The sequence below is a fragment of the Bubalus bubalis genome, chromosome 4 (assembly GCF_019923935.1).
Source record: "Bubalus bubalis isolate 160015118507 breed Murrah chromosome 4, NDDB_SH_1, whole genome shotgun sequence".
Classification (NCBI taxonomy): domain Eukaryota; kingdom Metazoa; phylum Chordata; class Mammalia; order Artiodactyla; family Bovidae; genus Bubalus; species Bubalus bubalis.
In genome coordinates this window covers 119,835,188-119,979,366 of record NC_059160.1, presented here as the reverse complement: position 1 = coordinate 119,979,366, position 144,179 = coordinate 119,835,188, and the positions used below count along the sequence as shown (strand labels likewise).

Genomic DNA, 144,179 nt, shown 5'->3' with positions numbered 1-144,179 from the left:
TATGCCAAAGACTTTGACTGTGTGGATCACGGTAAACTGTGGAAAATTCTGAAAGAGATGGGAATACTGGACCACCTGACCTGCCTCTTGAAAAATCTGTATGCAGGTCAGGAAGTGACAGTTAGAACTGCACATGGAGCAGACTAGTTCCAAATAGGAAAAAGTGTACATCAAGGCTGTATATTGTCACCTTGCTTATTTAACTTCTATGCAGAGTACATCATGAGACACGCTGGGCTGGAGGAAGTGCAAGCTGGAATCAAGATTTCCAGGAGAAATATCAATAACCTCAGATATGCAGATGACACCACCCTTATGGCAGAAAGTGAAGAAGAACTAAAGAGACTCCTGATGAAAATGAAAGAGGAGAGTGAAAAAGAGGAGAGTGAAAACTAAGATCATGGCATCTGGTCCCATCACTTCATGGCAAATAGATGGGGAAACAGTGGAAAAAGTGGCTGACTTTATTTTTCTCGGCTCCAAAATCACTGCAGATGGTGATTGCAGCCATGAAATTAAAAGATGCTTACTCCTTGGAAGGAAAGTTATGACCAACCTAGACAGCATATTCAAAAGTAGAGACATTACTTTGTCAACAAAGGTCCTTCTAGTCAAGGCTATAGTTTTTCCAGTGGTCACGTATGGATGTGAGAGTTGGACTATAAGGAAAGCTGAGTGCCGAAGAATTGATGCTTTTGAACTGTGGTGCTGGAGAAGACTCTTGAGAGTCCCTTGGACTGCAAGGAGATCCAACCAGTCCATCCTAAAGGAGATCAGTCCTGGGTGTTCATTGGCAGGACTCATTTAGAAGCTGAAACTCCAATACTCTGGCCACTTGATTCAGAGAGCTGACTCATTTGAAAAGACCCTGATGCTGGGAAAGATTGAGGGCAGAAGGAGAAGGGAACGTCAGAGGATAAGATGGTTGAATGGCATCACCAACTCAATGGACATGGGTTTGGGTGGACTCCGGGTGTTGGTGATGGACAGGGAGGCCTGGCATAATGCGGCTCATGGGGTCAGAAGGAGTCGGACACGACTGAGCAACTGAACTGAACTGATCCTGTGTGTAATGGGATCACCTATGATGTACAGAGAAGGCTGATATGCTGCAGTCCATGGGGTCACAGAGTCAGACATTCCTGAGTGACTGAACTGAACTGATGATGGTATCATTAATATTTGATTTCCACGCAATTGAAATCAGACAAGGACATTATCCTGGCCTCTCTGTCTTTGTGGCTGAACTCACTGTTTACCTCTTCCCTCTCATCTCTTTGTATAAAATATCTAATACATTAAACACAATGCACCTTCCATATAGTTCACACAACAATTTGCCAGTTCTGTGAAACTGTACCCCTTTTATTTGTAAATCAGTTTGTGAAAAGTAGTCTAGGTGATTTTTGAATGATATTCAAATAGGCCTTTATCTTATATTTCAAGAAAATTTTGTCAGTTTTGATTGACAAATGAGAGAGGAATTTAGGTTTGCCTCTGTCAATTTTTCTGAAACAGCACAATTTACTCTCCTCTGGTGTAACTGCATCCAGAATAACTAGATTGCTCTCCTCTAATATATTATAATTATAACCTATAACATTACTCTTATAGGATTAAGAAAAAGCTCCAGAGGCATCCATACCATGACTCCTTTTTCTCATGATTTTCCTAGAGAGAGGTCAGTCTAAGTAATACAGAGCTGCTTTGAAAGTACTAATGTCCTAGATTTCTGATTTTCTTGTGATATTCTTGCCCCATATCTTTGGCTAAGAGATTAATCAACATATTAAGTTGTGGTCATTTTTTTTTTTTTTTTTGGCCTCTGATCATGCATCTTAAAAGGTTCAATATTTAGAAAGATCACTCTACTAGTTTCCTATTGTTACTGTTAAAAATTTGCCTCATACTTAATGGCCTATAAAAATTCATAATTATTATCTTGCTATCAAGAAGTCCAAAATGAGTCTTATGGGGCTTGAGACAGGGAATGCACACAGCTCTTTCTGGAGATTCCAGGAACCATTCATCCTTCTCGTTTTCCTGCTTCTGGTGGCTGCTGGCATTCCTTGACTTTCAGCAGCCTCACTCCAGTCTCTGGTGCATTGTCACATTGTCATCTTCTCTGTAACAAATCTCCCCCACCTGCCTCTTGTAAAGACCCTTATATTTAGTACTCCGATGATCTTCCTATCTCAAAGTCCTTATCACAGCTATAAAGTCCCCTGTAATAGGTCACAGTCACAGATTCCAGAGTTTAGAGCCTGAGTGACTTTGGGAACTATTATTCAGTCTCTCACAGTAATTCTCTAATTTTGTCCTGAGAAGACTTTTTAAGTATGTATGTATTTGTGTGTGTGCATATGAATATATTTGTGTATTTATATGCTTACCCTGTCATGCGTGTATTTATCTATCTTCTTCTCCCACCAAGATACACAAAGTATTGAACAATGATACTCGTTATGAGGAAATAACCACCCCGGCCTCTCAGGCCTTTGCTGCTGTTATAGTCCTCTACTGTATCTGCACTTATTCGAAAATTTTGTCTCCTGTTTGTATCATCTTCTCCATTTAATAAAGAGATGAAATTTGCTACTTTCTTCTCTTTCCCACCTTTATTGAGGCATACTATTTTCTAGCTTTATTAACTTATAACACTATATAATTTTAATGTGTACAATGGGATGATTTGATATACACATGTATTGGGAAACATTACAATAAAGTTAGTTAGCATATCTGTCATATCACGTATTTACTAATTAGTGTGTGTGGTGAGAGCATTAAGATCAACTCTTTAGAAACTTTCAAGTATACACTAGAGTATTTTTTAACTACAGTCACCATGCTGTACATTGGATCTTCAGAGCTTATTGTCTTCTTTTTTTTTCTGAAAAATTTTATTTATTTTTAATTTATTTATTTTAATTGGAGGCCAGTTACTTTACAATATTGTGGTGGTCTTTGCCATACATTGACATGAATCAGCCATGGATGCACATGCGTTCCACATCCTGAACCTCACTCCCACTTCCCTCCATCCCTCAGGGTCATTCCAGTGCACCATCCCTGAGCACCCTGTCTCATGCATCAGACCTGGACTGGAGAACTTATTGTCTTATAACTGGAAATTGCTCCCTTAGACCAGTATCTCCCTGCTTCCCTCACTCCCTAACCCTTGCTGCTAAGTCACTTCACTCGTGTCTGACTCTGTGAGACCCCATAGATGGCAGCCCACGAGGCTACCCTGTTCCTGGGATTCTCCAGGCAAGAACACTGGAGTGGGTTGCCATTTTTTCTCCAACCCTTGCAAATCACCATTAAATTCTGCTTCTATGAGGTCATTTTTTTCTGATTCCATATATAAGTGAGATGACATGGCATTTGTCTTCCTTTGTCTTACTTTATTTAGCATATTGCCCTCAAGATTCATCCATGTTGTTGAAAATGGCAGGATTTCCTTCTTTTCTATACCTGAATCATATTATATATTATTATACATACTCATAAAATTCTTAATCCTTTCATTTGTCAATGGACACTTATGATACTTGTATGGTTTCCATGTCTTGACTATTGTGAATAATGCTGCAATGAATGTAGGGATGCAGATATCTCTTCAAGATAAATTGATTACATTTCCTTTGGACATGTGCTCAAAAGTGAGATTACCAAATCATACGGTAGTTGTATGTTCATTATTATGAACCATTTTCTATACAGTCACCAACAGTGCACCAAGATTCTATTTTCTCTTCACTAGTAGCAAATTCTTGCTAGGATTTTCTCTCCTCTCTTATTTTTTTTTTTTTTTTGTCTTTCTGTTTAGTTTTTGGATAATAGCCATTCTTAAAAAGGTGTTGCTGCTGCTGAGTCGCTTCAGTCGTGTCCAACTCTATGTGACTCCTTAGATGGTAGTCCACCAGGCTCCTCAGTCCCTGGGATTCTCCAGGCAAGAACACTGGAGTGGGTTGCCACTTCCTTCTCCAAAAAGTGTTAGGTGATATTTCATTTGGGGTTTAATTTTCATTTCCCTAATTATCAGTGATGTTGAACATGTCTTTGTGTATCTTTTGGCTATGTGTATATTTTCTTTGGAAATAAGCTGCTTCTCTTCTGGAAAAAAAATATCATTATAATTATGTTGTAATTTAAGGCGACTCTGCCTTTTGGCTAAGACTTTAATTTTTTTCTGTGAGTTAAACATTTCAGAGTACTAAATAGTAAGGTCAGTTAAAGAGCAGTTTCATCTTTTAATTTTCTAGAGCCTGTTTTTTTCTTTACCAATATATCATTGGATAAGAACCATTTACCATTCACAGCATTTCTAAATCTTCTACATGTGGAATGTCTAAATGGTTTTGGATTTACACCAGAGATTTATGTCACACTGGTTATAAACAAGAAAACTAAATATGAAGACACGTTGCTTTATCTACTCCAAACTCCCTGAACAACAAAAAGTAATTGCTAGATGGCAGAGGAGTAGGACGGGGAGAACACTTTCTCCCCCAAAAATTCATCAAAAGAGCATTTAAACGCCGAGTAAATTCCACAAAACAACTTCTGAATGCCAGCAGAGGACATCAGGCACCCAGAAAAGCAACCCAACTCTTCGAAAGGAGGTAGGAAAAAATATAAAAGACAAAAAAAGAGACAAAAGAGGGAGGGACGGAGTTCTGTCCCGGGAAGGGAGTCTTAAAAAGAGAGAAGTTTCCAAACACCAGGAAACCTTCTCACTGCCAAATCTGTGCTGAGCTTTGGAAGCACAGAGGGCAACATAACAGGGAGGAAAAAAAAAATAAACAATTAAAAATTGCAGATTGCGAGCCCTACAGTAACTCCCCCAGCAGAGAAGCAGCGCAGACACCTGCACACCGCATTAGCATGCGGGGCTGGGCAGGGAAGCGCGGCGCAGGCTGCGTCGCTTAGAGTAAGAATCTGGCCCGAATGTCCTGAGCGCTATCTGAGCAAAATAATTTGGGCTAGCAAACCAGACTGTGGGATATCTACCAAGCTAAAAGCCAGCCCTAACCTAAGACACCGCCAGGCCCACGCACGGAACAAAGGACTGAACAGAAATAGCTGGCTGCTGACCTTCCCCCTCCGGTGACAGGCAGTCAGAGCCAGAAGGGGGCAATCGCAGCCCCAGAGAGACACTATCTATAAAACTGTAAGCAGGGTTCTTTGCTAACTAAAACTTCTTGGGGGTCTGGACGGTCAACATCTGCCTGAGAAGGTGCGCCGGTTTTACACCCAGATAGCCGAGTGGCAGGGAGGTGATAAGTCGCAGCATTGGTGCTTGCCAAACACCTCATCACCTGAGCTGCTTAGACCTGGGAAGAGCACAAAAAGCAGGCCCAACCGAGTCTGCGCCTCTGAGGACTACCTGAGTGCCTGAACCTGGGACCTGGGAGTTCAGCCCAGGGCCAGCCTCTGATTGTTCCGGGCGGAACAACCTAGAGTCCGAGCAGTGTGGGCAGGGAGGCTACACGAGCCGTGAGCAGGGGCAGACCCAGTGTGGCTGAGGCACTGTGAGCGCATGCCAGCGTTATTTGTTTGCAGCATCCCTCCCTCCCTCCCCACAGCGTGACTGAACAAGTGAGCCTAAAAAAAAAAAAAAAGTGTCCTCCACCGTCCGGTTTGTGTCAGGGCGGAAACCAGACACTGAAGAGACCAGCAAACAGAAGAAGCTATAAGAGAGGGAAACGCCTTGGAAGCTACAGGCCATAGATTAAAACCCTGTGGTTACTACGGATTACATAGGAAGGGGCCTATAGATCTTGAGAAATATAAGTCAGACCAAGGAACTAGCCAAAAATGAACTGAACCCACAATACTCACAACAAAACCAGAGAAAGACCTAGATATATTTTTACTATTTTTACGATCAATCTTTCTTTTTTTTTAAATTTTTTTTAAAAAAATTTTAAGTCCTCTATTGTCCTTTAATTTTCACTTTTATAACCTATTACTTTGCAAAAAAAAAAAAAAAAAAACTATTTTTTTTCTTCTTCAGCAAACTTCATATATATATTTTATAATTTTTTGACTGTGTTTTTTTTTTTCTTTTTCTTCTTTTCTTTAACATTGTATTTTTGAAATTCCAAACTCTACTCTAGATTTTTAATTTTATCCTTTTGGTATATGTTATCAATTTTGTACCTATAGATTTTTTTTATAATTTCCTTGACGTTTTTTTTTTCCTCTGTTTCTTTCTCTTCTTTTATATAACATCATATATCTGTAATTCCAAACTCAAGATTTTTAATTTATGCTTTTTGGTATTTGATATCAATTTTGTACCTGTATTTTCTTTATAACTTTTGCGACATTGTTTTTGTTGGTTTGTTTGTTTTCTCTCTTTATTTTTCTTCTTCTTTTTTTTTTTAACATTGTATTTTTGAAATTCCAAACTCTACTTTTTTTTTTTTTTTGGTATTAGTTATCAATTTTGTACCTGTAGTTTCTTTATAATTTTCGCAACCTTGTTTGTTTTTCTTTGTTCGTTTTTTCTCTCTTTCTTTTCCTTCTTCTTTTCATTAACATCATATTTTTGAAATTCCAAACTCTACTCTAGATTTTTAATTTTTGCTTTTATGTATTTGCTACCAATTTTGTACCTTTAAGAACCCAATCTTCAGGACCCATTTTCACTAGGGAGCGAGATTACTGGCTTGACTGCTCTCTCTCCCTTTGGACTCTCCGTTTACTCCACCAGGTCGCCTGTATCTCCTCCCTAACCCCTCTCTACTCTACCCAATTCTGTGAATTTCTGTGTGTTCCAAACGGTGGAGAACACTTAGGGAACTGATTACTGGCTGGATCTGTCTCCCTCCTTTTCATTTCCCCCTTTTATCCTTCTGGCCACCTCTGTCTCCTGCCTCCTTCTTCTCTTCTCTGTATAACTCCATGAACATCTCTGAGCGGTCCAGCTGTGGAGTGCACATAAGCAAGTGACTACTGGCTAGCCCACTCTCTCCACTATTGATTCCACCTAATCTCATTTGGGTCACCTCTAACTCCCTCCTCTCTCTTCTCTTCTCCATGTAACGCTGTGAACCTCTCTGAGTGACCCTTATAGTAGAGAAACTTTTCATATTTAATGTAGATGTTTTATCAATGATGCTGTATAGAAGGAGAAGTTTTGAAACTACTGTAAAAATAAGACCAATAACTGGAAGTAGGAGGCTTAAGTCCAAACCCTGACTCCAGGGAACTCCTGACTCCAAGGAACATTAATTGACAGGAGGTCATCAAACGCCTTCATACCAACACTGAAACCAAGCACCACACAAGGGCCAACAAGTTCCAAGGCAAGACATACCAAGCAAATTCTCCAGCAACAAAGGAACACAGCCCTGAGCTTCAAGATACAGGCTGCCCAAAGTCACCCCAAAACCATAGACATCTCATAACTCATTACAGGACATTTCATTACACTCCAGAGAGAAGAAATACAGCTCCATCTACCAGAACATCGATACAAGCTTCCCTAACCAGGAAACCATGACAAGCCACCTGTACAAAAACCCACACACAGCAAGGAAATGCCACAATAAACAGAACTCCACAAACTGCCAGAATACAGAAAGGACACCCCAAACTCAGCAATTTAAACAAGATGAAGAGACAGAGGAATACCCAGCAGATAAAGGAACAGGATAAATGCCCACCAAACCAAACAAAAGAGGAAGAGACAGGGAATCTACCTGATAAAGAATTCCGAATAATGATAGTGAAATTGATCCAAAATCTTGAAATTAAAATGGAATCACAGATAAATAGCCTGGAGGCAAGGACTGAGAAGATGCAAGAAAGGTTTAACAAGGACTTAGAAGAAATAAAAAAGAGTCAATATATAATGAATAATGCAATAAGTGAAATTAAAAACACTCTGGAGGCAACAAATAGTAGAATAACAGAGGCAGAAGATTGGATTAGTGAATTAGAAGATAGAATGGTAGAAATAAATGAATCAGAGAGGATAAAAGAAAAATGAATGAAAAGAAATGAGGACAATCTCAGAGACCTCCAGGACAATATTAAACGCTACAACATTCGAATCATAGGGGTCCCAGAAGAAGAAGACAAAAAGAAAGACCATGAGACAATACTTGAGGAGATAATAGTTGAAAACTTCCCTAAAATGGGGAAGGAAATAATCACCCAAGTCCAAGAAACCCAGAGAGTCCCAAACAGGATAAACCCAAGGCGAAACACTCCAAGACACATATTAATCAAATTAACAGAGATCAAAAACAAAGAACAAATATTAAAAGCAGCAAGGGAAAAACAACAAATAACACACAAAGGAATACCCATAAGGATAACAGCTGATCTTTCAATAGAAACTCTTCAAGCCAGGAGGGAATGGCAAGACATACTTAAAATGATGAAAGAAAACAACCTACAGCCCAGATTATTGTACCCAGCAAGGATCTCATTCAAGTATGAAGGAGAAATCTAAAGCTTTTCGGAGAACCAAAAGCTGAGAGAATTATGTACCACCAAACCAGCTCTCCAACAAATACTAAAGGATATTCTCTAGACAGGAAACACAAAAACGGTGTATAAAATCGAACCCAAAACAATAAAGTAAATGGCAACGGGATCATACTTATCAGTAATTACCTTAAACGTAAATGGGATGAATGCTCCAGCCAAAAGACAAAGACTGGCTCAATGGATACAAAAACAAGACCCCTACATATGTTGTCTACAAGAGACCCACCTCAAAACAGGGGACACATACAGACTGAAAGTGAAGGGCTGGAAAAAGATTTTCCATGCAAATAGGGACCAAAAGAAAGCAGGCGTAGCAGTACTCATATCAGATAAAATAGACTTTAAAACAAAGGCTGTGAAAAGAGACAAAGGAGGTCACTACATAATGATCAAAGGATCAATCCAAGAAGAAGATATAACAATTATAAATATATATGCACCCAACATGGAATCTCCGCTGTATGTAAGACAAATGCTAACAAGTATGAAAGGAGAAATTAACAATAACACAATAATATTGGGAGACTTTAATACCCCACTCACACCTATGGATAGATCAACTAAACAGAAAATTAACAAGGAAACACAAACTTTAAATGATTCAATAGACCAGTTAGACCTAATTGATATCTATAGGACATTTCATCCCAAAACAATGAATTTCACCTTTTTCTCAAGTGCACATGGAACCTTCTCCAGGATAGATCACATCCTGGGCCATAAAGCTAGCCTTGGTAAATTCAAAAAAATAGAAATCATTCCAAGCATCTTTTCTGACCACAGTGCAGTAAGATTAGATCTCAGTTACAGGAGAAAGACTATTAAAAATTCCAACATATGGAGGCTGAACAACACACTGCTGAATAACCAACAAATCACAGAAGAAATCAAAAAAGAAATCAAAATTTGCATAGAAACGAATGAAAATGAAAACACAACAACCCAAAACCTGTGGGACACGGTAAAAGCAGTCCTAAGGGGAAAGTTCATAGCAATACAGGCACACCTCAAGAAACAAGAAAAAAGTCAAATAAATAACCTAACTCTACACCTAAAGCAACTAGAAAAGGAAGAAATGCAGAACCCCAGGGTTAGTAGAAGGAAAGAAATCTTAAAACTTAGAGCAGAAATAAATGCAAAAGAAACAAAATAAATCATAGCAAAAATCAACAAAACCAAAAGCTGGTTTTTTGAAAGGATAAATAAAATTGACAAACCATTAGCCAGACTCATCAAGAAACAAAGGGAGAAAAATCAAATCAATAAAATTAGAAATGAAAATGGAGAGATCACAACAGACAACACAGAAATACAAAGGATCATAAGAGAGTACTATCAATAATTATATGCCAATAAAATGGACAACGTGGAAGAAATGGACAAATTCTTAGAAAAGTACAACTTTCCAAAACTCGACCAGGAAGAAATAGAAAATCTTAAAAGACCCATCACAAGCACGGAAATTGAAACTGTAATAAAAGATCTTCCAGCAAACAAAAGCCCAGGTCCAGATGGCTTCACAGCTGAATTCTACCAAAAATTTAGAGAAGAGCTAACACCTATCCTGCTCAAACTCTTCCAGAAAATTGCAGGGGATGGCAAACTTCCAAACTCATTCTATGAGGCCACCATTACCCTAATACCAAAACCTGACAAAGATCCCACAAAAAAAGAAATCTACAGGCCAATATCACTGATGAACATAGATGCAAAAATCCTTAACAAAATTCTAGCAATCAGAATCCAACAACACATTAAAAAGATCATACACCATGACCAAGTGGGCTTTATCCCAGGGATGCAAGGATTCTTCAATATCCGCAAATCAATCAATGTAATACACCACATTAACAAATTGAAAAATAAAAACCATATGATTATCTCAATAGATGCAGAGAAAGCCTTTGACAAAATTCAACACCAATTTATGATCAAAACTCTCCAGAAAGCAGGAATAGAAGGAACATACCTCAACATAATAAAAGCTATATATGACAAACCCACAGCAAACATTATCCTCAATGGTGAAAAATTGAAAGCATTTCCTCTAAAGTCAGGAACAAGACAAGGGTGCCCACTTTCACCATTACTATTCAACATAGTTTTGGCCACAGCAATCAGAGCAGAAAAAGAAATAAAAGGAATCCAAATTGGAAAAGAAGAAGTAAAACTCTCACTATTTGCAGATGACATGATCCTCTACATAGAAAACCCTAAAGACTCCACCAGAAAATTACTAGAACTAATCAATGACTATAGTAAAGTTGCAGGATATAAAATCAACACACAGAAATCCCTTGCATTCCTATACACTAAAAATGAGAAAACAGAAAGAGAAATTAAGGAAACAATTCCATTCAACATTGCAATGGAAAGAATAAAATACTTAGGAATATATCTACCTAAAGAAACTAAAGATCTATGTATAGAAAACTATAAAACACTGGTGAAAGAAATCAAAGAGGACACTAACAGATGGAGAAATATACCATGTTCGTGGATTGGAAGAATCAATATAGTGAAAATGAGTATACTACCCAAAGCTATTTATAGATTCAATGCAATCCCTATCAAGCTACCAACAGTATTCTTCACAGAGCTAGAACAAATAATTTCATAATTTGTATGGAAATACAAAAAACCTCGAATAGCCAAAGCGATCTTGAGAAAGAAGAATGGAACTGGAGGAATCAACCTACCTGACTTCAGGCTCTACTACAAAGCCACAGTTATCAAGACAGTATGGTACTGGCACAAAGACAGAAATATAGATCAATGGAACAAAATAGAAAGCCCAGAGATAAATCCACGCACCTATGGACACCTTATCTTTGACAAAGGAGGCAAGAATATACAATGGATTAAAGACAGTCTCTTTAACAAATGGTGCTGGGAAATCTGGTCAACCACTTGTAAAAGAATGAAACTAGAACACTTTCTAACACCATACACAAAAATGAACTCAAAATGGATTAAAGATCTCAACGTAAGACCGGAAACTATAAAACTCCTAGAGGAGAACATAGGCAAAACTCTCTCTGACATACATCACAGCAGGATCCTCTATGACCCACCTCCCAGAATATTGGAAATAAAAGCAAAAATAAACAAATGGGACCTAATTAACCTTAAAAGCTTCTGCACATCAAAGGAAACTATTAGCGAGGTGAAAAGACAGCCTTCAGAATGGGAGAAGATAATAGCAAATGAAGCAACTGACAAACAACTAATCTCGTTAATATACAAGCAACTCCTACAGCTCAACTCCAGAAAAATAAATGACCCAATCAAAAAATGGGCCAAAGAACTAAATAGACGTTTCTCCAAAGAAGACATACAGATGGCTAACAAACACATGAAAAGATGCTCAACATCACTCATTATCAGAGAAATGCAAATCAAAACCACTATGAGGTACCATTTCACACCAGTCAGAATGGCTGTGATCCAAAAGTCTACAAGCAATAAATGCTGGAGAGGGTGTGGAGAAAAGGGAACCCTCTTCCACTGTTGGTGGGAATGCAAACTCGTACAGCCACTATGGAGAATAGTGTGGAGATTCCTTAAAAAACTGGAAATAGAACTGCCTTATGATCCCGCAATCCCTCTGCTGGGCATACACACTGAGGAAACCAGAAGGGAAAGAGACACGTGTACCCCAATGTTCATCGCAGCACTGTTTATAATAGCCAGGACATGGAAGCAACCTAGATGTCCATCAGCAGATGAATGGCTAAGAAAGCAGTGGTACATATACACAATGGAGTATTACTCAGCTATTAAAAAGAATACATTTGAATCAGTTCTAATGAGGTGGATGAAACTGGAGCCTATTATACAGAGTGAAGTAAGCCAGAAAGAAAAACACCAATACAGTATACTAACGCATATATATGGAATTTAGAAAGATGGTAACAATAACCTTGTGTACGAGACAGCAAAAGAGGCACTGATGTATAAAACAGTCTTATGGACTCTGTGGGAGAGGGAGAGGGTGGGAAGATTTGGGAGAATGGCATTGAAACATGTAAAATATCATGTATGAGACGAGTAGCCAGTCCAGGTTCGATGCACGATATTTGATGCTTAGGGCTTGTGCTCTTGGACGACCCAGAAGGATGGTATGGAGAGGGAGGAGGGAGGACGGTTCAGGATGGGGAACACATGTATACCTGTGGCGGATTGATTTTTATATTTGGCAAAACTAATACAATTATGTAAAGTTTAAAAATAAAATAAAATTTTAAAAAAATTAAGCAAGGAAAAAAAAAACAAAAAGTAATTGCTTCCTAAGAAAAGATATTTTGGTGCTTTTAATGATCTCCCTTGGGGAAGAAATAAAGAACACTGAGACTTTCAATTGTGACTTTTCTTTCCCACTGAAGCACTGAGAGCTCGATCTAAAAAAAAAAAAAAAAAAATTTGCTTATTTATTTTTTTTAGAACACTACATCACAGATCAAAGATCCTTTCATAACCTCCTGGCAGTTAAGTTCTATTCAGTTCAGTCCCTCGGTCGTGTCTGACTCTTTGCAACCCCATGAACTACAGCACGCCAGGCCTCCTTGTCCATCACCAACTCCTGGAGTTTACCTAAACTCATGTCTATTGAGTCGGTGATGCCATCCAACCATCTCATTCTCTGCTGTCCCCTTCTCCTCCTGCCCTCAATTCCTCCCAGCATCAGGGTTTTTTCCAATGAGTCACCTCTTCGCATGAGTTGGCCAAAGTACTGGAGTTTCAGCCTCAACATCAGTCCTTCCAATGCACACCCAGGACCTCTCTCCTTTAGGATGGCAGTTTATTGGTGAGTAACTTCATCTATAATTTGGTTATTTTCATGCCCATGATGTTGTTTATCTTGTAGTACCTATGTGAATATTTATAATCAAGATATATAGTATTTACTGTACTTTTGAATATAAATGAGATTGAATGATATTTATGCTAACTGATATACTTTTCTAATGCAATAGTTTTAACTTGTACAGTATTTAATTGTGTGACTATACCATTTTTTCAATGTCCATTAAGGCTATTTCTATATTTTTTATTGCCATCTATATGCAGCTGAATGTTTTTTAACATCTTTTTGTGCATGTACATTTGAGTTTCTCCAGAGCAGTGATTTGCCATGATTTTTCATGTGATGACATACAGAGAAAAAAAAAATACCCGTTGGATACACAAGGAAAAACTGAAGATGATTTGTTCCACATATTTTCTCAGTTTTATTACTTCTTTACTGTATTTTCCTAATTATTTTGTCATAGATATTGTAATATTGATATTTAGAAGATACTGATTGTAGATATTGATCTTCAGCTTCTTAAATATATTTAATTTTTTTTCTATCATCCTGAGGCGTCTTTATAATGTTTCCATGTGCTTCAGTAGAACATACTTTAATTCTAACATGGTACATTTATTTTGATTTTTAATATTTACCTACTCTGAATTCATAATTTGTTCACTACCTTAAGAGAGACCAACTTTTATAAGAATTTTTAATTGAAATATTAGCATAACAAGTAAGTATAATAGCTTAAAGAGAGATTTTCACAGACTTTCTAAAGGGTTTTTACATATTTCAGATACATTTTCTTGTGAATCATACAATTTTTCTGGAACCCGAATATTTTTGAGGTGCTATACTTCAGGACTACAAATATCACTATTTCAAGCTTTCCCATAAGCACAATTATCACTTAGTAGGTGTCCCAAAGCAGTTTAGCTAGAAATATGTGGAATGATCCAGTATCATTGTGGCTTTTAATCCAAGTTATAAACACATTCTCCAATTGTGGTGGACCAGAATCAACCTAATCAAGGATATTACTTATCAATTATATCTAGCACCCTACAAGTTTGAATTTCGGGGTCCAAGTAATTCAAATGAACTAATATATCTAAACTATTAACTACATTACTGAATAACACTTCAGATTTTCTGAAATCTGTATTAGCTTAGAAATGGCAAGATCCCTAAACTGAACATGGCCAATTTTAATAAACTACATTCAAGGCCTAATTATGAGACACTTTTGATAATGGAAGTGTCATTTCTGTGTTTCTGAAAACTGCAAGAGTCAAATGTTTATAGAATATTCAACTACAACTAAATACTTAAAATTAGACAAAGAAATATATTCCAGGGTACAGTATTCAGCAATAGAAGCATTTATATAAGTATGGCTATTTTTTATCTTTGAGTGTATTATTTATGTTATTTTACCTTTTTAAATTTCATGTGACAACTATATTCATTAAAGAGACATCACCGAGGTGAAGTGTTAATCACTTAGTTCTATCCATCTCTTTGTGACCCCATGGACCATAGCCAGGCTACTCTGTCCATGGAATTCTCCAGACAATCGTACTGGAGTGGGTTGCCATTTCCTTCTCCAGGGGATCTTCCCAATCTGGGTCTTCTGCATTGCAGGAGGATTCTTTACTATCTGAGCCACCAGGGAAGCTCCCTTACCTAGGTGAGCACAGTGCTAATTATTATTATTATAAATAATTATTATTACTAATTATTATTTAGTCAGAAATTTTCATTTCTTTTCATCTTTTATTCATCTTACAAGTATTCATTGAAGGCCAAACATGTTTCTAGGTAATTTTTTATGCATTAAAGATATAAGATACAATAATAATACCAGAAATTTCTGCTCTCTTGGAGTGTATACAGAGAGAAGGTAATAAGAGAAATAAATTGTAGCATGTATTAAACATATCCTCAATTTCTAGGAAAAATATAAATCAAGTTAAGGGAATAAGGAGTGATTATCTCATTATGTTAGGTTTTCAGAAAATAACTTTCTTGGAAGGTGATAGTTGAATACGCACATACATGATTTCATTAAAATATATTTATTAATGCTGGATTGAGCACTAAAATATTTTGGAGCCTATTAACTTCTTTACAAGGGGTTTCATGTTTTTGTATTTCAAATATTATGTCAGTCAGTTCAGCATGAGGACTAGCATGGTATAAAAGAGACTCTACTTGAACAATTATTTATGAGAATTTGGAACTGAACATACTATAGAGGGGCTTCCCAGGTGGCGCTAGTGATAAGGTACCTGCAGGAGACATAAGCCACTCGGGTTCAATCCCTGCGTCCAGAAGATCCCCTGGAGGAGGGCATGGTGACCCACTCCAATATTCTTGCATCAAGAATCCCATGGGCAGAGGAGCCTGGCGGCTACAGTCCAGGGTCTCAAAGAGTCAGACACGAGTGAAGTGACTTAGCACACAGCATGCACATACTATAGAGAGAAAGGATGATGATGTGTGGAGGGCACAGGTAGACAGGACTCTGTGATGCCCACAGGTAGAAAGTATCTTTAAAATAGTGACAGAGGGAAAGCTAGGAAATGATGACTATGAACTTTCTTAGTTCATTGAATTGGCTAAAGTAAAACAAGATCTAAAAGGGCAGCAGACTTTTCATATCAAATATGTTAACTATGATGGACTCACAGTAGGGAGTACAACTGAAAGGATGAGTGTAAGAAATAGTCTACACTCTGCTGTAGCATCAGCCAGAAGGATGGAACACAGCTTCTGGGGCACAACAGCTGTGTAAAGTGCAGGTTTACAAACATCCAGGAAGCAGTTATGTACCAACAATACTAAAAATGAGTTGTTGGTTTTTTTTTTTAAGAATTGTGTGTGGTTTAAGAGGAAAGAGAGAGAAACAGAATTCACACACCCTCCTTACTTGTGTGTCTCTGTGTATCTTTTTCTGTCTCTTACAAGGACACTCATTGGATTTTGAGTTCACTTTGAGCTCATCTTAACTCTTACCTTAATTACATCTGCAAAGATCTTATTTTCAAATAAGGTGACATTCTGAGTTCTGGGTGACATGGATATTTGTGGGACACTATTCACCCACAGCGCTTCCATGGTGGCTCTGAAGGTAAAGAATCTCCCTGAAATGCAGGAAACCCAGGTTCAAACCCTGGGTCAGGAAGATCCCCTGGAGAAGGCAATGGCTACCCACTCCATTATTCTTTCCTGGAGAGTTCCATGAAGAGAGGAACCTGTCAGGCTATACTCTGTGGGGTGGCAAAGAGTCAGACATGACTGAACAACTCACAGTTTCACTTCTCATACACCCACAACACACATCATTTTACACATGATATACAGCTATTTTATTTGACATTGAATTGAACAGAAACTAAAAGATCAAATAGCCAAGTTATGACTCTAAATTTATGATCTAGTGAGTTGACTGCATAATTTGAGTCATCATCTCTACAAGAAGATTTAATCAACACTGTAATAGATCAAATTTCTTTTGGACATACAAATCTTCAACCAAATTGTATTAAGTGATAAATTAATTTCCTGACACTCTCTTTCACATCTTTGTTCCTGAGGCTATAGATCAGACGGTTCAGCATGGGACTCACCACTGTATAAAATATATAACCTACTTTGACCATAAGCCATGAGTTTTTGGAGCTGGGCACACGATAAAAGAACAGAACAGTCCCATGGAGCATGGTGATGGTGGTCAGATGGGAGGCACAAGTAGAGAAGGCTTTTTGGCGAATCCCAGCAGAGGGCATTTTTATGATAGTGACAAAAATAGAAATATAAGTAGTGAGGATAATTGCCAGGCTGCTCAGCTCATTGAATATGGCAATGGCAAAACAGCACTTGGCTGATGAAGGGGTCAGAGCAGGAGATGGAGACAATGACAGAGTGCTCACAGAGGAAATTACTTATGATGTTAGACCCACAGAAGGATAATGTCTGGAGAGAACAGGTGAGTGCCAGGGAGGAAACTACACCCCACGTGCAGGAACCAGCCACTAATAATGCACAGAGCTCTGGGGACATGACCACTGTGTAGAGTAGAGGCTTAAAAATGGCCACAAATTGGTCATAGGCCATCACTGCAAACATGAATGCCTCTGCCACTGCAAACGTACAAGCTGAGAAGAATTGCATGATGCATCCTGTGAAAGAGATGGCTCTATCTTCCACACCAAATTCTCCAAGAGTTTGGGTGTAACTGTGGTGGAATAGCAAAAATCAACAATCGTCAAGTGACTGAGAAAAAATTACATGGGGGTGTGGATTTTGGGACTGATCCTGATGATGGTGATCATGCCCACATTGCCCAACATGGTGACTGCATAGACAATGAGGAAAACCAGGAACAAGGGAACCTGGAGGTCGGGATATTCTGAGAAGTCCAAGAGGGTGAACATGGCTCCAGCACTCTTATTTCCTTCAGCAAACCACATAACTGTTGTTGGAGAAAATGAAAATGATGACAGTACATGGATATCACATTTATTGTGTGTCAGACATTGTCTAAAATATGGTACATTAGTTTTGACCACTAAATAAGACTTGTGAATTTCAAAACAACCAGTCTCATATTTTACAAAATGAAATGGTAGCATATAAGAGTTAAGAAACTTGTTTGAATTAACACAGCCTGCTGGTGATGAGTTAGATTTGAGTGACAATGAGTGACAGGAATTGAATTTAATTTAAAGTCAGAGAGAAATATTTTCTGTAGTGTCATAGAAAAACATGTTTTTCACAGTTCCATCATTCTGAATGTCTGTGCTGTTTAATGAGAGTAACATAAGAATAAATGAAAACACAGCACTCAAATTTATTTTAAAAAGCAGGAGGAGTAATATTTTTAGAGGCAGTAGTACTTCCATCATTATGTTCAAACTGAAGATCATCATCAAACTGAAGATTAGAGGTCATGAGTCACCACAAGAATTTTCACATTTTGGAAAACATAAATGGACATTGAAGCAAATAAAGCTCTATCTTCAAGTTTTCCAATGATTTCAGTTTGATGCTGAAATTATTGGCTTTGTGTTCAATGCTGTGACCTGGTAAAGTAATTACGCCATATTATAATTTGTAGTGCCCTCACTGTTGTTTTCTTTCCTGTTTGACTGTTTATTGTTTGTCTCGCATACTGCCACTGATGCTCTCAATATAGTCTTTTAAATTCTTTGATCAATATCTCTATTAGGAATATTATAGCATTAAATGCTTATAGAATATCTGAATTACAGAGAAATTTAAAATATATTTTGCTCAACTATTCCACATTCTATAATGTTTCTCAAGAAAATCAGAGAATACAGTAATAAATACAAGTGGTTACATTATCACCCTCAAAACTTCTGGTGACAGGAATATTGAGTTTGATTAAAACTACAGGTGATAATCTTGCTTTGAGTCATACAATTATTTGTATACATTATTTTGAGAAAGCAAAAGCATCTTTTACTGGTAAGCAGTTTATAACAACAGAAGCATATTTATTTAGCAAAGATTTTAAAATAAGCTAACCAATAACGGGCACACATCTGAAATATTCAGATTAATAAAGACTATTAGTTCGACTCTCATAAACACAGATGCAATTTTAGTTTTATCTGACCATGTGAAGGGAGAAATAGTTCATTATTTCTTGAACAGCTTAATGGTACTTTTGACACTCAAAAACTGTATTTCCTATATGCAGAAAAGGGAATGGGTGGGAAGTGGAAAAGAGTTAGTGACAGACAGACTGGAACAATGAAAGAAGGAGTTGGAAACATAGATTTAAATGCAGTTCCAAGGTTTGGCATTTACTGTATGACCTTTGGTGAATCACTCAGATTTTATGAGCCTCAACTTCTTTATCAATAATAGTGACATGATAATATATATTTTATAGGTGTATAAGTATTAAGTTAGGAAATGACATTAATATAATTAGCACAAAGTCTGACAGTTCTGGAGTTCAAAATATATAGCTTTTCCAATCCTCATCCTTTTTAATTCTTAGCACTCTGAATAATTGGTATTATTTTTAAACACATATTATTTTAAAGAATCTAAGAAACAGGTCAAGGTCCAAAGTTGGCAGCAACAAAAATGAAGGAACAATTTGTGATGTTGAAGAATAGCTCAACTCTCTCTCTCTCTTTTTTTTTTTTTCCCCTGAATTTCCTCTTGGCCCTGTTCATGTTAATTCATCAATCACTATCCTTCAATAAATTGTCTCCATTTCCCCTTTGTTTTCTCATTATTATCTGATTCTTAATAATCATCCAATTTTATTTATTTATTTTTATTTTATTTTTTCTTTGTGAAACTATTTTGGTCTATTTTTTTTCCTTTATTTTATTTTATTTTTTAACTTTATAATATTGTATTAGTTTTGCCATGTATCAAAAAGAATCTGCCACAGGTATACATGAGTTCCCCATCCTGAACCCTCCTCCCTCCTCCCTCCCCATACCATCCTTCTGGGTCGTCCCAGTGCACCAGCCCCAAGCATCCAGTATAGTGCATTGAACCTGGACTGGTGACTCATTTCATATATGATATTATACATGTTTCAATGCCATTCTCCCAAATCATCCCATCCTCTCCCTCTCCCTCTCCCACAGAGTCCAAAAGACTGTTCTATACATCAATGTCTCTTTTGCCATCTCGTATACAGGGTTATTGTTACCATCTTTCTAAATTCCATATATATGCGTTAGTATACTGTATTGGTGTTTTTCTTTCTGGCTTACTTCACTCTGTATAATAGGCTCCAGTTTCATCCACCTCATTGGAACTGATTCAAATGTATTCTTTTTAATGGCTGAGTAATACTCCATTGTGTATATGTACCACTGCTTTCTTAGCCATTCATCTGCTGATGGACATCTAGGTTGCTTCCATGTCCTGGCTATTATAAACAGTGCTGCGATGAACATTGGGGTACACGTGTCTCTTTCAATTCTGGTTTCCTCAGTGTTTATGCCTAGCAGTGGGATTGCTGGGTCATAAGGCAGTACTATTTCCAGTTTTTTAAGGAATCTCCACACTATTCTCCATAGTGGCTGTACTAGTTTGCATTCCCACCAACAGTGGAAGAGGGTTCCCTTTTCTCCACACCCTCTCCAGCATTTATTGCTTGTAGACTTTTGGATCACAGCCATTCTGACTGGTGTGAAATGGTACCTCATAGTGGTTTTGATTTGCATTTCTCTGATAATGAGTGATGTTGAGCATCCTTTCATGTGTTTGTTAGTCACCTGTATCACCGTCACTTTTTTGCTATCTCCTGGATCCAAGTGAAAAAAGAATTGTTAAAAGGCAGAGGGGAAAGAATAGCTTTAGTGCAAAGAGAAGATTGTTTCCTTTCTGAGGCGCGAAGGTGTCACATCCTCTACATCTGGCTGTTTAATGGAAAATCCAGGTAGTAAAGACCAAAGAGGACAGATTTTGTGTCTTTGTCTTTTTATTTCACTGTCTCTGCCTGTCAGATGGGGAAGACTGAATATGAATAATTGCATCTTATTAAGAAAGCCATTTTTGAAATTGTGGGGAATATTGTCTTTTCCTCAAACAGAAAGGAGCAGATTTTACAAAAATTTCAGTGACTTGTAAGTGACAAAATTAAAATAAACCCAAAAATATTTTTATCACTTAAATTCAGGGTGAGCACTGAGTCAAATAATAAAATTGAAAACAAAGGCCTTTATAATCACTACATAGCAATTATTCTTAGTGTCAAACTTCCATTAAAGGTTGAAGAAGAAAAGAAACACAAAAGTAGTGAAGTGGAAATATCAGAGAACATATGTGATGCTGCTGATGAGAATGGATTGTTTCAGTGAAGAAAGAGTGGAGGAAACAGCAACCAGGAGTTTCCTGCTATGCAGAATGAGAGTTCTGATAGGTAATCCTATATCAATATTTAACAGCACATCCCTTGTTATGTTCCTATAAAATAATTTCTAACTTGAGCTAATGTTTGTGATGTAAGATTTTATATTTTACTAGAGATATGGTTATTTTTAATATTCTTGTCCTTTAGCCTTATTCCTAGAGTTCCTTTGTTAACATACCACCGTGTTACATATTAGAGTATTCTGGATTTGACTGCATATTTGCCTTAATCAGTGTGTTGTATATTTAAATTTGTTTTGTCACTAATGAACATCCTTTCATTTCAGTTTGAGGATGTCTTTCAGCATTTCTCATGAGGTGGGACTAGTGGTGATGAACTCCATCAGGTTTGCTTTGTCTGGGACAGTTTTTATTTCTCTTTCATTTCTGAAAGACAACTTTTCTGGAAAGAGTACTCCTGGCTGACAGGTTTTTCTCTCCCAGCACTTTGAGGTTGTCCATGGAGGGAGGCCAAATTGCTGTTGGTGGCGGGAGAACCGATGAGGCATTGGTCTTTCAGCTGTGGTGCTGCTGTCGCCGCATCATGCGGGTGGTTTAAAAGTGAGCTCTCCTCCCCTGGCCAAATATCTCCTTGGTTTCTTCTTTCATGGTATATGTGCCTCATGTCATTTAAAATACCACCTAAATTAAGTGTGGCTTTTTCCTGTGAATTCTCTTTTTCATTTTTTGGGGCTGTTCTGGGTATTTGCCGCCACAGTGCTTGGGCTTCTCAGTGTGGTGTCTTCTCTTGATGCTGAGCGTGGGCTCTAGGGTGCTGGCTCCAGTAGCTGTGTAGCATGGTTTAGTTGTGCCATGGCATGCGGGATCTTCCCTGACCAGGAATGGAACACCTTCCCCCTTTATTGGTAGGTGGAGTCCTAAGCACTGGACCACCAGGGAAGTCCCTAAATTCACCATTATTATATTTAGAAGCAAAACAAAAAATATAGTGTAAATCTACTTATGACTCCCATGTCTAAGAATCAAGGTGGTTAGCCAGTGGACTCCAGGTTTGCAGTGTAGCCCTTGAGGTTCTTCTCAGTGTCTTTCCAGATGCATCTCTCTATTCTCTTCCATGTATTTTGTGCTCTTCCTTCCAGGTTCCTCAGAAACAACCCAGATGCCCTGTGCCTGATGTTTGTGCTCACATTCGAATCTCCAAGTAGAATGATTTTCTCCCTTTTCTGTTTCTCATGACCTCCTTTCTTCACTTCTTTTGCAAATCCTTCCTTATTTCATTTATCACTTTCATATGTCAACTTTTATATATCATATTGTATAATAATCATATCTGGGTTTGAAGGAAGAATTTGTTTTCTTGCGTATGGTTGGTACTCTATAACTGTTTTGTGAATTAATCAATGCTTTAAGATGGGTAAGAGTTGGAATTTTATAAGAATTGGTTTTTTTAAATTGTTTATCAGTTGAATTATTAGAAAACATTGGCTCTTTTGTGGACTTTTTAAAGTAGCGATCCTGGTGTGCACAGGAAGGAAGTAAAGAAAAAGAACGATGACAAATGGACACCAGAAGAAGGTGTGGTTGCACCAATATTTGAAAAGACCGATTCACTGACTGGTGCTCTGCTGCACGTGAATGATGACAGCATTTTAAGGGAAGTGGATCATGGTGATGACAGGTACATTCTCCAGATTCTTTGTTTGTAGGGGAAGAAATATTAGCACTGAATACTTCTTCTGGAAATAGAGCAGCATTATACAATGCTCAGGCCAAGACAAGAGACTGCTCAACTCTAGAGGACGAACACTGCTGAAAGGTTAAGGTAAGGACCAATGCCTTTCGCTGGAGGTCATTTCAGTAAATAGTCCCCTTGGAAGCTGGACTGTAATGAATACACATTCAGTAGGGAATGTGTAAACATTCAGTAGGGAATGTTATTAGGGCAGGCAATGAAGAACTGGATGGTAACTAAGAGGAATGTGGAGTTCACAGGTATTACTTGTTTTATGTTAAGAAGGGAGCTTTCAGAGTATGTATGCTATTGGAGGGAGAAGACAATGGCAACCCACTCCAGTACTCTTGCCTGGAAAATCCCATGGACGGAGGAGCCTCATAGGCTACAGTCCATGGGGTCGCTAGGCATCAGACATGCTTGAGCAACTTCACTTTCACTGTTCACTTTCATGCATTGGAGAAGGAAATGGCAACCCACTCCAGTGTTCTTGCCTGGAGAATCCCAGGGACGGGGGAGCCTGGTGGGCTGCCGTCTATGCAGTCACACAGAGTCGGACACAACTAAAGTGACTTAGCAGTAGCAGCAGCATGCTATTGGAAATGAGCCAGCAGAGGGCGTGTTTATTTAGTTTAGTCTTGTTTGCATTTCCAATACTAGAAAGCTTATTGATTGTATGACATTATCTTTAAACTATTACAGTAAAATAAATGATGTTAAAGCTGGTTTTAGAAAAGGCAGAGGAACCAGGGATCAAATTGCCAACATCAGCTGGATCATGGAAAAAGCAAGAGAGTTCCAGAAAAACATCTATTTCTGCTTTATTGACTATGCCAAAACCTTTGACTGTGTGGATCACAATAAACTGTGGAAAATTCTGAAAGAGATGGGAATACCAGACTACCTGAACTTCCTCTTGAGAAATCTGTATGCAGGTCAGGAAGCAACAGTTAGAACTGGACATGGAACAACAGACTGGTTCCAAATAGGAAAACGAATATGTCAAGGCTGTATATTGTCACCCTGCTTATTTAACTTCTATGCAGAGTACATCATGAGAAATGCTGGCCTGGAAGAAACACAAGCTGGAATCAAGATTGCCAGGAGAAATATCAATAACCTCAGATATGCAGATAACACCACCTTTATGGCAGAAAGTGAAGAGGAACTAAAAAGCTTCTTGATGAAAGTGAAAGTGGAGAGTGAAAAAGTTGGCTTAAAATTCAACATTCAGAAAATGAAGATCATGGCATCCAGTCCCATCACTTCATGGGAAATAGATGGGGAAACAGTGAAAACAAGTGTCAGACTTTATTTTGGGGGGCTCCAAAATCGCTGCAGATGGTGACTGCAGCCATGAAATGAAAAGACACTTACTCCTTGGAAGGAAAGTTATGACCAACCTAGATAGCATATTCAAAAGCAGAGACATTACTTTGCCAACAAAGGTCCATCTAGTAAAGACTATGATTTTTCCTGCAGTCATGTATGGATGTGAGAGTTGGACTGTGAAGAAGGCTGAGGGCTGAAGAATTGATGCTTTTGACCTGTGGTGTTGGAGAAGACTCTTGAGAGTCCCTTGGACTGCAAGGAGATCCAACCAGTCCATTCTGAAGGAGATCAGCCCTGGGATTTCTTTGGAAGGAATGATGCTAAAGCTGAAACTCCAGTACTTTGGCCACCTCATGCGAAGAGTTGACTCATTGGAAAAGATTCTGATGCTGGGAGAGATTGGGGGCAGGAGGAGAAGGGGGCGACAGAGGATGAGATGGCTGGATGGCATCACTGACTCGATGGACGTGAGTTTGAGTGAACTCCGGGAGTTGATGATGGACAGGGAGGCCTGGCGTGCTGCGATTCATGGGGTCACAAAGAGTCAGACACGACTGAGCGACTGAACTGAACTGAACTGTACATAATACTTCTGTTCATGTATAGTTTTATGGTAAGGGCTTGTTCATTGGTTCTGAAGTGTAATATTTCTATGTAATGGAATATGCAGATGATTGCTTAAGTTAATTATATCATGTATAGACTTTCAAAAATTACATAATTGTGAATTTACAAACACTTAGGCTATACTGAATAGGATATGGTCATTTCTTGATGATTCTAGTTGATAGTAAATTGGTGAGTAGCTATGATTTTGTAAGGTGCTCTGAAACATCACATCATATTAACTTCATAGTTGTTTATAGATTCCAGGGAAAAGGGGAAGATTTTGTTTATATTCAATAGAAAAACATTAGCAGTCTTTCACAAATTATTCCTTTTACATGATTAAGATCTAAATGTCAAAACCCGTGCTTCCTTTACTAAGCGTGTCATTAACACATATTGTGTGCTCAATACATGTATGTCAGATGCACGAAGAAACAGCAGAATGGGTGAATGAATGCCTATTGATGAATTTCTTTACAGAAAACAAAACGTTGTTGACAGTAGATTTGCAGGCTTGCCTACTTCTGAAGTCTTTTTAATTTTTTAGAAATATGTTTGAAGATTCAGAAATCATTATTTATAGCTATAGGTAGGCCTGAAATAATAGTATAGATACATTTGCTATCATATTACTTAAAAAAACTTTTCAGTATTACTTTCTCAGCATATTTTGGAAGAGCAGTGTTGAAGCCAGACTTCCCGGGTCTGTTGGTGACATGCTGAGTGGGCTTGGGCAAGTTTCTCAGCCTTTGTGTGCTCCATTTCTTCCTATATCTGTCTCCCAGAATGACTGTGAGGATTAAAATGCCTTTACGACATGTCAAGTGTTTCTAATGATGCATGGCCGATGCATAGAACGTCCTCAAAAAGCTAATATCTTGGTTATTCAAATGGATTTCTTTCTTAGAAGGACTGAAGGAATACCTCCCAGAAAGGTCATATTGCCATAAAAGTTATTTCCTATGGAAAAGGACAGGTGCAAAAAACACTGGTATACTGTTTCCTATCACACAACGCAAGTAACTTTATGTTTTTCCTTTTCCTTGGATCTAACTTTAATACTTTGTTAATATTACTGATATATTTTCTGTGTCCTTTAATGCTGCTCTTATTTATTTCTGCATCCTTTATAGACAATTACTTGCCAATGCAAAGGGCTTATATACAAAAGAAAAGTTTAGGTATTGTTTGTATTTTTGAATATTTAATATTAGCCTGAAAAGAATCATTTGTTATTTTAGGTCTGCAAGGAAAACACCATATGAAAAGAAGACGGTATAGTAAAAAAAAAAAAAAAAAAAAAAAAAAAAAAGAACTTTCAAAAATATCCTTGTGGAAAATACTTTGTCAAAGGAATAGTGGTAAAATAGAAAATCTTCCTTTGTTGTAGAGAAGTTTACTTTGAACACATCATTTAGAAACACTGTTGATAAAGTTATCCTTTTGTTAAAAATCTCTTCTGATTTTGTTTTGATACAGAGATTTATTACCTCTGTACACTTGGTGTATTTATACATATTTTAAGGGCATTGTGAAACAGTACTGTTTACGTGTAGGTCAAAGAACAAATTAATTACATGAACTAACTGATGACTTAACTCAGTCGTCCGAGACTGTTTCTGAGGATGGTGACATGCTTTACTCTATGAATTCCACATTGCAAGTAGAATCTCTCAACATGGGGTGTAAAGGTAGGACTGCAGTGTAAATGTTAATGGAAAGCCTGTCTGTGTATAGAGTAGAGATATATGCACACCTCGTCAGTACTGCTCTAGAGCCAGGGATATGTTACAGTGCTGTGCATCTCAGAAGTTTGATTTGCATTAAAAGGACATGAAAGTGAGTGTATACTCTGAGCCACAGGCCTATGATACTCTCACTCACTCTACCTTCTGTTGACTCTTCTTTCCTATGCCTTCACCCACGGTCAGGTCAGCATCATTTTCCTCCTAGAGTAACTGAAATAATCTCAGGACTTCTTTCCCTGCCACTCCACCTGGCACAACCTCGGTCTGCACAGCAACTGTAATTATTGCCTATTTTTAAACATTCAGGTCTCATCATGCTACCCCCTTGCTTCAAGCCCAACTGTTGCCTCTCTTTGCTGTGTGGTTAAAGGTCACAACTGTGTGGTTCCATCTGGTTTTAGTTTTCACACTTCTTTCTACATGAATTCCAGAATCAGCTTGTCAGTTCCCTAAAATGTCTGCTGGTCTTAACGTTTTCATTTTCCTTCAGTTCAAAATACTTTGTACTTTCTCTTTTCATTACCTCTTTGATCCAAGGGTTATTTAGATCAGTGTGACTTAGTTTCCAAATATTGAGAGTTTTCCAGAGATCCTTCTGTGCTCTTGCTTCTCATGATTCGTTAGGTGCATCCAGAGGGACCCTGGGGTTAGGGCTGATTATTTTATGCCTTGGAGGCAAGACCTTGCTGACTACCCTGTTCATTCTGCTGGTACCTAGGAGTTTTTCCAGCCTGGTTCATGAGAATAGATAGAATTCCTGGGACTGAGTGAGCACCAATCACAGGTTTCTATAGTCTTTTCAGATGGTTTCTCCCTGGTCTCTGGTGGTTTCTCCCAGATGGGCTCTGTTCGTTCCTCTGCTGAATACCCGAGGGGCTCCTCCTCAGATCTCCAGGGTCCTTTTTCTCTCTCTTCCACTCTCTCCTCTCTATGGTTCTGATCTGTGATCTCTGCCCACTTTGGTTTCACCAGACTCTTAGCTTCATCACCTCTGTCAGGGAGTCTGGCTAACTCAGCTTCCATTCCTTCTCCCTGTGTTGGGGCCTGGAAATTCTCTCAAGGCAGTAAGCTGGGGCATCCCTTAGGCTAACCTCATGTGTTTCCAGGATCATTGTCTTCCATTCTCTGAGGATCATTGTCTTCCATTCTCTGAAGTCCTTTGTCATGAAAATCATTGTTTAATGTATTTTGTTGGCGTTGTTTTTGGTCGCTCCACTCAGGAAGGTAAATCAGTAGCTGTTCACTCTGTCTTGGTTAAAAACATAATGGCACTTGGAGACTGTCCACAGGGTTGTTCTTCCTACTCTACTTACTACTTCCTGCTCATCCTTCATTTCTCAGTGTGACATCTCTTCCCCAGGGAAATCTTTCCTGGACCCAGTCTATGTCAAGTTCTGTTATGTGATCATAGAACTCTCTTTTCTTAGAGTATATATCTGAGTTCATAATTATTTTATTTGTCTTTGTCTTCTACTAGACTTAAAGCTAAACAAGAGCCAGGGGCACCTGTTTTATTTGCAGAGCTTAGAATAATGTCTTCCACATTATAGACCCTTAATACTTGTTCAGTGCGTAGATGAGTGAACCTGAAAGGCACAGTCCTTTATACTCAAAAATTACTCACATAATTTTTTTTGTTTCTATCTTTGTTTTCTTCATCTTGCAGATTCTGTTAGCTTGTTGAAAATTCAGGATACAATTCTTTTGCATGAAAGATTAGTAGATTTTCAAAGAAGCCAAAGAAGCCACTGTGAACTACTTAGAGGATAATTTTACAGAATGAAAAGTAAGGTTCATGGGCTAAAAAAGAGCTGTCAGAAACCAAAGAAGTGAAATCACAGTTACAGCATCAGAAAGTGGAATGGGAACGAGAGCTCAGCAGCTTGAGGGACTGTACACCTTGCTTTTAAGGAAACATTTGAACTATTGTTTCCTTTAATACTGCAGAAACGTAGACATGTTATAAGGACTAATTTGTCCTCTAGGATTTTACAGAGGAGAAAGTGTTACTAGTATTGTGGAGTGTGAAATTCTTGGAAATAATATAGTAGGTTCCTAACAGTGAATGCTTCTAATAACTTAATGTATGTTTTTTCCAAATCATCATTTTCATGACCATACAGAAGTTCACCATAATGGAAAGCCCATTAAAGATTTACCAAATTCACTTTCAGTTGTTTTTCACTTTTCTGTATTCTATTTAATACTGCAAGGAGCACCTTTTCTATAAATTCATTTCTACCTTTCTAATTATTTTAAATACATTTTCTTTAATAATATTGTATAATTTGGTCAAAGTATGAGAACTTAAAAATGGTCTGTGATCTATATTTCTAAACTATTCTTAGGAAAGTTTATATTACTTTACATTCCCACCTGCAGATTTATGAAGCAGCCATTTTTCTCAAGAGAAAATGAAAACAAAATTTTATGCAGTTTTATTCTTAACCCTCTGTCTGAAAACAGTGACCATTTTAAAGTGTTTTTCATTGTATTCCCCCCACGTTTACTATTTTAAACATTGTGAACGAAAGTTATTGCAGCACTGAATAATCTCATGATTTTCTAAGAAGAGCTTTAAATTTTGCAGATTCACCTTAAATCAAGAAGAAAAGAATAGAAGAAATGCCAAGATGTTATATGAAAAAATGAGGGAGCATTTAAGAAGAAAAGAAGACCAATATAGTAAAGAAGTTGAAGTGAAACAGCACCTAGAACTCACTTTCCAAGCAGTAGAAGTGATAGTGAAGACTGAGAGAAATAATCTGAATCAGGTAGAGTAATCTTTGGTGAAAATTTCAAATTTCTAACATGATTTTATCAATATTATTTATAATATCCCCCTTTAAAAAATACTATTTATTTAGTGTCATTTTGTTCAGTGTTATAGGAAATTTTAGGTTAATTGTTAAAAACAAAAGAAAAGAATATCTAAAGTTCCCAAAGTAACAAGGCTGGAAATAAGAATTGTATGATCCTGACATGCTGGGTGCACTTTTTCAAGTAGACGGAGGAAGAGGTCACGTCAGTAGCTCACACAATAGATCCTGAGAAACTACAGGGTTGAGAATGATGTAGAAACTGGAGGTTAAGCTCTCAGCCCACCTCAGGCAACCGATTCTTCAGCCTTGATGGATCACTCATGAGTGAATAGGTCTAGAAGAGAAGGGGCGCTGGGAGGGACCCATCGTGCCTAATTTTACATCAACTTGCCTCTGGCCTTCAATCTGGTATGTGGCTGAGGGTCGTGGATCCCCCTCCCTCTGTGCCTGTCAGCCCTCCAGTCTACCTGCCCCATGAACAGCTCAGAGCTGGCTCCAGCTTTCCCAGCTGCATTCTCCCTCACAGCAGAGTCCTTAAGGACAGGTGATAACTGGCGTCCTCAAGAGGTGCAGGGATTTTTTTTCCAGCAGTTGCTAGAAATCAGACACTCTTGAAATTGGTTGTCCTTCCTTCTGCAGAGTTCTCAAGTGGCATCTCACAGCAGAGGAATTTGCTTCCACACCCGATGTCCCTCTCAAACATGGACTGCATCCCATCCCTGAGGTCCTAGCAGCAGATCTCCCACAACAAAAAGCTCTCGGGAAGAGTTCGGGAAAGTAGTATTTGTAATTCAAATCCATTTGTCTAGAGCAATCAGGTAGTGACATACGATGGCCTCATCCAAGGAGAGGCCTTTAATATTTTCCATAGGAATCAATCTCAAATCTTTTCTGACTATCTCAGAGGAGCTGGCACCCTGATTGTGGTTTAGGCAAGGAAGACCATGTGTGTTCCACCATCGACTGTGCTACCTGACCAAGTCCCTCTGCTTTGGAGTGAACGTGTCAGTTACTCCATGCATGTCGTCACCTTCAGTGTCTGAATCAGAGTCCATTCTTGGCTCCACTGTCATTTCTTTAACCAATACCCTGTCAAAGACCTTTTCACCTCATTTACTGTTTTTCATTTTGTAAAAACTGTGACATCAGTTCTAAAAACACTTTTGAACACTTTAAAAACTTGTTTCTTTAGAATAAATTTATAAAAGTGCCTCCCCTGCACCAAGCCAGGGAAGGGGGGAAAGTCTTGCTACCAATTAAAGATATTCTGGGTTTTGGTAATGATTTCACTTCCTCGATTGATCATTAGGTTATTTATCACTTCCCCTAATGGTAATGAGGAAACTATAGGCAGTTCAGAGACCACATTTTGGATGGGATTTTTCTACTTGTGAGAAAATGAGCACTCTGCTCTGTGAGTGTCCTATTTCAGTACAAGGAACTTTTGAAAACAGTGATAGATATGGCATAATATATATTTAGTGATAGTTATTAAGTGTTTTTCATTGTCTTTTTCCCATCTTACTATTTTAAACATGGAGAGATAATGAAAGTTATTGCAGCAGCAAATAATCTCATAGTTTTCTAAGAGCTTTCTAAATTTTAGCTTATTTACCATTAGTGTATGTACCATGAATGAAATAGGAAGCTTATTTTGTATTGATATGTTTGTAGTAGAGACATGTGGTTTGATGTAAGAAGACTGCTGCTGCTGCTGCTAAGCTGCTTCAGTCGTGTCTGAATCTGTGCGACCCCATAGATGGCAGCCCACCAGGCTCCCCCGTTCCTGGGATTCTCCAGACAAGAATACGGGAGTGGGTTGCCATTTCCTTCTCCAATGCATGAAAGTGAAAAGTGAAAGTGAAGTTGCTCAGTCGTGTCCAACCCTCTGCTACCCCATGAACTCCAGGCTCCTCCGTCCTTGGGATTTTCCAGGCAAAAGTACTGGAGTGGGGTGCCATTGCCTTCTCCGTAAGACTAGTAGAGTCCAAAGACCTGGCGAAAAGGCTGCAGCTTACTCATATTCTTAACTTTTTCCTTTCCAGAATCATTACAGCTCATGAGTTAATTAATGTTTGTAGAAGTGCCTAGTACAGTTGTCAATAGGTGTAATTCTTGTAATTGCCTATTAAAATGTTAGAAGGTAGCATATTCTCAAGGAAAAACCTTTTGTACAAAATTTAGTCTATTTATACAGAGTTAAGGCTCTTACTGTGAAGTAGATGTATAGGAGGTATCAAATGCTGCGTTTATAAACCTAGCAAGTGGTGTGATTTATTGAATTATAGTTGATTAATAATATTCTGTTAGTTTCAGGTATACAGCACAGTGATTCAGATATATTTGTATATGTGTGTATATATTATATAAATGGGGCTTCCCTGCTGTTTCAGACTGTAAAGAATCTGCCTGCAATGCAGGAGACCTGGGTTCAGTCCTTGGGTTGGGAATATCCCCTGGAGAAGGTGGAGAAGGCAATGGCACCCCATTCCAGTACTCTTGCCTGGAAAATTGCATGGGCAGAGGAGCCTGGTAGGCTGCAGTCTGTGGGGTCGCTAAGAGTCAGACACGACTGAGCAACTTCACGTTTACTTTTCACTTTCATGCATTGGAGAAGGAAATGGCAACCCACTCCAGTGTCCTTTCCTGGAGAATCCCAGGGACAGGGGAGCCTGGTGGGCTGCAGTCTATGGGGTCGCACAGAGTCGGACACGACTGAAATGACTTAGCAGCAATAGAAGCAGCAGCCTGGAGAAGGAAATGGCTACCCATTCCAGTATTCTTGCCTGGGAAATTCCATGGACAGAGGATCCTGGCAGGCTATAGTCTATGGGGTCCCAAAGAGTTGGACATGATTGAGTCACTAATACACATACACACTCACTCACACATATGCTCATATGTACATACATATTCCATTTCAGATTCTTATTGCAGAATATTAAGTGTAGTTCCTTATGTTGTACAGTAGATCTCTGTTGGTTATTTTATATCTACTAGTGTGTATATGTTAATCCCAACATCCTAATTTATCCCTTCCCCTACCCTGCTTTCCCCTGTGGTCACCATAAGTTTTTTTTCTGTGTCTATGAGTCTCTTTCTGTTGTGTGAATAAATTCATTTTAGATTCTACATATAAGCAGTATGATATAATACTTGTCTCTGATTTATATCACTTAGGGTGATAATGTCTAGGTCCGTCCCTGTTGCTGCAAATAGCATTATTCCATTCTTTTTTATGGCTTACTAGTTTTCCATTATATAAACATTCCACATCAGATGCAATTTTTAAGTGTAGTCAGATCTATAAGTCTTTTATTTTAATCCTTCTGGGTTTGTTGTAGTTCAGAGAGAAGTCTTTCCAGTTCTGAGCTTCTTGAAAAGTTTCTTGGAATTTCTTTTTGACTTTCGTGGATTCATTGCCCTACATTAAATTTTTGAAACTTTGGGAATTTCTGCTTGTATAAAGTCTGAGGATTGAATTGAATCTTATTTTTTCCTGTTGGAGATGCACTTGGTGCAGTATTTTCATTGTATAAACATACAAGTTAGTCTTTCATTTCAGAAGAAATCATGGAATGTCACTTTATTGAATACTAGCTAAAAATCTTCTTTGTTTCACTTAGGTTTATGATAGTTGTGAAGAAACAGAAGACCTGTTGCACAAAAAGCACATGCTGCAGGAGGATATTGCCATGCTAAGACTGGAGATAGATGCACTGAAAAATCAGCATCGGGAAAAGGAAGAGAACTATTTTGAGGACATTGAAATTCTCAAAGTAAAGAATGATGATCTTTAAAAGGCAATAAAACTGAATGAGGAAACGTTAACAAAAACTATATCCCTCTATACAGACTAGCTTAATGGTCCGACAGCTGAGAATACAATGCTAAACTCTAAACTGGAGAACGAAAAAGAAAGTAAACAAAGACTGGAAACGGAAGTGAAATCCTACCGTTCTAGACTGGCTGCTGCCTTACATGATCATGATCAAGGGCAGACATCAAAAAGAGATCTGGAACTTGCCTTCCAGAGAGCAAGAGATGAGTGGTTATGCTTGCGGGACAAAATGAAGTATGATGTGGCTAATCTAAAAGATAACAATGAGACGCTTTCCCAGCAACTATCTACAGTGGAAAGTATTTTCAATAAGCTGAAAATCAAGCTGCATCACATGAGAGATGATCTTAGAGAAAAGACTTTGATGTTAGAACATGTCCAGAGAGATCTAAGGCAATCAGAGTGTCAAAAGCAGGAAACTGAACACATGTATCAGGATGAACAAGGCAAAGTGAATACATACCTTGGAAAGCAGGAATCCTTAGAGGAGAGATTATCTCAACTCCAGAGTGAAAACATGTTGCTCCGACAGCAACTGGGCAATGCACGAAACTGAGCCGACAGTAAAGAGAAGACAATCATTAGCATCCAAGACCAGTTTCAGCAGATCATGAGAAAACTTCAGGCCAAATATGAGAAACAAGGTCTGATGCTGGAGAAAAGAAACAGGGAGTTAATCAAGGAATGGAATCATTTAAAAGAGAGAATGTATTGGTACTAAAATGAGGAAGCAGAAGGAGAAGTGAGCATCCAGAACGAGAAATAATTCTCAGACTTCCTGAAAGACAGTTCAAAGTGATTCTTGTTTCTGGCTAAATGTTGAATCTAGTTGAATATAAAAAATACACAGGCTGTGAATCTATGGTCTCTAAACCAGCCTAAAAGCATACCTTGTATCCAGCAAATAAAAATTAGACCAAAGAAATCCTTTACTTTGCGTAGGGACATTGTGTCATTTATGAAATGTTAAGAAATTTAGTTCTAAATTGTTAACATAGACAGGTACTTGTTACTTACTCTTTATTAAGGTAATAATTTTAATTTTTATGTTACCACATTTCAGTATCATGACGAAGCAGATAAATGAAATGCTCAAATCTGAAATAAATATTTTGAAATGAAGCTTCAGTTACCTGGATTATCTTGATAGTCAATTCCAGGTTTCCCAGAGGCTGTATTTTATATATCGTACTTTGGCTTCAGTAGCTTGTCATAGCTTTTTGTTATATTCGTTGGTACAATTTTATTTTTATTCATGTGAATTTGAGTTAATATGGGAAACATTTTAGCCTTGATTCATTTATTCTTAAAGCCTCTCAACTCTTCAAATGCATCTACTTATCATTAAATCATAATTTGGGACTCAGATGGTGAGCTTTAGCAAAACTATTCTTGATTTAATCTTCCCACTGCTATTTATGATTTACTTTAACATTTTTACAAACAATTTGCTCATAATTATCATTTTAAGTATCAATAACTATCATTTGAATACAAGCTTGTCCTCTAAAAATGAAGGATGGCACGATTCGTGAGCAGCAGGAATCGAGTGAGTCAGGGAGAGGGTTGTAGGAGCTGCAGTCTGGAGGCAGGTAGAGGCCAGGTTATCGAGGCTCCTTGAAGGCCACGGGAGCAAGCTCATTTTTTAAATTTCATTTTTCTTTTATATTGGAATATGGTTGATTTACAATTTTGTGTTAGTTTCAGATGTACAGCAAATTGATTCAGTTATTCGTACACTATATCCATTATTTTTCAGTTCCTTTTTCCAGGTAGGTGACTACAGAATATTGAATAGAGTGGTTATCCAAGGGCAAAGGTGGGGAGGAGGGATAAATTAGGAGTTTGGGATTAATATAGACACACTACTAGATATAAAATAGATAAGCCACAAGGAAATGGCCTCATTTTTCTGCTGAGGTAGGAATCTATTGGAAAGATCTGAGCACTGGTTGGAATATGTGAAGATCTCTGAGTTAATCAAAGCTTATAATAAAAAAGGAAAGGAAAATGTTTCCACACTGTTTCCACAGTGTGGAATTTTCCATCACTTTTCCCACCTACACACTCATTTCTTTCTGGACGTGAGGTGGCAAAGCTCTGCAGATTTATTGGGAGGGGCAGGGCATGGACAGTGGAACTGCATCCTTTGTCTGAGTAACTTAATATCAGGAAGGCTGTAGGGTGGCCCCTTCTGTGTCTATAACCAGAGTCAATGAGGAGGAAAAAAGAAGGTGAGTTGCTGTCTGTGGTGATAGTTTTCAAAGTCCATATGTTGGAGTTATCTATTATTAACATAACATAAGAGTAAAGTGATTTGATTAGTGACAGAGCATCTTATTAGGCAGTTGTGAGACAACTTCAACAGGAACTGGACGATGCTGTAAAAAAGCAGTCTATGTCGGAGGTTTCACTGCAAGTCATGTCATGTTATTGTGCTAAGTTAGAAGCAGAGGCACAGGATTTGAAGAACAATTGTAAACTACTACAACTACGTCAACTCACAAGTCAGGTATGTATGAAATTGAACGTGTTAACAGTTAATATGTAGGATAAAGTGTTTTGCCTCTGCTGCTGCTGCTAAGTCGCTTCAGTCGTGTCTGACTCTGTGCAACCCCATGGATGGCATCCCACGAGGCTCCACCCCCCCCCCCACACCCCGCTTCCCTGGGATTCTCCAGGCAAGAACACTGGAGTGGGTTGCCATTTCCTTCTCCAATGCATAAAAGTGAAAAGTGAAAGTGAAGTCGCTCAGTCGTGTCTGACTCTAGAGACCCCATGGACTGCAGCCTATCAGGCTCCTCCGTCCATGGGATTTTCCAGGCAAGAGTACTGGAGTGGGGTGCCATCACCTTCTCTGATAAAGTGTTTTAGGATACTCATTTTCATGGACACTCATTTTCATGGTCAGCTTTCTTCTGTATTTTTGTTCCAAGTAACTTACTACAATTTTCTTATCTTTATAATGCACTCGTTCCTTAAACTCTGACTTTCATCCTACCATTTGCATTATATTACTTTTTTCTTATATTATTTACCCTTAGGAAAGTTCAGAATTGTGCCTCATTATTCACAAAACTTGAGAACCTTTTTTTTTTTCTTGGAAACAATACTTTTTTAAGTGATAGCTGTATTACCATGATGAGCCAAGCCAGATTAAAATCAGAGGATAATATTAGTTTAATGGAACGTTCAGAAAATTATCATTTCTCATCTTTCCTTTTGTGAATGGCTGTAGAGTTCTGTAGATATTTATTTCATGGATTTCAGAATAACTTGTGCAGAAAGGGTATTATACAAACCAGTTGAAGTTTAGGCATTGCTTTCTTTCCTTTTCATTTTAAGGATATTGTAAAAGCATGGAGGTACTCAGATGGTATAGAATACATACATCCAAACTAGAGAATTAAGAAGATTATCTGGATCCTGCCATTGGATTTTTTAAAAAAGCTATTGAGATATAATTGATGTATCATAGAATTCACCCACTCAACATGTGTAGTTCAGTAACTCTTAGTCTAGAGAGGTGTAACTGGTGACTACAGTCAATTGTAGAGCATTTCCATCACCCCCTAAAAGAAACCCTGCATCCCTTAGCCACCACCCGTGGCCTCCCACCTCCCTCAGGCCCAGGCAACCTCCAGTCTAATATCTGTCTCTGTAGACATGCCTGTCCTCGGTATTTTATGTAAATAGAATCATGCAGTATGCTCCTTTGGGATTAGCTTTGCTCATTTGAAGTCATGTTTTCACAGTTCATCCATGTGATACCAAGTATCAGTTCTTCCATTTCTGTTGGCTGTCAACAGTAAGCTAAGCCATGTATCCATCATCACTTGATGGAGCTTTGGGTTGTTTCCACTTTGGGACTATTAATAATGCTGTTGTGAACACTGATTTCCATGATTCTGTGTGCATGTGTTTTTATTTCCCTGTGGTTGGACCTTATCCTCAAAGTTAGCTGGCTGATTTCACCTTTTCTTGGCCCTTGCTCAGACTGTCCTTTCTGTCTTTACAGTTTCTTTTCCTCTTGGGTAGTCCTTCATTATTTCAGGCCTGGTGCCCAGTCTCTCCTCCTTCATGGAGCTTTCGTGACTGTCCAGCTCTTTGAGCCTTTTCACATCAGTGCTTGTTACCTAGTCTCTGAGGAACAGTTTAGCCCCTAATTTTACACTGTTGACATTTCTTCCATGAGGGGGAATCTTGGCTAAGTATACATTGTTGTAACAGGGAGTATTTATTGATATGCACAGCACTTGTCTTGCATAAATGGACAGTAACAAAGGATTACAAGAATGAGGCATTTTTTGTTGCTGTTCAGAAAAATGTGTGGATCATCTCTAAAATGTTAGGAAATGGGATTTCTTTAACTTTGCAAATAATTCTCTTTGGAATGCAATTCAAATTAGCAAAAAGTCTTTGTACTTCAGAAAAAGGCTTATGGGATTAGAATCCATATTTACAAGATTTATGAATTAGAGTCTTATTCTCACAGTCTTCTTTTGGGAGGGACTTATTAACTTAGCCATAGATAACTCAATACAGTATCCCTCAAACTTCTTTAAAATCCTGGGACATTAAGATGGAAGGAAGAGTAAGAGACATTCTATTAAGAGATTACTTATAGTCATTTTATGAAGAAAGATAGAAAAACATTATTGTAGAACAATAAAAGAGTGTAAAATCAAGTGCAATTGTTGTGTGACAAAGATGACAGTGAAGAACATACTTTGTGACTCTTGGTGGTTTGAACTTCTTTCTTGATTCTCTGAGTAATCTCTGGTCCTACAGTTTACAATACAAATACCATCATATTTATTTGATCCTGGGTTTGAGTTAGGCTGTGCTCAGTCCACTTTCTTCACTAGCAAACAGTATCTTTTTATTCTTGAAGACTGATGATTTTCCAGCAGACCTGGAAACTGCATCTTCAAAATGTCTGCACCTGGATGCAAAAAATCAAGTTTTTCGACAGGTGTTATTATCTATGAAACTAATGCAAAAGAAATGTAAAAAAAAACTAGAGAAGAAGAAAAAGAAGTTGGAGCAATAAGTAGTGTACCTCAGAAGTCATATAGAAATGAATATGATAGAACACAGTTAAGTAGAGCAATATCAACAGGAGATTGAAGAAAGAGCAAGACAGGACCTCATAGAGAAATGAAAAAAAGTCAACCTATTTTTGCAGGTTAATTTGTTGATCTCTCATATGTTTGAATTCACTTTCACTGTACATTACATTTTGGATCTATACAGCTTACGTGTTTCCTCTACCTCCCTTAGAGCAGTTAGTTTTGTAGATTTCTGGAAGAAAGGGAGGCACTTGTTTTCCCTTTAAATATTTCAGTTTCCATCACAGTTGTCACTAAATCGATCTTTCAGAATGATTCTCACTAGAGAATCCTTTTACTTATAAGACCAATTGGTAAAAAACAAGATCATTAGGAAGAAAAGAAAATATTGTGATTTAAAACTGGTACCATCCTCTTGAATTATTCTTAAGTCGTCTTGTTCAGTTTTTAAAATTTTAAGTTGATCCTCTTATTCTTTGAATTATCAGATTATATAAGTACTACTATAACAGTGATTCCATTTTAATTTTATAATCCAGATTTAATTCACTTCACATTAATGATAATTGTTTTAAACTTCCACTCTTTTTTTTTTTTTCACCTTTGAAATCGCTCTCTGAATCACTGACTCAAAAGTAAAGGGAACAATTATAATTTTCCAGGTTAATGATTATTTTAAAAATGTTACCTTTTTCAATTTGCCTAGACGCAAGCTGAATTTCAACAGATGGAACTCAGAATTAAAGACTTGGAATCTGATCTCTCAAAAATGAAAAGTTTTCAAGAAGATTCTAATAAAGCAAAGTTGCAAAAATATAAGCAACTCAACCTAGTAGAATGTGAAGTTAGAAAGTCATTGGAAGATAAACTAGACAAGTCAAAACACAGAATCACAGAAACTAAATTTAGTTCATTAATTTGTCTCTAAAGCCTAATTTTTATAGAGTGGGGTACATGAGATTAGTAGGAAGTGAAAGCTAACTAGATGTTCACTGCTAAGGGGGTGCTTAAGACAAACTATTAGTACTGTATCAAGTTTTTCCACACTATGTAAAGGCATACTTATGAAATAGGGGAAAATTAACACATGGGTTAAAGGCAGGATAAATCACAAAGTGGCTAAAAGTAATATAGTGACCTGACTGAGGGGTCTGGAGAATGGAAAGAGCAGATCCCACCTGCAGTGCCTAGTTCAGGTTTCCCCACTATCTGAAAGCAGAGCACTCCTAGGAAGCCTTTCATAAGCCAAAGCAGCATAAAGCAAAGAAGCAGGTACCCGAGGACACATTCTGCAAGTCAATACATAAAATAAATTTGCACAAGTGAAGCACAGGTGCTCCCAGACAGGGTTTAGGGCTGTGGCGACTTGATGCTGAGATATGGGGTGTGGCTTCCAGGAAAGGAGCTCAGTGGGGCCAGTCTCCCTGCTTGGGGAGTGCGATGCCTCTTAATGTAAAACCATACACTGAACACTGTTTAGAGTTTTGGATTTTTAAATGAGACCAGAAATTGTCTTCAGATTTTTTTTCCTCTATCATCAAAAACAGGTACTGACATAGGCCCTTTGTAGAAGTTAAGTAACATAAAGTGAACTTTGGAAAAGCAGGGGATACTTATAATTTATCCTGGGTCTGTTTTAGCTCTTTTCAGCCTCACCCTTTGACTTTCTCATCCTCTCTTGAGATTGTGGCTCTAAGTGATACCTCAGAGCCAAAAGTTTAATTTCTCCGAGGTCATGAGTGAAACGTGTATACAAGGGTGGTGAAAGCAAACGCTTGAAAATGGCTTTGTGGGGTGGGGTGTTTCTTCATCCCTGAACTGCTTCCTGGAGGCAGATGTGTCCCAGAGGGCAGCAGATGTCAGTGTGAGGCCACCTCCCTTTCTCTCTGATGCCCTTTCTCTCCTCTCCCAACTGTAACTTGTTATTTGAGGAGCCCTAGACACATGTGTATTTCTTTAGAACAAAGTTACAACTATCATTGTTTACAGGAGTTCTGCTCTGTGTTTTCAGTGTTCAAACAGTTTATTGGGAATTCCATTTACTATATGGCAACTTTAAAAATGCTGATAATTCAGGGAAACATGAGTAAAGTTGGTGTTTTCCATCTTCCCCAGGACACATGAGAGGCTGGCAATGATCAGCAGCAAACTTGAGGTGAAGAAAGAGCAGAACAGATCTTTACTCAGCCTTCTTAGCACAAGGCCAGTACTGGAGCCCCCTTGTGTTGGAAATTTCAATAATCCTTTAGTGCTCAACAGAAATCTTACTCCAAGAGCAAATGTAGGGTTTTCTACCTCAATTCCACACCCTTCAAATAACAGCATGGAGACTTACTTGACCGAGGTTAGGTCTGTTATCTTTTGTTCATTGGGTTTCAGATTTCTGATATAAATGATCCTTGTTTTTAATTTGGTGAACTTCTGAGTTGTTTATTTGACTTATGCACACTAAGTAAAAGCTGTCATTATCTGTGCTAATCAAGGAGACATTTAATGATTTTTTTTTTTTTTTGGTCCTAGATCTCCTGTTTTTAAGAAATACTTTTTAAATTTCTTGAAAAGCTGCATTGAAATTCTACTTTAGAAATGAAATCTTATTGCCTAGTAACTGAAAGTATATTTTAAGATGTTTGACTTACTTTCTAATGGATTTCACTTTGGCAGTGGTTCATAATCATTTCCAAGCTTTGCTGCACCCACCACAGCTTATCTACCCTTAAGCATAAGTGACAATGGCAACCCAATCCAATACTCTTGCCAGGAAAATCCCATGGACAGAGGGGCCTGGTAGGCTGCAGTCCATGGGGTCCCGAAGAGTTGGACATGACTGAGTGACTTCACTTTCACTTTTCACTTTCATGCATTGGAGAAGGCAATGGCAACCCACTCCAGTATTCTTGCTTGGAGAATCCCATGTTCAGAGGAGCCTAGTACGCTACAGTCCATGGGGTAGCAAAGAATCAGACACGACTGAGCGGCTTCACTTTCACATTCTATATAACTGTGTGTCCTTTGGGAGAAAAGATTGGGGTGGGGGAGCAAACTGATTTCCAAAAATCTATGCTAAAGAAAGTTAAACAGCTTTCTTTAGCCTTTAGTATTCTTGTTTGATTGCAAATCTCTAAGAGGGGGAAATAAAAGGGAGCTTTTCCCAAATGTTTTTCAACTGGGATTCTGTCTTCACTGGGAATCACTCACATTTTCAACCAGCACAGATGCCCCCCTGTGCCCTCGCCCCAACCCTGTTTGGAGAATGCCAGCTGGAGAGGTCAGGGAATCTCCCACTGTACAGGGTTGCCAGCTCTGCTGAGACTCAGCTCCCAGGTCAGTGGGAGTCAGCTCCTAGACAGTCCAAAGGGGTCGCCTTCACAATTGGACCCCCACATGCTTGGTGGTGTGTGAATGCTGGCTAAGGTTACATCAATACGTGGATTAAAAAAATATTGAAGATCCACAGCCTGCCTGTGCACCCTTTCCAAAGGTTGCTCTGCAGGGAGCTGAGCAGCAGTGAGCAGTCCCAGGTGGGCGGAGGGTCTTGCTTTCTACAAAGACCTCTCCATAAAGGTGAGAACTGCCCTCTCTCCCTCTACTTCCTATGATGAGTTTCTCCAGGGCCCACAAATCTTTTGAGTGCCAGACAAAATAGTGTTTTTGAGAAAGTGAAAGTCTGTTGATTTAGTATTAATTTTTTTTCCAACTCAGATGATTTCTAATACTTTGCTTTCATGAAATTTGAGGGAAGACCAAGTTGAGCTCTGTCAAAAGTTAAATCATTAAAAACCATTTTGATGATAGATCACCCTATCAGAGGGAGCTTGGTAACGGACATTACTATGATAAAGTTCCTTTCGTTTTCATGAAAAATGTTTCATAGTGTGTACAAAAACTGTGACAACAATAATTGAAAAATGTGATTAATGTTGGTGAGCATTACCATCTATTTTAGGAAATAGATGCAAGTTAATTTAGTAAGCCTGATGAAAACTGTTTTTTTCCAATAAAATTTTACTTTTTATGTTTAATATTAATAAAATCCTGTGTTATAAATCACATATTAATAGTATCTATAGTGATAATTCAGTTTAGAATTATTTCTTTAATATCTAGAGCTATTTGGCCTCAGGATTTAAACATTACCTTCAAATTAAAATGTACAAAATTGAATTCAAGTTACATACATATTTTTGCTGCAAGTAATTATGGATGATAAATGAAAGGATTTTAGGCATAAAATGTATCACATTAACATAAAATTATGTGAAGAAAGTAGAGTGGAAATGCAACTTTAAGGAGTAAATGAAGTAATTTTTGCATACTAAAGATGAGCTTGTAGGTGTATATTAAAATTAATTATGGTAGATATCAAGTTGCTGTGGTATTAGATTGTCCTGGAAACAGTGAAGAAGTCATATTAGGGTTTTATTTTTAAAATTTCCTATTTCTGATTCACCAGAGATTATATGCTTTGCAACAATTTAAATTGATGAAGAAATGGTTGAGATGTTAACTTAAACAAATGTGAAGAGACATATAGTGGTTTTTGTTTTTTGTCAAATGATAGTGTTATTATGCATTTTTAAAGATGCACAAATGAATAATTTGAAAAGACATACAGTTTAAAGAATTACTTTAAGGGGTAACCAAGCAGGAAATTAAAGGTTTCTATATCCAACAGTACATAAGGAGAATGAAAAAACAGGGGTCCAGAAATGGCTCCATTTAGTCTGGTTAAGGCTCTTTCCACACTTCCTCCTACTGCCCTCCTTCTAGTGCAGGATCCAGGTCTAACAGGTCCTCAGCTCCCAACTTATTATTCCACGTTACCACTACTCTCCTCCTCTGACATGTGACACTCATTTCTTTCACACTTAATGACAATCATGTTGACTTGGCCCTAGGATCACCTCATGGAACTATCCAGGGAGTCATCATCCTCTGGCCTACGCTCCCTGACTCACTCTTGCCTCAAATCCCAGAAACCCTCAGACAATAGAAAGCCCAAGTTTAGGCCTAGGCCCTAAGCCCTTGTCCATCTATCATCATCTGAATGATTGCTGTTAATTTGTGCATTTGCAGTTTTCAAAGTGCCTCCTTCTTTATACTTCCTCTTTTCCTCTTTACCACAACCTGCTGTGATAGATGAAGGTAGAAGATGGATGGATGGATGGATGGATGGATAGGTAGGTGGGTAGGTAGAAGGAAGAAACTGGGGCTCAGAGGTTTTAAATGGTTTGCCTGTGTTGACACAGCAAGAAATGGTGGAGTTAGTATTTGGAAGCAGGTCACCTGTCTTCAGACTCTTCGCCTTATGCACGACATCACAGGAAAGTCTAAGGTCAAAGAAAACCAATTGGAATCTTTTGAGTCTTGGGTGGCCCATTCAGAAACCTTACTGATCATATAACCCTGGATAGTGTGGTGGGTGTTAGCACGTGTTCCTTGTCTGATGGCTACTGTCTGGGGCCTTCACACTTCATCCAGGTTCTCTGCCAGACATTTTGAAAGGATTTACAATAAGGTGAAATGAACATGTAAGTGTACTTCCACTTACCGTTGGACAAGATTACTTAACTTAGAACAGGACATGATGGTGTGGAGCTTAGAGAGCTGAGTATAAACAAACATTCACATAAAAATGGGCAAGTTTTGCCACGAGTGGTGTTTTAGTCTGGATAGTTGTATCGGAAATAAAACTTGGTTGGATGTCAAAACACCAGTCATCTAACTTTAGTTTTATTTTTAATTAAAGCACTGACTTTTAGAAAACAAGAGAAATACTAAACCTGTTTCAACTTACACCAAAGTGCCCAGATTTATAGTTAGTTCTGGATAAGTTGACTTCACCTATGCTTTTCTGTCATTTTTGGGAAAACTTTTGAGGATACCTTTGTTGTTGTTGTTGTTTTTAAGTGCATTCAAACATACAGTTTAAAAAAAATTACTCCAACTATGGAGCTTTATATTTTATTCTTCAATGTGAGGTATTTCATTTAAGACACCCTTAAGAACCTTGTAAGGTTATTTGGAATTTAGGGTCACAAAAATTCAGACACAACTTAGGGACTAAACAACAATTGAACAGAGTGATTGATTCCTTAGGACTTAAAGGAGTCGATTTGTAAGTCAGATACACAGTGAATAATTTTAGTTCACTTAGCACATACAGGACATAAATTACTAAATAAAGGACTGTGGCATTATAAACAGCTGAAGGTTGCTCTCCAAGACTACCTGGAATTTCAAGTGAGCACATGGGCAGGAGTTCAGCAACCTGGACTTATTCTATCTGTCCTTGTGGATTGGCTCCAGCTGTTTCCTTCTGCTGCTGCTGCTAAGTCACTTCAGTCGTGTCTGACTCTGCGACCCCATAGATGGCAGCCCACCAGGCTCCCCCATCCCTGCGATTCTCCAGGCAAGAATACTGGAGTGGTTTGCCATTTCCCTCTCCAATGCATGAACGTGAAAAATGAAAGTCAAGTCATTCAGTCGTGTCCGACTCCTAGCGACCCCACGGACTGCAGCCTACCAGGCTCCTCTATCCATGGGATTTTCCAGGCAAGAGTACTGGGGTGGGGTGCCATTGCCTTATCCGGTTTCCTTCGGAGCATAGCTCAACTTGCTGAGTAGTCAGGCTCACTGTCAATGATCAACTTGCATAGATTGTACAGAAGGGAAGGGTGAAAGAGACCAGTGTAAATGACCTCCCCTGGCATTTGAGGCAGGAAAATCTATTTCTGTGAAACTTTGCTATACAGGAGAAACAGCATCCAGACCCCTGGTGTCTACATATCAATAATGCTTCTGCTACTATTATGATGAATAAAAGTCACCTCGCCCAGAGTTTCAAATACCGAGGATCATTTTATTTTCAGCTGCCAGTGCTGCATACAGAAAGGACACAGGGCTTCAGGGAGGTGGAGGGGTTTGCCTGAGATCTTAATGCAAGTTATTAATGGTAAGTCAGAATTTTTTCTGATGTTTCTCGAATCTATACACCCACCTACTACTATCCATCTGTGAATTTGGAATCAATTTACAGATGAATTTACTACTCATGGCCAGTGTTTGTGAAGTGTTGTAATGTCCTGTGCAAAAGATACTTGTTGCTAAGCTTTGTCCAACTCCCTGCGACCCCATGGACTGTAGACCACCAGGTTCCTCTGCCCATGTGAATTTCCAGGCAAGAATACTGGAATAGTGGGTTGCCATTACCTCCTCTAGGGCATCATCCCAAGCTCTCCTGCATCTCCTGCATTGGCAGGCAGACTCTTTACCACTCTGCCACCTGAAAAGGCTTCAAAGATGCTAATGGTATTAATTAGTATGATTGATATCTATTTATAGTGTAAGGCAGTATCAAGAGGAGTATAAGCTATAGAAGAAACATTTAAGTTGGAATCCATTCTGAAAATACTTGAAAAAAAAATCAGGGATGGATAGAACACTACCGTGCCCAGACTGACAGATTTGGGAGGAATGGGATATTGCAGTCTGGAGTAGTCTGGAATATTCTCCTTATGACCAAGTGCCAAGCACCAAGCCTGGCTCAAAGCTGACAGACAGCCAGCGTGTGCTCATCCAGACTGAAGCACATGCATGTTTGCATTTGAGCTGCTCTCTTAGCTCATCAAAAGGAGTATCTTAGAGTTTTTCATTTCTGATTCCTCCAGGGGTTCCTATCAGGCTCCCCTGGATTATTGGGAGGAAACTGGACCCTGAAAGTAGCCCAGGTGAGTGGGAACTCAGAAGGCATGAGTTCTTGCCTTGAAGTTCAGAACCTTGAAGCAGCCATGCAAGATATGGCCAGGATGAGCTGCCAGTGCTGCTGGGCTGGTGTGTAGAAGAGCCCCCTGGCCAGCTCATCAATCCCCCTGTCCAGGAGCCTTAGCATCCAGTGCAAGGTGCTGGCTCCCAGGTGCTCCGAGCTGGAGCTGTGGACGCTTCATCCATATTATTGTTTCTAACCTGCTGATGCAGGCTGCGTGTAAGTACAAGGAAAGGAGCAACCTGGGTTCACATGAAATCCACCTGAGCACCCCAGCCTGCTGCTTGCTGCCTTCCAAGAAGAGATGTGGCAGCTCTGCTGCTGAGCCTCAACAAGTCCTCTACATGTGTTTGTGATAGGAGATTCCTCTTCCAGAACACAGATACTGTTGGCTGTTTGTTTTCCTGAGACAATCAACTTGTGTTCTTTCCCAGCAGAGCACCTACACAGCCCTAGGCTTCTGTTTCTCTGGATTGTGGAAACACTACTCTCCTTTTCAGCTCTCCTTGGAAAACTGTTATGGACCTCCTAGAGAAGAAAGCTATTGCTTGGGGTTCTAAGTGGATTCAGGGGAGGAGTAGGGTGGTGTGGGCACAGATGATACATGCACCAGTTTAATTAACTGAGACAATGCAGATTGTCCACAATATCAAATGATATACCTCTGGAAATCCTAGCTGGCCAGGGGGTGGTTCACAGCTTAAGAAGTGGCTTCATAACTTATTCAGAGTGTGGCAAGTCCTTCAGGATTCTGAGCCCAGTTTTTTCAAGCTACTCAATGACATGGGAAAGGAGGGGGAAATGTTCTAATGTGAAAGAAATGTAAAAGATACCTAAGTCACATAATAATAACCTTACATAGTGTCTCAAAGAAGCCTACAATAAGAAAGAGTGTTTTAGGTATTTGAGGAACTTTAGGATATATGAGAACAAAGAGGAATTTATCTGTATCTGCTAGGTTATCTGACTTTTTGGTATATAAATGTTCATCAAAGTCTCTAACAATCCTTTGTTCTTGTATCTTATCATTTGTAATGTCTTCTCCTTCATTTAGAATTTTATTTTAGTCCTTTCTTTTTCTAGATGAGTCTAGCTAAAGATTTGTTTATATATTTTAAAAAACAACAGAGCTTATTAGTTTCATTAATTTTATGTTATTTTTTTAAATTTTCTATTTAATTTATTTTCTTTCTGTTCTTTTCCTTATATTAATTTTGGGCTTGGTATGTTCTTATTTTTCTGGTTCCTTATTAGGTTGCTTATCTGAGAGCGTTCTTTTTTCTTCATGTACACATTTATTGTTATAAACTTTCCTCTGAGAACTTCTTTTGCTCCATCCGTTAAGTTTTGGTGGTATTCGTTTTCTTTCTTTCTCTCTCTCTCTCTCTTTTTTTTTTTTTTTTTTTTTTGGTGCCTAATATCTCTTGTCTAGCTGCTGTGCTATAAATCCCATCATAGTGTCATGCCAAAAGGTGCAAGTTTCTTTATCTGACTTTCAGGAAGCTAGTAGAGAATTAATGTAAGACATGCTGGAACAAAACCAGAGCAAAAAGCACTGAAGCTTGCAGAGGCCACTTCCACCTAGTAAAGTCCCTACATGTAAGATTGCCACCCAGAAATAGAGAGAGCCATGGTGCCCTCTACTTGGGCATCCTGAAAGAATCCCAGAGCTGCATGTTACAGAGATTTCCTTCTGTCTTTTCTGTTTGTAACTCAAATGTACAGAATGAAACTAGTTCCTCAGGCAGTATCAAAGCAGCTTTCCTCATGTCACAAAAATTTCCAGAAGTTTGAGACTTAAAAGTAGATCCCCAGTGGGGGCAGTGGTGTCAAAGCCCACAGCAGGAGCTCAGGGGAGAGGCTTACAAGCCTCCACTCTCATCCTTGCTCACACACTACAAACCTTGTTTAGAACAGGTTACTCTAAATTATCAGGAAGTTCCATGCATGGTTAGATCACACAATGACCCATTCACTGTCTGTTGAGAGCTGACAGTGTGGCCACCACTTTTCAGGGTGCAGAGATGTCTCAGGGACTGAGACACCATGCTTCCTGTCATTGTGGCATTTATAGTTGAGGAACGTCTGAAGTAACCTCATTTATAAAGAGGCGGAAACCTGATTTTGGTAGATTTGATTGTCAGAAAAAGAGATAGTACCCTTTACACTTTACTGTCCTTGTATTTTCTGTATTTGTGTTTTTGCATCAATTTGTCCTCCTAGGACTCCAGCTCAGACCAGTTATATAGTAGTCTAAGAAACCAACAGAAGTCCACAAGTTGGCTCCAATACCCCCCCACCTTTTTTTTGGTGGTTGAAGTAGCATAATCCACTAAATCCCTCAAGTTTTGGTACTGCTCTGTCATCTGCGAGTGCTTTAGAAATTGTGAATTAGAGAAAAGTTGACAAATAAATTAGAAATCCCAGTGAGGTTGTTCGGATGTTTGGGTCACATGTGTTCCCAATTCTGTTCTGAGCTATTCCATTGACTATCGATGCTGAGACACCATGTCTTATGTCGACCTGGCCTTTGTAAAGCAGGGGAAAGTGAAAGTGAAGTCACTCAGTCGTGTCCGATTCTTTGTGACCCCATGGACTGTAGCCGACCAGGGTCCTCCGTCCATGGGATTTTCCAGGCAATAGTACTGGAGTGGATTGCCATTTCCTTCTCCAGGGGATCTTCCCAACCCAGGGATTGAACCCAGGTCTCCCACACTGTAGACAGATGTTTTACCATCTGAGCCACCAGGGAAGTCCCCTTGTGAAACAGGGGGGTCCTGGTCAAAAATGTGGTCAGCATTCCACTGCAGAATCATGGTATCTCTCTAAGAGGAATATTAACCTTGGTTTCCATCACTCATTGAGAAGATAAAATAGAAAGTTTAAATGCTGGCTCCAGCATTTACTAGCAGTATGACCCTGAGAACTTAAGCAAGTTAGTATAACCTCTCTAAACTATTGCTTTAGTTCATTATCAATAAATGAGGCTAATAACATTTACCTTGCAGTGCTGCAATGGTTAAATGATAAAGTCCATGGTAGAGGGTTCATATACACTATGGGCTTCCCTTGTGGCTTAGCTGGTAAATAATCTGCCTGCAATGTGGGAGACCTGGGTTCAATCCCTGGGTTGGGAAGATCCCCTGGAGGAGGGAAAGGCTACCCCCTTCAGTATTCTGGCTTGCTTTAAATTTGTACCCCAGGCATCCCCTCACACGCTGATTCTGGACTTGGCCATGTGATGAGCGTTCACTAGTGGAGCATTAGCAAGAGTGATGCAAGTGAAAGCCTGGTAAGTCCTTGCACATTGGGCTCTGTTTTATTGGAATCCATCTGCCATGCTGTAAAGAAGCATAAGCAGCCATGTGGAGAAGCTCACTTGGAGAAGAATGGAGGCCTTAAGCCAACTCCCAACTGGGCTCCCAGCCTGCAGCCAGTACTAATTTTCATCCATCTGTATGAGTCTATTTTATATCTTCTAGACATCCAACTCAAAGCCAGCAACATTCTTGAAGCCTAGTAACATTGTGGTCAACCCCCAGAGCTGTAAGAAGGACTAAGAAATTGTGAGAAGCCATTAGATTTGGGGTGATGTGTTATGTAGCAGTCAATAGCTAAAACAGAGCCATGTGGACTCCTGCCACCACAGGTGGCATTGATTTTGTGTCTGGTGGAAGAGTGGAGAAGTTTGGAGGAATGACAAAGAGACTGTTTGGTGTAGGCTGAAACACAGTGGAGGCTATCTTACTGGAAGCTGCAGGAAAGAGAACTTGAGTTCTATAGCCACAGAACAGTTACCAGAACTATGCTGGTGGAAATATGGGAACTAGAAGAGGTGCCTCATGAACTTGGGGTCTGGCTAAGGATTTTCCTGGACAGGATGTTGAACGTGTCATCTGCCTCCTTTTAGACACCTGTGGTAAAGTCCAGGAGGAGCTACTTGAGCTAAAGAAGGGAATGTTTAGATTTCAAGCAAATTTAGAAGAACTGAAAAGGCACTAGACCTTGTGGGTTTGATAATAAAATTGCTTTCATCTCTCCAAGTAAAATTTCTCAAAGTGAAAAATGGCCTTGGTTTGAAGATGAAATCCAGAATGCTGTTAGTAAAACATGATCTCAGGGTCAATGTCTCTGTTAAAACATGAGCAAGATTTAGAGTATCTCAGTGATCCTCTCAGCTAAACAAGAAAACTTCTAAGAGTCTTAAAGGTACCATGTAAAGCAGAACTACTAGATCATCCAGAGGAATGGGGAGAAATGTTACATTGTTATTAAGTCTTTAAATATATGGGTGGTTTCTTATGCAGCAATAGATCAGCCAAACAGGTCACTAATGGTTTTTAGATGCACTTTTATAATAGTAGGATAAAATATTTTTGACTTCACATTTAACTTTTGCCATATAGTCAGAAAAGGGCTACTTTTGCAAAAATATTCAAAATGTTAATTTTTACCCATGTGCTCTGTATTTTTGTCAACATCTTTATTTTCTCTTCTTAAATTGTTAACTGGTCAAGTTGTATATAAGGGCCTCTCTCGTAAGCTCAGTTGGTAAAGAATCTGCCTACAATGCAGGAGATCTGGGTTCGATCCCTGGGTTGGGAAGATATCCTGGAGAAGGAAATGGCAACCCACTCCAGTATTCTTGCTTGGAGAATCTCATGGACAGAGGAGCCTGGCAGACTACAGTCCATGGGGTTGCAAGAGTCGGACATGACTTAGTGATTAAACCACAACCTTCACAAACTGTGTGTATTCTCATTTATTATTGGCTTGATATATTTTAAGCAGTTCTATGATATTGCTTTCATCAACTTCATGAAATCCTGCACCTTTTGCAATATTTACAATTTCTTTTCACTTTTACTGTCCTTGAATTTATTATCTGCTATAATGTTGGTAGGATGGATACTAATGTCTTGAAAGAATGGGTCTTCAGTAAGACATTAATTTTATAAGTAGTCAGTTTATTAATGAATATTTTTTTCTTTAAGAAGTTTTGCTTCTTTTAAATAACCCAGACATTGAATTCTCATATAATGAGAGGCACTCCGGTACCACTCAATTTATAACTGAACAGGCCCTAGGACCAGACAGGGCTTAATGTTCTGGTCGAAGCTGAGTTGAAGTATTTGATTCAGGCTCACCGTCTAAGAGGAGCTTATGTTTTTCACCCTGAACCTAAATATTGCTGCAATCCACTCAGATGTAACTTTGGAGTGCGAGAGAACTAGAGAGAAGTCTGGCCCACTTAGCATGCCACTGTAAAGTGTGGAAGAGGTGGAGAAAAGAAATGAATGCTCTGTGAAGAGAGATTCTGCACAGTGTGCAGAAGGATGCTGACAAGAAAGCTCTCCCCATCCATGTAATCCTCCAAGGCACCATGAGCCTGCTCCTGGCAAATGTGTCCTGAGGCATGCCCAGGGTGCTGGGCAATAAAATCAGTACATCTTCATCTCTTGTGGGAAGATAGAGGAAGGAGTGGGTAAAGAAGTAGTAAAGCAGGAGAAAAGGAGTAAAGAATCTCCTGTCTCTACAGTGTCCGTCATACTGGAGAGAATCCATCCATTAGGTGATGGGAGGCTGGTTGGTCAGAAAGTAGTAAAAGGAGGTAGGTATTGTACTCAGAGGACAGATCCCTCTATATTTCCCTCTTACATTTCCCCTTTGGAGAGGAGATAAGAGAACTGAGCAAAGGAAGCCACACTTCTGGGTGGCATTGATTTAGCAACTGTGATAGAAGTTGGTTACAGGAATGAGCTCTCCTCCAAATTGAAGTTCAGAAGTTATTGCTAAAAAAAGCCATAAGAGTTTTTAAAAGCCTATTTTTCCCAAAGTTTGTTACTAGAAACCGGAGGGAATTGACTCCAGGAAAGGATTGAAGTGGAATGAGAAGCTCTGGAGTGAAGATCTAGAGATTCGTGTCAGATTAAGCTGAGATTGAGAAGAGGAGAGAGATCCAAAGGAACGTATTGTACATCAAGTGGAATTCTTTAAAAGAGTTATTCCAGAAGAGTTACCTGCTTCTATTGCTGAGTGTTAAGCTTAGGTATTTCCACAAAGCACTCCTTTTTGTAAATAAAGAGTAGAACATGTATAGCTATATTATATTATAGTTATAATATAATCCCAAAGCCCACATTTTTTTTCTTAGTTTGAACACACAAATTTATTACATGAAAAGATGACATTTAAACTGAGTAAATTGTTTCAGTGTTGGATAAACTTTCAGCTGAGGTTGTACATTTATAGATACAGAACATATATATTTGTCCATTCATTTAACAATTATTCAGTGCCTGCTCACTGCTTGTCATTACATTTAGTGTTCATATTATTAATGAAAATTTAGAAAGCTTATTTTTAAAGGCTGTAATGTATAAAGAAGTTGCACTGGCAGTAAGTCATAGAATTTTTAAATGGAAAAAAGTCAGTAATGGAAAATTTGGGAAAAAAAAGATATTCTTCTGCAATGTACTTTATCTTAGAAGTAGAAGTTGCTGAAATACTGACCACATTATGCCTTTGCAATGAGAGCACAGAAAGAAAGGTTAATACATGCCAAAGGCAACTAAAAAAAAATCAGGGGAAAAAAAAACATTCCAACTGTGATGCCTTTGGGGTTTTGCTATAAATGAACCTGTTGGACTTTTTTCCTGATGCCAGAAAAGGGGCTGCAATCTAGCATTATTTATGTTTCAGTTATATTTATTAACCCTGTTATTCCAATGCTTTCACAGTAAACATAAGAATCCCTGAACTGCTCCCAACTTTTCTATTCATTTCTCAACAGTCATCACAGTGTCCCATCAAGCCAAAAATCCTGTGAGATCCTTCCTCTGGAATAAGAGCCTTTTTCACAGCAAGCTTTCCAACAGGATTTTAACTCTTCTATGTAGCTGGCCAAAACACTGAACCAGCAAATTGAAAACACACAGTGGTATGTATGCTTGGGTCTTAATGAAATTTCCCATGTGTGCTATTCAGTCAGCTTCATACATTCTCAGGACAGGTACTGAAGAGCTGAGGACTCAGGCAAGTGCTCAGAGGTGAGAATTTGTCCAGGATACACAGTGTGTGAGTTCAGTCTAGAGAGTGGACCCAGCTGTGGGTCTTCTCTTTAGCATGACGGCTGTTCCCTTTTAAGAACTGTGTCCCATTCAGCCTGCCATGGCTTCTACTACCTCCCCGGGAGACTTCACTTCCTGTGGGAAAGAACCACTCATTGATAATATCTCGGGGAAAGTCAGAGCAGCATTAGAATAATCACACAGATACCCTCTCTCCACTTCTCAACTATGGCTTATTTCCATTTGCCTCCGAGGACACTGATGTGAAAGGGAACAGTATGATACTGACATCAATGAAACCCACCTTGTTCTCAGTCTGAGGGTTGGCTATGCTCTGAAATATAAAAGGGAACTTGGTTCCTTAGAGACTCATCTGAGCCCCACCATGCTAAATCTTAACCGTGGTCAGTTCCATGGACTCTATTTAAGAGAAGGTGTTTCAGAGGACATTGAACAAGGTTCTCAAGCCAGTCTTCTGCAGGTAAAGGCTGTGTCTTCCAAGGCAAGCCTTTCTCTCCCCAACCTGTTGATGGCACCAATTTGACTTTTGGTGGATATTATCCCCCAAAGGAGGGTGCTCTGTTTTATTCACTTCTGTATGCCCAGAGCCTAGAATAGTGCCTGACACATGGCAGTTGAAGGGGAAATGTTGCAAGTTATTTGTTGAAATGTACATGTGATTGACAACAGTGTCAAGATGCTCAATCTATACATAACCACTTCCATTTGGCATCTAGAAACTTACACAAGAGGATGGTGGGGATTTAGTTTGATACACTTAAAATTGCAACAGGAATTCTTAGACCCTCAGCTCAGCTTCTGGAAAAATCAACTAGTCCCCCTGTTTCTGTTTTGCCAACTGTGAAAAGGGGTCTGGCCAAGTCTTCACTGTGACAGAGTGAGGAAAAAATGTGAGCATAGTGTTTAACACCTAACAGAGCGATGCATTCCAGCGAGGTGCTTGTCAACTCCACTCTTAGCTCCTTCTTTTTCTGAAATGCAGATATGGAAAACTATAGAGTGAGATGTCTATCAAGAGTCCATCCCTCTTGTTTCTGTCTTCTCCTGATAGAATTGTCATGGATTCAGCACCAGAATGTTTGTTTAGGCTAAATATTGGTCCCCAGATTGGATGGATTGAAGCTATTATAGACAGTGCCTACATGTCCTAAACCAGCCTTCTGAAAATGTACTCTGTATGAACAGGCAAGGGAAGGACAATGTATGTGGCATGTCAGCAGTCCCATAACTTCTCTGTTACAGAGCAAGATTCCCACAGAGTTTGAACACAGAATTATCTTTAAGGAAGGCACTGTTTGGGAGCCAAGGGACCCCAGGCAGGGATTCCTAACCCCAAGCCCTATTCCCAGCACCCCTAACTGTCTGTAGTTATGTGACCAGGGCAAGGCATTTAACCCTTGGGACTTAGCTTCTTTGTCTGTGAAATAATGCTGGCTTCCTGCCTCCCAAGGGGACAGAAGGAAGAATGATTTAATATTTACATAGCACATTGAGAACCTCCAAAAAGGCAGCATACAACTGGGAAATATGATATAATGGGAAGAATGTCTTTTAAGTTGTTGGTCTCTGCTCAGCCTTTCCATATGTCTCTGGTCAGCCTTGTTCCACATGTACAATATTAAAATGACAGGTGAAGGGGTTTGATTGGATAATGTGATAGTCAGGCATTGTCAGAAAAACAGATGTATATATATATATATATATATATATATATATATACACACATACATACATACATATATATAATCACCAATATGATATGTATATATGTGTGTATATATATATATTATATATATATATATATAATATATATAAGGACATACCTGTATTTATATATACCTAGGATATAGGCATGTATTTTTTCATTTTGCTTCACTTCATTGCACTTTACAGATATGTTATTTACAAACTGAAGTTTTGTGGTTAAACTTGGTGTTTGCCTGGTGTTGAACAAGTCGGTTGGTACCATTTTCCCACTAGTATTTGCTCACTTTGTGTTTCTGAATTTATCTTACTAAGGTCAGCCTCACTAACCCCAAAGCTGAGGGCTTACTCTGTCAGTAGTTGGGACCTATACCAATGCCTTATTATGGTCCCAGGAGCTGCCTGTGGCTCAGATCATGAACTCTTTATTGCAAACTTCAAACTTAAATTGAAGAAAGTAGGGAAACCACTAGACCATTCAGGTATTACCTAATTCAAATTCCTTATGATTATACAGTGGAAGTGACAAACAGATCCAAGGGATTAGATCTGATAGACAGAGTGCCTGAAGAACTATGAATGGAGGTTCATAAGACTGTACAGGAGGCAGCAATCAAAACCATCCCTAAGAAAAAGAAACGCAAAAAGGAAAAATGGTTGTCTGAGGAGGCCTTACGAATAGCCAAGAAAAGAAGAGAAGCAAACAGAAAAAGAGAAAAAGGAAAGATATATCCATCTGAATGCAGAGTTCCAAAGAATAGCAAGTAGAAATAAGAAAGCTTTCCTAAGTGATCAATGCAAAGAAATAGAGGAAAACAATAGAAAAGGAAAGCCTAGAGATCTCTTCAAGAAAATTAGAGATATCAAGAGAATACTTCATGCAAAGATGGGCATAACAAAGGGCAGAAATGGCATGAATCTAACAGAAGCAGAAGATATTAAGAGGGGGCAAGACTACACAGAAGAACTATACAAAAAAGATCTTCATGATCCAGATAACCACGATGGTGTAATCACTCAACTAGAGCCAGACATCCTGGAATGTGAAGTCAAGTGGGCCTTAGGAAGCATCCACTATGAAGCTAGTGGAGGTGATGGAATTCCTGTTGAGCTACTTCAAATCCTAAAAGATGATGCTATGAAAGTGCTGCGTTCAATATACCAGCAAATTTGGAAAACTCAGCAGTGGCCACAGGACTGGAAAAAGTCTGTTTTCATTCCAATCACAAATAAAGGCAATGCCAAAGAATGCTCAAACTACCACACAATTGCACTCATTTCACTTGTTAACAAAGTAATGCTCAAAATTCTCCAAGCCACACTTCAACAGTACATGAACCATGAACGTCCAGATGTTCAAGCTGGATTTAGAAAAGGCAGAGGAACCAGAGATCAAATTGCCAATATCTGTTGGATCATAGAAAGAGAAAGAAAATTCCAGAAAAAAAATCTACTTCTGCTTCATTGATTCCACTAAAGCCTTTGACTTTGTGGATCACAACATACTGTGGAAAATTTTTAAAGAGATGGGAATAGCAGACCACCTAACCTGTCTCCTGAGAAATCTGTATGCAGACAAGAGGCAATAGTTGGAATCAGACATGGAACAATGGACTGGTTCCCAATTGGGAAAGGAGTATGTCAAGGCTATATACTGTCACCCTGCTTATTGAACTTATATGCAGAGCACACCATGCGAAATGATGGGCTGGATGAAGCACAAGCTGGAATCAAGATTGCCAGGGGAAATATCAATAACCTCAGATATGCAGATAAGACCACCCTTATGGTAGAAGGTGAAGAGGAACTAAAAAGCCTCTTGATGAAAGTGAAAGAGGAGAGTGAAAAAAGCTGAAAAGGCTTAAAACTCAGCATTCAAAAAATGAAGATCGTGGCATTCAGTCCCATCACTTCATGGCAAATAGATGGGGAAACAATAGAAACAGTGAGAGATTTTATTTTTGGGGGCTCCAAAATCACTGCAGATGGTGACTGCAGCCATGAAATTATAAGATGCTTTCTCCTTGGAAGAAAAGCTATGACCAACCTTGACAGCATATTAAAAAGCAGATACATTACTTGGCTGACAAAGGCCCATCTAGTCACAGCTTTGGTTTTTCCAGTATTCATGCATGGATGTGAGAGTTCGACCATAAAGAAGGCTAAGAACCAAAGAATTGATGCTTTTGAACTGTGGTGTTGCAGAAGACCCTTGAGAGTCCCTTGGATTGCAAAGAGACCAAACCAGTAAATCCTAAAGGAAATCAGTCCTGAATATTCATTGGAAGAAATGATCCTGAAGCTCCAATACTTTGGCCACCTGATGTGAAGAACTTACTCATTTGCAAAGACCCTGATGCTGGGAAGGATTGAAGGCAGGAGGAAAGGGGGATGACAGAGGATGAGATGTTTGGATGTCATCACTGACTCAATGGACACGAGTCTGAGCAAGCTCTGGGAGTTGGTGATGAACAGGGAAGCCTGGCGTGCTGCAGTCCATGAGGTTGCAAAGAGTCAGTCACAACCAAGCGACTGAAATGACTAAAGTGACTACACTGAACCTCTTCCATCTTGCAGGGAGCGGAGACTTGTCCTCACTGGAGTAGATACACTCTAGGTGTCGATCTGCCTTTCCTGCCCCACAGTGCTTCTTCCAGGAACTCTGTCCACAGAACCCATTTTCGAGCATCATGGTACTTCCTGTAGCATTGCTTCTGATCAGTGATTTTCATAGCATTTCTTCTTTGATGGCAAAGGGAATACAGCAATGTGCCCTTGGCTGTGGAATTAACTGGTTTTACCGAGGACAGCATCACCTAGAAACAACTGGGCAAATTTTGAAAGCTTACTGAGACAGTGTGACAGCTAATGAAGACTCAAGTGTGTCAGATGGGAGTCAACATCCTGAAAGGGTGGGGTGCAATCTTAAAGGGTGTTGTGCATGCTGTGAAGGACATAGTGTATATTTTAAGCATAATGATGCTATCTTACCCCCCACAGCCAGAACATATGGGTCTTGTTATTAAGGGGTGGAAGCAGCTTATTTCACCAATGAACCCACAACCCAGTTGTAGAATTTTTGCTTCCCATCCTGGCTTCCTTGAGCTCTGTTTCCTTGAAGATCTTGGTCCCCAAAGGGGAGCTGCTCACCAGGGGATACTCACATATGTCCAGGGCTCCAGGTGAACAACCCCAATCAGGAAGGCACTTTGGCAGACCTTCTAAAGAAGCAAAAACATGACTGATGTGTCTGTGAAGAATCCAGGAGAAGGACAACCCTCATAGGCCCCTGCATCTGGAAAATGCATTCTGGGTAGTACTGGAAGAGTTTTGATTCTGTCCAGTTTATACAACAAGAGAGACATCAGTTGTGTATACTGATTTTTATTTATTTGTTCATCTAAATGGAAAGAATAATCAGGTTCTTCAGGTCTGCAGAAACAGAAAAACTTTTTCCAGCCCTCTGAAGCACTAGATACAATTAAAAAACAACAACAAAAAAACCAACAAAAAAACACTTCCTTATTCTCTTGTCTGCATAAGTTACAGCACTAATTTAAAATAAACTTAACTTAAAATAGAGCAGGGCTGCTGGTGAAAACAAAATTAGTTAGTCTGGTTACTCCCTCATTTAGCCATCACTGGTGATTCTTCAAAGGTTATTACTATTTATAAACTCAGCTTCTTTTTAAATATTCATTTATTTATTTGGCTGCACCGGGTTTTAGTTGTCACATGTGGGATATAGTTCCTGGATCAGGGATTGAACCTGGGTTCCCTGAATTTGGAGCATGGAGTCTTAGCCACAGACCACCAGGGAAGTCCCCTCTACTTGTTTCTTGATAAAGGGCCCACCTGTGCCTTTAAAACATTGCTTGTTTTGTCCATATTTTAATGCTGTAGTTAAGAACATGAACTCTGAAATCTGATGCTTGTGTTTGAATCCTGGCTCAGTTCCTTTCTGGCTATGTGATCCTGGGTAAGTCAATTAACCTTTCCATACCTAAGTCCCCTGTCTCTAACCTGAGGATGGTAACAGTGTCCATTTTGAGTGTTTGGAGCATTCATTACAATAACATAGGCAATATGTTACAATAGTGCTTGGCACATAGTAAGCAGTGAATCAGATCAGATCAGATCAGTCACTCAGTCGTGTCTGACTATTTGCGACCCCATGAATCACAGCACGCCAGGCCTCCCTGTCCATCACCAACTCCCGGAGTTCACTCAGACTCACATCCATCGAGTCAGTGATGCCATCCAGCCATCTCATCCTCTGTCATCCCCTTCTCCTCCTGCCCCCAATCCCTCCCAGCATCAGAGTCTTTTCCAATGAGTCAACTCTTCGCATGAGGTGGCCAAAGTACTGGAGTTTCAGCCTCAGCATCATTTCTTCCAAAGAAATCCCAGGGCTGATCTCCTTCAGAATGGACTGGTTGGATCTCCTTGCAGTCCAAGGGACTCTCAAGAGTCTTCTCCAACACCACAGTTCCAAAGCATCAATTCTTCAGCGCTCAGCCTTCTTCACAGTCCAACTCTCACATCCATACATGACCACAGGAAAAACCATAGCCTTGACTAGATGAACATTTGTTGGCAAAGTAATGTCTCTGCTTTTGAATAAGCAGTGAATAAATGTTAGCAGTTGTTATTGTTAATATTATAATTTGGCAATGCTTGCTCTAAGTTAGCATGCCAGAAATATAAACCATTTTATATCCCCTTTCTCTACAAACCTGCAGAACACCTGCTAAATGACTGTTATGGATTGAATTCTGTCCCTTGTTCACATCCCCTCCTCTCTGCCCTGAATTTTTATGTTCAAGTTTTAACCCCCAATGAGACTGTATTTGGAGATGGCACCTTTAGGGAAGTGATTAAGGTTAAATAAGGTCACAAGAGTGTGGTCTAATCTGAGAGGCCTGGTGTCCTTAGAAGGGCCAGACATTTCTGTCTCTCTACATGTACAAAAAAGACAGGCCATGTGGGGACACAGAGGAAAGGTGGCCGTTTACTAGCCTGGAACCAATCCCATTGACACCCTGATCTTGGACTTCCAGCCTCCACCACTGTGGGAAATAAATGTCTGTTATTTAAGCCCCATCAGGCTGTGGTATTTTGCCATGGCACCCTGAACAGACTAAGACGTTATGAAACATTTTAACTCATATATTGAAGGAGAGACAAATGGGCAGTCCTAACGTAGCATGTCTGATGCCATCCTCAAATGCCATTTCTCCTTGTGGGAAAAATTTAACTCTACCATCTCCCGTGGTGGTGGTGGGGTTGTCGGGAGGAGTCATATACCATCAGGACTACTGTCCACTTGCTTCCCTCAATATAACTGTTTTTTACAGAATTAATCAAGGCTTCAGGATGACTTTCAGCTATGTAGAGGATAGTTATTGTCCGTGAGGAGCTCTTACTCTTACTTCTTTCCTCTTCCAACACAGATGATTTTGTAGGACTAAGAATCTGGCCCATTGAGTCACAGCTTCCCTGGTGGCTCATACGGTAAAGAATCTGCCTGCAATGTGGGAGATCTGGGTTTGATCTCTGGGTTGGGAAGATCCCCTGAAGGAGGGCATGGCAACCCACTCCAGTACTCTTGCCTGGAGAATCCCATGAACAGAGGTGCCTGGGAGGCTACAGTCCCTGGGGTCACAAAGAGTAGGACATGACTGAGCGATTAAGCACACATCTGTCCATTGAGTCACCGGTTGGATTCTGGATTGGTGTGACCCCATAGATCTTTAGCCTTCATTCCCTCAGAATCTGGGCCACACTGGCTGGAGTCCTGGCCATTTCACTTCAAGGCATGCCCAAAGCCTTCCCAGGGTCTTCTGGTTCCCTGAGACCATGCTGCTCATGGCTTCTTCCTCCTGAGTCCCTGCCTCACGCCATCTGGATTTCTACCCTGCCACAAGAAGCATGCATGAATTTAATTGTCCTAACTGAAGACTTGGGGATCTCAGGAAGATTTGGTTGTCACTGGATGTGAGGCCTTGGAATTTTCTCTCTCCCCCCACCCCAATTTTCTCCTTACCTTTACTTTCCGAATTTCCTAAGAACTTTTTCTTTCAATCAGAGAAGACTTTGGCTGAGTTCTAAGACTTAAACTTGCAGAAAGCCTGGTTAATAAGATGCTTGCAGAACAAAGAGCCTTCCAATTTACAGCAGTTTTGCATATCAGCTTATTGTAAATATAGTATGTGTGACATATGTATGATGATATGTATATTGTATCCATGCTATTTCATATATATGATGTTTTGACTATACAAAATATTTATACTTATAAATAATCTCTTTTTTTCTTACTACATGAAGAATAATAAAGGCAATTGGGAGATAAAAGGAACTGCCTAATTTAGAAATAAAGATTTAACTGTAGAGTTTAGGTCTCTTCAGAGTCACTCATTGACTTGTGAAAAGCTCTTTCGAACTTCTGAATCTATTTCTCAGGTGTAGGGTGTTCAGAATCTGAAAGTAGGAATGAGGTTAATCATGAGACCATGTAGCTGTAGGAAAATCCAAGCAATGTGGCTTTGGCTTTTCAGATGTTGAAGGCTTTCCTAAGAGCATCGTTAAAACATAAGAGATGGAAAGGGAGAGAGAGATTCGGAAAAGTTTATTAGATCACACAGAATTTCCAAGGTAAACTCTGAGACGGTAAAGTTAGATTTCTGTGCCATTTGAGTGTAAATGAACTACTCAGAAAATACAAAAACGTACGCTGAGTACTCATGACAATTGACGGCAATCATTCTAAGAAGGCCATGTCTGGAGCGCGCTTTGTGCCTGCAAAGCTTCCACCTGGTCGGTGCGCAGGGCTCCGGAAGAGGGCTGGGCCGCGTCTCCCCACACTGACTTTTCGGCCGCGGACCTCTGCGCTGGCGCAAACACCGAGTTCGGCCGGGGGGCTCCCGGTCCAGCGCCGACTGCGCTGTCTCCCCAGCACCCCGCGCCACTGGACGGCTTCCCGCCTCCGCCCCTCCCGCTGCCGCCCACGCCCCAGCCACGAGGGGCAGGAGGCGGCGGTGGCCGGCTCTCTCTGTGCCCTTTTAAAAGCCTCCCAAGCGAGGCCCCACAGGAGGATCCAGGCGGAGGAGGGAGCAGCACGCTGAGCTTCCGCAGAGGTGCGTGGAGCCAGGTCCCAGGGCTTCGCCTCCCGCTGGTGGGGCCTGGCACTTCGGGTTCCCCAACGCTCTCGCTCCCGCCGCGGGGCTCCCCCCCTCCCCTGGCCATGCGCCGCGGGTAGCGCGCCTGGGGCGCAGAGCCAACCCGGCGGCTCCCGCCGCCCGCCCTCGCCGCCGGCATGCTGCGCCCGCTGCGGCTTCCCGCGCTCTGCCTGGCCGGCGGGCTGGAGGCCGCCGGTGGCTGCCAGCTGCCCTCCTAGTGGAGACCCCTGAGCGAGGGCTGCCTAGCGGAGCTGGCCGAGATCATCGTGCACACCAAGGTGCTGGCGCTGCACGAGGAAGTACACGGCCTGTACAACTACCTGCCCTGGTAGTATGAGGTCAGCGACACAGGGCTCTTCTACTCTGCTGAGATCGAGATGCTGTGCGACCAGGCATGGGGCAGCATGCTCGAGGTGCCTGGGGGCTCCAGACTCAACCTCACCGGCCTGGGCTACTTCTCCTGTTACTTCCACACTGTGGTCCAGGATTACTCCTATTTCTTCTTCCTCAGGTGAGCCTGCCAACTCTCGCCCATACCATCCCTTCGGCCACTTGGCATGGCCAGCAGAGGTACCTTTATCCCCAGCAGGCTCAGGAACTCCTCCAGAATCCTGTCTGGGCGATGTTAAGTGATGCCCTGGTCTCCTTCCCATTTTCTGCTCTTTGGTGTTCCTCACGTTGAGTCTACAGAGATCTTGGGTGCCTCTGGCTAACACTGTTGGAAAAACAGGGATGGCTCCCGTGCTTAACCAGGGAAGACTGTTTCAGGCCAAAGCTCAAGGTGGTTTCCAGCAACAAAGAGCCCATTTTCAATAGCAGAGGTTTATGTGGGGGGTAATAGGGGAAGAAGGCCCTGGTCACAGTGCTCTCAGGAGTATGAAGGGCAATCGGACAGGAGCCCTCTCTGGTTGCGTTCCATGCAAGTTGGTCTGTGGTGCAGATGAGATCCCTGTGGATAAGTGTTCAGGCGATGGCATCTCCTGGAATTTGAAATAAGAAAGTGGAACCCTAATTGAGGTGGAATCCTTATAGAGAAGGAAAGCTATATTTTAAAGTGGATGCCGTGGGTGTTGTTTGGATGGACAGTGGTCAAAACCAATCTTTGGAATCAGATGGTTGTTGGAATTCTGGCTCCATTCTCCTGTCATTTTGAGCAAGTTACTGACCTTGTCGAGAACCTCAAGAGCCTCACCTTCATAATGTGCCAAACAAGGTTGGTTGAGATTAAATCCTAGTAACTGATGCAGAACACCTTGTGCAGGTTAGATGAGAAATGTGTAGTTACTCAATCCTGCACACCTGCTTAAATGCCAAGAGGGGACTGGTGTGGAATGCAGCCCAGCTGTCCTCTTGTTTCACTCAGATTCGCTCATATCAGCTGCCAGCAGACCTCAATGCCAGGCTCTTCCAAATAGCAAAAATTTATAGAGGAAGGGCCTGGGGGCGGGGGCATTAAGGGATTGGGAAGGTGCTCACAGGGCTGTGAAGAACAGAGAGGTGAATTAGACCAGGCCTTGTCTGTTGGGAGACTCCTGGAATCTTGTGAAGTTCCATGAAAGTTTGTCATGTGGTCACGACGAAATGCATGTAGATAAGGGTTCAGGTTATGGGCTCAAGTGAAGTTTGCAATACAAAACAGCAGGTGGAACCCTAATGCATTGGTTCTCTCCAGTTTGAGGAGGAGGCTGATACAGAGGAACTGGAAGGAACCTCAAAATGGAATCTAACAGATAGTGATTGGACAATAAGTCCCATCTTCCCAGTATGTGGCATAGCATTAAGGGTATTTGGAATGGCCATGACCTTGGTCTGCAGACTAACTTTGAGCTCTTGAGATTTCACATCACTGAGAAAGAAGACAGGTTCCACAGAGGGGCGTCCATAAGCTCATGGTAACACCTGTTTTCCATATTAATGCCAGAATATCTAAGTTTAGAATACATGGCGTGCTTTTTGTTTGCTTGGGTGGTTTAGCCAGATTAAGTTGAATTAAAAAAAAAATACTGGAGAAGTACAGTTTCTAAATAAAACTGGCAAGGAATGAGGTAGTACCTTCTTGATATGGAGAAACTTAGATTTTTACATGTCTTTATTTAGGGAAACCAGCTCTAAAACTATTCAACAAGAAAACTTTATTTTCCAAATTAAAAAAATGCACTCTTTACACCACCATTAAACAAAGAAGGATGCTGATTTCATCCTCGTTTTATAGATTGTACATTTAAGCTTAGAGAATTTAAGAAATCTGTTGTGTGTCAAACAAGAGATAAGTAGCAGTGATAGGACTTGAATCTTGGGTCATTCCAATTGGCTTTCCTTTGCCTGGGAAACAAGGAGCACTCCACTAGGAGAAGGAAGGCGGCTTGGGAGATACACAAATGTTCACCCGCACCCATCCCCCAATTCACATGTTTTGAAAAACTTAAGGATAGATACATGCAGTGTGAGGTAGAGAAACAGTCAGAGAGAGTGACTCCTCTAATGTGAGCCATGTAGATGTGTAATTGGAAGCTCCATGTAAATCAGTGAAGATAGAATATGCTCTCACACTGCACAAAAATATCTCACAATGGTTTAAAGACTTAAACATAAGACATGATGCCATAAAACTCCTAGAAGAGAACATGACCAAAATGTTCTCTGATATAAATTGGACCTTTTTTTTTTCCTTAGGTCAGTCTCCCAAGGTCATAGAAATAAAACCAAATATGAACAAAGGGGACTGGATCAAACTTACAAGTTTCTGCACAGCAAAGAAAACCATAAAAAGAAAAAAAAAAAAGACAACCTAAAGAATGGGAGAAAATATTTGCAAATGATGCAATAGACCAGGGCTTAATTTCAAATATACAGACCATACAATTCAACAACAACAACAACAAAAACAATCAAAAAATGTGCAGAAAACCTTAATAGACATTTCTCCAAAGAAAACATGCAGATGGCCAGTAGACACATAAAAATATACTCAGTGTCATTAATTCTTAGACAAATGCAAATAAAAGCTGCAGCCAGGTACCATCTCCTATCAGGCAGAATGGCTATCATCAAAAACAGAACAAATAGCAAATGTTGGAGAGAGTGTGATGAAAGGGGAACCCTCCTACACTGTTGGTGGGAATGTAAGTTGGGGTAGCCACTATGGAAAACAGTATGGGGGATCCTCAGAAAATTCATAGGTCCACCATATGACCCAGCAGTCCCCCTCGTGGGCATATCCCCGGACAAAACTCTAATTCAGGAACATACATGCACCCCCATGTTCATAGCAGCACTATTCCCAACAGCCAAGATATGGAAACAGCCTAAATGTCCCTTGATAGTTGAATGATTAAAGAAAATGTGGTACATATATATGAATATTACTCAGCCATAACAAGAAAGAAAGAATGCCATTTGCAGCAACATGGACAGAAATAGAGATAGTTATACTAAGCGGAGTAAGTCACAAAGAGAATAATAAATACCATATTATATCACTTATATGTGGAATGTAAAATATGACATGAATGAACCTATTTACAAAACAGAAACAGACTCATGGATTCAGAGAATTAACTTGTGGTTGCCAAGGGCAATGGAGGGAGGAAGATGGATGGACTGGGTGTTTGGGATTGGCAGATGCAAATGGCAGATGTTACATTTGGAATAAACAACAAGGTCCTACCTTAGCAGAGGGAACCATATCCAATCTCCTGGGATAAACCATAATGGAAAAAATATTTAAAAAATGTATGTATATGTATAACTGAGTCACTTTACAGCAGAAATTAGCACAATATTGTAATTAAACTCTACTTAAAAAATAAAAAAGACGTTGTATAACTGGCAACATTGTCACAGTCTTCTGTTGACTCTCGATTCAAGATGGTACACCCCATGGCTGTCCAGTCTACAGCTCTTGCCTCCTTTTTTTCCATTAGGATGGATGAGAACTATAACCTCTTGCCTCATGGAGTCAATTTCCAAGATGCCATCTTTCCAGACACTCAAGAGAACAGAAGGATGTTTCCTAGCCTTTTCCAGTTTTCAAACTGTTCACAAGGACAGCAGCTGGCAACTTTCTCCAGTGACTGGGAGGTCCAAGAAGACACTAGGGTAAGAAATGGCTATACCTTGTGCTACAGCAAAATAACAAGATAGCTATGACTCATATGAATGTTGTGAGCAAGGGAGTCAAGAGTCCTCTTCCAAAGTCCAGATCAAGAAGTATTTTTCACCCTCTCCACAGCTCTCCCAGAAGTTGACAAGTGCTGCTCATAAACTCTGGAGTCCTCAAGCTGTACTGTGTGGCATGAGGTTCCTCAGAGTGAGGAACCTTCTTGTCCCCAGAGTGAGGGGACAAGATGATCTGAAGGTTGGCATGCTGTGCCTCAGTTTCCTCTTCTGTAAATTGGAAGCCATTGTAACATCTGTATCTTAGGGTGGATGTGACATGATTTAACTATGTAGGGAATGTCAATAGGAAAAGCCTTTAGTGAGGTGTTTGAGAGTAAGCACTCAATACACTGAACTGTTATGACTACTTCTGTTGTTGATTTCAAATACTTATGTATGTTTTCACTTGGCCCTGCTGGGTCTTGGTTGTGGCATGTGGGATCTTCAGTCTTCCTTGCAGCATGCAGGATCTTCAGTTGCAGCATGCAAACCCTTAGTGGCAGGATCTAGTTCCCATGGAACAGAAGGATCCAAATCACTCTGGGCATGAAGATAGAAAAGGCATCTTTCAGTCTGAGGCAGATGCCTGAGTTGTGGGGATATTTCGAGGACTATCGCTTTCTCTGTGCAGTGGCATTGTTGCAACTGAGCCAGGGGAGCAGGGAGGCCATGGCCCATCGCTCCCAGTCTCCCACCAAGGTGTTTATAGGACCATGTGACAGACCACAGGAGACAGTTCTGATGTGGGTTAATGAAGCAATGTGCATGTATTAGGTGGTTTCCTTCTTTCCCCCATCTGTGGTGCCCTGGGTGGGGGTGCTGTCTTTCTCTTGTCTGGTGGGTGGGCCTAGGGGAGTGGCCTTGTTCTTCCAAACCTCCTGCCCAGGCCTCCATGGCACCTGGAGGCTTTCTTCATGTTCTTTGCATAGAAACTGTTCTCATCGTGGGCAAGTACATCTGACTGAGGAAAAGTGTTGATTCTTCCTTTCCATACATTACCCAGGGTTCCTTCCTTAGGCCTGCCCTACTTACAGTTCTCAACTCCCTGACCCCTCTTCAAGATTTGCCAAAATTTTCTGAGTGCTTGTCATATATTTCACTCCCCACATGGATCTAAGCACCTTTCTTTCCCTCTGCCACACTCTTTTTTTTTTTTTTTCTTTCCTACCCGACTCTTAATCTGTGCCAGCGCCCATTCCACATTGAACTGGACCCACCAAGTATAAGCCTGAGATCCCCAGCCTAGGTCAGACCATAGCATGTTCAAATTAAATCTTTTTAGTCTTGGTCCTGTGGTTCTCCATTTTGTTGGATTTTTGCTTCATGTCCTAAATCCTTGGTAATAGTACATTGATGTCAAGAGATCAGATATTGATCCAAAAATTCCTCACAGCTGAGCCCCAAACTCTTTAGAAATATAGCTGATTAGCCCTGTGGTCACAGAATAAAGCTATTAACATTTACTGCAATTAGATTTTCCATCATTTGAAACAAATAGAACAATGGGACTGTGGAAAATTGATTTAATGTGAAGGCAGTCCTATTTTGGGTGGTCAGATGTTGATCTTGGGGAGAATTCCTTTTCCCTTTCATCATCCTGGTTTCTTAGATAACAGAGGGTGGGTATGTGTGTTTGCACTGAGTCAGAAGCTTTTGGAGAAGAGAATTAATTGTTCCAGGTTGCTGAGCTGCTGCAGAGCCAAATTGAGGTGTTGATGGACTTTGTATGTATCACATGTTGGCTCCTTCTGCCCACTTTGAAAGGTACCACATCAGAGCTGAGTTAAATTAGCTAGTTCATTTGAGAATTTAGGTTTAAAATAAAACTAAGGTGCTAGCATTTATATTTTATGATATTCCTTGAGAAATTTTTACTTTCTCTGCAGTGATTAAAATTGTTGTGAATTGAAGGTGTCAGAATTAGATGAAGAGTTATGGACAGTTACTTGTTCCTTTCTTGAAAAAAAAAAAAAAACTAAAACTAAAATTATCTGCCTTAAAAGCAAGCAAACAAACAAACAAACAAAACTTATGTTCAGTTGTGCTGGATCTTTGATGCCATGAGGGCTTTTCTCTAGTTATGGCAAGCAAGGGCTACTCTTTGTTGCAGTGCACAGGCTTCTTATTGCAGTAGCTTCCCTCGTCGCAGAGCACAGGCTCTGAGCACATGGGCTTCAGTAGTTGTGGGTTGTGGGCTCACTAGTTTTGGCACACGGGCCTAGTTGATCTGCAGCTTGTGGAATCTTCCTGGACGAGGGATTGAAACAATGTCCCTGCTCTGGCAGATGGATTCCTATCCACTGTGCCACCAGGGAAGTCCTCTCTGCTTTTTCTGTGTGAAGATGAGTATCCTGCTTTCTCTCCTATGCAGGGTAAATAAATCATGTTACAACACAAACAGTCTGTTTTTCCTAAGGTGATGGGTCTTCCATCTTAGATGGGGTCAGAGGAGCTTGTTTGGGTCACCTTTTTATTCCAGTTAGACTCTTGTTAATGGGAACATGTGAATCCTTCATTTGTTCTGAGACCATTATGAATGGCTCTGGACAGTGCACATAACACAATTTCCCTATATCACATGCTGTGTCTTAGATGATGATGAATTTAGGGGGCACACTGATGAATTCTCATCATTTCCACTGTTGCTGCTGCTCTTCTCTAAGTCCCCAGTCATCTTGAACAGTGTGTTTAGATCATGGTCGTGAAGGGTGCATCTCCTCCTTCTCATTCTCTTGCAGCATCACATGAATCCAGGACTCTAGGATCAATCTGGAGGTTAAGAAATTGAACCAGAGGAAAAGCTGATGTAGGGAAACTTTTTGTGATACATACCCAGGACAACCTGCAACTCCGTCCTCAGCAGTCAAATCCTCCCATTCTCTAATTCCATCCTTAGACATCCCACCACTCCCCCCTCCCCCCACCCACCCGCCCCTTGCTTCAGTCAGTGGAAACATATGCTTGCTTTCAAAAGTTGCCAGGGAATCAGCAGCACTCCTAACTGTTCAGCATCTCTCTGGTTCAGTATCATGTTGTTAATGCGGCCTCTGGGGATGTCTTTGGCAAGTTAGAGCATCCATCCCATTTTCTGGCAGGGTTCTCTCCACGCCAGCCAAGAACATTTTCTTTTCCTTTTTTCCTTCCCTGCTGGGTGAGTGTAACAATCAAAACAAAAGTTGGCTGTTTTCCTCTCTCAGCAAGTCCTGTCCCCCGGGACCATGACCCAGACTGACCCACACATACATCAATCCAACCTAAAGTGTCATGGGACTGACATAAAATCTGTGGAAGACCTCCTGTCATCTTTCTTTTTCCCCTTTTTAGAGTTGGGAAGGATGGCGAGGGAGGTGCCATCCTCATCAGGCAATCAGGATTGGCTGTGCCATTTTCAGAGGCATGACCTCAGGCAGAACCCTTAATTTCCCAAAACTTCAGTTTTCTCCTTCCCTGATAGCTCAGTTGGTAAAAAATCTGCCTGCAATGCAGGAGACCCCAGTTTGATTCCTGGGTCAGGAAGATCTGCTGGAGAAGGGATAGGCTACCCACTCCAGTATTCTTGGGCTTCCCTTGTGGCTCAACTAGTAAAGAATCCCCCTGCAGTGCAAGAGACCTGGGTTCGATCCTTGGGTTGGCAAATCCCCTGGAGAAGGGAAAGGCTATCCTCTCCAGTATCCTGGCCTGGAGAATTCCATGAACTCTATAGTCCATGGTGTCACAAAGAGTCGGACACCACTGAGCGACTTTCACTTTCAAAACATATAAACTGTCTCAGGTTGTCCTAAGGACCCAGTTAGATCATAGGTTTGAAAGCACTTTGTCAGTTGTAAAGAGTGATGGAGGGGTTTATGACTATAAATGGATAGTTAGAAAGTATGGTTTTAAAACTTAAAGATGATGAAACTTTTAAAAAGCTTCCTGTATCTTCCCAGGGCAGTGGCAGTGGGAGCAATGGTGACAGGGTAGGTGGTGGAGAGGGGAACAAATGATGGGGAAGCTCTTATGTGTGTTGTAATTCATTCAACAGAATTTACTGTGTTCTGGCCACAGAGCACTTAAAAATTCATGTACTGAGTTATAAACCATGTTCATGTGGATTCCCAAATCTGAAAGTGTAAAATGGTAGTCAGTAGAGTTTTTTTCTCTCACCTCTGACACCCATCCACCCAGTTCCCACCTACCCTCCAAATAACCACTGTTAATAGTTTCTTGTAAGCTTCCAATGAGTATTCTCGTCCAACAAACAGTTCAGTCAAGATTCACTGTCTTCTTTAAGGGCATGGCAGCCCACTCCTATATTCCTGCCTGGAGAATCCCATGGACAGAGGAGCCTGATGGGCTTCAGTCCATGGGGTCACAAAGAGTTGACACGACTGTGTGACTAACACACACTTTTGGTACCAGTGGCACTGCAATGTGCACACGTGGTTGTGCCCTTCTTTGTTCACAAGTGGGTACATGTAAGTAGACATGTAAGTTTCTATATCTAGACATGTACGATGGTTTAAACAGCTGTGTCGTATTCCATTGTATTAATGCCTTACTGTGTATTTAATCAAGTTCCCTGTTGATAGGTAGTTACACTGTTTCCAGTCCATGGATATTACATGGAGTGTGGACATGTATGACATTATATCAGTACACACTTCATTTTGTGGAATTGTTGAGTCCAGTCTTTAGCAAGTGACTCTTGAGTGACTGCCATGAGGCAGCTGCTGTGTTAGATACCAAAGTTTCAATGTTGAGAAAAAATTTAGAATATAATAATAATATATTTATAAAAATATAAATTTTAGAGTATAATTATTGTTAATATTTTATCTAAAAGCTCATATCATATTTACATTTTTTAGTTTTTTTGTTGTTGTTTAGAGGTATTTTCTTGTTGACAAGCTTGTGACAGATACAACAATATAGCAATTTTTAACTTACACTAAACCTAGGCACTATGAAAATTTTGTGCTTAATGTTAATGACTCTTAGATATGTCTATAGTAGAGTAGCAAAAAAAATACTAGATATTTAATATTGACTATTCCCAGTTATGTGAATCTGAAATTCATATAGGTCAATGTTTTCTTATATTTCCAACTGTTTGATTTGTAAGAGCTTCCTTTTCTTGAGACCATTTAAATAAGAACTCAGAACTTGAGCAATATTATCAAAAAACAGAAGACTCACACTGAGACATACATAAATCCAGACAGACAGACAAGGGATCTTCTAGTTTTCCACCTGAGATTTAAAAAATTTCTTTGAGCCGCTTTTTTGGGGTGGGGGGCGAGGGTGGGGGGAGGCGGGTGGTGGCAAGAATACTAGAGTGGGTTGCCATTCCCATCTCCAGGAGATCTTCCTGACCCAGGGATTGGACCCAGGTCTCCCGCATTATAGGCAGAGACTTTACCGTCTGAGCCAGCAGGGAAGTTGTTGAATTCTGTGGCAAGGATTAACTTCAAGCGTTGCCCTAGGCAGGCCTTTATAACAAGCTAATTGTTTTTAATTGAATATGCAAAAGAACCAACTTTACGGTTTCCAAGAAAAAAAGAAGTTTCCTTGTAACCAATTTTGTCTGGTTCTATAGAATATCATGGCGGTCCTAGGTCAGGTCATCTTTCCTTTCTGTAGTCATAGTTTTATCCCTGAATCATAGACAGATCAGCTGATAAAAATCTTGGATTGTCTCTGTGGGGTGGATTTGCTTGTCCTTGTGTTTCACCTGGGGCAGTAGCGAGGCCCACGTGCCTCTCCTGGAAGTGGGCGTGGGGGCGGGGTGCACCGGGAGCACGTGTTGGGGTGGGGTGGGGGGGCACTGGGAGCCGTCTGGGGCAGGGGGTCACAGTTGTGCTTTCAGGGGTCACCATTGTGGCTGGGAAGGCCCATTTTGTGCACTCCTGGGTCCCCAGGGATCAGCATCCAGTGAGCGGAGCGGAGGGGTGCGGACCACAGGTAAGGGAACTGGGATTCCGTGGAGCAGGGAACTACCTATTCCACCCTCTCTATTGGCACAGTCTCGGAGCCCCCTAACCTGGCGGTCGCGGAAAGGCCTCGCCTTTGGGGTCAAGGCCTTTACTGCTTTACCCCTTCGCATAAAGCTCAGACCCGTGTGGGTTTTCCAAAGCAGCCTAGTGCCTGCTGGAAGTCCAAGGGATTTATCCTTCCTGGTGATTTCACCTGTGGGGACTTCATAACCCTTACTCTGGCTGGCTGGCCCAGCCCTGCTTCTGCCACTTTGCAGCCCAGTGGGCCCTTGACCACCTGCTGGAATGGGAAAGGGAAGGGTCCACCAGTTTCACCCTAGATATTTAGTAGGGTGGATGGATTTAAACATCTGGTGGCCACCCAGGCAGAAAAAGAAGGGAGGAGGGCACCTTGCTGCCCTTTCATGGTGGAATCTGTGGCTGTCCTTCTGAGAGGGGGCCTTTCCATGGGGACCCTGTGCAATAAGTTTGGGGTTTGGGAACTGAATAATTAGAATGTGTAAAATTTTTAAATTATGTGGTGCTTTAATTAAAAAAAAAAAAAAAAAAACAAGCTCCAAATTCTTTGCAAATTGAGGTCTAAAAATTGAAGGCCTATTTTCCTTCCACTGTGGCATTCTATGAAGAAATGTGTGTTTTTTTAAGAAGAGAGTCAGAAAAGTGAGGGAAACAGAAAACCAAGAAGTGCCCCTGTAGTTTGGTGAAGGCCTTAGGAGGTCACTTATAAATACTGCTGACTGTCTGGAGGCAGTCTCTTCCTGTGGCTGATGGGCACAGAGCTATGCAGGCTTGTCCTTTGTATGGATGTTCTTGTTGGTGGAAATCCAGCTTGGATCCATCTCCTGATGTGTAAGAATTTCCCAGACTAGACCCCTAGGCAAATCCTGCAGGGCCAGGGGCTCCTTCCTTCATTGTATCTGTCTGACTAAAACCCAGCAATGACATATTTTCTTTCAATCTGGTCTCTCATACAGGCCTTGGAGTAATATTTCCCCCTCCCCCTCAATAGACTTGGGTTCCAGGGATGAATTATAGTCAGTTGTCCATGATTTTGCAGATGAGGAAACTGAGAGCCAGAGAGGGTGGAGGACTGTCCAAGAGAGAATGGGATATCCTTCCAGGAACCCTGGCTCCTGAGTTTTTAATGAGCTTCCCACCCAGTATGGTCATTAATTGGCAAGTGTTGACATTGAGAATAAACTATTGGTGGAAATGTAAAAGTATTTTTTAAAGAATGTGCCTACCAGCTGTGCATCTTATGGAGTATTTTCATTGTACTCTCCAATCCTTGGAAAGTGCTGGGCACAGGGCAGATGCTTCATCATTTTTATTGAATAAGTTCAGTTTCACATAATTATACCAATAGTGTCAGCAACACTATGAGGTATATTAGAACAGTGATTGTCACAGTTGGTACTTCACATATCAGTAAAGAAATAAAACATTTTATTAGGAAGACTGTAAGAGAATTTCTAAGTTTTAAGTTTATCCCACAAGGATATTAAAAAAAAAATGAAACAAATCTCTCCCTTCATTACCAAGGCTATCGGAGGTCTGTTGAGGACCCCACGCAAGGGAGGTTCTACCTCTTGGGGCATCCCTGCTTCAGCATCTCCCTAAGCCAGCAACCTGGGACAGTCAAGTACACTTGAAGTTCCTTCCTTGACCTCGGGAGGTTTTTTGGAAGACAATTTTTTGACAGACAGGGGTGGGGGAAGGTTTTGGGATGTTTCAAGTGCAGTCCATTTATTGTGCACTCTTTTTCTATTTTTTTCCCCCTGTTGGCTCCGTTGGTAAAGAGTCTGCCCGCAGTGCAGGAGACGTGGGTTCAGTCCCTGGGTCGGGAAGATCTCCTGAAGGAAATGACATCCCACTCCAGTATTCTTGCCTGAAGAATTCAATGGACTGAGGAGCCTGGTGGGCTACAAAGGGTTGGACACCGCTGAGTGACCAAACACTTATTTCTAGTATGATTTCATCAAACCCACCTCAGATCATCAGGCATTAGATCCTCGAGGTTGGGGGCCCCTGCTTTAATTCCCTCTTTCATCTTTTACACAGCTCCAGCCTGCTTCCTCCCCTCTTCAACCTGCAGAACTACCTACCGGGTTTCTCTGAGTGTGACTAAGAGTCTCCTTCCCTCACTTCCTTTCCTCTGAGTCCCTTCTCCTAACTGGGTTTCCCTGATCTCCGTTTAGGCACTTTTGCCCCAGGTGGTGCTAGTGGTAAAGAACCTCCCTGCCAATGCAGGAATCCGATCCCTGGGTTGGGAAGATTCCCTGAAGGAGGGCAGGGAAACCCACTCCAGTATTCTTGCCTGGAAAATTCCCATGGACAGAGGAGCCTGGCAGGCTCTGACAGTTAGATGTGACTAAAGAGACTTAGCACAGCATACCAGAGGACCTTAAAACTGCAGACTCACATGATGGTTCTGGCTCTTTGGAGTCCCTTGTCATTCCACGTGTATGCTATTTTCAGCTTGTGTATTGCTTCCTAAAGGCCCTGAGAGGGTAATAGGCAGGAAGGCTGGGGGTCTCCAGACAGAGGGAATAGGCTGCAAGTGTCAGATGTTTTTTTCTATGTCTCTTAAGCAGCGGAGGAAACAAACTAGTGTTACATTTTTTCCCCTTCTCCATACAAATTTAAAAGGATGTTTCTCTGAAAATTCTGTGTTGCCGTGACGATTCATGGCTCCACCTGAACTTAACTTTTCTCAAAACTTGAGCTAAGCAATGCATTTTTTCGTAAGGAAATGCTTGTCTTAAGCTATGTTAATATACTACGTATTTCTGCTAGACTCTGTCTTCAGGTCGGTTCCCCCTAAAGGCTCAGAACTGACTTGACAAACCAGTATGTCTTACTCATACCTTGTTCTCCTAATCTATGTTAATGAAACGATATATTTGCCTGGAAATCTGCCTTTCTTCAAGATTCATGTCAATCATTTTATGGCCCAGGATGACTCACCTGCTACCAGTGTTATCTCAATGCATGTTGTGGGTGAGGGGCGTGGTGCCATTCTCTGAGACATTGCCTTTCTTTCCTTAGCAGACTGCTAGTGGCTGTATTGGAGAAGGCAATGGCACCCCACTCCAGTACTTTTGCCTAGAAAATCCCAAGGACAGAGGAGCCTGGTAGGCTGGTCCATGGGGTCGCTAGTGTCGGACATGACTGAGCGACTTCACTTTCATTTTTCACTTTCATGCATTGGAGAAGGAAATGGTAACCCAGTCCAGTGTTCTTGCCTGGAGAATCCCAGGGACGGGAAGCCTAGTGGGCTGCCGTCTATGGGGTCGCACAGAGTCGGACACGACTCAAGTGACTTAGCAGTGGCTGTATAATATCTGGCTAAAGACCAGCAGGGGGTATTCTTACTGCACCCATCTGAAGTCTATATCAGCAGCTTTCTCTGTCTCTTTTATACTTTAAGAAAACCTTATGACACAAAAGCTCTGAGTGATCAAGTCATATTGGATCTTCATTTCAGATTGAAGATGCATTCCATGGTATTGCCATCTTAAGTCTTTCCATTGCTATGGGATATCTGTACATGTATTCAGGATATTTTTTCAGCAATTGTGTATAATTTCCAGTGTGCCAGTCTTGTCATCCTCATTACATCCATGGCAAAGTATTTTATTAATGTTGACATTATTAAAAGGGAATTGTTTTTTTTTTAATTCCTTTTCAGATTATTATTTGCTAATGTATACAGATAAAACTGTGTAATCATTCATTTTTATCAGTTTGGACAGCTTGATAGTTGTCTTTACTTTCTTTACTTTCTCATACTTTAAGATTATCCTGTCTCATATATGTACTGCCTCACCCCTAATCTCAGTCATTAATTCAAAGAACTTCTGTCCTTTTATTTTTTTTTTAACATTGAATTATTTTTGACTATGCTGGGTCTTCGTTGCTAGACGTCTAGTTGTAGTGAGCAGACGCTGCCCTCTAGTGGCCGTGCCATGGATTCTCCTTGCACCAGTTTCTCTGGTTGCAGAACTTTGAGCTCTGGAGCATGTAAGTACTTCAGTAGTTGTATGGGGGCTTAGTTGCCCCTGGGCATGTGGAATCTTCTAGCACCAGGGATTGAACCCGTGTTCCCTGCATTGGTAGGCAGATCCTTTACCACCAGACCACCGGCGACATTTCCTGTTCCCTTTCATTAGAGAATGATATGCAAAACATACATGTAGGAGCTAAATATGCTCAGCTGACAATATTCAGAAATATATACATGTATTCCAGCTTACCTTTGAACATATTCAGTTAAAGGTAATTTGTGATGATGTCTCCATGGATCTTGGAACCTTTCCTTTTGTTTCTCCATAACTTCCCATTCCAATGGTAAGATACCTGGCTTCCACCACTTGTCATGTATAGAATTCAGTGCTTGTCCCATGTGGTTACTGAAAAAAACTGTCATACTGTCTTACAAAGGGGGCTGTGCATGCATCCCACCAGTATCTTGAGTATGTTTCTGTAGGATAGTTTACTATCAGTATACCCTCCGTGGCCAGGTGTCTATTTCAATCTTTACCAATTATGAATGGGCTTGTTTGCTCTAGTGTTCTTGGACAATTTGAGTAGAGATTCTTTGTCAGATATGCATTTTTAAGGGAAACACTTGTATTTATTTTTGGCTGTGTTGGGTCTTTGTGTGTGGGCTTTTCCCTAGTTTGGGTGAGCGTGGGCCATAACTAGTGGTGTGCAGGCTTCTCACTGCAGTGGCTCCTCTTGTGGGGCACAGGCTCACGGGCTTCAGTGGTTGCAGTATGTGAGCTTGGCATTGTGTCTTCCAGGATCTAGAGCACAGGCTCAGCAGTTGTGGCACACAGGCTCCATAGCATGTGGGATCTTCCCATAGCAAGGATCACACCTGCATCTCCAGCACTGGCAAGCGGATTCTTTACCACGGAGTCACCAGGGAAGCCCTCAGGCATATTTTTGATTCTAGTTTTCCACACATGTACCTGGTGAGAGAGGCCAGGATCAAGAGGCCTGGCCACTGGGAGTCCTCAGCCACAGTTCTGGCTGTGCCATCCAAAGCTCTGGGGCCTTTGGCAAGCGCCTCAGCTTCCCTGGGACTGTTTCCTCCCCTCAGAAGTGCCCTGCTGTTGGACTGTAGCCCACCAAGCGTCTCTGTCCCTGGGATTTCTGAGGCCAGAATACTGGAGGGGGTGCCACTGCCTTCTCTACAAGGTAGCATTTGGATGATATTTTCTCCTGGATTGTGGTTGTGATGAAGTAAGGAGGATCCCTTCCAGGGCTCGAGAGTGGATTCTTGTCTGACATTTGGAAACAAATTGTTTGAGGAGAGGAGTGCCGTCCAAGCGAGAGACTTCATTGGGAAGGGCTGTCGGGGCGGAAGGCAGGAGGGTGAGGGAAACGGAGAGAACTGCTCTGCCACGTGGCTCACCGTCTCAGGGTTTATGGTCATTGGGTTAGTTTCTGGTTTGTCTCTTGCCAGTCATTCTGAATCAGGGTCCTTCCTGGGGGCACACACATCACTCAGCCGAGATGGATTCCAGCGAGGAGGGTCCTGGGAAGTTGGTAGGACCTCTGGGCTGCAGTCTCCCATCTCTTTTTGACCTCTCCAGAATCCTGGTTGGTGGTAGCTTGTTAGTTCCTTTTTCCTTACTAGGACCTCCTGTTGTAAGATGACTCCTGCAAGTGTTTTCTCTTCTCTGTTGCCTGGCAAGGGTGGGTGGTCAGTGGTTCATTTAACAGTTTGTCTTTTACTTCTCTTGAATAAGGTCCTTCTCAGAGTAAATGTATAAAATTGTAAAAGTCAATGTTTTAAATAATTTATATTCCTAATTTGGTAAGTTGGATTTTTTGTTGTGTGTTATAACTCATCACCAGACCAAAGGTCATGTAGATCTTCTGTTGTTCTCTAAAATTGTATAGTTTTTTAAATTGAATTACGGTGTTAGTTGCAAAGTTTGTGTTTCTGTTCATTTCACTTTTTTTTTGACAGTTATTTATTTTTAGTTGATTGATCATTGCTTTACAATATTGGCTTGATTTGTCATACATCCACATGAATTAACCATAGGTGTACGTGTGTCCCCTCACTCTTGAATCTCCCTCCCACATCCCATCCATCCCCACCTCTCTAGCTAGGTTATTGTAGAGCCCCAGTTTGAGTTCCCTGAGTCATACAGCAAATCTCCACTGGTTGTCTATTTACAAATTTTGGTGTACATGCATCCATGCTGCTCTCTCCATTCATCTCACCCTCTCCCTCTTGTTCCCCACCCTTGTCCGTAAGTCTGTTCTCTATGTCTGCATATCCGTTGCTGCTATGTGAACAGATTAATCAGACCCATCCTTCTCGATTCCATGTTTTTCTCTTTCTGACTGACTTGCTTGTTTAATACGCTCTAGGTTCATCCTCTTCATTAGAACTGACTCAAATGTGTTCCTTTTTATGGCTGCATTTGATACAGGCTCTGATTGTTCCTTAGCCATGTTTTGAGGAGGGTCATGGAGCTATTTTGCTCCGTTTCAGTTTGGGTTTCCAGTCTGAGTGCTCACAGCAGAGCTGCTTCTGGGTGAGCCCTCTGAGGTCTGTGAGCGCGGGGCTGCCCGCTCTTCTCTGGTGGCCCGCAGGGGGCGCCAAAACCCCCTCTGACCCACGGGCGCAGGACGCTTTGCCTTCAGACTGGGCTCGGTGACCAGCTGGCGGCAGTTTTGTCTCCTCAGGGCTCTCAGGGCTCGGGCTCCTGGGTAACAGGGCTGCGTCCCAGCTGAGAGGAGCGGGGTTGCCTCAGTGCCCGCCAGCAGGGCGGCGCTGCAAGAGGGAAAAATGACGATGAAGTAAACGTTTCATATGTCCAGCTGAGCACTGACCGGAGGTCCGTCTCAGGACTCAGGGAGGGAAAGAGCTCCATATGCAAAATGGCGGGTTTTCTGTTTAATTTCTGTTAGATGATCTAGAGGATGACCTTCACTGATGTCCTTCCGAGTAGGTGGCCAGTTTTCCTGTCAGTGTTTCTTAAGAAGACTGTCCTTTCCTCTTCACTTGTTCCTGGTTTGATTTTCATGAACTGACCAGGTACATGTGGGTTCATTCCTGGGCTCTCTATTCTTTCCTGGATTCCATGTGTCTGTGTTCCTGCCAGTTCCTCACTGTGGTAGTTACTACAGGACCGTGATGTAGTTTGAAGTCAGAGAGGAAGATACCTCCAGTTGTGTTCTTCTTTATCAGAGTCTTCTTGGCCGTTTAAAGTCCTGTTCAATATTAGCAGCCTAATATTAGGAATATTTCTATTTCTGTGAAAAAGGCCATTGAATATTATTTTGTGATTGCAGTCAGTGTATTTCTTGATGGCTTTGGTTGGAATGGACATTTTAATTCCTCATTGTTCCAGTGCATGAGCGTGGAATAGTTTTCTGTTTATTTGTGTTTTCTTTGGTTTCTTTATTAGTGCTTTCTAGCTTTCTGACTACTGGTCTTTTATGTCCTTGATTAAGTTTGTTGCTAGATGTTTTATTCTTTTGGATGCAATAATAAGTGGGATTTTCTTAATTTTTGTTTCTGATTGTTATTAGTGTATAGAAACACAAATGATTTTTGTATATTGACTGGGATTGTATGTTGTAGTATTTTATATGATTGTAAATTGATTGGAAATTATTCAACTTTACTGAATGTAGTCTAACAACTGTTTGTGAAGTTATGGGGAAACTTTTCTTTGTAAAATCTGTGTCTCCTGCAACAGGTCATCCAGAGGACCCAAGGCATGGTGGTTACTAATAGACTTCCCACAGTACTTCTTCATTCCATGTGGACTCCTTCAAGGGCAGTGAGCATCAATCACAGCTTCCCTTGAACTTCGTCTGGGTAAGTCTTGACCTCTATAGGAAAGTTTCATGCCTGTCTAATCTGATTTTCTTTTACGGTATTGACTTGTTTGTTTTAAGACATAATTTACTTTCTAGGAATTTAAAATGTACAGAAAACACCTAGCAATGGGACAAAGTGCTTGCATTTGCCACATCATCTGAAATACTCTATGTGTTTTATCCAAAATGGGTGCATGCTCCAGCAAAACCTGCACATAATCTCCAAAATCAGGAAATCATATGGTTTGTACAGTATAATGTAATCCACAGCCCCACTTACATTTCAGCAATTGTTCAATTGTATGAATATATCTTTTCTTCCCATCCATTTTTTTTTTCTTTTTAAGAGTATTACTGAGATTTTCAGTGATTTGGGCAAACTTGATGGATTTAAAGCAGACATGGTGAATATGGGATCTGTGTGGCCTTTTCTATATGGATATTTTTCACTGAAAATGGTTTTAATGTTTATTCATATTTATTCATGATACTTGGGGTTCCACTGGAATCAGTGCAGGGGCATAAGCCTTATCTCAAGTGGATGGGGAAATCGGTGTCTTTGGCATTGTGGCACGACCCACGAGGGTTCCTGTTGAGTTTCAATGTGAGACTGGCCTCCTCTTGAGGTGCGACGGGAACTTCGGGATTCCTTTCTAGACAAAGCAGAGGAATCGACCCTCATCTCGAGATGAGGAGGGGCAAAGGGGCTCAGATTGAGGTGTGCCAGGAAAATCGGTGTTCCTTTTGAGTGGGGATGGGTATGTCGGGGAACTTCTTGAGTTTCATAAAGGGTGTCGAGTACCGTTTCGAGTTTCAAGAGGGAATGTGGGACTTCTCTTGAGATGCTGCAGTGGGAAAGGGCCTCATCTCGCGTTTAGGGGAGAATCCCTTGGTTTCCCTCAAGGCTTGGCGGGAAGTTTGGGGTTCCTATCAAGTTGTGACGTGGACCTCAGGGTCCCGCTCGTATTACCTCAGGGAAGTCAGGTCTCATTTCGAGTTGTGATGGGCACCATGGGATTCCATGCAAGTCACTGCAGGGGAAATAGGTCTCATCTAGACTTGTGTCCAGAAACTCCGTGTTCCTCTCCAGTGGCGACAGGGATCTCTGGGTTGCATTCAAGGTTCACCTGGGGAGTCAAGCCTTGTCTTGAGTTGAAGCTAAGCACTCTGCTCTCCTCTCCAGTTGCGACCAGTACTCCTGGAGCCCTTTGAGTGGCCTAAAGGGAGTCAAGCCTCCTATGGAGCTTTGAGAGGGAACTCGGGATTGCTCTTTAGGTCCTGCAGGAAAAGAAGGGCCTCATCTGGTGAGGACTGGGGAATCTCGTGGTTTTTCTTGAGTTGCGGCGAGAAGTTTGGGGTTTCTATCGAGTTATGATGGGGAAATCAGGGAGCCTCTCGTGTTGCCCCAGGGAAGTCCAGTCTGCCTTCGAGTTGCGAGGGGAAGCACGGGATTCTTCTCGAGTCACGGCAGGGGAATAGGGCCTCAATTTGCATTGAAGGGGGAATCTTGAGGTCTTTCCCGATTTGTGGGAGGAAACTTTGGGATCCCTCGAGTTGCGACGGTGACCTCAGGGAGCTTCTCATGGTGCCTATGGGAAGTCAGGAATCCTTTCACGTTATGAGGGGCCTCTCGGGATTCCTCTGGGGTGAGTGCAATAGAAGAGGGCCTCATCTCGAGTTGAGGTGGAAACCTCAGGGTTCCTCTCCTGTTTTGACATGAATCTCGGGGTGTGTCTGCAGTTTCAAACAGGGAGTCAGGTCTCGACTTGTGTTGAGGCATAGAACTCTGCTTTCCTCTCGAGCTGTAAAAGAGGTTTCAGGCCTCCAGTCGAGTTGAACTGGGGACCTGGGGCTTTTCTCAAATTTGCAACCAGGGTATCAGTCCTCCTTTCATGTTGTGAGTTGATGCTCAGGGTTCCATTCGAATCGGTGCAAGGGAATCAGGCCTTATCTCGAGTGGATGGGGAAATCCATGTCTTTTGAATTGTGGCAAGACTGCCATGTTCCTCTCTAGTTTCAAGTTGAGACCAGCCTCCTCTTGAGGGGCGACAGGGACGTTGGCATTCCTTTCCAGACGAAGCAGGGGAATCGACCCTCATCTCGAGATGAGGAGGGGCAAAGGGGCTCAGATTGAGTTGGGCCCAGATAATCAGTGTTCCTCTTGAGTGGGGTATGTCGGGGAACTTCTTGAGTTGCATAAAGGGTGTTGAGTACCGTTTCGAGGCTCAAGAGGGAACATGGGATTTCTCTCGAGATGCTGCAGTGGGAAAGGGCCTCATCTTGTGTTGAGGGGAGAATCCCATAGTTTTCCTCGAGGCTTAGCAGGAAGTTTGGGGCTCCTATCAAGTTGCGACGTGGACCTCAGGGTCCTGCTCATATTACCTCAGGGAAGTCAGTTCTGATTTCGAGTTGTGATGGGCACCATGGGATTCCTCGCAAGTCACTGCATGGGAAATAGGCCTCATCTAGACTTGTGTCCAGAAACTCCGTGTTCCTTTCCAGTGGCGACAGTGATCTCAGGGTTGCATTCAAGGTTCACCTGGGGAGTCAGGCCTCATCTCGAGTTGAAGCAAAGCACTCTGCTCTCCTCTCCAGTTGCGACCGGTATCTCCTGGAGCCCTTTGAGTGGCCTAAAGGGAGTCAAGCCTCCTATGGAGCTTTGAGAGGGAACTAAGGATTGCTCTTTAGGCCCTGAAGGAAAAGAAGGTCCTCATCTGGCGATGACGGGGGAATCTCGTTGTTTCTCTCGAGTTGTGGCAGGAGGCTTGAGATTCCTTTCCAGGTACCATGGGGAACTCAGGCATCCTCTCGTGTTTTCTCAGGGAGTCAAGTTGCCATTCGAGTTGCGAGGGTGAGCGCGGGAGTGATCTGGAGTCAAGGCAGGGTATCAGGCTTCAATTCACATGGAAGGGGGAATCTTAAGGGTTTCTTGAGTTGCGGCAGGAAGTGTGGGTTCCCTCGAAGTCCAACGGGGACCTGAGAGAGCCTCTCATGTTGTCTCTGGGAAGTCAGGAATCCTTTCATGTCGTAAGGGGCCTCTGGGGATTCCTCTCCAGTTGGTGCAGGTGACTAGGGCCTCATCTCAAGTTGAGGTGTGATACTAAGGGTTCCTCCTCAGCTCTTACAGGGATCTCGGGGTCCTATGGAGATTCCACTGGGGAAGCAGACGTCGTCTCATGTTGGGGCGTGGAACTCCGCTTCCCGCTTGAGGAGGAAAAGGGGTATCAGGCCTCCTGTCTTGTTGAAGTAGGGATCAGGGGCTATTTCTAGAGGCACCACGGATCTCTCAGTCCTCCCTTCGTGTCATGAGGTGATACTTGGGGTGACATTCGCGTCGTAGAAGGGGAATGAGGCCATATCTTGAGTGGACGGGGACATCGGGGTCTTTTCGAACGGTGGCACGACCCCTGGAGTTCCTCTCCAGTTTCAAGGTGAGACCAGCCTCCTCCTGAAGTGCGACGGCAATATCGGGATTCCTTTGCAAATTAAGCAGGGGAATGGACCCTTATCCGGAAATGAGGAGGGGAAACCGGGACTCTTCTTGAGTTGTGGCGGGAAACTTGGTGTTCCTCTCGAGTGGAGTCGGGCATGTTGGGGAACTTCTTGAGTTGCCAAAAGGTTGTCAAGTACCCTTTCGAGGCTCAAAAGGGAAGGTTGAATTTCCCTCTAGATGCTGCAGTGGAAAGGGGCCTCATCTCGCGTTGAGTGGAGAATCTCCTGGGGTTTCTTGAGTCGTGGCAGAAAACTTTGGATTGCTCTCGAGTTGCGACGGGGACCTCAAACCCGCTCGTTTTGCCTCAGGAAAGTCAACTCACCATTCGAGTTGCGAGGGGCCTCTTGGGATTCCTCTGCAGTCGGTGCAGGGGCATATGGCCTCATCTCGAGTTGAGGCTGGAACCTCAGGGTTCCTCTCCAGTTCTGACATGGATCTCGGGGTTCCAATGGAGTTTCAACAGGGGATCAGGCCTCGTCTCGTGTGGAGACTTGGAACTCTGCTTCCCTCTCGAGATTTCAAAGAGGTGTCAGGCTTCCTGTCTAGTGGACCTAGGCATCTGGGGCTTTTTCTCGAGGTGCCATGGGACTGTCACACCTCCCTTCGTGTTTTGAGTCAGTCCTCGGGGTTCAAGTCGAGTCAGTGCAGGGGAATCAGGCTTATCTGGAGTGGCTGGGGAAATCGGGGTCTTTTCCAATTGAGGTATGTCTCCTGGGATGCACTCGAGTTTCAAGGTTAGACCAGCCTCCTCTTGAGGGGCAACGGCAACATCGGGAGTCCTTTCCCTTTTTCCTTGTGGCAGGATCCACGGGGTTCCACTCGAGACTCAGTTGGTGACACAGACCTCCTCTTGTGGTGCGAGGGGAAGCTGGGATTCCTCTTGAGTTGAAGCAGGGGATGGGCCCTCATCTCCAGATGAGGTGGGTCACACGGGGCTCTTCTCGAGTTGTGGCAGGAAGCTCGGCTTTCATCTCGAGTTGTGACGAGGATCTCTGGGCCCCCTTGAGTTGCATGAAGGGAGTCAAGCCTCCTCTCGAGTTTTGAGAGGGAACTCGGGATTGCTCTCAAGGTGCTGCAGGAGAAAAGGGCCTCATCTCGTGTTAACTGGGGAATCTCGTGGTTTGTCTTGAGTTGCGGCGGGAGGCTTGGGATTCCTCTCCAGGTACCACGGGGAACTCAGGCAGCCTCTAGTGTTGCCTCTGGGAAGTCAAGTCTCCATTCGAGTTGCGAGGGCGAGCATGGGGGTGCTCTGGAGTCACGGCAGGGGAATCAGGCCTCAATTTGCATGGAAGTGGGAATCTAAAGGTGTTTCTGAGTTTCGGCAGGAAGTGTGGGTTCCCTCGAGTTTCCACGGGGACCTGAGAGAGCCTCTCATGTTGTCTCTGGGAAGTCAGGAATCCTTTCAAGTTGTGAGGGGCCTCTCGGGATTCCTTTCGAGTTGGTGCAGGCAACTAGGGCCTCATCTCGAGATGAGGCGGGAAACTCAGGGTTCCTCTCCAGTTCTGACAAGGATCTCAGGGTCCCTATGGAGATTCCACTGAGGAGTCATATGTCATCTCGTGTTGGTGCATGGAACTCTGCTTCCTGCTCGAAGTGGAAAAGGGGTGTGAGGCCTCCTGTCAAGTTGAGGTAGGGATCATGGGCTAATTCTAGAAGTGCCACGGGGCTCTCAGTCCTCCCTTCATGTCGTGAGTTGATACTCAGGGTGACATTCACATCTTTTCAGGTGAATGAGGCCATATCTCGAGTGGACGAGGACATCGGGGTCTTTTCAATCAGTGGCATGACCCCTGGAGTTCCTCTCGAGTTTCAAGGTGAGACTGGCATCCTCCTAAGGTGCGACGGCAACGTCAGGATTCCTTTGCAGATGAAGAAGGGAAATGGACCCTCATCTCGAGATGAGGAGGGGAAACCGGGGCTCTTCTTGAGTTGTGGCAGGAAGCTCGGTGTTTCTCTCCAGTGGAGACGGGTTTGTCGGGGAACTTCTTGAGTTGACTAAAGGGTGCCAAGTACCCTTTCGAGGCTCACGAGGGAAGGTGGGATTTCTCTTAAGATGGTGCAGTGGAAAGGGGCCTCATCTCAGGTTGAGCGGAGAATCTCCTGGGGTTTCTCCAGTCGTGACAGAAAATTTGGGGTTCCTCTCGAGTTGCGACCAGGACCTCAAACCCACTCATGTTGCCTCAGCAAAGTCAAGTCTCCATATGAGTTGCGAGGGGCCTCTCAGGATTCCTCTCTAGTCTGTGCAGGGGCATACGGCCTCATCTCGAGTTGATGCTGGAACCTTAGGGTTCCTCTCCAGTTCTGACATGAATCTCCGGGTTCCTAAGGAGTCTCAACAGGGGAGTCAGGCCTTGTCTCATGTGGAGACATGGAACTCTGCTTCCCTCTCGAGGTTTGAAAGGTGTCAGGCTTCCTGTCGAGTGGACCTAGGGGTCTAGGGCTTTTTCTCAAGGTGCCATGGGGCTGTCACACCTCTCTTCGTGTTTTGAGTTGATCCTCGGGGTTCCAGTCGAGTCAGTGCAGGGGAATCAGGCTTACCTGGAGTGGCTGGGGAAATCGGGGTCTTTTTGAATTGAGGCACGACTCCCGGGGATGTGCTCGAGTTTCAAGATGAGACTGGCCTCCTCTTGCGAGGCAATGGCAACGTTGGGATTCCTTTTCCGATGAAGCAGGGGCATCGACCCGCATCTCGAGTTGAGGAGGCAGGAAATGGGGCTCTTCTTGAGTTGTGACGTGAAACTCGGTGTTCCTCTCAAGTGGGGACTAGTATCTCGGGGACCTTCCTGAGTTGCATCAAGGGTTTTCAAGTACCATTTCACGTTTCAAGAGGGAACGTGGGGTTTCTCTTGAGACACTGCTCTTGAAAAGGGCCTTATCTTGCATTGAGAGGAGAATCTCGTGGTTTTCCTCGAGATGCTGCGCGAAGCTTGGGTTTCTCTCGAGTTGCAACGGGAACCTCAGGGACCCGCTCGTGTTGCCTCAGCGAAGTCAGGTCTCTTTTTGAGTTGCGAGTGGCATGTCAGGATTCCTCTCGAGTTGCTGCCCGCGAATAGGGCCGTGTGTAGAGTTCAGTAGGGAAACTCAGTGTTTTTCTCCCACGGCGACAGGGATCTAGGGCTTCCTATCAAAGTTCAACTAGGGAGTCAGGCCTCGTCTGGTTTTGAGGCATGGAACTCTGCATTCCTCTCGAGTTGTCAAAGGGGTGTCAGGCCTCCGGTCAAGTTCAGGCGGGGAATTTGGGCTTTTTCAAGAGGATAGGCAGGGCCGACAGGCCTCCCATTCTGTCGTGAGAGGATACTCAGTGTTCCATTGGAGCCGATGCAGGGGAATTAAAACTTATCTGGAACTGAGTGGGAGCTCGGCGTCCTTTTTCCTTGCAACAGGATCCACCAGATACACTCGAGATTCAATTGGTGACACAGGCCTCCTCTTGTGGTGCGAAGGGAAGTTGGGATTCCTCTTGAGTTGAAGCAGGAAATGGGCCCTCATCTCCAGATGAGGTGGGACACATGGGGCTCTTCTCGAGTTGTGGTGGAAAATTGGCTTTCATTTCGAGTTGTGACAGGGATCTCTGGGCCCCCTTGAGTTCCATGAAGGGAGTCAAGCCTCCTCTCGAGTTTTGAGAGGAAACTCAGGATTGCTTTCGAGGCGCTGCAGGAAAAAAAAGGCCTCATCTCCCGTTGACGGGGAAATCTCGTGCTTTGTCTCGAGTTACGGTGGGAGACTTGGGTAACCTCTCCAGGTACCACTGGGAACTAAGGCAGCCTCTCGTGTTGACTCAGGGAAGTCAAGTCTCCATTCAAGTTGCAAGGGCAAGCTCGGGAGTGATCTGGAGTCACAGCAGGGAAATCAGGCCTCAATTCGCATGGAAGGGGGAATCTCAAGGTGTTTCTCGAATTGTGTCAGGAAGTGTGGGTTTCCTCAAGTTGCCATGGGGACCTGAGGGAGCCTCTCATGTTGTCTCTGGGAAGTCAGGAATCCTATCGAGTTGTGATTGGCCTCTGGAGATTCCTCTCACGTTGGTGCAGGCGACTAGGGCCTCATCTCGAGTTGAGACGGGAAACTCAGGGTTCCTCTCCAGCTCTGACAGGGAATTCCGGGTCCCTATGGGGATTCCACTGGGGAGGCAGACGTCCTCTAGTGCTGGGGCATGGAACTTCGCTTCCCGCTCGAGGTGGAAAAGGGGTGTCAGGCCTCCTGTCATGTTGAGGTAGGGATCAGGGGCTGTTTCTAGAGGCGCCACAGGGCCCTCAGTCCTCCCTTAGTGTCGTGAGTTGATCTTCGGGGTGACATTCGCATCGTTGTAGGGGAATGAGGCCTTATCGCGAGTGGACGGGGACATCGGGGTCTTTTCGTACGGTGGCACGACCCCTGGAGTTCCTCTCGAGTTTCAATGTCAGTCCGGCCTCCTCCTGAGGTGCGACGGGAACCTCAGGATTCCTTTGCAGATGAAGCAGGGGAATGGACCCTCATCTCGAGATGAGGATATGAACCCGGGGCTCTTCTTGAATTGTGGTGAGAAGCTCGGTGTTCCTCTCGAGTGGAGACGGATATGTCGGGGAACTTCTTGTGTTGCCTAAAGGGTGTCAAGTACATTTTCGAGGCTCAAGAGGGAAGGTGGGATTTCTCTCGAGATGATGCAGTGGAAAGGGGCAAAATCTCGCGTTGACTGTAGAATCCTCTGGGGTTTCTCCAGTCGCAGCTGGAAATTTGGGGTTCCTCTCGAGTTGCAATGGGGACCTCAAACCCTCTCATGTTGCCTCAGCAAAGTCAAGTCTTCATTCGATTAGCGAGGGGCCTCTCGGTATTCCTCTCTAGTTGGTGCAGAGGCATACGGCCTCATCTCGAGTTGATGCTGGAACCTTAGGGTTCCTCTCCAGTTCTGACATGGATCTCGGGGTTCTTATAGAGTCTCAACAGGGTAGTCAGGCCTTGTCTCGTGTGGAGACATGGAACTCTGCTTCCCTCTCGAGGTTTCTAAGAGATGTCAGGCTACCTGTCGAGTGGACCTAGGGGTCTGGGGCTTTTTCTCTAGGTGCCATGGGGTGTCACACCTCCCTTCGTGTTTTGAGTCAATCCTTGGGGTTCCAGTCGAGTCAGTGCAGGGGAATCAGGCTTACCTGGCGTGGCTGGGGAAATCGGGGTCTTTTCAAATTGAGGCATGACTCCCGGGGATGTGCCCGAGTTTCAAGGTGAGACTGGCCTCCTCTTGAGGGGCAACGGCAACATCGGGATTCCTTTCTGGACGAAGCAGGGGAATCAACCCTCATCTCGAGTTAAGGAAGGGGAAAACGGGGCTCTTCTTGAGTTGTGGTGTGAAACTCGGTGTTCCTCTCGAGTGGGGATGGGTATCTTGGGGACCTTCCTGAGTTGTATCAAGGGTGTCAAGTTCCCTTTCGTGTTTCAAGAGGGAACATGGGATTTTTCTCGAGACACTGCTCTGGAAAAGGGCCTCATCTCGCGTTGAGGGGATAATCTCGTTGTTTTTCTCGAGTAGCGGCCAAAAACTTGGGTTCCTCTCGAGTTGCGATGGGGACCTCAGGGACCTGCTTGTGTTGCCTCAGTGAAGTCAGGTCTCTTTTCGAGTTGCAAGGGGCACGTCAGGATTCCTCTCGAGTCACTGCCCGTGAATAGGGCCGTGTCTAGAGTTCAGTTGGGAAACTCAGTGTTCCTCTCCTGTGGCGACAGGGATCTCGGGCTTCTTATCAAGATGCAACTAGGGAGTCAGGCTTCGTCTGGTGTCAAGGCATGGAAATCTGCATTCCTCTCGAGTTGTCCAAGGCGTGTCAGGCCTCTGGTCGAGTTCAGGCGGGGAATTTGGGCTTTTTCAAGAGGATAGGCAGGGCCGAAAGGCCTCCCATCCTGTCATGAGAGGATACTCGTTGTTTCATTGGAGCCAGTGCAGGGGAATCAGGACTTATCTGGAGTTGAGTGGGAACTCGGCATCATTTTTCCTTGTGGCAGGATCCACGGGGTTCCACTCTAGATTCAATTGGTGACACAGGCCTCCTCTTGTGGTTCGAGGGGAAGTTGAGATTCCTCTTGAGTTGAAGCAGGGAATGGGCCCTCATCTCCAGATCAGGTGGGACACACGGGGGTCTTCTCGAGTTGTGGCTGGAAACTCGGTTTTCATCTCAAGTTTTGATGGGAATCTCTGGGCCCCCTTGAGTTGCATGAAGGGAGTCAAGCCTCCTCTCGAGTTTTGAGAGGGAACTCGGGATTGCTCTCAAGGTGCTGCAGGAGAAAAGGGCCTCATCTCGCATTGATGGGGGAATCTCGTGGTTTGTCTCGAGTTGCGGTGGGAGGCTTAGGATTCCTCTCCAGGTACCACGGGGAACTCAGGCAGCCTCTCGTGTTGCCTCAGGGAAGTCAAGTCTCCTTTCAAGTTGCGAGGGTGAGCACGGGTGTGCTCTGGAGTCACGGCAGGGGAATCAGGCCTCAATTCACATGGAAGAGGGACTCCCAAGCTGTTTCTCGAGTTGCAGCAGGAAGTGTGGGTTCCCTCAAGTTTCCACGGGGACCTGAGAGAGCCTCTCATGTTGTCTCTGGGAAGTCAGGAATCCTTTTGAGTTGTGAGGGGCCTCTCGGGATTCCTCTGGAGTTGGTGCAGGCGACTACACTTCATCTCGAGTTGAGGCGGTAAACTCAGGGTTCCTCTCCAGCTCTGACAGGGATCTCGAGGTCCCTATGGAGATTCCACTGGGGAGTCAGATGTCTTTTCTTGTTGGGACATGGAACTCCTCTTCCTGCTCGAGTTGGAAAAGGGGTGTCAGGCCACCTGTCGAGTTGAGGTATGGATCAGGGTCTATTTCTAAAGGTGCCACGGGGCTCTCAGTCCTCCCTTAGTGTCGTGAGTTGATCCTCGGTGTGAAATTCACATCGTTGCAGGGGAATGAGGCCTTATCTTGAGTGGATGGAGACATCAGGGTCTTTTCAAATGGTGGCACGACCCCTGGAGTTCCTCTGGAGTTTCAAGGTGAGACTGGCCTCCTCCTGAGGTGTGACCGGAACGTCGGGATTCCTTTGCAGACGAAGCAAGGGAATGGACCCTCATCTCGTGATGAGGAGGGGAAACTGGGGCTCTTCTTGAGTTGTGGCGGGAAGTTCAGTGTTCTTCTCGAGTGGAGACGTATTTGTCGGGGGAACTTCTTGCGTTGCCTAAAGTGTGTCAAGTACCCTTTGGAGGCTCAAGAGGGAAGGTGGGATTTCTCTTGAGATGCTGCAGCGGAAAGGGGCCTCATCTCGCGTTGAGGGGAGAATCTCCTGGGGTTTCTCGATTCCTTGCAGAAAACTTGTGGTTCCTCTCGAGTTGCGAAGGTGACCTCAAACCCCTCGTGTTGCCTTAGGAAAGTCAAGTCTCCATTCGAGTTGCGAGGGGCCTCTCTGGATTCCTCTCCAGTCGGTGCAGGAGCATAGTGCCTCATCTCGAGTTGAGGCAAGAACCTCAGGTTTCCTCTCCAATTATGACGTTGATCTCGGGGTTTCAGTGGAGTTTGAACTGGGGAGGCAGGCCTCGTCTTGTGTTGAGGCATGGAATTCGGCTTGCCTCTTGAGTTAGGAATGGGGTGTCAAGCCTCTTGTCGAGTTGATTTTGTAACCTGTGGCTTTTTATGGAGGATGCAACTGGGGTGTCAGTGCCCCTTGGTGTTGCGACTCAGTACTCAGGGTTCCATTCTAATCAGGCCTTATCTCGAGTGGATGGGGAAATCGGTGTCTTTGGGATTGTGGCATGACCCACGAGGTTTCCTTTCAAGTGTCAATGTGAGACCAGCCTCCTCTTGAGGTGCGACGGGAAGGTCAGCATTCCTTTCCAGACAAAGCAGGGGAATTGAACCTCATTTTGAGATGAGGAGGGGCAAAGGGGCTCAGATTGAGGTGTGTCAGGAAACTTGGTGTTCCTCTCAAGTGGGGATGGGTATGTCGGGGAACTTCTTGAGTTTCATAAAGGGTGTCGAGTACCGTTTCAAGTTTCAAGAGGGAATGTGGGAGTTCTCTTGCGACCCTGCAATGGGAAAGGGCCTCATCTCGCATTGAGGGGAGAATCCCTTGGTTTTTCTAGAGGCTCGGTGTGAAGTTTGGTGTTCCTCTCGAGTTGCGACTTTGACCTCAGCATCCCGCTCGTATTGCCTCAGGGAAGTCAGGTCTCATTTCGAGTTGAGACAGGAACCTTGGGATTCCTCACAAGTCACTGCAGGGTAAATATTCCTTAGATAGACTTGTGTCCAGAAACTCCGTGTACCTCTCCAGTGGGGACAGGGATCTTTGGGTTGTGTTCAAGGTTCCCCTGGGGAGTCAGGCCTTGTCTCGAGTTGAAGCAAAGAACTTTACTCTCGAGTTGCAACGGGTATCTCCCGGACTCCTTTAAGTGGCCTTAAGGGAGTCAAGACTCCTGTGGAGTTTTCAGAGGGAACTCGGGATTCCTCTCTAGGTGCTCCAAGAAAGAACGGCTTCATCTAGCGATGATGGAGGAATCTCATGGTTTTTCTTGAGTTGCGGTGGGAAGTTTGGGGTTTCTCTAGAGATACGACCAGGAACAACTGAGCCTCCCGTGTTGCCCCAGGGAAGTCCAGTCTCCATTAGATTTGAGATGGGAAGCGCGGGATTTCTCTCGAGTCATGGCAGGGGAATCGGGCCTCTATTCACGTTGAAGGGAGAATCTCGAGGTCTTTCTTGAGTTGCGGCAGGGAACTTTGGGGTCCCTTGAGTAGCCACGGTGACCTCAGGGAACTTCTCATGGTGCCTATGGGAAGTCAGGAATCCTTTCGTGTTGGGAGGGGCCTCTCAGGATTCCTTTGGTGTCAGTACAATGGAAGAGGGCCTCATCTCCTGTTCAGGCGGGAACCTCAGGGTTCCTCTCCTGTTCTGATGTGGATCTCGGGGTGTGTCTGCAGTTTCAAATGGGAAGTCAGGTCTCAACTGTGTTGAGGCATGAAACTCTGCTTTTCTTTCCAGCTGTAAAAGAGGTTTCAGGCCTCCAGTGGAGTTGAATTGGGACCTGGGGCTTTTCTCGAATTTCGAATCGGGGTATAAGTCCTCCCTTTGTGTTGTAAGTTGATTCTTGGGGTCCCATTCGAATCGGTGCAAGGGAATCAGGCCTTATCTCGAGTGGATGGGGAACTCCGTGTCTCTCAAATTGGGGCAAGACCCACGGGTTCCTCTCCAGTTTCAACTTGAGACTGGCCTCCTCTTGAGGTGCGACGGGAACGTTGGCATTCCCTTCCAGACGAAGCAGGTGAATTGACCCTCATTTGAAGTTGAGGAGGGTATAAAGTGGCTCTTCTTGGGTTGTGGCCTGAAACTCAGGGTTCTTCTGGAGTGGGGACGGGTATCTCGGGAAGCTTCTGGGATTTCATAAAGGTTGTCAACTTCCCTTTCTACTTCCAAGAGGGAACTTGGGATTTCTTGGGAAACACTGCAGCGAAAAAGGGCTTCATCTCGCGTGGAGGAGAGAATTCTATGGTTTTTGTGGAGAGGTAGAGGGAAGCTTAGGGTCGCTTTCAAGTTGCATGGGGACCTGGGGGACCCGCTCGTGTTTCCTCAGGGAAGTCAGATCTGCCTTTGAGTTGTGAGGGGCACCTCGGGATTCCTCTTGCGTTGCTGAAGGGATGAAGAGGGCCTCATCTCGAGTTGAGGCATGAACCTCAGGGTTCCTCTCCATTTCTGACATCGATCTCTGTTTCTGTGGAGTTTGAACAGGGGAGGCAGGCCTCATCTTGTCTTGAGGCATGGAGCTCGACTTCCCTCTCGAGTTGTGAATGGGGTTTCAGGCCTCTTGTCAAGTTGCATTTGGAACCTGTGGCTTTTTCTGGAGGATGCAACTGGGGTGTTAGTGCCCCTTGGTGTTGTGACTCAGTACTTGGGGTTCCTTTCGAATCAGGCCTTGTCTCGAGTGAATGGGGAAATCAGTGTCTTTGGGATTGTGGCATGACCCACGGGGTTTCCTGTCGAGTTTCAGTGTGAGACCAGCCTCCTCTTAATTTGTGACCGGAATGTCAGGATTCCTTTCCAGACAAAGCAGGAGAATCGACCCTCATCCTGAGATGAGGAGGGGCAAAAGAGCTCAGAATGAAGTGTGCCTGGGAACTCGGTATTCCTCTCAAGTGGGGATGCATATGTCGGGGAACTTCTTGAATTGCATAAAGGTGTCGAGTACTGATTCGAATTTCAAGAGGGTACGTGGGATATCTTTTGAGATGCTGCAGTGGGAAAGGGCCTCCTCTCGCTTTGAGGGGAGAATCCAGTGGTTTTCCTCGAGGTTTCTCAGGAAGTTTGGGGTTCCTCTTGTGTTGCGACATGGATGTCAGGGTCCGCTCGTATTGCCTCAGGGAAGTCAGGTCACATTTTGAGTTGTGACAAGCACTTCTGGATTCCTCTCAAGTCACTGCAGGGGAAATATACCTCAGATAGACTTGTGTCCACAAACTCCGTGTTCCTCTCCAGTGGCGACAGGGATTTCTGGGTTGCATTCAAAGTTCACCTGGGGAGTCAGGCCTCGTCTTGAGTTGAAGGAACGAACTCTGCTCTCCTCTCGAGTTGCAATGGGCATCTCCTGGAGCCCTTGAGTGGCCTAAATGGAGTCAAGCCTCCTGTGGAGTTTTGAGAGGGAACTCGGGATTGCTCTCTAGGCCCTGCAGGAAAAGAAGGGCCTCATCTCGCGATGACGGAGGAATCTCGTGGTTTTTCTCGAGTTGCGGCGGGAAGTTTGGGGTTTCTCACGAGTTATGACGGGGAACTCAGGGACCCTCCTGTGTTGCCCAAGAGAAGTCCAGTCTCCATTCGAGTTGTGTTGAGGAACGGGGGATTGCTCTCGAGTCACGGCAGGGGAATCGGGCCTCAATTCTCAGAAAAGCAGGAATCTCAAGGTCTTTCTCATGTTGCGGCAGGAAACTTAGGGGTCCCTCGAGTTGCGACGGTGACTTCAGGGAACTTCTCATGGTGCCTATGGGAAGTCAGGAATCCTTTCGAGTTGTGAGGGGACTCTTAGGATTCCTCTGGGGTCAGTGCAATTGAAGAGGGCCTCATCTCGAGTTGAGGTGGGACCCTCAGGGTTCCTCTCCTTTTCTGACGTGGATCTCGGTGTGTGTCTGCAGTTTCAAACAGGGAGTCAGGTCTCGAGTTATGTTGAAGCATGGAACTCTGCTTTCCTCTCGAGCTGTAAAAGAGGTTTCAGGCCTCCAGTCGAATTGAACTGGGGACCTGGGGCTTTTCTCAAATTTGCAACCAGGGTATCAGTCCTACCTTCGTGTTGTGAGTTGATTCTCGGGGTTCCATTCGAATCAGTACAAGGGAATCAGCCTCATCTGGAGTGGATGGGCAAATCCATGTCTCTCGATTTGTGGCAAACCCACAGGTCCTCTCCAGTTTCACGTAGAGACCGACCTCCTTTTGAGGGGCTACGGGGACTTAGGCATTCCTTTCCAGATTAAGCATGGGAATTGACCCACATCTCGAGTTGAGGAGGGGAAAACGGGGCTCTTTCTGGGTTTTGGCGGGAAACTCAGCATTCCTCTGGAGTGGAGATGGCTATCTCGGGAAGCTTCTGGGGTTTCATAAAGGGTGTCAAGTTTCCTTTCGAGTTCCAAAAGGGAACATGGGATTTCTTGGGAAACGCTGCATTGTAAAAGGGCCTCATATTGTGTTGAGGGGAAAATTTCGTGGTTTTTGTGGAGTTGTGGCGGGAAGCTTAGGGTTCCTCTCGAGTTGCATGGGGATCTGGGGGACCCGCTCGTGTTTCCTCAGGGAAGTCAGATCTGCTTTCGAACCCGAGGGGCACTTCGGGATTCCTATCCCGTCGCTGCAGGGATGAATAGGGCCTCATCTTGAGTTGAGGCAGGAACCTTAGGGTTCCTCTCCATTTCTGACATCGATTTCAGGTTTCTGTGGAGTTTGAACAGGGGAGGTAGGCCTCATCTTTTGTTGAGATGTCGTTCTTTCTTTCACCTTCTAGCTGAATTTTTCCTCTGAGGCGGGGAAGCTCGTCAAGCCTACTAATTTTGCCTGGGCTTCTAAGATCTGACTGGGGAGGCCTTAGTGTCTCCTCTCCTTTGGGAGAACGGGAGGACGCCTGCAGCCTTCGTAGGTGACGTAAATTCCCTGCTTTGGAAGTTTATTCAGCCTCTTTTCTCCACTGAATTTCCTCACTGAGCTATCCTCATTCTATTACTCTTTACATCTCTAGTTAATATCTAATTGAAGCTACTGTATCCTGACCCTCGCCGACGCCGTCCCTGCTTCGAATACCCTGGATCAGCCGGGGCTGGACCCCGGCATTGAGACATGGAATTCGGCTTGCCTCTAGAGTTGCGAATGGGATGTCAAGCCTCTTGTCGAGTTGGATTTGTAACCTGCGTCTTTTTATGGAGGATTCAACCAGGGTGTCAGTGCCCCTTGGTGTTGCGACTCAGTACTCGGGGTTCCATTAGTATCCGGCCTTATCTCGAGTGGATGGGGAAATCGGTGTCTTTGGGATTGTGGCACGACCCACGAGGTTTCCTGTCGAGTTTCAATGTGAGACCAGTCTCCTCTTGAGGTGCGACAGGAACGTCGGGATTCCTTTCCAGACAGAACAGGGGAATACCCCCTCATCTCGAGATGAGGAGGGGCAAAGGGGCTCAGATTGAGGTGTGTCGGGAAACTCGGTGTAACTCTCAAGTGGAGACAGGATTGTCGGGGAACTTCTGAGTTTCATAAAGGGTGTAGAGTACCGTATAGATTTTCAAGAGGGAACGTGTGATTTCTCGCAAGACACTGCAGTGGGAAAGAGCCTCATCTCACGTTGAGGGGAGAATCCTGTGGTTTTCGTCGAGGCTTGGTGGGAAGTTTGGGGTCCCTCTCGAGTTGTGACGTGGGCCTCAAGATTCTGCTCATATTACTTCATGGAAGTCAGGTCTCATTTTGAGTTGTGACGGGAACCTCGGGATTCCTCCCAAGTCACTGCAGGGTAAATATTCCTCAGATAGACTTGTGTCCAGAAACTCCATGTTCCTCTCCAGTGGGGACAGGGATCTCCAGGTTGCCTTCAAGGTTCCCCTGGGGAGTCAGGCCTCGTCTCGAGTTAAAGCAAAGAACTTTACTCTCGAGTTGCAATGGGTATCTCCTGGGGCCCTTTAAGTGGCCTTAAGGGAGTCAAGACTCCTATGGAGTTTTCAGAGGGAACTTGGGATTCCTCTCTAGGCCCTCCAAGAAAGAAGGGCTTCATCTCGCGATGATGAGGGAATCTCATTGTTTTTCTTGAGTTGCGGTGGGAAGTTTGGGGTTTCGCTCGAGTTACAACCGAGAACTCAGGGAGCGTCCCATGTTGCCCCAGGGAAGTCCAGTCTCCATTAGATTTGAAATGGGGAACGCGGGATTGCTCTCGAGTCACTGCAGGGGAATCGGGCCTCAATTCACGATGAAGGGGGAATCTCGAGGTCCTTATCGAGTTGCGGCAGGAAATTTTGGGGTCCCTCGAGTTGTGACGGTGACCTCAGTGAACTTCTGATGGTGCCTATGGGAAGTCAGGAATCCTTTCGTGTTGGGAGGGGCCTCTCGTGATACCTCTGGTGTCAGTACAATGGAAGAGGGCCTCATCTCCTGTTCAGGCGGGAACCTCATGTTTCCTCTCCTGTTCTGATGTGGATCTCGGGGTGTGTCTGCAGTTTCAAATGGGAATTCAGGTCTCAACTGTGTTGAGGCATAGAACTCTGTTTTTCTCTCCAGGTGTAAAAGAGGTTTCAGGCCTCCAGTTGAGTTGAATTGGGGATCTGGGGTTTTTCTCGAATTTAGAATTGGGGTATCAGTCCTCCCTTTGTGTTGTGAGTTGATTCTCAGGGTTCTGTTCAAATCGGTGCAGGGGAATCAGGCCTTATCTCGAGTGGATGGGGAACTCCGTGTCTCTCAAATTGTGGCAAGACCCCCAGGTTCCTCTCCAGTTTCAATTTGAGACCGACCTCCTCTTCAGGTGCGATGGGGACGTCGGCATTCCCTTCCAGATGAAGCAGGGGATTTGACCCTCATTTCGAGTTGAGGAGGGGAAAAAGTGGCACTTGTTGGGTTTTGTTGGGAGACTCAGCATTCCTCTGGAGTGGGGATGGGTATCTCAGGAAGCTTCTGAGGTTTCATAAAGGGTGTCAAGTTTCCTTTCTACTTCCAAGAGGGAACGTGGGATTTCTTAGGAAACACTGCAGCATAAAAGGGCCTCACCTCGCATGGAGGGGAGAATTCCATGGTTTTTGTGGAGTTGTAGTGGGAAGCTCACGGTTGCTCTCAAGTTGTATGGGGACATGGGGGACCCGCTCGTGCTTCCTCAGGGAAGTCAGATCTACTTTCGAGTTGCGAGGGGCACCTCGGGATTCCTCTTGCATCGCTGCACAGATGAATAGGGCCTCATCTCGAGTTGAGGCGCGAACCTCAGGGTTCCTCTCCATTTCTGACATCGATCTCAGGGTTTCTGTGGAATTTGAACAGGGGAGGCAGGACTTGTCTTGTGTTGAGTCATGGAATTCGGGTTCCCTCTCGAGTTGTGAATGGGATGTCAGGCCTCTTGTCGAGTTGCATTTGGAACCTGTGGCTTTTTCTGGAGGATGCAACCAGGGTGTCAGTGCCCCTTGGTGTTGCAACTCAGTACTCGAGGTTCCATTCGAATCTGGCCTTATCTTGAGTGGATGGGGAAATCGGTGTCTTTGGGATTGTGGCACGACCCACGAGGTTTCCTGTCGAGTTTCAATGTGAGAGCGGCCACCTCTTGAGTTGCAACGGGAACGTCAGGATTGCTTTCCAGACAAAGCAGGAGACTCGACCTTTATCTCGAGATGAGGAGGGTAAAAGAGCTCAGAATGAAGTGTGCCCTGGAACTCGGTATTCCTCTCAAGTGGGGATGCATATGTCGGGGAACTTCTTGAATTGCATAAAGGTGTCGAGTACCGATTCGAATTTCAAGAGGGTACGTGGGATATCTTTCGAGATGCTGCAGTGGGAAAGGGCCTCATCTCACTTTGAGGGGAGAATCCTGTGGTTTTCCTCGAGGTTTGGCAGGAACTTTGGGGTTCCTCTCGAGTTGTGACGGGGACCTCAGCATCCCGCTTGTATAGCCTCTGGGAAGTCAGGTCTTACTTCGAGTTGTAACGGGCACCTCTGGATTCCTCTGAAGTCACTGCAGGGGAAATAGGCCTTAGATAGACTTGTGTCCACAAACTGATCTCTGTGTTGCATTCAAGGTTCACCTGGGGAGTCAGGCCTCGTCTCGAGTTGAAGGAAGGAACTCTGCTCTTCTCTCGAGTTGCAACAAGCATCTCTTGGAGCCCTTGAGTGACCTAAAGGGAGTCAAGCCTCCTATGGAGTTTTGAGAGGGAACTCGGGATTGCTGTCTAGGCCCTGCAGGAAAAGAAGGGCCTCATCTCGTGATGATCGAGGAATCTCGTGGTTTTTCGCGAGTTTTGGCAGGAAGTTTGGGGTTTCTCTCGAGTTACAATTGGGAACTCAGGGAGCCTCCCGTGTTGCCCCAGAGAAGTCCAGTCTCCATTTGACTTGCGATGGGGAGTGTGGAATTGCTCTCGAGTCACAGCAGGGGAATCTGGCCTCAATTCGTGTAGAAGGGTGAATCTCAAGGTCTTTCTCGAGTTGCGGCAGAAAACTTTGGGGTCCCTCGAGTTGTGACAGTGACTTCAGGGAACTTCTCATGGTGCCTATGGGAAGTCAAGAATCCTTTCGAGTTGTGAGGGGACTTTTAGGATTCCTCTGGGGTCAGTGTAATGGAAGAGGGCCTCATCTCGAGTTGAGGCGGGAACCTCAGGGATCCTCTCCTGTTCTGACATGGATCTCGGTGTGTGTCTGCAGTTTCAAACAGGGAGTTAGGTCTCAACTTATGTTGAGGCATGGAACTCTGCTTTCCTCTAGAGCTGTAAAAGAGTTTTCAGGCCTCCAGTCGAGTTGAATTGGGGACCTGGGGCTTTTCTCTAATTAGGAAACGGGGTATAAGTCCTCCCTTTGTGTTGTGAGTTGATTCTCGGGGTTCTGTTCAAATTGGTGCAAGGGAATCAGGTCGTATCTCGAGTGTATGGGGAACTCCGTGTCTGTCGAATTATGGCAAACTCCCAGGTCCTCTCCAGTTTCACATTCAGACCAACCTCCACTTGAGGTGTGACGTGGACATCGGCATTCCTTTTCAAACTAAGCAGGGGAATCAACCCTCACCTGGAGTTGAGGAGGAGAAAACGGGGCTCTTCCTGGGTTGTGGCAGGAAACTCAGCATTCCTCTGGAGTGGGGACAGGTATTACGGGAAGCTTCTGGGGTTTTATAAAGGGTGTCAATTTCCCTTCCGAGTGCCAAGAGGGAACGTGAGATTTCTTTGGAAACACTGCAATGTAAAAGGACCTCATATCACGTTGAGGGGATAATTTCATGGTTTTTGTGGAGCTATGGTGGGAAGCTTAGGTTTCCTCTCAAGTTGCATGGGGATCTGGGGGACCCACTCTTGTTTCCTCAGGGAAGTCAGATCTGCTTTCAAGTTGCGAGGGGCACTTCGGGATTCCTCTCCTGTTGCTGCAGGGATAAATAGGGCCTCATCTCGAGTTGAGGCGAGAACCTCAGGGTTCATCTCCATTTCTGACATCGATCTCGGGGTTTCTGTGGAGTTTGAACAGGGAAGGCAGGCCTCGTCTTGTGTTGAGACATGGAATTCGGATTGCCTCTTGAGTTGGGAATGGGGTGTCAAGCCTCTTGTCGAGTTGGATTTGTAACCTGCGGCTTTTTATGGAGGATGCAATCAGGATGTCAGTGCCCCTTGGTGTTGTGACTCAGTACTCAGGGTTCCATTCGAATAAGGCCTTATCTCGAGTGGATGGGGAAATCGGTGTCTTTGGCATTGTGGCATGACCTACGTGGTTTCCTGTCAAGTTTCAATGTGAGACCGGCCTCCTCTTGAGGTGCAATGGGAACATTGGGATTCCTTTCCAGACATAGCAGGGGAATCGCCCCTCATCTCGAGATGAGGAGGGGCAAAGGGGCTCAGATTGAGGTGTGTCGGGAAATTCGGTGTTCCTTTGAAGTGGCGATGGGAACGTCAGGGAACTTCTTGAGTTTCATAAAGGGTGTCGAGTACCGTTTCGAGTTTCAAGAGGGAATGTGGGATTTCTCTTGAGACACTGCAGTGGCCTCATCTCGCGTTGAGGGGAGAATCCCGTGGTTTTCCTCGAGGCTTGGTGGGAAGTTTGGGGTTATCCTGGGTTGTGACGTGGACCTCAGGATCCCGCTCATATTACATCATGGAAGTCAGGTCTCATTTCGAGTTGTGACGGGCACCTTGGGATTCCTCCCAAGTCACTGCAGGGTAAATATTCCTCAGATAGACTTGTGTCCAGAAACTCCATGTACCTCTCCAGTGGGGACAGGGATCTCTGGGTTGCATTCAAGGTTCCCCTGGGGAGTCAGGCCTCGTCTTGAGTTGAAGCAAAGAACTCTACTCTCCTCTCGAGTTGCAATGAGTATCTCCTGGAGCCCTTTAAGTGGCTTTAAGGGAGTCAAGGCTCCTATGGAGTTTTCAGAGGGAACTTGGGATTTCTCTCTAGGCCCTCCAAGAAAGAAGGGCTTCATCTCATGATGATGGGAGAATCTCGTTGTTTTTCTCGAGTTGCGGTGGGAAGTTTGGGGTTTCTCTCGAGTTACAATGGAGAACTCAGGGAGCGTCCCGTGTAGCCCCAGGGAAGTCCAGTCTCCATTAGATTTGAGATGGGGAGCACGGGATTGCTCTCGAGTCACGGCAGGGGAATAGGGCCTCAATTCGCAATGAAGGGGGAATCTCGAGGTCTTTCTTGAGTTGCGGCAGGAAACTTTGGGGTCCCTCGAGTTGCCAAGGTGACCTCAGGGAACTTCTCTTGGTGCCTATTGGAATTCAGGAATCCTTTCATGTTGTGAGGTGCCTTTCGGGATTCCTCTGGTGTTGGTACAATGGAAGAGGGCCTCATCTCCTGTTCAACTGGGAAATCAGGGTTCCTCTCCTGTTCTGACATGGATCTCGGGGTGTGTCTGGTTTCAAATGGGAAGTCAGGTCTCAACTTTGTTGAGGCATGTAACTCTGCTTTACTCTCCAGGTGTAAAAGAGGTTTCAGGCCTCCAGTTGAGTTGAATTGGGGATCTGGGGCTTTTCTCGAATTTAGAATTGGGGTATCAGTCCTCCCTTCATGTTGTGAGTTGATTCTCGGGGTTCCATTCAAATCAGTGCAAGGGAATCAGGCCTTATCTCGAGTGGATGGGGAACTCCATGTCTCTCAAATTGTGGCAAGACCCCCAGGTTCCTCTCCAGTTTCAATTTGAGACCGACCTCCTCTTCAGGTGTGACGGGGACGTCGGCATTCCCTTCCAGATGAAGCAGGGGATTTGACCCTCATTTCGAGTTGAGGAGGGCAAAAAGTGGCATTTCTTGGGTTTTGTCGGGAGACTCAGCATTCCTCTGGAGTGGGGATGGGTATCTCTGGAGGCTTCTGGGGTTTCATAAAGGGTGTCAAGTTCCCTTTCTACTTCCAAGAGGGAACGTGGGATTTCTTAGGAAACACTGCAGCATAAAAGGGCCTCACCTCGCATGGAGGGGAGAATTCCGTGGTTTTTGTGGAGTTGTAGTGGGAAGCTCACAGTTGCTCTCAAGTTGTGTGGGGACCTGGGGGACCCACTCGTGTTTCCTCAGGGAAGTCAGATCTACTTTCGAGTTGCGAGGGGCACCTCGGGATTCCTCTTGCATCACTGCACAGATGAATAGGGCCTCATCTCGAGTTGAGGTGTGAACCTCAGGGTTCCTCTCCATTTCTGACATCGATCTCAGGGTTTCTGTGGAGTTTGAACAGGGGAGGCAGGCCTCGTCTTGTCGTTGAGGCATGGAACTCGGGTTCCCTCTCGAGTTGTGAATGGGGTGTCAGTCCTCTTGTCGAGTTGCATTTGGAACTTGTGGCTTTTTCTGGAGAATGCAACCGGGGTGTCCGTGCCCCTTGGTGTTGCAACTCAATAGTCGGGGTTCCATTCAAATCAGGCCTTATCTCGAGTGGATGGGGAAATCGGTGTCTTTGGGATTGTGGCACGACCCACGAGGTTTCCTGTCGAGTTTCAATGTGAGACTGGCCTCCTCTTGAGTTGCGACATGAACGTCGGGATTGCTTTCCACACAAAACAGGAGAATCAACCCTCATCTCGAGATGAGGAGAGTTAAAAGAGCTCAGAATGAAGTGTGCCCTGAACTCGGTATTCCTCTCAAGTGGTGGTGCGTATGTCAGAGAAGTTCTTGATTTGCATAAAGGTGTCAAGTATCCATTCGAATTTCAAGAGGATACTTTTGATTTCTCTCGAAACGCTGCAGTGGGAAAGGGCCTCATCTCACTTTGAGGGGGAATCCCGTGGTTTTCCTCGAGGTTTCGCAGGAAGTTTGGGGTTCCTCACAGGTTGCGACGTGGACCCCACGGTCCTGCTCGTATTGCCTCAGTGAAGTCAGGTCTCATTTCGCGTTGTGACGGGCACTTCTGGATTCCTCGCAATTCACTGTATGGGAAGTAGGCCTCAGATAGAATTGTGTCCAGAAACTCCATGTTCCTCTCCAGTGGGGACAGGGATCTCCGGGTTGCGTTCAAGGTTCGCCTGGGGAGTCAGGCGTCGTCTTGAGTTGAAGGAAGGAACTCTGCTGTCCTCTCGAGTTGCAACGGGCATCTCCTGGAGCCCATTGAGTGGCCTAAAGGGAGTCAAGCCTCCTATGAAGTTTTGAGAGGGAACTCGGGATTGCTCTCTAGGCCCTGCAGGAAAAGAAGGGCCTCAACTCGCGATGATGGGGGAATCTCGTGGTTTTTCTCGAGTTGCGGCGGGAAGTTTGGGGTTTCTCTCGAGTTACAATGGGGAACTCAGGGAGTCTCCCGTGTTGCCCCAGAGAAGTCCAGTGTCCATTCCAGTTGCGATGGGGAGCGTGGATTGCTTTCGAGTCACGGCAGGGGAATCTGGCCTCAATTCGTGTAGAAGGGTGAATCTCAAGGTCTTTCTCGAGTTGCGGCAGTAAAGTTTGGGGTCCCTCGAGTTTCGACAGTGACCTCAGGGAACTTCTCCTGGTGCCTATGGGAATTCAGGAATCCTTTCAAGTTGTGAGGGGCCTCTTAGGATTCCTCTGGGGTCAGTGCAATGGAAGAGGGCCTCATCTCCGGTTGAGGCAGGACCCTCAGGGTTCCTCTCCTGTTTTCATGTGGATCTCGGTGTGTCTGCAGTTTCAGACATGGAGTCAGGTCTCGACTTATGTTGAGGCATGGAACTCTGCTTTTCTCTAGAGCTGTAAAAGAGGTTTAAGGCCTCCAGTCGAGTTGAATTGGGGACTTGGGGCTTTTTCTGGAGGATGCACCCAGGGTGTCAGTGCCCCTTGGTGTTGCGACTCAGTACTTGGGGTTCCATTCGAATAAGGCCTTATCTCTAGTGGATGGGAAATCGGTGTCTTTGGGACTGTGGTACGACCTACAAGGTTTCCTGTCGAGTTTCAATGTGAGACCAGCCTCCTCTTGAGGTGCGACGGGAATGTCGGGATTCCTTTCCAGACATAGCAGGGGAATCATCCCTCATCTCGAGATGAGGAGGGGCAAAGGGGCTCATATTGAGGTTTGTCGGGAAACTCGGTGTTCCTCTCAAGTGGGGACAGGAATGTCATGGAACTTCTTGAGTTTCATAAAGGTTGTTGAGTACTATTTCGAGTTTCAAGAGGGAACGTGTGATTTCTCTTGAGACGCTGCAGTGGGAAAGGGCCTCATAGCACGTTGAAGGGAGAATTTCATGGTTTCTGTGGAGTTGTGGTGGTAAGCTTAGGGTTCCTCTCGAGTTGTGTGGGGATCTGGGGCACTCGATCGTGTTTCCTCAGTGAAGTCAGATCTGCTTTCGAGTTGTGAGGGGCACTTCGGGATTCCTGTCCAATCACTGCAGGGATGAATAGGGCCTCATCTCGAGTTGAGGCAGGAACCTCAGGATTCCTCTCCAGCTCTGACAGGGATTTGGGGGTCCCTATGGAGATTCCACTCGGGTTTCAGACGTTGTCTCGTGTTGGGGCATGGAACTCTGCTTCCCTCTCGAGGTGGGAAAGTGGTGTCAGTCCTCCTGTCGTGTTGAGGTAGGGTTCAGGGTCTATTTCTAGAGGTGCCACGGGTCTCTCAGTCCTCCCTTCGTGTCGTGAGTTGATACTCGGGGTGACATTCGAGTAGTTGCAGGGGAATGTGGTCTTATCTTGAGTGGACGGGGACATCAGGGTCTTTTTGAATGGTAGCACGACCACTGGAGTTGCTCTCGAGTTTCAAGGTGAGACTGGCCTCCTCTTGAGGTGCGACGGGAACGTCGGGATTCCTTTGCAGACAAAGCATTAGAATGGACCCTCATCTCGAGATGAGGAGGGGAAACCAGGGCTCTTCTTGAGTTGTGATGGGAAACTCGGTGTTCCTCTCGAGTGGAGACGGGTATGTCGGGGAACTTCTTGAGTTGCCTAAAGGGTGTCAAGTACACTTTCGAGGCTCAAGAGGGAAGGTAGGATTTCTCTCGAAACGTTGTAGAAGAAAGGGGCCTCATCTTGCATTGAGGGGCAAAATCTCCTGGGGTTTCTCGAGTTGGGGCAGGAAACTTTGGGTTCCTCTCGAGTTGTGACGGGGGCCTCAAACCAGCTCGTGTGGCTTCAGGAAAGTCAAGTCTCCATTCAAGTTGTGAGGGCAAGCATGGGAGTGTGCTGGAGTCACAGCAGGGGAATCAAGCCTCAATTCGCATGGAAGGGGGAATCTCAAGGTGTTTTTTGAGTTGCGGCTGGAAGTGGGGGTTCCCTCAAGTTGCCACGTGGACCTCAGGGTACTTCTCATGGTGCCTATTGGAAGTCAGTGTTGGGGTTTTTCTCCCCGGGACTTGGAAACGACGAACCTGAAAGAAGGACACTTGGACAGTCTCTTGCAAGGACTGACAAGTTTATTTCTGCAGTCAAGCTTTTTTATAGAAGCAGGAACAAAGAGCTTAACGTATGAGGCCAGCAGAGCGCATACAGAGTTAACACATAATCAGTAGAAACATTTCAAGGATAGCGCACTCTAAATGACTCATGGGCTTCTCCCATAACCTGCTCTCACAAGTAACATCCCTATTTATTATTAACTCTTGGCGCCGAGCATAACCAAAGGCAGGAGATGTCTTTCTGTCCGTAGTGCAAAGCCATGTACTTCTGGCCCTTCGCCATTTTCCCAAGGACTTTCTCCTTTTACGGCTATTTTGCACTATGCTTCCCAACAGTCAGGAATCCTGTCTATTTGTCAGGTGCCTCTCAGGATTCCCCTGGGGTCGGTGCAATGGAAGAGGGCCTCATCTCCAGTTGAGGCGGGACCCTCAGGGTTCCTCTCCCATTCTGACATGGATCTCGTGGTGTGTCTGCAGTTTCAAACAGGGAGTCAGGTCTCGACTTGTGTTAAGGAATGCAACTCTGCTTTCCTCTCGAGCTGTAAAAGAGTTTTCAGGCCTCCAGTCGAGTTGAATTGGGGACCTGGGGCTTTTCTCGAATTTTCACCTGGGGTATCAGTCCTCCCTTCATGTTGTGAGTTGATTCTCAGGGTTCCATGCGAATCGGTGCAAGGGAATCAGGCCTTATATCGAGTGGATGGGGAACTCTGAGTTTCTCAATTTGTGGCAAGACCCCTGGGTTCCTCTCCAGTTTCAAGTTCACACCGTCCTCCTCCTGAGGTGCGACGGGGACATCGGCATTCCTTTCCTGACAAAGCAGGGGAATCAACCCTCATCTCGAGTTGAGGAGGGGAAAACGGGGCTCTTGTTGGGTTTTGGTGAGAAATTCAGTGTTCCTGTCTAGTGGGCACGGGTATCTCGGGAAGCTTCTGGGGTTTCATAAAGGGTGTCAAGTTCCCTTTCAAGTTCCAAGAGAGAACGGGGCTTTTCCTGGGATACGCTGCAGCATAAAAGGACCTCATCTCGTGTGGAGGGGAGAATTTCGTGGTTTTTGTGGAGTTGTGGCAGGAAGCTTAGTGTTCCTCTCGAGTTGCGTGGGGACCTGGGGGACCCGCTGGTGTTTCCTCAATGAAGTCAGATCTGCTTTCGAGTTGCAAGGGGCACTTCGGTATTCCTCTCGTGTTGCTGCAGGGATGAATAGGGCCTCATCTCGAGTTGAGGCAAGAACCTCAGGATTCCTCTCCAATTATGACATTGATCTCGGGGTTTCTGTGTAGTTTGAACAGGGGAGGCAGGCCTCATCTTGTGTTGAGGCATGGAACTCGGCTTGACTCTCGAGATAGGAATGAGGTGTCAAGCCTTTGTTGAGTTGGATTTGTAACCTGTGGCTTTTTCTGGAGGAGGCAACCGGGGTGTCAGTGCCCCTTGGTGTTGGAACTCAGTACTTGGGCTTCCATTCGAATCAGGCCTTATCTCGAGTGGATGTGGAAATCGGTGTCTTTGGGATTGTAGCAAGATCCACGAGGGTTACTCTCGAGTTTCAATGTGAGACCAGCCTCCTCCTGATGTGCGATGGAAATGTCGGGATTCCTTTGCAGACGAAGCGGGGGAATGGACCCTCATCTCGAGATGACGAGGGTAAAAAAGGATCTCTTCTTGAGTTGTGGAGGGAAACTCGGTGTTCCTCTCGAGTGGAGATGAGTATGTCGGGAACTTCTTGAGTTGCCTAAATGGTGTCAAGTGCCCTTTTGAGCCTCAAGAGGGAAGGTGGAATTTCTCTCAAGATGCTGCAGCGGAAAGGGGGCCTCATCTCACCTTGATGGGAGAATCTCCTGGGTTTTCTCGAGTTCAGGTAGGAAGCTTGGGGTTTCTCTTAAGTTGTGACAGGGACCTGACAGACCCGCTCGTGTTGCCTCAGGAAAGTGAAGTCTCAATTCCAGTTGCGAGAGGCCTCTCGGGATTCCTCTCCAGTTGGTGCAAGGGCATAGGGCCTCATCTCGTGTTGAGGATGGAACCTCAGGGTTCCTCTCCAGTTCTGACATGGATCTCTTGGTTCCTATGGAGTTTCAACAGGGGTGTCAGGCTTCGTCTCGTGTGGAGACATGGAACTCCGCTTCTCTCTCGATGTGTAAAAGGGGTGTCAGGCTTCCTGTCATGTTGGCGTAGGGATATGGGGCTTTTTCTTGAGGTACCACAGGGCTTTCACACGTCCCTTCGTGTTTGGAGTCAATACTCGTGGTCCCAGTTGAGTCAGTGCAGGGTAATGAGGCTTGTCTGGAGTGGATGGGGAAATTGGGGTCTTTTCAAAATGAGGTACGACTCCCGGGGATGCGCTTGGGTTTCAAGGTGAGACTGGCCCCCTCTTGAGTGGCGACGGGCACATCGGGATTCCTTTACCGACGAAGCAGAGGAATTGACACTCATCTCGAATTGAGGCAGGGAAAACAGGGCTCTTCTTGAGTTGTGGCGGGAAACTCAGCATTCCTCTCGAGTGGGTATGGGTATCTTGGGAAGCTTCTGGGCTTTCATAAAGGATGTCAAATTTCCTTTCAAGTTCCAAGAGGGAACATGGGATTTGTTGGGAAACGCTGCAGTGTAAAGGGCCTCATCTCGTGTGGAGGGGAGAATTTCATGGCTCTTGTGGAGTTGTGCTGGGAAGCTTAGGATTCCTCTTGAGTTGTGTGGGGACCTGGTCTACCCACTTGTGTTTCCTCAGGGAAGTCAGATCTGCTTTCAAGTTGCGAGGAGCACCTCGGGATTCGTCTCGCGTCACTGCAGGGATGAATAGGGCCTCATCTCGAGTTGAGGAGGGCACCTCAGGGATCCTCTCCATTTCTGACATCCATCTCGAGGTTTCTGTAGAGTTTGAACAGGGGAGGCAAGACTCTTCTTGTCTTCAGACATTGAACACGGCTTTCCTCTTGAGTTGTGAATGAGGTGTCAGGCCTCTTGTTGAGTTGGATTTGGAACCTGCGGCTTTTGATGGAGGATGCAAGCGTGGTGTCAGTGGTCCTTCGTGTTGTGACTTGATACTCGGGGTTACATTCAAATCGGGGCAGGGTCATCAGGCCTTTGCTCGAGTGGATGGGGAAATCAGTGTCTTTGGGATTGTGGCATGACCAACGAGGTTTCCTCAGCGTTTCAATGTGAGACCAGCCTCCTCTTGGGGTGTGACAGGAACTTTGCAATTCCTTTCCAGAGAAAGCAGGGGAATCGACCCTCATCTCGAAATGAGGAGGGGAAAAGGGGCTCAGATTGAGGTGTGCCGGGAAACTCCGTGTTCCTCTCGAGTGGGGACGGCTATGTTGGTGAACATCTTGAGTTTCATCAAGGGTGTCAAGTACCTTTTCACATTTCAAGAGGGAACGTAGTATTTCTCTCGAGACACTGCTCTGGAAAAGGGCCTCATCACGCATTGAGGGGAGAATCTCGTGGTTTTTCTCGAATTGCGTCAGGAAGATTGGGGTTCCTCTCGAGTTGCGACGGGGACCTCAGGGACCTGCTCGTGTTGCCTCAGGAAAGTCAAGTCTCTGTTAGAGTTGCGAGGGGCCTCTCGGGATTCCTCTCCAGTCGGTGCAGGAGCATAGGGCCTTATCTCGATTTGGGGCTGGAACCTCAGGGTTCCTCTCCAGTTCTGACATGGATCTCTGGGTTCCTATGGAGTTTCAACAGGGGAGTCAGGCCTCGTCTCGTGTGGAGACATGGAACTCTGCTTCCCTCTCGAGGTGTAAAAGGGGTGTCAGGCTTCCTGTCCATTGGCATAGGGATCTTGGGCTTTTTCTTGAGGTGCCACGGGGCTGTCACACCTCCCTTCATGTTTTGAGTCTATGGTCTCAGTTCCAATCGAGTCAGTGCAGGGGAGTCAGGCTTATCTGGAGTGGATGGGGAAATCGGGGCCTTTTCGAATTTAGGCACGACTCCCGGGGATGCGCTTGAGTTTCAAGGTGAGAGCGGCCTCCTCTTGAGGGGTGAAGGCAACATCGGGATTCCTTGACTGCCAAAGCAGAGGAATCGACACTCACCTAGAGTTGAGGAGTGGAAAACGGGGCTCTTCTTGAGTTGTGGCCGGAAACTCAGCATGCCTCTTGAGTGGGGACGGATATCTCGGGAAGCTTCTGGGGTTTCATGTAGGGTGTCAAGTTCCTTTTCGAGTTCGAAGAGGCAACATGGGATTTCCTGGGAAACGCTGTGGTGCAAAAGGGCCTTATCTCCCATGGAAGGGAGAATTTCATTGTTGTTGTGGAGTTATGGTGGAAGCTTAAGGTTCCTCTCGAGTTGCGCGGGAACCTTGGGGACCCGCTCATGTTTCGTGGGGGAAGTCAGATCTGCTTTCTTGTTGCGAGGGGCACCTCGGGATTCCTCTCACATTGCTGTAGGGATGAATAGGGCCTCATCTCGAGTTGAGGCAGGCACCTCAGGTTTCCTCTCCATTTCTGACACAGATCTCACGGTTTCTGTGGAGTTTAAACAGGGGAGACAGGCCTCGTCTTGTGTTGAGGCATTGAACTCGGCTTTCCTCTTGAGCTGTGAATGAGGTGTCAGGCCTCTTGTCGAGTTGAATTTGGAACCTGCATTTTTTTTTCTGGAGGATGCAACCGGGGTGTCAGTGGCCCTTCCTGTTGTGACTTGATACTCGGGGGTACATTCGATTTGTGGCAGGGCATCAGGCCTTATCTCGAGTGGATGGCGAAATCGGTGTCTTTGGGATTGTGGCAAGATCCACGAGGGTTTCTCTCGAGTTTCAATGTGAGACCAGCCTCCTCTTGAGTTGTGACGGGAATGTTGGGATTCCTTTCCAGTGAAAGCAGAGGAATCAACCCTCATCTCGAGATGAGAAGTGGAAAAGTGGCTCAGATTGAGGTGTACAGCGAAACTCGGTGTTCCTCTCTAGTGGGTTTGGGTATGTCGGGGAATTTCCTAAGTTGCATCAAGGGTGTCAAGTACCCTTTCATGTTTCAGGAGGGAACGTGGTATTTCTCTCGAGACACTGCTTTGGAAAAGGGCCTCATCTCGCGTTGAGGGGAGAATCTCGTGGTTTTTCTCGAGTTCGGGCGGTAGGCTTGGGGTTCCTCTCGAGTTGTGATGGGGACTTCAGGGACCCACTGGTGTTGCCTCAGAAAATTCAGGTCTCTTTTCGAGTTGCGAGGGGCAGGTTGGGATTCCTATCGAGTTGGTGCAGGGGACTAGAGCCTCATCTCGAGTTGAGGCAGGAAACTCAGGGTTCCTCTCCAGCTCTGACAGAGATCTCAGGGTTCCACTGGACATTCCACTGGGGAGTCAGAAGTCGTCTCGTGTTGGGGCATGGAACTCTGCTTCCCTCTCGAGGTGGAAAAGGGGTGTCAGGACTCCTGTCGAGTTGAGGTAGGGATCATGGACTATTTCTAGAGGTGCCACGGGGCTCTCAGTCCTCCTTTCGTGTTGTGAGTTGATACTCGGGGTGACATTCGAGTCGTTGCAGGGGAATGAGGCCTTATCTCGAGTGGATGGGGACATTGGGGTCTTTTCGAACGGTGGCCCGACCCCTGGAATTCCTCTCGAGTTTCAAGGTGAGACCGGCCTCCTCCTGAGTTGGGATGGGAACGTTGGGATTCCTTTGCAGATGAAGCATGGGAATGAATCCTCATCCAGAGATGAGGAGGGGAAAATGGGGCTCTTCTTGAGTATTTTTTTTTTAATATTTTTTATTTTTAAACTTTACAAAATTGTATTAGTTTTGCCAAATATCAAAATGAATCCGCCACAGGTATACATGTGTTCCCCATCCTGAACCCTCCTCCCTCCCCCTCCCCATACCATCCCTCTGGGTCGTCCCAGTGCACTAGCCCCAAGCATCCAGTATCATGCATCGAACCTGGACTGGCAACTCGTTTCATAGATGATATTATACATGTTTCAATGCCATTCTCCCAAATCTTCCCACCCTCTCCCTCTCCCACAGAGTCCATAAGACTGTTCTATACATCAGTGTTTCGGGCAGGAATCTCGGTGTTCCCCTCGAGTGGAGACGTGTATGTCTGGAACTTCTCGAGTTGCCTAAATGGTGTCAAGTGCCCTTTCAAGGCTCAAGAGGGAAGGTGGGATTTCTCTTGAGACGCTTCAGCGGAAAGGGACCTCATCTCGCCTTGATGGGTGAATCTCCTGGTTTTTCTTGAGTTGCAGTGGGAAACTTGGGGTTCCTCTCAAGTTACAATGGGGACCTCAGGGACCCGCTCGTGTTGCCTCAGGAAAGTGAAGTCTCAATTCCAGTTGCGAGTGGCCTCTGGGGATTCCTCTCCAGTCCGTGCAGGGGCATAGTGCCTCATCTCAAGTTAAGGATGGAACCTCAGGGTTCCTCTCCAGTTCTGACATGGATCTCTGGGTTCCTATGGAGTTTCAACAGGGGAGTTAGGCCTCATCTAATGTGGAGACGTGGAACTCTGCCTCCCTCTCGAGGTGCAAAAGGGGTGTCAGGCTTCCTGTCACGTTGGCATAGGGATCTGGGGCTTAATCCCGAGGTGCCACGGGCTTTCACACCTCCCTTCGTGTTTTGAATCGATACTCGCAATTCCCATCGAGTCAGTGCAGGGGAATCAGGCTTATCTGGAGTGGATGGGGAAATCGGGGTCTTTTCGAAATGAGGTACGACTCCCAGGGATGCGCTCGAGTTTCAAGGTGAGACTGGCCCCCTCTTGAGTTGCGACGGCCACATCAGAATTCCTTTACCGATGAAGCAGAGGAATTGACACTCATCTCGAATTGAGGCGGGGAAAACGGGGCTCTTCTTGAGTTGTGGCAGTAAACTCAGCTTTCCTCTCAAGTGGGTACGGTATCTTGGGAAGCTTCTGGGGTTTCATTAAAGGTTTCAAGTTCTCTTTCAAGTTCCAAGAGGGAACGTGGGATTTCTTGGGAAACGCTGCAGTGTAAAAGGGCCTCATCTTGTGTGGAGGGGAGAATTTCATGGGTTTTTTTTGGAGTTGTGCTGGGAAGCTTAGGGTTCCTCTCGAGTTGTATGGGGACCTGGGGGACCCGCTCATGTTTCCTCAGGGAAGTCAGATCTGCTTTCGAGTTGCGAAGGGCACCTCGGGATTCATCTCGCGTCACTGTAGGGATGAATAGAGCCTCATCTCGAGTTGAGGAGGGCACCTCAGGGATCCTCTCCATTTCTGACATCCATCTTGAGGTTTCTGTGGAGTTTGAACAGGGGAGGCAGGACTCTTCTTATCTTCAGACATTGAACTTGGCTTGCCTCTTGAGTTGTGAATGAGGTGTCAGGCCTCTTGTTGAGTTGGATTTGGAACCTGCGGCTTTTGATGGAGGATGCAACCGGGGTGTCAGTGGTCCTTCGTGTTGTGACTTGATACTCGAGGTTACATTCAAATCAGGACAGGGTCATCAGCCCTTAGCTTGAGTGGATGGGGAAATCAGTGTCTTTGGAATTGTGTCACAACCACGAGGGTTTGTCTCAAGTTTTAATGTGAGACCAGCCTCCTCTGAGGTGTGACGGGAACTTTGCGATTCCTTTCTAGAGAAAGCAGGGGAATCTACCCTCATCTCGAAATGAGGAGGGGAAAAGGGGCTCAGGTTGAGGTGTGCCGGGAAACTCCGTGTTCCTCTCGACCGGGGATGGCTATGTCGGTGAACTTCTTGAATTTCCTCAAGGGTGTCAAGTAGCCTTTCTCATTTCAAGAGAGAACGTGGGATTTCTCTCGAGACACTGCTCTGGAAAAGGGCCTGATCTCGCGTTGAGGGGAGAATCTCGTGGTTTTTCTCGAGTTGCGTCGGGAAGATTGGGGTTCCTCTCGAGTTGTGACGGGGACCTCAGGGACCTGCTCTTCTTGCCTCAGGAAAGGCAAGTCTCCATTTGGGTTGTGAGGGGCCTCTCGGGATTCCTCTCCAGTCGGTGCAGGAGCATAGGGCCTCATCTCGATTTGAGGCTGGAACCTCAGGGTTCCTCTCCAGTTCTGACATGGATCTCTGGGTTCCTATGGAGTTTCAACAGGGGAGTCAGGCCTCGTCTCGTGTGGAGACATGGAACTCTGCTTCCCTCTTGAGGTGTAAAAGGGGTGTCAGGCTTCTTCTCCAGTTGGCATAGGGATCTTGGGCTTTTTCTCAAGGTGCCACGGGGCTGTCACACCTCCCTTCGTGTTTTGAGTCGATACTCTCTGTTCCAATTGAGTCAGTGCAGGGGAGTCAGGCTTGAGTGGATGGGGAAATCGGAGCCTTTTCCAATTGAGGCACGACTGCCAGGGATGTGCTTCAGTTTCAAGGTGAGACTGGCCTCCTCTTGAGGGGCGACGGCAACATTGGGATTCCTTGACTGCCGAAGCAGAGGAATTGACACTCCTCTCAAGTTGAGTAGTGGAAAACGGGGCTCTTCTTGAGTTGTGGCCAGAAACTCAGCGTTCCTCTTGAGTGGGGACGGATATCTTGGGAAGCTTCTGGGGTTTCATAAATGGTGTCAAGTTACTTTTCAAGTTCCAAGAGTCAACGTGGGATTTCTTGGGAAACACTGCAGTGTAAAAGTGTCTTATCTCACGTGGAGGGGAGAATTTCATGGTTTTTTGGAGTTGTGGTGGGAAGCTTAAGGTTCCTCTCGAGTTGCGTGGGGACCTGGGGGACCCGCTCGTGTTTTATCAGGGAAGTCAGGTCTGCTTTCGAGTTGCGAGGGGCACTTCGGGACTCCTCTCACATCACTGTAGGGATGAATAGGGCCTCATCTCGAGTTAAGGTGGGAACCTCAGGGTTCCTCTCCATTTCTGACACAGATCTAATGGTTTCTGTGGAGTTTGAACAGGGGAGGTAGGCCTCGTCTTGTGTTGAGGCATTGAACTCGGCTTGCCTCTTGAGTTATGAATGAGGTGTCAGACCTCTTGTTGAGTTCGTTTTGGAACCTGCGTTTTTTTTTCTGGAGGATGCAACCGGGGTGTCAGTGGTCCTTCGTATTGTGACTTGATACTTGGGGGTACATTCGAATCAGTGCAGGGGCATCAGGCCTTATCTCGAGTGGATGGGGAAATCGGTGACTTTGGGATTTTGGCACGACCCATGAGGGTTTCTCTCGAGTTTCAATGTGTGACCAGCCTCCTCTTGAGGTGTGATGGGAACATTGGGATTCCTTTCCCAAGAAAGCAGAGGAATCGACCCTCATCTCGAGATGAGAAGTGGAAAAGGGGCTCAGATTGAGGTGTGCTGCGATACTCGGTATTCCTCTCGAGTGTGGACGGGTATGTCGGGGAACTTCCTAAGTTGCATCAAGGGCGTCAAGTACCCTTTCGCCTTTCAAGAGGGAACATGGTATTTCTCTCGAGACACTGCTTTGGAAAAGGGCCTCATCTCGCGTTGAGGGGAGAATCTCGTGGTTTTTCTCGAGTTCGGGCGGGAAGCTTGGGGTTCCTCTTGGGTTGTGACTGGGACCTTAGGGACCCGCTACTGTTGCCTCAGAGAATTCAGGTCTCTTTTCGAGTTGCGAGGGGCAGGTCAGAATTCCTCTCGAGTTGGTGCAGGGGACTAGGGCCTCATCTCGAGTTGAGGCAGGAAACACAGGTTTCCTCTTCAACTCTGACAGGCATCTCGGGGTTCCACTGGACATTCCCCTGGGAAGTCAGAAGTCATCTCGTGTTGGGGCATGGAACTCCGCTTCCCTCTCGAGGTGGAAAAGGGGTGTCAGGCCTCCTGTTGAGTTGAGGTAGGGATCATGGGCTATTTCTAGAGGTGCCATGGGGCTCTCAGTCCTCCTTTCGTGTTGTGAGTTGATACTCGGGTGACATTCGAGTCGTTGCAGGGGAATGAGGCCTTATTTCGAGTGGATGGGGACATCGGTGTCTTTTCAAATGGTGTCCCGGACACTAGAGTTCCTATCGAGTTTCAAGGTGAGACCAGCCTCCTCCTGAAGTGTGATGGGAATGCAGGATTCCTTTGCAGACGAAGCAGGGAAATGGACCCTCATCTCGAGATGTTTAGGGGAAAATGGGGCTCTTCTTGAGTTTTGGCGGGAAACTCGCTGTTCCTCTCGAATGGAGACAGGTGTGTCTGGAACTTCTTGAGTTGCCTAAACGGTGTCAAGTGCCCTTTCAAGGCTCAAGAGGGAAGGTGGAATTTCTCTCTAGTCGCTGCAGCAGAAAGGGGCCTAATCTCGCCTTGATGGGTGAATCTCCTAGGTTTTCTCGAGTTGCGTCAGGAAGATTGGAGTTCCTCTTGAGTTGCGACGGGGACCTCAGGGACCCACTCATGTTGCCTCAGGAAATTCAAGTCTCCATTCCTGTTACGAGGTGCCTCTCGGGATTCCTCTCCAGTCGGTGCAGGAGCATAGGGCCTCATCTCAAGCTGAGGATGGAACATCAAGGTTCCTCTCCAGTTCTGACATGGTCTTTGGGTTCCTATGGAGTTTCAACAGGGGAGTCAGGCCTCATCTCGTGTGGAGACATGGAACTCCGCTTCCCTCTCGAAGTGGAAAAGGGGTGTCAGGCCTCCTGTCGAGTTGAGGTAGGGATCTGGTGCTATTTCTAGCGGTGCCATGGGGCTCTCAGTCCTCCTTTCATGTTGTGAGTTGATACTCGGGGTGACATTCGAGTCGTTGCAGGGGAATGAGGCCTTGTCTCGAGTGGATGGTTACATCAGGGTCTTTTCGAACGGTGTCCCGGACCCTGGAGTTCCTCTCGAGTTTCAGGGTAAGACCGGCCTCCTGTGGTGTGACGGAATGTTGGGATTCCTTTGCAGATGAAGCAAGGGAATGGACCTTCATCTCGAGATGAGGAGGGGAAAATGGGGCTCCTCTTGAGTTGTGGTGGGAAACTTGGTGTTCCTCTTGAGTGGAGACTTTTCGAGTTGCCTAAGGAGTTTCAAGTACTGTTTCGAGTCTTAAGAGGGAAGGTGGGATTTCCCTCGAGATGCTACAGTGGAAAGGGACCTGATCTCGCGTTGAGAGGAGAATCTCCTGGGTTTTCTCGAGTTGAGGCAGGAAACTTGGTGTTCCTCTTCAGTTGCTACAGGGACCTCAGGGACCCACTTGTGTTGCCTCAGGAAAGTCAAGTCTCCATTCGAGTTGCAAGGGGGCTCTCGGGATTCCTCTCCAGTTGGTGCAGGGCATAGAGCCTCATCTCGAGTTGAGGCTGGAACCTAAGTGTTCCTCTTCAGTTCTGACATGGATCTCTGGGTTCCTATGGAGTTTCAACAGGGGAGTCAGGCCTCATTTCATGTGGAGACATGGAACTCCTCTTCCCTCTCGAGGTGTAAAAGGGCTGTCAGGCTTCCTGTCGAGTTGGCATAAGAATCTGGGGCTTTTTCTCGAGGTACCCCGGTGCTGTCACACCTCCGTTTATGTTTTGAGTCGATACTCGGGGTTGCAGTCGAGTCAGTGCAGGGGAATTAGTCTTATCTGTAGTGGATGGGGAAATCTGGGCCTTTTTGAATTGAGGCACAACTCCCAGGAATGCACTCGAGTTTCAAGGTGAGACTGGCCTCCTCTTGAGGGGTGACAGCAACATTGAGATTCCTTTACTGACGAAGCAGCGTAATCGACAGTCATCTCGAGTTGAGGAGGGGAAAACAGGGCTCTTCTTGAGTTGTGGTGGGAAACTCAGCATTCCTCTCAAGTGGGCACAGATATCTTGGGAAGCTTCTGGGGTTTAAGAAAGGGTGTCAAGTTCCCTTTCCAGTTCCAAGAGGGAACGTGAGATTTCTTGGGAAACGCTGCAGCATAAAAAGGCCTCATCTCGTGTGAATGGGAGAATTTCGTGGTTTTTGTGGAATTGTGGTGGGAAGCTTAGGGTTCCTCTCGAGTTGTGTGGGGACTTGCGGGACCCGCTCATGTTTCCTCAGGGAAGTCAGATCTGCATTCGAGTTGCGAGGGGCACCTCGGGATTTGTCTCACATCACTGCATGAATGAATAGGGCCTCATCTCGAGTTGAGGCGGGAACTTCAGGGTTGTTCTCCATTTCTGACATCCATCTCGAGGTTTCTGTGAAGTTTGAACAAGGGAGGCAGGCCTCGTCTTGTGTTGAGGCACTGAACTCGGCTTGCTCCTTGAGTTGTGAATTAGGTATCAGGCCTCTTGTCTAGTTGGATTTGGAACCTGCGTCTTTTTCTGGAGAATGAAACTGCGTTGTCAGTGGCCCTTCGTGTTGTGACTTTATTCTCAGTGTTACTTTGGAGTCGGTACAGGGCATCAGGCCTTATCTTGAGTAGATGGGGACATTGGTGTCTTTGTCTCTTAATTTCTGTCATACTGAGAAAGGATTTTAATTTTTTTTACTAGTAATATATAAGAATATTTTGGACAATATGAAAAGTCTCATTGATTAAATTATTGTATTTTTATTGATTCTTCTTGCTACTAGTACTGTGATTCCTCTATAGTAGAAGTCGACTGAATTCATAAAATTCATGATTTTATAGTAAGATTTTAATTTAAAAAATTGTGATAATCCAAAAGCAATATTTTATATAGACCACATTTTGTTTATTTATTCATCTGTCAATGAAATTCCATCTTCTGACTATTGTTAATATTGCTGCTTTGAACATTGGTACACAAATATCTATTTGAGTCCAGAAATTTGAGTAATGATTTGATTGAGAATTTTGAGTTCCTTTTTTAATCCAGATCTTTCTGTGAGATTTTTGGGAATGAATCATTTTAAATATTTTAGTTTTTTCTCTTCATTAAGAATGAACACTATGTCTGCATAGAACCATTTTTCTGAAAGACTGTATTTTTCATTTGTTGGATTTTTTTTTTAGAGATGGGGGTTGCATGGGAATTTTTCAAAGATTATTTTAGTAAGGTGTGACTTAACAAAACCTGGAATATCTTGAACTATTGATGAAAATTATTTTATAGCATCTCTAGGAAGTAAAATGTAAATATAGGCAGTGTTTATAAAAACTTTCATTAACATTTAGTATTTTATGTGTAAAAGTCTCTATTTTTAACAAATAAATGTTGGCAATTTAAATTCCAGAAAAATGATGAAATCATTTAAGTTGTTTCAGGAGAAGTCATCAATTTTGAAATCTGTTATTGGCATCAATCAGGTTTAAAAACTGTGTTTACTATAAATTCATATTAACTTGTGAACTCATGAGAAATGATATTTTTAAGAAAGAATAAGTCTCTCTAGGTGTTTAGAAATAATTTTCTAAATTTGTTTTTTTCTAAGTCTGAGGATGAAAGGAACAATTAAAGAAATACATTGAATTAAAACAATCTCTGGAAAATAGCTTGGACCAAGAAAAGAAGAAAAACAGTGAGTTAGAAAAAGAGATTACTGGGTAAGATTTTAATATTTCTGATAATCTCAACTATTAATTAAAGTGTAATTTTATTTTATTTAAAACCTTAGACACAAATTCATTTTTTATGTGTATTTTCGTAATTAAACACATTATCCTATTTCAAGGTTTACTGTGGAAAGTCAGCACAATCTGAAATGTTTTTGAGTGCAGCAGTGTTATACTTATCTGTAATGATTTCTAAAACAGTAAAAACCATGCCTCTGCATATAGTAATGTCACTCTCTTCCTCATTATCTATGCTGAATTTTTACTTCTGCAAAGTGTCTTTGTTCTTTTTGGTAATCCTGCCTTCTTTTAATTGTGTTCCTTCCCTTCATCATTCAAGTAATTTATTATCTAAAAACCTAGCTGTGTTTTTGTTGGACAACATTAAAAAGTATCTTGATTTGTCTTATATTTTCTTTTTGCCCCAAAATTTTAGTTATAAAATGTACATACAAAAATCTATGTGTAACTTAAAGAATAATAAAATTAGTGACCATGTTTTGATCAGTAAGATAAAAAACTGCTTCTGTGTTGTTGTTTTTTTTGCTGAGTGCAGTTAACCCTCATCATCTACAGATTCAGCCAACCCAAGATCAAAAGTATTCAGGGAAAAAAAAAATTGAGAAAGTTCCAAAAAGCAAAACTTGGATTGGTCTCAAGTTGGCAACTATTTCCATAGTGTTTACACTGTATTTATAACTATTTACAAAGCGTTTACATTGTATTAGATAATGTAAGTGATTTAGGGATGACTGAAAGTATAGGGAAAATGTGCTTTGGGAAACTTGAGCATCCGTGGATTTTGTATATACAGAGTGTTGGGGGATTTTTGAACCAGTCCTCTGTGGATGCCAAGGGATGATTATACAAAGGGTTCTTCTCTGATTCTCATTAATATTTTTCTCTTTTAATTTTCTCTACATTGCTTTGCATTTTGTTAACAATGTGCTGGGCAAGATTTCTACACCTCTTAAAACAGTCTTGAAGAGACTGGTACCCTCGCTCTCTCTTCTGATTTCCTTTCTTCTAAAACTCTCAGCCTGGGTTATTTGCCACTTAACTCAGGCTCCAAAGATTTTTCTTTTCTTCTTTTTTTTTTTCCTCAATTTTGAGTAAGAATCTTGTTGGCTTTTTGTATCTACTTCCTTTTCTTTTTGTAGAGGCTGTGGTCAATAGGAAAAAAACGTGTCTTGTGTCTTTTCAAAAAACATTCATATATAATATCTCTTCATCTTTAGCTTGAATACTGACCTCTGGTTTATAACTAACATTTAATAATAAATTAATATTTCACACTAGCATGCTAAAAATGGACGTTAACTTATTTATAAGAACTCATATATTACATATATCACACACAGTATATTTAAAGGTGATAAAATTTTTCTTCATAATATTTATCTAAGATTAGAATTTAGTTATTATACTTTTAAGGAATATTAAATTTGAACAATGAGAAAGGATTATAATTTATAATTTGTTTGTTTTATCTGATAGAACATATATCTGTTTAATTATTAGATATCTGCTCTTAAAGAACTTACTCATTCTATACATTTCTACAGATTTAAGAAGCTCTTAAAAATGACAAGAAGGAAGTTAAATGAATATGAAAACGGACAGCTTAGTTTCCATGGAGATTTAAAAACCAGTCAAACTGAAATGGATATTCAAATTAATATGCTAAAACATAAGGTAATTTTTAATCAGTTTTAGAACCCCCAAATCACTTAATTTGGGGAAATATAAATCATTCCATGCTTTCAGCAGTGAAACACAGATCTGTCTATTAATTTTTTAGGTTGGACACCAGTAAAAAAGACAGCTTTTCCCTATATCATTTTGAGATAAAAAGGGCACACTCTTGACTCTCTCTCTGTCTTGAACCCTGGCTGGTGATCTGAAGCTAAGCAGCACAGCATTAATGACCCCAAAGCGTCCGTTGTTTTGGGTGGCAGGTTTGTTGAAATCTAATGAACATACCATGCAGTTCATTCATTTAAACCATACAGTTCAGTAACTTTATTGTGTTTAAAGAGTTATATAGGCATTACCACGTTAGAACATTTTCATCACCCTCCAAAGAAATCACCCTGTGCCAGTTTTCTTTTCCTGATCTTCCCAGCCTGAGGAAACCATGACTCCACTCCCTGACTGTGTAGATGTCCCTTTTCTGGACATTTTGTGTCAGTGGAATCACACAATATGGGATCCTTTGTGACTGCCTTCTTTCATTTAGCATAATATTTTCAAGGTACATCTAACATGTATCAGTATTTCCTTGATTTTATTGCTCATTAATATTCTATTGTATGGATGTACCATATTTGATTTATTCATTCATCATCTGATGGACCTTTGGGGTTGTTTCTACTTTTTGGCTAATGTCAGTAATGTTGCTGTGAACATTTATGTCTAAGTTTTGGTGTGAATATATTTTTTCATTTCTTTTGGGAAAGCAGTTATGAATAGAATTGCTGTATTACACAGCAACTCTGTTTAACCTTTTGAGGACCTGCCGTACTGTTTTCCAGCATGGCTGCATCATTTTATATTTTTATCCAAAGTATGTAAAACGTTCCCATTTCTATACATTCCTGTCAACACTAGTCATTACCTGTCTCTGTGAGTATAGCCATCCTAGCAAGTATGAAGTGGCATCTCGTGGTGTTTTATTTCTCTCTGTGAGGAGAGGACAATGAAGATTGAGTTCTATATTAGTAACTACTCAAAGCTACCCATCTGTTTTAGAATTTTAGTAAATTGAGATGAGGTCAGAAGTCTGATTTTGGTAATTAAACTATTTCTAGTTATTTCTTAAAGTTCAAATCATATGTCTCATTGCTTACTAGTCTTCATTGCTTTCAAACTTGAGCAGAAATTCTAAGGAGTCACACTTGCCTATTTGTAAGAAATTATAATTGAAGGGAACCCTGAAAAAACTTCTTCCTGAATAGTTCTTAAGTCTTCCTTCTAGTTATATGCTTCTCATCAACATTGTCATTAACAATCTCACCTTTTATTATATTCCAGTTTATAGGAGACCAGTTTCTACCTGCATTCAAATTATGTTTCTTTATTTTCTCTTTTTCAAAAATCAATTTTTCTGTTTTTTCCTAATCAGCTTTAAGTTGAGTGGCTTCAATACACAACATTGGTTTCGTTCAAAATCTACATTTAGGAAAAGGTGGCCAGGACGGCTGGCTTCTTGTCCCCTCAGCTTCAGGTGGGGCAGCTCGAGGGCTGGGGGCTGGAATCGGGTGAAGGTGTGTTCATTCCCATGTCTGATAGTTGGTATCTGTGGTTGGCTGGACTTTGGTGAAAGCAGACAAGTGAAACACCTACCCTGAACACCTAGGCTCTCTTTGCAGCCTGGGCTTACTCAAAACATGGAGCCTGGTTGCCAGGTTGAGAGCCAGTCAGAAGCTCTGCTGCCTTGTCTAACCTCGCTTTGCAGTTCACACAGCATCATTTTCATCATCTTCGGTTCAATAGAAGCAAGTCACTTATACTTGGCCTATATTCTACCATTTTTTACAGAATAAAGTTTTTAAAAATAATGGGTACATTTAAAAACTAGCACAGTTACTCACTGGCCACAATTTTTTTTATATTCCTTCCAATGAAAAATACCCTTTTCCCTACCCATTCCCTCACAAGTCTCAGTTGTTAACAGTGTGAGGCCCAGGCTCAAGTACAGGTCTTACCATCTTCATCAGGTACAGGTGGCACATGCAGATGAGGCTTCTGGGTGTGGTTTCTAGAGTGTGACCCTGTGAGCACAACCTTCTCAGTACTAAGACTTGAGAACTAAAGGGACGAGTTATCTGCCACCCACACCCCCACCATTCTGCTGAATGACTAGACTCTCCTGTTCAGAAATGGGAAACAGGAGGCACCATGGTCCATAGCAGCTCTGAGGTCCAGTTTGGTGCTGCCAGCTCTTTGATGAGGACTTGGTCCTGCCCATAGGAGTGCTTCTCCTTTGTTCTACCCTCAGAGCTCTGTGTGCTGTCCTTTTCATAAGAAATGACCTCTGTCTGTAGCTGAGTCATGTTTCTTAAGCCACCTTCCTCTTTATTGAACTTCTAAGAAAATCCCAAAGGGCTATTCTCATTTGTATGTCTTGGTCTCTGTTAGGCCAAGCACTGTTTTTTTGCTGCCAAGGTTCTCTTTAAAGCTTCTACTGTCCTGAAAATTGGATTGGGGTTCACATCATTGGAGAGGCTACCCTCACAAATCTTTTTTTTGAGAGAAGCTCTGCACCTTGGGCTTCTTGTGAAGCTTTGTAGGATGATGCCTTTAAAATTCTTATGCCCTTAAGATCTTTAAAGGAATTTGAGGCACCACCTTAAGTCTTTCCATGGTCTTAATGAAGGGTTTTACAGCCTATAGGCTTCACCTTTAGACCATGTTTTCCTGACAGCACCCTAGATTTGATCTTAGCCCAAAAGCTGTTTCTTTCTTTTAGCATCGTGTGACCACTGGACATGTGGAGATGCTGTAAAGGAGATAACAGATATTGAACCCAAATATAATTGAGCCTGGTTCCTTTATATTTAATAGCCCCCCCTTTTTTTGATAGCTTATCCCTCTCATTGATGTTACTTTCAGCTGGTTCATAGCAAGAGTCTCCTTTCCCCTGTGTTTCAGTGTGATTTTCTTCTCTTGCCTAGAAGCTGTCACCAGCAGCCTCTTTAAGGGCCATCAGGATTCAGTTTACAATGTCATGAAGCTCTTTGGGTTTTCATTTCTTTCTCTGCATCCATTCAGATCTCACCTACCTCCAGGTTGAAAGGCATTCTCACATCTTTTAGTTCTTTTTTAATGGCATTTTTAATATCGGTATCTGTGCCAGGTATTTATTGCCAGCAAATTGTATAATAAACCACGTCAAAGCCTAGTGGCTCAAAACAGCATTTACTTTGTTCAAACATTTGTGTTGGGGCAAGGCTCAGTGAGTGAGGCCAGCACGTTTCTTTTCCAGTCGGCATCAGCTGGGATATCATGAAGGTGGGGACCAGAGTCATCTGAAGATTAGTTCATGCACATGTCTGGCAGTTGGAGATAGCTTTTGGATGGGGCATTAGTTGGGGGCGGTCAGTGGGGGTACTGTCAAGGTGTTCAGCATGTGGTCTGAGCGTCTTCACAATGTAGTGACTTATGCTAAGGGTGGGCTTTCCCACAGAACAAAAGTCAGTTTCCCCAGACTCCGTCCAGTAGAAATCAGTTACTGAGGCCAGCACATATTTAATGGGAGGGAATTTCAGAGAAATGTGTCAAAGAATTTGTAGACAGTTTCAATACCACCACATCCACTCACCTCGACTTACTGAGTAATCATTCTGTCTAAAGAAAAGTTCTTTGCAACTCGGTGTCACTGAAATTCCCACAAATTTTGTTTGTTGTTTTGTTTGGTATGTTCTGTTCTGTGAAAAGTAACAAATGGTTACAAAAATGAGGCATTTTTTGCTGTTGCTGTTGTTGTTCAGAAAAATGTATGGATCATCTCACTAAGCTATTAGAAGATGGGATTTCTTTAACCTTTTGAATTATTTTTCTTTGGAATGCAGTTCAAATTAGCAAAAACTATTCATAGTTCAGAAAAATACATGGGATTAGAATCCATATTTATAAGACTTATTAATGAGAGTCTTATTTTCACAATCTTCTTTTGGGAAGCGTTTATTAACTCAGACCTAGATAACTCAATACAGTATCCCTCAAACTTCTTTAAAACATGGGACATTAAGATGGGGGGAAGGAGTAAGAGACATTCTACTAAGAGGTGACTTGTAGTGATTTTATGGAGAAAAAATAGAAAAGAGTGTAAAATCAAGTGCAAATGTTGTGTGACAAAGATGATGACAGTGAAGAATATATTTTGTGACTCTTGGTGGTTTGAACTTCTTTCTTGATTCTCTGAGTAATCCCTGGTCCTACATTCTGCAATACAGATACCATCGTATCTATTTGATCCTGGGTTTGAGTTAGGCTGTGCTCAGTCCACTTGCCTCATTACCAAACAGTATTGTTTTATTCTTGCAGATTGACGATCTTACAGCAGAGCTGGAAACTGCATCTTCAAAATGTCTGCACCTGGATGCAAAAAATCAAGTTCTTCTAGAGGAGTTATTATCTATGAAAGGAATGCAAAAGAAATGTGAAAAACTATAGAAGAATAAAAAGAAGTTGGAGCAAGAAGTAGTGAACCTCAGAAGTCATATAGAAATGAATATGATAGAACACAGTGAAATAGAGCAGTATAAACGGGAGATTGATGAAAGGGCGAGACAGGATCTCGTAGAGAAATTAAAGGAAGTCAACCTATTTTTGCAGGTTAATTTGTTCATCTGTCATGTTCTTGAATTCACCTCATTGTAAATTATGTTTTGGATCTATACATCTTCTGTGTTTCCTCTACTTCCTTTAGAGCAGTTGGTTTGGTAGTTTTCTGGAAGGAAGGGGGCACTTGTTTCTCCCTTTAAATATTTCCGTTTCCATCACAGTTATCACCAAATTGACCTATCAGAATGATTCTCACTAGAGAATCCTTTCATTTATAAGACCAATTGGTATAAAACAAGACTACTAGGAGGAAAAGAAAATATTGTGGTTTAGAACTGGTCCCATCCTCTTGAATTATGTTTAAGTTGTCTCATTCAATTTTTAAAATTTTAAGTTGATCCTCTTGTTCTTTGAATTATCAGATTATATAAGCACCACTATAACAATAATTCCACTTTAATTTTATAATTCACATTTAATTCACTTCACATTGACAATAATTGTTTTAAACTTCTGCTCTTTTTGTTGTTGTTGTTTTAATTTAATTTAATTTTTAACTTTACAATATTGTATTGGTTTTGCCATATATCAAAATGAATCCGCCACAGGTATACATGTGTTCCCCATCCTGAACCCTCCTCCCTCCTCCCTCCCCATACCATCCCTCTGGGTCGTCCCAGTGCTTAACCTTTAAAATTGCTTTCTGAATCACTGACTCAAAAGTAAAGGGAGCAAATACTATTTTCCAGGTTAATGATTATTTTTAAAATGTTATCTTTTTAAATTTGCCTTAGATACAAGCAGCATCTCAGGAGAATTAAGAGCAGTTACAAGAGAAGAATAATGCTTCCATAAGAAGTCAGATGGAACTCATAATTAAAGACTTGGAATCTGAACTCTCCAAGGTGAAAACTTTGCAAAAAGATTCTCATAAAGCAGAGTTGGAAAAATATAAGCAACTCTACCTAGTAGAACTAGAAGTTAGAAAGTCACTGGAAGGTAAACTAGACAAGCAAGTCAAAACACAGAATCACAGAAAATAAATTTAGTTCGTTAATTTGTCTCTAAAGCCTAATTTTTATAGAGCACAGTTCATGAGATTAGTAGGAAGTGAAAGCTAACTAGATGGTCACTGCTAGAGGGCGGCCTAAGACAAACTATTAATACGGTGTCCTTTTAAGTTTTACCACACAGAGTCGGAAACGACTGAGGTGACTTAGCAGCAGCAGCACACTGCATAAAGGTATGCTTGTGAAATTGGGGGCAATTAACACAGGAGTGAAAGACAGGATAATTCACAGGGTGGCTAGAAATAGTATGGCTATCTGACTGAGGGAGGGTGTGTGGAGGATGGAAAGGGCAGATGGCACCTCCAGTGCCTCGTCCAGGTTTCCCCACTGTCTGAAAGCAGAGCATTCCTAGGAAGCCTTTCATAAGCCAAAGCAGCATACAGCAAAGAAGTAGGTACCCAAGGGCACGTTCTGCTAGTTGAAGCCTAAAATGAATATGCACAAGTGAAGCACAGGTGCTCCCATATAGGGTTCAGGGTTGTGGTGACTTGACACTGAGATGTGGGGTGTGGCTTCCAGGGAAGGAGCTCAGTGGGGCCAGTCTCCCTGCTTGGGGAGCGCGATGCCTCTCACTGTAAAACATATGCTGAAACTTTTTATATGAAATCAAAAAGTCTCTTCAAAAAAATTTTTTTTATTATCAAAAACAGATGCTGACTTAGGCCTTTCCTAGAAGTGAAGTGACATAAAGTGAACTTTGGAAAAGTAGGGGATACTTATAATTGTTCCTGGGGCTGTTTTAGCTCTTTTCAATAACCCATTGACTTTCTTGTCCTCCCCTCTAGATTGTGACTCTGGATGATTCCTCAGAGCCAAAACTTAATTTCTCCAAGGTCATGAGTGAAACGTGTATACAAGGGTGGTGAAAGCAAATGCTTGAAAGTGGCTTTGTGGGATCGGGTGTTTCTTCATCCCTGAACTGTTTCCTAGAGGAAGGTGTGTCCCAGAGGGCAGCAGGTGTCACTGTGAGGCCACCTCCCTTTCTCCCTGATGCCCTTTCTCTCCTCTCCCAACTGTGACTTGTTACTTGAGGAGCCCTAGACACATGTGTACTTCTTTAGAACAAGGTTACAGCTATTATTGTTTACAGGAGGTCTGCTCTGTGTTTTCAGTGTTCAAACAGTTTATTGGGAATTCCATTTACTATATGGCAACTTTAAAAATGCAAATCATTAAGTTGGTGTTTTCCATCTTCCCCAGGACTCATGGGAGGCTGGCAGTGATCAGCACCAAACTTGAAGTGGAGAAATAGCAGAACAAATCTTTACTCATTCGGGCATTCTTAGCTCGAGGCCAGTGCTGGAGCCCCCTTGTGTTGGAAATTTCAATAATCCTTTAGTGCTCAAGGGAAATCTTACTCCAAGAGCAAACGTAGGCTTTTCTACCTCAATTCCATGCCCTTCGAATAACAGCATGGAGACTTACTTGACCAAGGTTAGTTCTATTATCTTTTTTGCGCTGGGTTTCAGATTTTTGATATGAATGATCCTTGTTTTTAATTTGGTGAACTTCTGAGTTGTTTATTTGACTTAATGCACATTAAGTACAAGCCATAATTAGCTATACTAATAAAGGAGACAGAAATTTTATGATTTTTTTGTCCCAGAGTTCTTGACTTTAAGAGATACTTACTAAATTATTAAATTTCTTGAAAAGCTGCATTTAAATTCTACTTTAGAAATGAAATCTTATTGCCTAGTATCCAAAAGTATTCTTTCAGATGTTTCACTTCCTTTCTAATTGATTTCAGTTGGCAATGCTTCATAATCATTTCCAAGCTCTGCTGTACCCAACGAAGTTTTTCTACCTCTAAGCATAAGTGAATCACTGGCATCTAAACACTAACCACATATGGATGCTTTTTATTTAAAGGAATCCTATGTAAATCCTTTTTATGAATTAAATAAACTTAAAATACTAAACCAAAACATTAATTTCTAGTTTTGGCTTAACATTTTTTGTCATTTTCTTACATAAATTTTGTCATTTCTTACAAAAATGACATTTTTGTCATTTTCTTTAATTGCTATTTTACCTATAGCATTTTTATTTAAAATTAAAAAAGACAATCTTGCTGAGCATTTGTAGAATATTTCTAGATTTGTAGTTAATTCAAACATTTAAACATTATAAATGAAGCTCACTTTATCTCTATCTTGACATCACCTGGATGAATGGTATCTAAGATAGCAATGATGGGAGTTTTAAATTGCAACCAGTTTTCACTGTTAATCATTATGATTAAAATATCCATTTCAGTCAGTGCACACAGGTTTATGGTTGATGGTGTTTTCCTGATGTTTGTGATGCACAGAAAAGTAGCCCTTGTTAAATGCAGTCTCAAACTGTTTTCTCATTTGGCTTTTTGCCATTGTAGGAGAGCAATTAAGGTTTCTTTGAAAACACTGTATCTACAATGAGTCTTAGTACTTGAGAGCTGTGAAACTGGAGGATGTGCTTTAGCTGTGTGGTCACAGCGGGCCTCAGAACACTTCATCCCAAGTCAGACACTTCCCCATGCAGGCCTAAGAGGAGGAAGAAAATGCCTGACCCCCGTCCCAGACACAGGCTGCTTAATGCACAGCCAAGTTCACGGTGCTGTGGGCACATACATCTTTTAAAAGTGGTGATTTGAAACATGTATAATATCATGTATGAAACGAGTCACCAGCCCAGGTTCGATGCACAATACTGGATGCTTGGGGCTGGTGCACTGGGACGACCCAGAGGGAGGGTATGGGGAGGGAGGAGGGAGGAGGGTTCAGGATGGGGAGCACGGGTATACCTGTGGCGGATTCATTTCGATGTTTGACAAAACTAATACAATATTGTAAAGTTTAAAAATAAAATAAAATTAAAAAAAATAAAATAAAAGTAGTGATTTGGAACCAAGCAAGCACTTTGGGAGAAGTTCCTTCTCCCAAACTCACCCATTAGGTAAATCTCCTCACCTCTCATAAGGAGGGTAGGATTATAAGTCCTCATCTTGAAACTTTTCTCCTTCAATTACCCTGTTGTGTGTGTTTTTTTTCTTAAATGTATGTTTATAAATTAATTATATCAAATGACTGCTACATATAGGAGTTTGACAATAATTTATACTTTTTTTAGATATTTATTTATTTTTACTTTACAATATTGTATTGATTTTGCCATATGTCAGCATGCATCCACCACGGGTGTACACATGTTCCCCATCCTGAAGCCCCCTCCCACCTCCCTCCCCATACCATCCCTCTTACCTTTAAAACATGATTTACTTAGAAAGCTACTATGTCATGTCATGTCACAAGCATTATTGAACTATGTAAGAAGGTTTTACATATTCATTTTCTCTGCATTATAGTTAAAAAATCTATGTGTTTTTTCTTAATCTGAAGAAGTAGCTGGCATAGGACTCTGGACTCAGTAAGAAAGTCATTGGCTTTCTTACTTCTTTTGTAGAATTAAGAACTTTGCCTAAATGATGACTCTCATACCTTAAAAAAAGTTTGTTTGTTTTTTTCAAAGAAAACAAACTTTCTTTAAAAAAAATTTATGTGGAACCATATTATATAAAACAGAGATAAGTGTAAACCCTTTTAGCCAAAGGAGTGGCCAGAGGTCCTGCACTTGTGACTTCTCAGTTCCTCAACCCTGCAGTGACCCCTGTGGGACCTTCCCCTTCTATGGGACATAGTTCGGAAACTAACAGTTATGTGTTAATCCTTCTCACTAAACACCTTTAGAATAAAAACTTGCTGGTACATCGTTTTCTTGTGTATAATTTTCTCACCTTTCTGTGTTTTTGTTAAATGGAAAAGTTTAAAGAAAATTGCAAGTGTGGTCTCCTTAATAACATTCAACTCAAACTACTTCCTCCATTTGAACAGGATCCTCACCTAGAAATCAAAATAAAGGTCTCAGAAGTATGTATTTAGGGCATGAGCTGTAGGGGGAGAAGATAGTAATCATGTGGGTCATTCCTAGGATCATGAGTCATTCTCTAATTCTTTGAAATTATGTGTACTCAATAGACTGATATTTATTGTACTTTTTATCAGTTAACGTTCTCTATATATGTTCTTTGTTATTTATAAGTGGAATAAGTAGGAATGCATTTTATTTATGTGATTATTTTTCTACTTAAGTAATCTTCAAGTTAGGTCTAGTCTCTAAAAGTATTATTTAAATGTCATATTTAGTAAGCTGTATAACATTCCTATGATAATATCTCTTGCTTAACTTAAAGATAAATAATATTTGACTTATTTCAGATGCAGCAGGAGTTGGAAAGGAGTAAAACTAGAGAACTAAGAGAAGGTATGTTGCCAAAATGTATGTCTGGTAGTGGTTAAGGCTAGAACACCCAGACTCAAACCGTTATGTTTGTGTAGCTGTCACTTGTTGGGTGACTTTATAATTTCTGTGTCATTGGCTTTGTCAGTAGTTTATCTCTTGCCCTCAGGAAAAGCTCCAAACACCTGCATCAATGTGGGTCCTTCCAAAGTAGTTGGCCTTATCTCTTTACCACCTTATTCTGCCCCTTAGCTGTGCATCTAACCAGCCAGACTGTGTAGGATCCCACAGATTCGTTTCCTTACCTCTGGTCTTTGTACATTCTTCTCCCCTCTGACTCTTGTACTTTTTCCTGTCCTTCAGGTAGCTACTTCCATAGCACCTCCACCAAAAAGCTGGCAGTATTGACACAAAACCGGCTGTCCCTTCTTAGTGTTCCTTGTGCCATCTTGTATATCTGTCTTAGTATTTATGACACCGTATGGAAATTGTCTGTTCATCTATTTTTACAGTTTATGGCATTATCATCTCAGGGTGACTGGGTCACCTTCATCTTGTAATTCCAGTGTTTGTCACAGCACCTTAGCAGATAGTTATTGAGTAAATGAATGAAGAATGAGAAAGCCAGAAGCTCTGATACTCAGCCACATGTGGGACCATGGGATGAGTATGTAATTGTAATCTTGTATTTTGTTTTCTGTCATTTATAGATATGTTTTTTTTCAGAGCACTTAGAAATATCTCAGGTTTTTTTTTTTTTTTTTTTTGCTAATACTGAGTTAACTCAAGTATTTTAGATAAAGAATGTAATCCTTTTTCTTTCCAGCTGCTGCTAAATTTGAATCTGAATCCTATGGATTGTCTCCTCTAGGAGCTACAGATAGGTCAAATCTGTCTCAGGACCTGCTTTTGAAAACATCACAAGAATATGTACAGATTTTGAAGAAAAAATATATGATCTAAAAGATAAATAGTAAAAATTCCCTTCTGGACTGTTTTCATGACATTTTAGTTGTTTTTCATTAAACATGATGAGAAAATCCTTATTAAAGGGAAATATTTTTGTGTGTATGATGAAAATTTATATGGTATTTTAAAAATACTACATTTAAGTAGTATTAATGCACTTGTCATAGCAAACACCCTCTTCCAAAACACAAGAGAAGACTCTACACATGGACATCAACAGATGATCAACACTGAAATCAGATTGATTATATTCTTTGCAGCCAAAGATGGAGAAGCTCTATACAGTCAACAAAAACAAGACCAGGAGCTGACTGTGGCTCAGATCATGAACTCCCTATTGCCAAGTTCAGACTGAAATTGAAGAAAGTAGGGAAAACCACTAGACCATTGAGGTATGACCTAAATCAAATCCCTTATGATTATACAGTGGAAGTGAGAAATAGATTTAAAGGACTAGATCTGATAGATAGAGTGCCTGATGAACTATGGATGGAGGTTCGTGATATTGTACAGGAGACAGGGATCAAGACCATCCCCATGGAAAAGAACTGCAAAAAAGCAAAATGGCTGTCTGGGGAGGCCTTACAAATAGCTGTGAAAAGAAGAGAAGTGAAAAGCAAAGGAGAAAAGGAAAGATATAAGCATCTGAATGCAGAGTTCCAAGAATAGCAATAAGAGATAAGAAAGCCTTCCTCAGTGATCAATGCAAAGAAATAGAGGAAAACAACAGAATGGGAAAGACTAGAGATCTCTTCAAGAAAATTAGAGATACCAAGGGAACATTTCATGCAAAGATGGGCTCGATAAAGGACAGAAATGGTATGGACGTAACAGAAGCAGAAGATATTAAGAAGAGGTGGCAAGAATACACAGAAGAACTGTACAAAAAAGATCTTCATGACCCAGATAATGACGATGGTGTGATCACTCATCTAGAGCCAGACATCCTGGAATGTGAAGTCAAGTGGGCCTTAGAAAGCATCACTACGAACAAAGCTAGTGGAAGTGATGGAATTCTAGTTGAGTTATTTCAAACCCTGAAAGATGATGCTGTGAAAGTGCTGCACTCAATTTTCCAGCAAATTTGGAAAACTCAGCAGTGGCCAGAGGACTGGAAAAGGTCAGTTTTTATTCCAATCCCAAAGAAAGGCAATGCCAAAGAATGCTCAAACTACGCACAATTGCACTCATCTCACAGGCTAGTAAAGTAATGCTCAAAATTCTCCAAACCAGGCTTCAGCAATACGTGAACCATGAACTTCCAGTTGTTCAAGCTGGTTTTATAAAAGGCAGAGGAAACAGAGACCAAATTACCAACATCTGCTGGATCATCGAAAAAGCAAGAGAGTTCCAGAAAAACATTTATTTCTGCTTTATTGACTATGCCAAAGCCTTTGACTGTGTGGATCACAATAGACTGTGGAAAATTCTGAAAGTGATGGGAATACCAGACCACTTGACCTGCCTCTTGAGAAGTCTGTATGCATGTCAGGAAGCAATAGTTAGAACTGGACATGGAACAACAGACTGGTTCCAAATAGGAAAAGGAGTACGTCAAGGCTGTATATTGTCACCCTGTTTATTTAACTTATATGCAGAGTACATCATGAGAAATTCTGGGCTGGAAGAAGCACAGGCTGGAATCAAGATTGCCAGGAGAAATATCAATAACCTCAGATATGCAGATGACACCACCCTTATGGCAGAAAGTGAAGAGGAATTAAAAAGCCTCTTAATGAAGGTGAAAGAGGAGAGTGAAAAAGTTGGCTAAAACCTCAACATTCAGAAAACAAAGATCATGTCATCTGGTCCCATCACTTCATGGGAAATAGATGGGGAAACAGTGGAATCACTGTGAGACTTTATTTTTTTTTTTGGTGGGGGGGCTCCAAAATCACTGCAGATGGTGCCTGCAGCCATGAAATTAAAAGACACTTACTCCTTGCATAGCATATTGAAAAGCAGAGACATTACTTTGCCAACAAAGGTTCGTCTAGTCAAGCCTATGGTTTTTCCTGTGGTCATGTATGGATGTGAGAGTTGGACTGTGAAGAAAGCTGAGCGCTGAAAAATTGATGCTTTTGAACTGTGGTGTTGGAGAAGACTCTTGAGAGTCCCTTGGACTGCAAGGAGATCCAACCAGTCCATTCTGAAGGAGATCAACCCTGGGATTTCTTTGGAAGGAATGATGCTAAAGCTGAAACTCCAATACTTTGGCCACCTCATGCGAAGAGTTGACTCATTGGAAAAGACTCTGATGCTGGAAGGGATTGGGGGCAGGAGGAGAAGGGGACGAAAGAGGATGAGATGGCTGGATGGCATCACTGATTCTTTGGATGTGAGTTTGAGTGAACTCCAGGAGTTGGTGATGGATAAGGAGGCCTGGTGTGCTGCAATTCATGGGGTCGCAAAGAGTCAGACACGACTGAGCGACTGAACTGAACTGAATACTACTTTTAAACAGTAGTATCTAAGTACTTTTGATACTAAGTATTTTCTCTGCAGCTAACTTAAGTGATTTAAAAACCAGCACTGTTAAGTTTTCCATATTCAAAGTGAAAGTGTTAGTCACTCAGTCGTGTCCAACTCTGCGACTAATGGACTGCAGCCCGCCAGCCTCCTCTGTCCTCCATTATCTTGTGGGGTTAGCTCAAATTCATGCCCATTGAGTTGGTGATGCTATCCAACCCTCTCGTCCTCTGTTGTCCCCTTTCTCCTCCTGCCTTCCATTTTTCCCAGCAAAAGGATCTTTTCTGATGAGTCAGCTCTTCACATCAAGTGGCTGAAATATTGGAGCTTCAGCCTCAACATCAGTCCTTCCAATGAATATTCAGGATTGACTTCCTTCAGAATTGACTCGTTTAATCTCCTTGCAGTCCAAGGACTCTTGAGAGTCTATTCCCAACACCACAGTTCAAAAGCATTAATTCTTTGGCAGTCAGCCTTCTTTATTGTACAACTCTCATATCCATACATGACTACTAGAAAATAGTGTATATATGTTAACTCCAATCTTCTAATTTGTCCTTCTCCTCATGTTTCCCCTTTCATAACCATAATTTTATTTTCAGATCTTTTGAGTTGGTTTCTGTTGTGTAAATAAGTTTATTTTTATTAAATTCCACATGTAAGTGATGTGATACTTGTTTTTCTCTGTCTGAGTTACCTCATTTAGTATTGTAATTTGAGATCCATCTGTGTTGTTGCAAATGCCATTATTATTTCTTTTTATGGCTGAGTAATATTTCATTTTCACTGTGTGTGTGTATGTGTGTATATACTGCATCTTCTTTATCTATTCTTCTGTTGATGGACACTTAGGTTGCTTCAATGTCTTGGCTATTGTAAATAGTTCTGCAGTGAACATTGGGGTGCCTGTACCTTTTTGAATTATGGTTTTCTCCAGATGTATGCCCATCACTGAGATTGCTGAATCATATGGCAACTCTATATTTAGTTTTTACAGCAAACTTTATAGAGTTTTCTACAGTGAGTGTACCTAGTTGCATTCCATAAGCAGTGTAGAAGGATTCCTTTTCTCTACACTCTCTCCAGCATTTATTGTTTGTATATTTTTTGATGATGGCTATTCTGATTGGTTTGAAATGATACCTTATTATAGTATTTCTGCATTTCTATAATGATTAGTGATGCAGAGCATCCTTTCTGAGCATCTCTCATGTGCTTTTTGGTCGTCTGTAGGTGTTCCTTACAGAAATGTGTATTTAGATCTTATACTCATTTTTTGATCAGGTTGTTTGTTTTTTGCTATTGAGCTCTTTGAGATGTTTGAATATGTTGGAGATTAATCCCTTGTCAATTGCATCATTTGCAAATATTGTCTCCCATTCTGTGGGTTGTCATCTTTCTTGTTTATGATTTCCTGCACTGTGCAAAACTTTTACATTTAATTATATCCCGTTTGCTTATTTCTCTCCTTATTTTCATTACTGTAAGAGGTGGATGAAAAATGATCCTGCTGTAATTTATGTCAGAGTGTGTTCTGCCTATATTCTCCTCTGAGTTTTACAGGACCTGTCTTATATTTAGGCGCCTAATCCATTTTGAGTTTATTTTTGTGTATGATGTTAGGGAGTGTTCTGATTTCCTTCTTATATGTGTAGCTGTTGAGTTTTCTCAGCACCACTTATTGAAGGGGCTGTCTTTTCTCCTTTGTATAGTCTTGCCTCCTTTATCCTAGATTAATTGACCACAGGTACGTAGGTTTCTCTCTGGACTTTCTGTCTTGTTCCATTGATCATTCAATATATTTCTGTTTTTGTGCTAGTACTGTGTTTTGATAACTGAAGCTTGCAGAGTAGTCTGCAGTCAGGGTACCTGATTCTGTCAGCTCTTGCTTTTCTTCCTCAAGATTGCTTTGTCTATTTGGGGTCTTTTGTTTTCATACACACTGTAAAATTTTTTGTTCTAGTTGTGTGAAAAATGCCATTGGTAATTTGATAGAAATTGCACTGAATCTGTAGCTTGCTTTGGATACTATAGTTATTTTGACAGTTATACAGTTATAATGTCACTTTCATTTCTATATTTCAGTTTCCTTTTCTATATTTCAGTTTCTTTCCTTCTTAGTTTAGATAAAGGTTTATTGATAGTGTTTGTTTCTTTCAGGAAATCAACTTACAGTTCTTGCATATGAGCACTGGGCTGGCATGCCAGGCCTCTGTGTGCATGGGCAATGTGTTTAGAGGTGTTGTTTAGCAACGATCATTCTGGGATGAGAGATTCCAAACCGTTGAGCTTCCCAGCTGGGAGGTTGTGGCAGGATGGCTCTGGCTTAACTGTAGTGCTCATGTTGGGTTTAGGGGACTCTGAAGAGCCAAGGGAGAGGTAAGGTGTGTGTGTCTGTAGGCTCTGCGATGAAGAAGATTTTTGGCTTCGGGAGTAAGAAGGGTGTGTAGCCCTTTGGCTCCTCCATCAACCCAGTGAGAGACAGTGGTCATGGAATCAACTTCCAGCCCGGGTGCCACATCCGAGACAAAGACCTCAGAAAGATCCACAAAGCTGCCATTGTGGGCAACGTAGCCAAAGTGCAGCATGTTCTGTTGTTTGGAAAAAATGGCCTGAACGACAGGGACAAGATGAACAGGTAAGCGGAGTGGAAGGGCCTGGCAGAGATCCCTCCTGTGAGTTTCCCCTCCAAGGCTCCTGGATACCTTCCTGGGATCCAGCACCCCACAGACTTTATAGGCAGCAAAAAGTCTTAGCTCGTTTTGGACCCATTTATAATTCCCCTTATAGAGCTTTGCTGATAGTTTTGAAGTCATTTAACTGAATGTCGGTAATCACAGAAGTGAAATGAAATATGAATAGCATCTGTTTTTCCTTTCTTCCTCCTACTTTTTATTCACATGGGTTAGCATGATGTACTCATGAGTAAAAGCTCCCAAGTTATATAGCCTTCAAGAAATCTTCTCAACCTTCTGGCTCTCACATTTTTTCTCATGTGATTTATGAAAGCACTTCTTCATGGATCACCTATTGTGGATCATGGCAGTGGACAGATTTCTGGTGTTGTCAATATCTTATTTTTAATGTATACATTTTTTATACCGTAAGGTTATATATTACAGAAAACTGCATAGTGAGCAAAATAATTCCCATGCCAAATAAACTTCTGGATTAAAAATTCTTCAGATACATTTCAATGTCCATTTTATATCAGTGTACACTTAGGTATATGTGTTCTTTGCTTAAGGACCTTAGAAGACAGCTTTGAAGTAGGAAGCTGGCTGTGTCCTTGAATAGGAAGACATTTTCTTAGGATGTATGGTCTTTCTATATTTAAAGCTAATCAACATTTCATGGTTTTAAAGATTTTGGCTTACATATTCTGTCTTTAATTGTTGTGATGAAATTAAAAGTTTTGTATAGTAGAGGAAGATTTGCCCTTCTAGATATCAAAATGTGCTATAAGTGCCCACAAAGTGTTCATTTACTAACAACTGAAAAGATAGATAAATGAATGGAACAGAATACCCAAACACCCAAATGTATGTAAAACTTTAGAACTTGAAAATGATGACCTTTTCTGTTAGAAATGATAAACTGTGTGTAGATGGTGGAGAAATAACCTGGTAAAAGAGAAAAATAACTCAATTTTTATCTCACCAAAAAGTTTCAGATAGATTATGGATCAAACATTTCAAATATGCAGAGTGAGAAAAGTACAAGAATAAAACTCAGATTCCTATTTATACTTTTTTTATCTGCTAACAGAGACCTTCTGTTTTTCTATTTCTACTGTTTCTTAACCTTATTTTTTTTAATTGGAGAATACTTGTTTACAATGTTGTGTTCTTTTCTGCTGTATAACATCATAAATGAGTTTCAAGTATACATATACCCCCTACCTTGTGAGCCTTCCTCCCACCCCAAAGACCTTTCTAAGAATGATTTCAAAAGTAAGAATTCTGGAGCTTCCTGGATTTCCACACACACACACACACACACACACACACACACACAAAGAAAATAAATCTGGATGTTGATTTAACATTTTAACAACACAAAAAAATAAAATTCTCTGTAGATCAAGCTGTCTATAGGCAAGTCGGCTTAGCAGACAGGGCTTGTCTTTTTGGCACAATTTCAATTTTTTTATTTTTTATTTTTTGAGGATTGATATTTTAAGACAACTTTCAGCCTTTTCAGAAGTCAAGGGAATCTAGGGAGTTCTTTAGTCATCCAGTGGTTAAGACTCACTGTTGTGGGCCCAGGGTTCGATACCTGGTGGGGGAACTAAAATCCTGCCAGCCACTGGGATGTATTGTACAACATGGGGAATATTGCAAATATCATATAATAACTTTAAATGGAGTATGACCTATAAAAATTGTGAATCACTATGTTGTGTACCTGTAATATATAGTAATATGTAATATGCATCATCTATATTTTAGCTGGAATCAAGATTGCTGGGAGAAATATCAATAACCTCAGATATGCAGATGATATCACCCTTATGGCAGAAAGTGAAGAATAACTAAAAAGCCTCTTGATGAAAGTAAAAGTGGAGAGTGAAAAAGCTGGCTTAAAGCTCAACATTCAGAAAACGAAGATCATGGCATCCGGTCCCATCACTTCATGGGAAATAGATGGGGAAACAGTGGAAACAGTGTCAGACTTTATTTTTCTGGGCTCCAAAATCACTGCAGATGGTGACTGCAGCCATGAAATTAAAAGACGCTTACTCCTTGAAAGGAAAGTTACGACCAACCTAGATAGCATATTCAAAAGCAGAGACATTACTTTGCCAACAAAGGTTCGTCTAGTCAAGGCTATGGTTTTTCCAGTGGTCATGTATGGATGTGAGAGTTGGACTGTGAAGAAGGCTGAGGCCGAAGAATTGATGCTTTTGAAGTGTGGTGTTGGAGAAGACTCTTGAGAGTCCCTTGGACTGCAAGGAGATCCAACCAGTCCATTCTGAAGGAGATCAGCCCTGGGATTTCTTTGGAAGGAATGATGCTAAAGCTGAAACTCCAGTACTTTGGCCACCTCATGCGAAGAGTTGACTCATTGGAAAAGACTTGATGCTGGGAGGGATTGGGGGCAAGAGGAGAAGGGGACGAAAGAGGATGAGATGGCTGGATGGCATCACTGACTCTATGGATGTGAGTCTGAGTGAACTCCGGGAGTTGGTGATGGACAGGGAGGCCTGGTGTGCTGCAATTCATGGGGTTGCAAAGAGTCGGACACGACTAAGTGACTGATCTGATCTGATCTGGTATTTTAATTAAAAAGAAGCAACCTTAGACAAAAAGACTTTATGGTAATTAGATCAACAGGAAAAATGAGAAATGAGCAAACAAAAATGCTACTAATTATAGTTGTACAGACATTGTGAATTACAAATTTCATTCCAATGTCAGACGTTAAAATGTCAGAAAATGAACATATTAGAATCATTGAAGCACAGTGTTGTCTCTAATCCTCAAAATGTATCTGCAAAGGAGGTATGATATCCTTTGACTTCATTGAGATGTTGTCCTTGTAAAATAGTAGTAATAGTAATAAGTATGATTATATTACCTAACAGTTAATGAGCTGTTATCTGTGCCAGGAACAGTTCTAAACTCTTTGCATGAATCTCATTTAAGCATTGCAGTGCTGTCCTGTGAGAGAACTACTTCTCTCTCCATTTTGTTGATGAGGAAATTGAGGCACAGAGAGGCTGAGCAACAGCTAAGTGACAGAGTAAAAGTCAAATTCAAACCCAAGTTGAGCTGAATCTCAAGGTCATGGTCATTCTACTCAAGTAAATTGTTCTTTCATTAGTGTTAAGAGCTAATGCTAATATATAATGTTCTTTCTCCAGAAGGAAATGAAATATTTGTTTTAGAGTGGTAGGAATAGCATGCTATTGAATGTTTTCAATCACAGGAACAATTATTTGTTTTGAAACAATAACACTACAGTTTCCTGAAAACTCCTCTTGCTTTTATAGGACTGCCCTCCACTTGGCCTGTGCCAATGGCCATTCAGCAGTGGTAACTCTGCACCTGGAGAGAAAATGCCTGCTTAACCTCTATGACAATGAAAACAGGGCAGCACTGATGAAGGTATGGGGCAGTGAATCGTGTCCACACAAGGTGGATGTGATTTAACTACTGAGACTAAAAGTGAATTCATCTCATTTAGATATAGCAAACCGGTGAAGCTTGTGGACTGTTTACTTTGAATTCCTAGAATTTACACTCTGTTTCTTGGCACAACACTGACAGGCCATAGAATGCCAAGAAGAGGAATGTGCAACTCTTCTGCTGGAGCATGGTGCCAACCCAAATGTCATGGATGTCTGTGGGAACACCGCTTTCCACTACGCTGTCTTTTGCCAGAATATATCACTTGCAACAAAGCTGCTTTCCTGTGATGCCAATATAGAAGCCAGGAACAAGGTATATCTCAACTAACTTTATCTACAAAATATGCAAAGTATTTTTTTTTAAACTGCTGCTGCTGCTAAGAGTCAGAACATGCCCTGGAGTGGGTGGTAGACTGAGAGCCCACATATAATGAAGACCTGAGGGAAATGAAGTGATGTGAAGAGTGGCTGCTTCCAGGGGTTCAAAGAATGGGTGCCCCTGGGGGTGTGTGGGAGGAGGAAGGAGACCCAGTGCCCATGAGGGGGAGCTGGGTGAGTAAAAGTGGGCCTGGCAGGCAGCAGGCCTGGAGCCCTGAGCCCTCCAGGACCCAGGTTCTGAGATCTGGCCAAGAGGGTCAGGTCATGTTTGACTCCCAGCAAGGGCGTTCACTTGTGCTGGTGACTGCTTGGTTTGCAATGTACACTTCGGGGTCTCCCGCAGTCAGCCCCAGGGAGCTGCTCAGTGGGGTTGCAGCTGTGTGTGTGTGGAGCTGGTGATGGTGAAGCTGCCCCTCCTGCTTTTTTTTTTTTTTTTGCTTTACATTTTTTTAAATTTTATTTTATTTTTAAACTTTACATAACTGTATTAGTTTTGCCAAATATCGCTTCAGTCGTATCTGACTTAAGGTTTTTTTTTTTTTTTTTTGAATCAGTCTAAAATAGCAGAGTAAAGCAAAATTGGCCTCAGTATACTTTGTCTTAAAATTCAAACATAACAAAAGCATTTTACGACATATTAGAAATCTTGGTGCTATTCACAAATTCCCATTTTATGAAAGATGGTTTATATAAACACAGTTTCTCTTTCATTGCCCAAGTCTTAAGAGGGTAAAAGGAAATGAAAAGGAGCAAGCTAGTGAAAAGTGCAAGTCAAGCTGGAATTTTGGCAGTTGGGAAATGCCAAGAAGAGGATTTATTTATTTTAATATTTATTTGGCTGAGCTGGGCTTCATTTCAGCATGTAGGATCTAGTTTCCTGACCAGGGGTCGAACCCAGGCCCTCTTTCCTGGGACCACTGAGATCCAGCCACGGGACCACCACGGAAGTCCCGAGATTTTGGTTTGTGCTTTTTATTCCCTTCAGTTTATATATTTCTTATATGCTTTTCAGTTTTCAGGGATAATAGTTGTTATTTTGAAAAAGAGTGTGAGTGAATTGTAAACTTGCCTAGGTGCCAGTTTTAAGAAGACTCTGATAAAAACAGACTGACAGTGAACAGGTGGTGATTAAGTGAGAATTAAGAGAGAAGTACAAATAACTACCTGATATTATCCTATTCTGGCAGAACCATCCACTTAGATAAGACTCTAGACTCTGCTCTCCCATCTAGAATATCTTGATGGGAAGGAAGTAAGGGGTTTATAAATAATGAGATCAGGTTGCCTTTTGGGTTTACTATTCCCTGTTCTACCACTGTTTACCCAGGAAAATTTTAAAAATTGCAGTTTTGATGACTCTTGCCTCTTACACTTTTCTTTTTTATTCAAACCTTCACGTAAGAGAAGGAATTGGCCGTGTGAGTAAGAGATGAGACTGAAGTGGTTGCTGCACTAATTCTCAGCTATATTCTGCTGGTGAACCACAATTATTTGGGAAAACTTATTTTAAAAATGTATAAGCCTAGGCTGTTCGCTGTAGATTTTGACTGAGTAAATCGAGGAACTCTTGGACGTGTGTATTTAGAACTATTCCCTTCAGATTCTGAACCAATCCTTGATGAATAACTATGGAGTGAATACATCTAATTTCTAAATGCACCCTTCACAAAAGAAAGTAGTCTCCTGAAGCATTGGAGTTTGATAAATGCTAGCTACTTCCATCAGCTCCCTCCTTTCCAACAATATTAGTCTGACTTTTTCTCTGCCCCTGTGCTTGAGATACTAAAAGGAGTATCTTTGGCAATATCTATGGGCTTGAACGATAACTCCTTTTCCTTCCAACCACTCATCATTCAGTGACACTCCAAGAGTCTTTAGCAATTTGCTCATGGCGAAGTCACTTCGTCTGTAGAGTCTGACCCTTTAAGGATTTTGCACCTTCACTTATCCAGGTCATTAGGTCAACAGATGTTTGTTACCAGCAGGGTTTTCCTGACTGCAGTAATAGTAACTCATGAGCCTTTTTTGGTGTCAGCTTCAGGACAGACTCTTGGAGGGTGTCTGTTAGAATTGCTGATCCCTGGCATAAGCAAATGAGAGCTTTAAAACCCATGAAGTTAGTAACAGTACAGAGGGGAATTGTTGCAAGCATTTATTTTCAGCAGGCTTGTAAACTCATGATCCATTTTATTAACAATCTAGAAGAATTCTAGAGATAGATTGTAGTTTCAACAGGCAGTGGAAACATTCTTGACTGTGAATTTTGAGTCTTTTTAAAAGAATTTATGTTTAATTGAATGATGAGTCTTAATAGCCGTATTTATTACATATTGGGACCCACTTTTTTGTGAAACATATGATACTAAAGAAAGGAAAGGTTTCACATACAAATATTTGCTTTATACCCACTTGTTTGGAAACAGCAAACATAAAACCAAAAGTGGGCCATAAACCAAACATGGCCCTTGGATATGTTTAGTTTACATCCATACACTGAGTCAACATTTCAAATTTAGGAGGCTCATGTGGAAGTTCAGGCTTCTCCAAGAACCAAATCTGGACCCCCTTGAGCCCATCCTACTGTTTGGTCTGAGTGCAGAGGCCACCCCTTCTGTGTGGGACGGGTGTTTTCGGGGTTACCGGTCTCACCTGGCTTTTTCAATTACTTAGGTCATCAGCTTTCCATCCATAAGCATTTGAGTTTCCAATTTTTGATAGTTTATTTTAATAAATATTTGAAGGTTTTTAAAGACAGTATAATTAATCTATAATTGATTTCATATTTTAAAAAATCTCTTAAGAATGGAATTAAATTTTTCAAATTAGAATTTTTAAGTTGGTTGTGGCAGTTTCGCACTGAATAACTCTCACAAACACACAAGATTATAAGATACAGTGCAGGAGAGCTGGTGGAAGAGCAACTCCCCGAGAAAATGTTGAGCATGTATGTATTGGTAATTTTATGTTGCAATCTTTAACTAAGAGCAGTAAAGCAAGACAGACACCAGAACTCTAGGATTTTGGAAGCTTCCTCCTGGTGGTCTGGAGTTAATCACATGAGAGTCATCAAGAAGGGTCTTTGAAGATAAGGTGGGGAGGGTGCTCATTCTGCATGCAGTTAACATCTAGCTAATGCTGACCTCTCCACCAGAACGCCTAACTTAAGGAAGGGCGGTGGAAAGAGCAAGCAAGGAAGAGAGAATGAGTAAGATTAAATTCCAGGAGACATTTCTGAGAAAGCAGTAAAACAGGGTTTCCACAGTTGACTTTTTGAAAAAGAAAAACAAAAGTTTCTCTCTTTGCATGTTCATGTAGAGAATAATATTCCCACTGGAATGTCTGTAAACCTTTTGAGTTTACTCATGGTCATCCTTGGATAGGTTATGCATGCTACAGATAGTATTATATATTTCTGCCTCAGCATTGTCCCTAAAATATGCATTTGATACAGTAGCTAAATGATACCCCCACCTACTGCATTGGGAGCTTGACACTTAGCCACTGGACAACCAGGGAAGGCCCAGATGAGGAGCATATTAAAGAGAAAGAAGATGCACAGGGCAATGAAGAGGGGGCTCTCTTTCATTTACTTTCTGACTTTTATTTTTAAGTTCAGAAATTCGGCTGCACGATTTTAATTTCAGTTTAGAAATAGGTTAACTGTGTACATTAGAAATGGTTTTCCCTGTTTTACAGGATGACCTGACACCACTGTTACTTGCTATACGTGAAAGGAGAGGGTAAATGGTGGAGTTTTTAGTAAAGAAAGAAGCAAATATACATGCGGTTGATAAGATGAAAAGGTACCGTTGTTCTTTTTCTTTTTAAAACCCTTAGTGCTATTCTAGGATGATAATATCAAGATTAA

The 144,179-nt window shown here is 42.8% G+C and overlaps 3 pseudogenes; 2 read left to right on the top strand and 1 right to left on the bottom strand.

Annotated features, from left to right (window-relative positions):
• Positions 1 to 16,842: 16,842 nt before the first annotated feature.
• LOC112584417 lies at positions 16,843 to 17,784 on the bottom strand (annotated as a pseudogene).
• Positions 17,785 to 26,454: 8,670 nt separating this feature from the next.
• Positions 26,455 to 131,497, top strand: LOC123333370 (annotated as a pseudogene).
• On the top strand, positions 61,347 to 67,663 carry LOC123333369 (annotated as a pseudogene).
• Positions 131,498 to 144,179: the final 12,682 nt, after the last annotated feature.